Source organism: Eupeodes corollae, chromosome 2, assembly GCF_945859685.1.
Source record: "Eupeodes corollae chromosome 2, idEupCoro1.1, whole genome shotgun sequence".
Taxonomy (NCBI): Eukaryota; Metazoa; Arthropoda; class Insecta; order Diptera; family Syrphidae; genus Eupeodes; species Eupeodes corollae.
In genome coordinates this window covers 12,805,236-12,949,414 of record NC_079148.1, presented here as the reverse complement: position 1 = coordinate 12,949,414, position 144,179 = coordinate 12,805,236, and the positions used below count along the sequence as shown (strand labels likewise).

Here is a 144,179-nt window from a genome sequence, read left to right as displayed (position 1 = left end):
AATGTTTTTTTTAGATTTTTATTTTTTATAAAAAAAACTGTCAATTAGATTTTTCTCAAAATTTTATCAGATATCAAAAACAGTATTATTCGTTGCAAAAAATTGTTTTGGAGATGAAATCATATTTTAGACGTAAAATTTTGGAGGTGACAATTTTTTTTTCAGTTTTATTGATTTATAAAAAAAACCGTTATATTGATTTTTCTCAAAAAATATACTTGTTTGGTATCACGTTACAATATATAATATAAAATTTAATTCAAGTCTCTAGCGTTTTTGGTTCGTAAGATATTAAGGGTTAACCAAAATTTTCACCTTTTTTTCAAACTGCTATGGTAAAAAAACCACCCACGCAATTTTCTTGAGAGCCCTTTCTGCATCTTTCTGCCTTATTATCTGTATAACAAAATTTATTTGAAATCGATATCTCTTCTGGTTCTTGAGCTATGGACGACGAAAAATACGTCGCGAACGTACGGACGTACGGACGTACAGACGTACGGACGTACGGACGTACGGACGTACGGACGTACGGACGTACGAACGTACGTACACACGCACGCACAGATTTCTTTCTAAAAATCTTTTATTTCGATTTTAGGGACCTTGAAACGTCGAGAAATGTCAACATTTTCAATTTGACAAATCGGACCCATTACAATAACTTCCTATGGGAAGTTAAAAACAATGTAAGCTTCAATGGCAATTAAAAGTTATGATAATTACAAAAAGTGAGTTCAAAACGATTACGCAAAAGTCTAACGAGGGATTCTTCCACAAATACTTCAAATAGATCGGGAAACCAAATAATAAGCTAATATGTTTGCTGAACATTTCGCTTAGGTCTTCTACCCATTCTCAGCAAATATTCAGTACAGCAACAGATCCTTTACAATTTGAACAACGAATGTAAAACTCCATGTCTAAACGTAAGTTATCTAATAAAAAATGCTGTAACTGCTCAAATTTTGAATGAAGACGCATTCCTTAAACTTAGATTTGTTTCGCTTCTTTGGTCAACAGTTGCAGAAGTCATTGTCATTCCTAACCAAGGTCTTTCACTAACAAAAGTAATATTCTACAGACCAATATCACTTTTAACAATCATAGTAAGAGATTTTTAAAAACTGCAACTGAAAAAATCTAACAAAATAATGGGGAAAATTAGATTAATTGACCACAAAAATGGTGAAACACGCAAATATTGGGACACCCTTTATAATATGTGGATTGTCAATTATTACAACACTAGCTAATACCCTCCCTCTACCACATAAAACAATGTCCATTTGTAACAGAAGGACTTAAAAGCTTTTGTTCTTAAAACTCCCTTTTCTCAAAGAATTTGGTTTGGTTCCAATAAAATTGCATTACAATGATTTTTAGTAAAAATAAATCCAAATAGCTTCATAAAAATAAAAATTTAAATATTATTATTCAGTAATAAAATAATGTTTATAGAAAAGAAGATAATAAACATTTAATAGTGTAATATACTTAAAGTCAAAACACCAACATCCGCCTCTGTTTTTGTTTTGATATCTTTCTCAAAAATAAATAATGACAACAAACGAACATCAGAATTCAAAATCGTAAAACATTACATTTTGATGAATTTATATGACCAAAAATTGATGATGGATTTGTCCCGTTGTTGTCTGCTGTGTCGTCCCAGTCGTTCGTCAGATAATCATGTTTGAATAGATGTCCAAAAACTGGAGTGCCTGAAGTGAACACTGTATACTCCTTCCCACACCCTCATTTCAAAAGTCTACTCAATGTCAGAGACCATAGGAGATTTATTATGTTTTCTATATATTCTCGTATGTTGTAAACGAGGGATCCTGATGCATGATTCCATCGTCGGCGGCGTCGTCATTGGTCCGACCATTGGAAACCTTAAATAGACAAATTACACCCCAACGTACAATGAAATGGAGCATTGGTTTTGGTGTTTTTGTTTTCTGTTTGGTTTTTATAACTTGTAAACCGTGTAATGGTTCAGAGCGAGGGGTTCTAAGGTTACATGACAGCGCCCGCCGCGCCACTAAGGGATGTGGCTATTTTTGTAAGCATCAACAGCATCAGCATCAGACTTCTCGCACCCGCATCGTATAACAACATCATCATCATCATCACTGTGATGTTTTTGATGCGGCCATGTTGACTATCCTGATGATGTTGATGACGACGACATGATGATGATGATGGAACTGTCAATGACTGGAATTTTTCAATGACAGTAAAACGAGGGTGTCCGGGTTTACATTTGGGGCATTTTTGTTCTTCTTCGGTGCATATATACGACTTGTGGGGGTTTTTAAACAAAGCAAAGAGAGAGAGCTTCATATTCACCATTTAACTTTTGCCATCATCATCCTAGTTTAGATCTATTATGACCATCAACTTCAACTGTCACATTATCCTCTGCACTGCAGTTAACCTGGCAATGATATCCCAGATAGCTTAAATGTCAAAGTAGTTTTTGATGTTGAATTGTTAGCGAAAGGGATTTTCTGACAGTTGTTTTTGTAGAATGTTTTTCACAGGTAATGGTTAATTAAAAAAGTAGTGATATAACATCCACTGCAAATCTTGATGGAGAAGGTATTCTTGTAACATAGATAAATGCTTACTTCTAGTACTTTCTATGATACTCAATGAACACAGCCTTTGCTGTCAGAATGATATTCGTCGTCATCAAAATCAATATCGATGGACTGAGTAGAAAGAGTGAAGTATTTTGAAATGTTGATTACGGTTTAAGTTTCTATTTTCTTTGGGTTAGATTTAAAAATAGTTTTTTTGTGTTTTTAACTGTCGACAATTTTAATAATTGATCAAAGGCAGGTAAAGAAATTTTTTCACACTAAAAAGGCGCAGGCTTAAGATAAATAAACACTTTTGTGAAATTTTGTAGGGAATTTTCACAATTTAATACGTTATTTAAGAGTGTATTAGTCTATTTTCAGTAATTACGTCAAATGCCAAAAGATGATAGCTTTAAAAGTGACACCTAAATATATAGTGGGCTTTTTAAAATGTAACCTTTTTAAATGTTCGAAAACAGGAAAGCTATAAATTAAGTTCATACTTTGGGCCTTAAATTTCATTTAGAAATAGGGGAAACAAGTGTGTTTAAGTTTTTCAAAACTTCCCAGGGGAATTTTATTGACATCCCACGAAAAACTCTCAAGTGTCACAATTAAATTTGATATTATTTAAATTGTTTTTATAGAAAATGAAAATGTTATTCACCTCATCAATGTCATAGGATTGAATCCTCACATTATTAAATCGTTTGTTTAAATCATGAGATGTTGATTTAATCTTTGAGTTTAAGTACTTTTTTCATTTTTCCTATAAACAAAATGTACATGCATTTCAGCAAATTAAACACAAGGGATTAATATAGCAAATCGATTTTCTGTGGATTTTTAAAAACAATCTGTTCGTATCCTTGAAGAAATTTGAAATATGCAAATAAACGAAGAAAATACCTGTACATCATCTTTTATTATATATGATATTGTGGTTTAAAGGATTTTAATTTAAGGGATTAAATTGATTAAAAACAAATATTGATTTTAATTACTCAGACGGAATATAGGTTTTATCATTGGTTTAATTTAATAAATACAAATTAAAGTGACAATACTTTAAATTTTCTATTAAAATGAATTTTAATACAATATAAAACACAAATGTTCTATTTTGAAAGTTTAATGAAAATCGTCAAAAAAGTTTACGAGCATTGAAACATTTCCTCAAGCGGATATGGAAACCCTGAACATGGTCAAAGATGTCATTTTCGTGGTATGAATGTGGTGAAATTTTCGTTCTGTTCTGTTTGATTGATTGTTTTAAAAGAATTAAGCAAAAGAGAGAGGGGGAGAGTTGTTTCCACTAAGGCACCTCTCCTTATCCTGGCGGGAGCGGACGAATTCTCGAGATGGAATCAACGGTGGTGTCTACAGTTCCATATTCGGAGCCCAGGCCTGTAAGGAGCGGTTTATCCTGCTCCCCTTCCTCGGAGTTATACTAAGGATCTGGCCCTCCAGGTTGGGGGTGGTGACTTCCTGGGCCACGTAAAAAATACCTTTAGTTGCGAAGCACCCACAAGCCTCGGATAAGGATGGATTCACTGTTGACAACCCACGCAAACGAAATAAGGACAACGAACTTCGGATATGGACGTGGAATGTTAGGTCCCTTAACAGAACACGTGCAGCCGAACAATTAGCGGAAGCCCTAAACTGCTGCAAGGCAGATATTACAGCCATCCAAGAAGTGCGACGGGATGGACTGGGCAAACGCAAACTAAAAGACTGCGATATCTACTACGGCGACTGCTACCGAGAACAAAGACAGCATCTATTTGGGTGTGGATTTGTTGTTGGAACTAGACTCAGGCAAAAAGTCTTGAGTTTCAACAGTGTGAGCGAGCGCATCACGACAATCCGCATCAAGGCTAAATTCGCCAACATAAGCCTAATATGCGCGCATGCCATAACAGAGGAGAAAGATGAAGACACCAAAGACATACTCTTCGAGCTCTTGGACAAGACATATGAGCAGTGCCCTGGCTATGACATTAAAATTGTCTTAGGAGATTTTAATGCCAAGCTAGGAAGAGAAGACATCTTTGGTGGCATAATCGGGAGATACAGCCTGCACGACACCACCTTCGACAACGGATTCAGACTGGCTAATTTCGCTGACGGGCGAGACGTTCTGGTAGCTAGTACTTAGTTCACGCATCATAACACCCACAAGGGAACATGGAAATCTCCTGATCAATCAACCGTCAACCAGATTGACCACATTGCGATCGACGCACGACACTTCTCCAGTATACAGGATATCCGAACATTTCGAGAGGCCAACATTAACTCGGACCACTACCTCATTGTATAGATGTCCTTTTCCGATAGAGTCTCTAATAACCTCTTAAGGAGTCTTATGCTTCCTGCATTAAGCATTGAAAACCAGTGGCAACATTGCCTTGCAGCCATCAGAGATGCCGCTTCTGAAGTGCTAGGTTTCACACGGCCACCACAGCAAAACCCCTGGTTTGACGACGAATGCCGGCAAGCACACGTAGCGAAACGAGAGGCATACATAACGGTGCTGCACAGGAGGACCAGAGCTGCTCGCGAGCTCTACGAGCAGAAGAGGAGAGAGGAACGCGGTCGAGGAGATAGAGGGATGTCACAACAGGAATGGGGTTCGAAAATTTTATCAAAAGGTTAAAAAACCTTCTAAGGGTACCAGCCACGAACCGAAGCCTGTAAATACGATCAAGGGAACATCGTAGTAGAACCACAGTCGATGCTGAGAATATGGAAAGATCACTTCTCCAAATTAATAACGGCGATGACGAACCGAATTCCGCTGTAAGGGAGATAGAACCACTCAACCTCGGCGACGCAGATCAACAATTCCGCCTACCCGACCTTGACGAAGATAGCTATATCTAAACTTAAGTCAAACAAAACTGCTGGGGCTGACGGAATCGCTGCCGAACTATTCAAAGCAGCAGGCGATGACTTGGTAGGGAGCATGCACCAACTTATCTGCAAAATATGGTCGGAAGAAAGCATGTCCGATGAGTGGAATCTCAGCATAGTGTGCCCGATACATAAGAAAGGAGACCCTCTAAACTGCGCCAACTACACAGGCATCAGTCTCCTTAACATTGCGTATAAGATCCTCTCTGCCGTATTATGTGAACGTCTTAAGCCATTCGTCAACAACCTGATTGGTCCTTATCAGTGTGGCTTCAGACCAGGAAAGTCCACTATCGACCAAATATTCACACTCCGGCAGATCTTGGAAAAAACCCAGGAGCTTCAAATCGATACCCACCATCTCTTTATCGATTTTAAAGCCGCGTATGACAGCATCTATAGGGAAGAGCTCTACAGAGCAATGTCTAGTTTTGGCATACCTGTCAAACTTATCCGTTTGTGCAGAATGACGATGGAGAATACACGCTGCTCTATCAAGGTCGGAAAAGATCTTTACGATGCATTTGATGTCAAAAAAGGTTTTAGACAAGGCAATGCACTGTCATGCGACTTCTTTAACATCGTTCTGGAAAGAATTGTGCGAAACTCAACCTTCAACATTAGAGGCACAATCTTGCAAAGGTCCATCAATTACTCGGATACGCAGATGATATTGACATAATTGGAAGATGAAGGCGTGATGTCAGTGGAGCGTTTTTGAGCATTGCGACGGAAGCGAAGAAGATGGGTTTAGTGGTCAATGAGGGCAAGACCAAGTATATTCTGTCATCAAAAAAGTACACTGAACAGAGACGTTTTGGACAAAACGTTACCATTGACAATAACTTCGAGGTAGTTAAGGACTAAGTTTACCTAAACACCACTATTAACACAGACAAGGAAATCAGCGCTGGAATCAAACGAAGAATAACTCTTGCAAACCGATGCTTCTTTTGACTTCGAAGGCAATTGGGAAGTAAAGTCCTCTCTCGAGGTCCCGTACTCATAGATGGAGAATGGAGGAGAAGATATAACGACGAACTGTATGGGCTGTACAGCGACACTGACCTAGTTAGCAGAATTAAAGTCAAACGACTTAGATGGTTAGGTCATGTAAAGGGGATGGACATCAACGCAACGCTGGATCATACCCCACGGCTTGAAGTATTGTCCAAAGACAATTACGATACATGGTGCCTTCAAGTAGAGGCACTGCTGGTCAAAAATGATGCATGTGATTTCGTTTCTGGCGCAATACTTAAACCTGATGTTAACGATTTCACTCGTGGCTGCGAGCAGAGAAGAAAGCACAAGCTGATTTTATTTTGTCTATTAGTCCGTCCGAGCTTAAGCAAACTGTGAAACTTTTCATGAACTATGGAAAAAGCTAGAATCCATATATGAATGCCTTAGGCAGCTGACTCTACAAAAGACGAACGAAGGTTATGATGTTCGTTAGCATGTGAAGAAGTTTTTTGATCCTGTTTATGAGCTGGAATCAATGGATCTACAAATTCATAACGATTCGTTCAGAATAATGCTTTTGTACACCTTACCAGAATCCTTCCAAAATTTTCGTTGTGCAATTGAAACACAAGATGCTCTACCTGCCGCCGAAAAGCTCAAGGTCAAAATTCTTGAAGAAGCGAAAGCCCGAAATTAAAAATCCAAAGATTGTGAATCAGGGGCTATGTTTACTGTAAAGAATTTTCCTTCTTAACACACAAATTACTTTCCAAAGAAGTCCCCATTCCGATGCAGTACATGCAACAAAGTGGAGCATAAGACTGCTGATTGTCGTACTAAGCGTCCTAATTCACAAAGAGACTGCGTCAAGGATTCATTTTACATAGAATTAGATGTTGAACATGCTTTGATCGCAGAGCCGGTAGATTTTCAACAAAGCTGGTGTCTAGATAGTGTTTGCACATCCCACCTGTGCCGTCAAGAAGAAACATTTTCGAAACACTGCTGCCAACTAATAGTAGTATGCTCAACTTGGCGAGTAATCAATCTACCATTGTGAAGGCTAAAGGAACTGTCAGTCTATAAGCCGCCGATGAACGCGAATCAAGGTCAGTAAATTTTGAAAATACCTTATTAGTTCCTGATCTTCGCACAAACCTTCTTTCAGTTACTAAAATCACTGATAAAGACTGTGAAGTAGTATTCAAACGACACAGCGCAATAGTACGTGACAACAATGGCCAGGTCAAGCTCATAGCTGACCGAGTTGGTGAGATGTGATACCTTCGACAAACTACAGAATCTGCCTGGCTTGTTGATTCAAGAAACAAGACAACAATGTCTGACATACAGGTGAGGCATGAGCGGCTAGACCATCTCAACTCAAGAGATCTTGTTAGTTTGGCGAATAACAGCACTGCTACAGGGATCATTTTGAAGAGTGTTGAACAATTACCTTCATGCACCATATGCTTGAAGGGAAAGCTGTTAGCTAAGCCATTTTCTATCCAAACAAAGAGAAGGGACCAGCCTTTACAGATTGTCCATTCGGATGTCTGTGAACCTATGCGGACATAGTCCCATATTGGTGAAAAACACTTCGTCACCTTTATGGCTAAAACACAAACACGCTTTAGCTTCGGCTTCGTCTGGGTTACGTTAGGCCTGCTTCGAGGTTGCTTTGAATGACATTTCTATTATTTCATCCCACCAAAGAGCAAATATTTTGTTTGTTGACATTTTGTACAGCTGTTGAGCTGTCAGACAAAGCAAAAGATCAGATAATGTCTGAAACACATACACGCTTCAGCTTCGGCTTCGTCTGGGTTACGTTAGGCCTGCTTCGAGGTTGCTTTGAATGACATTTCTATTATTTCATCCCTCCAAAGAGCAAATATTTTGTTTGTTGACATTTTCTTACAGCTGATGAACTATCAGACAAAGCAAATGTTCAGATAATTGAACTATAGCTTCCGTTTGGAGTCACATTACGTTACATTACGTTCTTCTCTTTACGATTGTCAAACAAAACGTGAGGTCGAAGCTCCATTGTGATAGCATGCATTGAATTCCTATGGCTGAACTCGTAAAGGTCAGGTGAAGCTGAAGCGTGTTTGTGAGTCAGCCATTATAGATAATTACTCGCGATGGTGTGAAGTGTACATCATCAAAAACAAAAGTGATGTCTACAAAACCTACAAGACTTTCGTCGAAAAGCAAACTGGATACAAAATCAAAGCACTTCAGACAAATAATGGTACGGAGTATTGTTCAAATACATTCAATGAATACCTCCAGTGCCAAGGAATCAAATGAAGATTCTCCGCACCATTCACGCCTCAGCAAAATGGTGTAAGTGAAAGGAAAAACCGAACCTTGGTCGAGATGGCCAGGTGCATGGTCCTACAGGCTGGACTTTCTCCATCATTTTGGGCAGACGCAATTTGTTCAGCGAGTTATTTGAGAAATCGTTGTCCCGTTGAATTGTGTTTGGGAAAAATCCCGAACTTAAAACATCTTGAAATATTTGGTTGCAGAGCTTTTGTTCTGAATAAAGAACAAAGCAAAGGATAATTTAAAGCTCCGTCAACTTAAGGAATATTCGTTGACTAAGCCAAAGCTTATAGAATTCGGTTCCCATCAGCGAGAAAAATTGTCATCACAAGAGATGTAAAATTTGTCGATGTTCTCGCAAATATACTCGAGGATAGAGATATTATCTCAAGCGATACAAAGACTGGCACAATCAAGTTGCTGGTGGAAGCGAGTGCTGACGATGATGGTAAACCTTCCATTGAACGATGTGTTGCTGATGCTGATGCTGGTAGAGATGATGACCTGAGTGATGATGTTTATGCTGTTGAGAAGCCCGAAACAATACGAATGGCTGAAAAAGAGAACGCGTTTGTTGACGATGTTTTGATGGAGTGAAAAGCTTAATTAAAAATGATACCTGGCAGTTGATTCATGAGCAGGCGATGCGAAACAAGGTCGGTTCCCAGTTTGTATTAACAAACAGGTATAGACTACACAACAAGATTTGCTCCCGTGGCCCGAATAGAATCTATACGTCATATGCTCGCGATAGCTGCGAAATATCAACTGAAGGTGTTATATCAACAAGGTTGAAATAACATTAGCTTATTTAAATGGTTCATTAAATGAAGATATTCATATGAAGCCTCCGCCTTTGCTAGAAGATGTCTTGGAGGGAATAATCAAAAGTGAATAAAAAAATAACATCATTATTTAGAAGGCAAAAGTCATGTTGGAATCATTCCGTGAAGGAAAACAGGTGTGTTTGCTGAAAAAAGTATTAATTGGCTTAAGACAAGCCGGCTTTCAGTGGAACCTTAAATTTGACCAAAAGCTCCAACAATTGATACTTAAAGCGAGAAATTCTGATCCATGCGTTGACGTAGCGTGGAAAAATGGAAACATCCTTATTATTTCCATCTATGTTGATGATGTTCTTCTATGCTCCAAGGATGTGAACTGGATTAACTCAATGAAAAGTAAATTGATGATGGATTTTGAAGTAAAAGACCTTTAAGAGGCTAAATATTGGCTCGGAATCAAAATAAATCAAGACTCAAACTCGATTTCCATAAGTTAAAAGGGATACATTAGCAATTTATTGCACAGATTTACCATGGATCAAGCCAAACCACTTGCCATTCCCAAGCAACCTAACTCAAGACTTGTGAAGGATGAAAGTTCGCCAGGAAAACAAAAAGTCGACCGTATAAAAAGTTAATTGAGGGACTGAACACGGACATTCATTGGTATGCTGCAAAGCGTGTCTTACGCTATTTTCAAGGAACACTTTAGACTGTGATATTCTTCAAATCAAGAAGATGTGTTTTGATTCGTTGATTCTGATTGGGGGAGGTGCGTGATAGATAGAAGGTTATACACTGGATACGCCTTTACATTTTCAAATGCAGTCTTAAGCTGGAAGTCTCAAAAAATAATTACAGTGGCTCTGTCTCCCACCGAGGCTGAATATATGGGTATCTCAGAGGCTATGAAGGAGGCCATTCATCTTAGCACTTTTCTTAAAGAACTTAATCTTCCAAACATGGAAAACATCACTTTATACAACGATAACCATGGTGCCAGACTTCTTGTTCAAAACCATGTTTTTCATCAAAGGACTAAGCATATACACATCCGACACCATTTTATTCGAAATGTCTTATCTCAAGGTAACATAAAGCTCGAATACTTACCAACTGAGAAAATGCCTGCTGATGTTCTTACCAAGGCCCTACCTGGACCAAAACATTACAATTGCCTATCAAGACTTGCAATAATCAAGGTTTGAGCATCTCATTGAGCGGGCGTGTTGGGCATACTTGGCAATTCTCTGCTCAAACATAGCTACCAACCTAACGTAGCAAACTGACTTATTTCTAATCTGTCAATTAAACTTTTGTATTCATTCTTCTGCTTTGATCTTCCGAGGTGTAAAGTTATACAACAATTAAATTTATCTACTGTGCCTTTTTATTAATTAAAGAATCTACCTAATTCCCTTGATTTTCATCAATCTGCTTTACAGACAGCTTTATTGGTAGTTGGTTTAAGAGTGTGTTCACAATTATAACAAATGTCAATTGAAAAAGTTTTCATATAAACAAACATGTGTGTTAATGAAGAGAAAATAAGTTTGTGCCATCAAGTCCATTCCCCAATGGTTACGAATTTGTTTGACTTATTTGAAGTCATACGTTTGTGTGTTGATGTGTCAAAACTTATCAATAATTTATGAAACAACTCAAAAACTTATCATAATACCGCTATCAATAATACCCTTTTTGGGTGGTGTACGAAAACCGATATGAAATCAATTCGCTTCTTTCCCCTTTTAAACAAATTTTCTATATTCTTTCCATAACTTTAACCCCAAAAACCACCAGAAATAGTTTCAATGTGGTGCCTGGATTGGATATGTGAATATTTTTGAAATTATGACATTTCATTTAAGTGTTCCATGCTGAGCTGGATGCAAAGCAAAAAACGAACATATAAATCGATAGAATTTTTTAGTACTTCATCATAATCATCGTCACATTCCCATCATCCCCATGGCACTTTTTATTTTGCTCCCTGATGTGTTTACAAAATGGCACCTTAATTTTTGTTCTGCATATACATACATATTCATCTACAAACCTAAACCCTTAGCAACATAAATTTATGACGAGGTATCGGTATCGATGTCAGCACCCAGAACTTATATGTGGTGACATAATTTGCAGCTGATGTTGATGATGTTCTTCTATGCTCCAAGGATGTGAACTGGATTAACTCAATGAAAAGTAAATTGATGATGGATTTTGAAGTAAAAGACCTTTAAGAGGCTAAATATTGGCTCGGAATCAAAATAAATCAAGACTCAAACTCGATTTCCATAAGTTAAAAGGGATACATTAGCAATTTATTGCACAGATTTACCATGGATCAAGCCAAACCACTTGCCATTCCCAAGCAACCTAACTCAAGACTTGTGAAGGATGAAAGTTCGCCAGGAAAACAAAAAGTCGACCGTATAAAAAGTTAATTGAGGGACTGAACACGGACATTCATTGGTATGCTGCAAAGCGTGTCTTACGCTATTTTCAAGGAACACTTTAGACTGTGATATTCTTCAAATCAAGAAGATGTGTTTTGATTCGTTGATTCTGATTGGGGGAGGTGCGTGATAGATAGAAGGTTATACACTGGATACGCCTTTACATTTTCAAATGCAGTCTTAAGCTGGAAGTCTCAAAAAATAATTACAGTGGCTCTGTCTCCCACCGAGGCTGAATATATGGGTATCTCAGAGGCTATGAAGGAGGCCATTCATCTTAGCACTTTTCTTAAAGAACTTAATCTTCCAAACATGGAAAACATCACTTTATACAACGATAACCATGGTGCCAGACTTCTTGTTCAAAACCATGTTTTTCATCAAAGGACTAAGCATATACACATCCGACACCATTTTATTCGAAATGTCTTATCTCAAGGTAACATAAAGCTCGAATACTTACCAACTGAGAAAATGCCTGCTGATGTTCTTACCAAGGCCCTACCTGGACCAAAACATTACAATTGCCTATCAAGACTTGCAATAATCAAGGTTTGAGCATCTCATTGAGCGGGCGTGTTGGGCATACTTGGCAATTCTCTGCTCAAACATAGCTACCAACCTAACGTAGCAAACTGACTTATTTCTAATCTGTCAATTAAACTTTTGTATTCATTCTTCTGCTTTGATCTTCCGAGGTGTAAAGTTATACAACAATTAAATTTATCTACTGTGCCTTTTTATTAATTAAAGAATCTACCTAATTCCCTTGATTTTCATCAATCTGCTTTACAGACAGCTTTATTGGTAGTTGGTTTAAGAGTGTGTTCACAATTATAACAAATGTCAATTGAAAAAGTTTTCATATAAACAAACATGTGTGTTAATGAAGAGAAAATAAGTTTGTGCCATCAAGTCCATTCCCCAATGGTTACGAATTTGTTTGACTTATTTGAAGTCATACGTTTGTGTGTTGATGTGTCAAAACTTATCAATAATTTATGAAACAACTCAAAAACTTATCATAATACCGCTATCAATAATACCCTTTTTGGGTGGTGTACGAAAACCGATATGAAATCAATTCGCTTCTTTCCCCTTTTAAACAAATTTTCTATATTCTTTCCATAACTTTAACCCCAAAAACCACCAGAAATAGTTTCAATGTGGTGCCTGGATTGGATATGTGAATATTTTTGAAATTATGACATTTCATTTAAGTGTTCCATGCTGAGCTGGATGCAAAGCAAAAAACGAACATATAAATCGATAGAATTTTTTAGTACTTCATCATAATCATCGTCACATTCCCATCATCCCCATGGCACTTTTTATTTTGCTCCCTGATGTGTTTACAAAATGGCACCTTAATTTTTGTTCTGCATATACATACATATTCATCTACAAACCTAAACCCTTAGCAACATAAATTTATGACGAGGTATCGGTATCGATGTCAGCACCCAGAACTTATATGTGGTGACATAATTTGCAGCTGATGTGGTGCTGTTCAATATGTGTTTACCAAAACTCGCTGTCAACTGAAAGTCATTAACCTTCTGCACTGAAAGAAAAAAATGTTTAAAAGTTTTGGAGAGAAAATTGAGTTTATTTAATATAAAATAACAAATTATTTTTGAAAAGAGATCTTAGGATTGAATCAATACGAAAGCGAATGTAATCTTCTGTGAATGAAATCTTTGAATGAATTGATTTTAATCACCATATAAATATTGTTCAGTGCTTGACATTTTAATAGTTAATGACATTTCTTATATTAAGACATTTAAAAGCTATTCAAAATTCTAAATCCTTTGTTTATTTGAAAAATACTGATTGCTTTTAATTAAACAGTGCATCTGAACACGTCTAAACGGTGACACTTCATGGATTAAAAAACCAAAGGAAACAAACCTAAATCTGGAGAACGGGCCTATTTACTTCAAATGTCAGAAATTCAAAAATTCATTTGTTTTTTTTTTCACAAATTATAAATAGTTCCGGTAGCCATTTTGTAATTCTAACTTCAGAGAAATATTAAGAGACATAGTAACTCAAAAATGTTGGTCGAGTATTCTTCCACGACTAAATTTTGACATTTGGTTAAAAGTGGGATAGCCTTTCGATGCGCCCCGAATGGCTCTTCTCAGAACACTTCATTGATAAAAATGTCTCCAAGATTTAAAAAAATCAACGCATCTGAAAATGATTTCAAATGCAATATTATCCAAATCTGGCAAGCGTCAAATTTCAACTATAAGTGTCAATATTAACTTTGCTCCACTGCATTTTATTCACCACGCTAGTGTTAAAAATTCACCCAAACGTCAAATTTGACCAACATTTTAGCAAAACTCGCACACAGCTTTATTTTGAAATCAACATATGGCCAAAATTCTTCACAATATCGTGAGAATAAGTGTCAATGATGTGAGTAAATTTGATTAAAGTGGTGAAAATTACCTTTCACTGATTTTTCTCTGAGTGTTAAAAAACTTCAACAATCCCGGAACTTAATATTAGACTACTAAAAGCCGACTTCCTCGTTTAGCTTCGTCGTCTTCGTCATCGTAACCTGTTTCGTAATAGCTTTCTGAAAGTTTTACCGCACTAACGAAAAGGAGCAAAAAGGTTTACCTTTACCTACGTTACGTACGTGGTAAGATATCTCGTCTATATTTTACATACATTAAGCTATTGATTTGTGACACATAAGATATATGGTTATACTTTATTCCTAATAGGTTATTCTAAAAATGTTGCTTATGATAAGTTTTCTATATGAGCAATGCGTTTTCTTTTCCAAGGAGGGTAGAAAATATGGGGGAGGGGAGGAAAAACAATGCGAGATTTACGATAAAGAGGGTAGAACATATTTCACCTTTTACCTTTTTAAGTTGGTTGCAGATGGTTGGTTTGGGTATACGTGGGATAGAAAATAATGAGAAGGAAAGATTAGGGCTAGATTCTTTTTGTAATTTGAATTTTAGTTTTGCAAATTAAGAGCATCGAGGGTTTAATATTTTGTGCAAACGAAAAAGTCCAAAAATGTTGTCTTAAAAAAATATTTCTATTTGAAAAAAAGATAATCTTATTTTTTATTTTTGCTATGAAAAATGCTTCTACCGAATACTCCTTACGGAAAGTAGCTTCTTAAAAGAACGTAGAAACACAGACATAAATTAGAAACCCGAAAAAACCCTGATCTCTTCGTTAAACACCTCGAAAATGTCCTAATGTCATTACCAACAAAAATATACCAATAAATCATTTAAACTTTCTTGACAACTGCTTAGGTTTTGAATGAAAATTCCTTTAATAGCCTTCAAAAAACTTCAAAAGTCTGAAAAAGCTTAACAGAAGAATGATTCAGTCTGGATTTAGAAATACAAATTTCACCATATATCAATTACATCGAATCTAAGATATTGCTCCAGCCTTTGATAAGGTGTTTCTCTTTTGACTTGACTAAAATAAACTGCCTGGGAACTTTTCCCGGCAGCACTCCGAAATACTTAAATTCTATCTTAAGGACAAACCCCTAAGAGAACGTTACTATCAAAATTATGAAAAACATGAGGAAATTGAAGCTGGTGTACTGCAAGGAAGTGTCCTAGGGCCAATACTATAATGCTCAAAGAATATTTTGGTCAACATCAACGCTTCCATGGCCACAGTTGCTGATGATTGTGCAATATTGCTGATATTGAAATGGTTACTGAAGTGTTTGAAAAACACAATTACCGACTGCAAAGCCTTACAAAATCCGAAATGGAGACATTCTTAAATGAACCATGACAATAGCCTCAAAAGATTATGGTCTTAATGATATGGTAGAGTTTTTATAAAAAGAAATAAATCTCTGTACTTCATAGCAGGATCAAAGTTGCGCTCAAGGCTAAACTGATGGGCATTGCCAGAAGTGCGAGTATTACGGTTAAATTGCCTAAGGAGAGAAATGCAACTGCCTATTTCATAAGAGCATAGTCCCCCAAAAGACCGGTAAAAAAGAGTGCGAAAAGAAAATTTTCTCCGATGTTCCAGTGGCGAAATTGATTGAGTTGATGGAGTTCATGTCACCTATCAATTTTTTTTATTTGAATACTGCCCAAGAGGCTTAAGTTAGTTGCAGGGCCACCAGCTTAGATATGGGAGTTCTATTCAAGTTTTGGACGGATAAAGGTTTTGTAGATTATTGCTAGATCAGACTGAAATAAACATCAGCGAAACAATTAACTAGATTAAAAGTTGTAGACAGATGATCATTTATAAAAATATTGAAAAGGGTGGAAGACAAAACGGTACCCTGGGGGGCAACAGCATTTACATTATTGGGTTTATACTTGAGACCTCCAAAACAACTTGTGTTAAACTGTTTTAAAGAAAATTTCAAATCCAACGAAGAAGGGATTCGTTGATAGCAAAAGCATGCATTTTCACTAAGAAAGCCAGATGCCAGACGTTATCAACTACCTACTTACTTAAGGTGGCACGACAGTCCTGTGTGAATCAGACCCTCACCCAACAAGCTTCTCCATCTAGCTCGGTCCCTAGCTAGATGTCTCCAGTTTCGCGCTTCAAGTTGGGTGAAGTCACTTTCCACTTTGGCGCGCCACTTGATCCGCGGTCTTCCTCTACTGTGCTGTCCTGTGGGTGTGGATTCGAAGACTTTCCGGGCCGGAGCATTGGTTTCTATGCGCTCTATGTGACCCAGCCATCTTAGTCGTTGGACTATTACCCTTCTGGCTAAGTCTACATCGCTGTACAGCCCGTACAGCTCGTCGTTCCATCTTCTCCTCCACTCCGCTTCGATGCATACGGGACCGTAGATCACACGAAGAACTTTTCTCTCGAAGCGACCCAAGGTACTTTCATTAGCTTTTGTCATGCTTCTTCACTGTATAGCAGGACCGGGATGATAAGGGCCTTATATAGCAACACTTTTGTCTCTCGAGAGAGGACTTTACCACTCAATTACTTTCTTAGCCCAAAGAAACAGCGGTTAGCAAGAGTTATTATGCGTTTTGATCTCAGCGCTGTTGTTTTCTGCGTTTACAGCGGAGCCTAGGTACACGAAGTCCCTCACTACCTAAAGTAACGTCTGTCGACGGTGACGTTTTGACCAAGACGTTGGTGTTGTAGGTCCTTTCTTGACGAAAGCATGTACTTTGTTTTGTCCTCATTAACCTTTGCAGCCATTTTTGCCGCCTCTGCCTCAATAATCACAAAAGCCCCATTGACATCATGCTGAGTTCTTCCGATTATGTCAATGTCATTGGCATATGCTAGTAATTGAACAGAATTTTGGAAGATAGTGTCTCTAGTGTTGACGAGTGAGCTCTGCACTATTCTTCCAAGCACGATGTTAAAACAATCACATGAAATCAGCGCATTACCTTGTCTTAAACCTTTTTTGAGATCGAAATGTTCTGTTAAGTTGTTTCCAACCTTTATGGAGCAGCTTGAATTCTCCATGGTCATTCTGCACAAACGGGCGAGTTTTTGGCAGGGATGCCAAAGCTAGACATGGCTCTATACAGCTCGATCCCTCTATATGCTGTCATATGCGGCCTTGAAATCGATGAAAAGATGGTGGGTGTCAATTTGGTGTTCTTGGGTTTTTTTCCAGGATCTGCCCTTTCCTGGTCTGAAACCACACTGATAAGCATCTATCAGATTGTTGACGATGGGCTTTAGACCTTCATATATTACGGCAGAGAAGATTTTATAGGCGATGTTAAGTAGACGACTGATTCCTCTATAGTTGGTGCAGTTTAGAGGGTCTCGTTTTTTTAGGATCGGACAAACAATACTCAGGTTCCAGTCATCGAGCATGCTTTATTCCGATCATATCTTACATATCCATGCTCCTAACCAAATTATCTCCTGCTACTTTGAAGAACTAGGCGTTAAAGCCATCGGTTGTTAGACTTCAGTTAAGATATGGTAATTTTTACCTCGTTTAAGTTGGGAAGACGGGATTGTTGGCCTTCGTCATCTATATCGGATGCCCGACAGAAACATTTCTTTCTTCGTATTTCCTTTTTTTCCCGTATTTTAACGGACTATGCTCTAGTAATAGTTCCCAGATTGAACTGAACGCAATTAAATGGCTGTGTTCAGGAAATAATAAGAATATTTCGAATATTTTTAAGGTTTAAGAAGTCAAATATAATTTTCTTTAGATAAACAGAGTCCAGAGTAAGGATTTTAGAAATCCGTAAGTAGATGTAAACTCTTATAAATTCGAATATATACCGAAAAGCATAATGAAGTTCAATGACATTCTATCATAAGCGCAAAATTTCGACTTGTAGAAACTTGTGTAGTAAAGTGTTGTCAACCCTTACAAACAAATAGACACTTCGTTTTTAAATATGGCGTCAAATGTCATTTTAGAGTAAATAAATTTAATTCAAGGTAAGGAAGAGAAAAACTTCAGAAAATAAATACATTTTAATAAAAAATGACCATTTTTGATATTTCAAAACCAAAGAAGTTCTTAGAACCCCCTTTCCTGAAGACCTATTACCATGAGTCCACATAAAACAAACCTTCTCAATGTTTATTGCATTCAATCCTCTTCTTACGAATAAAGATGCATAAACCCCAAGTTTGAGTTTGCAATATGACGAAAAACCTCAAATTTATGGACTGTTGATTTTCCACCAAATTATAATCAATAGACCGCTAATAACTTCCATTAAGCATAGTTAAGGGAAAAGTTTTTAAGTGCCTTCAAAATTCTTGCGGTATCCTGAATAATTGAAAAAATAAACCCTTCTAAATATAATATTTCGGCTATACCTTAACCTTCCCAACTCCTTTTGATATTATTTTTCAAATTTGTTTCTTAACAAATAATAATAATGCAGGTCTTCCTTTATTTCCGATTACTAAAAATTGAATTTCCTACTTCCCTCCAAAAACTCTTATACTCAAACCATTTAAGACAGACATAGAACTTTGTGCCTTTATTGTGATGTTCATCGATTTCTCGTTCCATTATTTCTTCAAGAAAGAATAAAACAAAATAAGAAAAAGCAACACAAAGCTTATCGTTTATCCGCTTAAAGAGGATATTATACACTCTTAAAGGTTCAATGCTCTTCAAAACTTTCGGTAAAAGAATGAAAATCCTTTAACTTCAAGAAAGTTTCTTAAGCCGTCCAGCCTTAAGAAACAAAAAAAAAAAAAAAAAAAAACAAACAAAAAATAAAAACAACTTAAAACCGTTTTCTTTCCCTCATCTCTTATCGACATCCGGAAAATACAAAAGTTTGAATGTTTGCAGTCCTCTTATTAACGACTCATTTCATGTTTATTGCCAAATCTTAGGATATTGCAATTTCTATTTTTCTTCCAACAACAACAACAAAAATACTTAAAAACAATCAATATTTGGCGGGTTAACCGTTTCTTTCCAGTGTTGGAAGGGAGCAAGGTAGATAAATATAAACGTTTAATATACAAAAAACGGTTTTATTTTCCTCTTAGGCTTTGTTTACATTCACCACGTTTCACGTTCAGGCGTTTGAGCGTTGTTGCATGTTTCTTGTTCATGTTGATTGTTGACGATGATGATGATGATGACGATGACGCTGACGTCAAGTTTTTTAACGTTCTACGATAGCCTAACTTCTCTGATATCTTCTAGCTTCATCCTCATTCGGTATTGTTCATCTTTCATTCTTCTTTTTTCTGTGTCAATTTTTAATCGAAACAGATATGAAGTTGAGAACAATTTGAAGACGTGGATTTAGATGGATGCTCAGGAGTCAGGACAGAATGATTGGAAAAATATACAATGCAAAAGAAATCACATACAAGGCTGCCTGGAAAAGTGCATAGGTTATGGGTTCTATTGTTTATTTTTGTGTTTTGTTCGTTTTGCTTTTTTGTTCTTTAAAAGATCGAAGTTTTAATTGAAAATGGTATTGAAATACAATCTTTGTGCAAAGAACCTTATAGCTCCGTTTTCAAACTAAAAGATGGTCCTTCGAGAAAATTGCTTCATTTTCCATATACATAAATAGAATGGACCTTTTTCTTTTGTGAATAAAGGAGACTAATAGCCCATCAAACTTTGCAATAAAGCAGAGTTTACATTCTCTTGCTTTGAAAAACTTTCAAAAGTGTTTAAGTTTGAATGCATGTGTTGATATTTTTCCATTTACCCATAAACCATTTATGTACTTTTTAATTAAAATAATAAACGTATTAGCGAAAATGTTCATTACTGCTAACTAACGGTTGTTGTCAAAAAGAACAGCTTTTTGAGGTTCTCGAACATAATTAATGGAAAATGGAACAAAGATGTAAAATATACTTATTCCTTAAGTCTTTTGGAAAACGAGGATGTTTTCTTTCAATTCTATGATTTCGTGTGTATTTTTTAGCAACATGATGTTTTTTGACAATAAAAAATGTCAAACTGTCTTGATAAGGTTTAAAAATTAGTCATAAATTCTTTGACCTTAACATAAAACTTCCAGATAATTTCTGGTTAAGTGACTACGTCAATAATCAAAATTGTCGTATGTTGATCGAAGAAAAATTTTGAATCCATCAAAATTGACTATTGGTGCGGTTTATCCGCTGCTGGTGGCGCGTAATCATCGGTGTCATTACGATGAATGATGAGCGCTATTGAGCCATGTTGATTGTATTTTCAAAAACGAAACATCTAAAAATTGATGACATATCGACACTTTGACAACATCAATTTGTTGACAACTTTATTTCCAAAATTTTTCCCGGGTTTCCTTTCTTTGGAGTGACTTAGCGTGTCTCGATTACTTTAAATGGGTTTTTGTTAAGTCATTGGTTTAAGATATCAAACCAGCTACACAGAAAAAAAAGTTGTCATATTAACAATCGTCGATAGTCAACCTGAAATTTGGCCAAATTGTCGTATTGGCTACCAACATAGTCAATATGACACCCTTTTTTTTATTTAAAAAATTGACTACTGGAAAGTCAATAGAACAATTTTCGATTGTCAATTTTGGGTAGTCAATATGACAACACAAGTAGTCAATAGAACAACAATAGGAAATTGTCTATCGAGAATTGTAGTTGTCGTATTGACTGATGCAGTTGTCATATTGACTAACACAGTTGTCGTATTGACTAACACAGTTGTCATATTAACTATCGAGAATTGTCATATTGACTACCGCAGTTGTCATATTGATTACCGCAGTTGTCATATTGACTACCGCAGTTGTCGTATTGACTACCGCAATTGTCATATTGACTACCGCAGTTGTCGTATTGAATACCACATTAGTCAATATGACCACCTTAGCTTCAATTTCTTTCAACCAAAGTTGTCATATTGACTACTGGAGTTGTCGTATTGACTACCGCAGTTGTCGTTTTGACTACCGCAGTTGTCATATTGACTACCGCAGTTGTCATATTGACTGCCGCAGTTGTCATATTGACTACCGCAGTTGTCGTATTGAATACCACATTATTCAATATGACCACCTTAGCTTCAATTTCTTTCAACCAAAGTTGTCATATTGACTACTGGAGTTGTCATAGTGACAACCGCAGTTGTCGTATTGACTACCGCAGTTGTCATATTGACTACCGCAGTTGTCATATTGACTGCCGCAGTTGTCATATTGACTACCGCAGTTGTCGTATTGAATACCACATTATTCAATATGACCACCTTAGCTTCAATTTCCTTCAACCAAAGTTGTCATATTGACTCCTAAAGTTGTCATGTTAACTACCAAATTATAAAAAAAATTCGCGTTTCCAAAATTGACAATCGAAAATTGTTCTATTGACTATCGTGGTTATTGGCTGAAAATTGACTACCAAATAGTCATATTGACTACCAAAATAGTCAATTGGATGACTTTTTTCGTTCTGTGTGCTCTTAAAGCATTAGAAGACAATATTTAAGTAATCATTGACGCCCTACTGGCAGATGAATGATTAAAATTTCAAATAATATTTGTATATAAATAAATTTCATGAAATTAATAAGCAGGTTATATTAATACATAAATATTTTTAACAATGTATTATTATTTAAAGTTCTCAAGATTTAACAAAAACACCTTATACTTAATTCTATTAAGTAAGATTCGATATTTATTTTGTTTATACCCAAGGGTACGCTTTCATGACATCGAATTGACGCTGACTTAAAGCTTAATACAAATTTCACAATCTTGACAGTTCTATAAGTGCTCTGCTGACAATGAGCTGACATTAGCCAAATTGCCAAATATCACTCCAAGGTGTTACCATTTTATAATCAGGTGGTTACCTCATTCAATTTTGAGTTAAAGTAGTAGACTGGATATTTATGACAGTTAAGAAATTGTCAGCAAATGCCTATGCCCAAGGGTACGGCTTCAGCTTAGTACAAATCCTACAATCTTGATCTGTTAGTGCTCTGCTGTCAATTAGCATAGTCAAATATATTTCAAGGACAAATTGTCGATTAACTTCATTGCACATTTTGCCTAGAGCCCTAATTGAAACGAAGATTCATACTAAATTTCAATAAGAAAATTGTCAGAAAAAAAGAAAATCTGACAGTTTAAAATGTCATCCAACATTGGCTAAAAAAACTTTTCTGACAATATTGTCAACGAAAATTTGAAGTTCACTCGATTGAAGACACATATTATATCATTTGCTGATAGATTTGACAGGTTTTAAGATCTTAACTCGCTTATCCAAAGAAATAAAACGTAAAGTTCAATTCTGAAAAAGATACAAAAACATACAAGTTATGGATGCAATTAAAACTTTGATAAGGGAGTGAAAATTGAAAGTCTTGATTTTTTGTTCAGAAACTTACATCGAAAAAAAAAATAAACTGAAGAAAAGTTGAGGTGGGTTATTTTCTAATTGTTGAAGTGTTGTTTGAGATTTTTTAAAGGAAACATCTTTTCTATGGCGACGTTTCCAATAACCTATTTTACAGTTGAAACAGTTTTTGAGTAAGGCAATTCAATGGTTTTCAAAACGTAAGTTAAATTTAATTCCCATTTATTTTTGAGATTCTTGATTCTTATACGTCCCGTTTATTAAATTAACAAACTTCAATGGCTCTAAATCAAAGGTAACCCTTATAAAACTAAATGTCAAAATTGGGGTCATTCTCAATAATTAATTTAAAAAAAAGAGCTTACATTTAACTTGAAATATATGCAAAGTTATTGTGAAGAACTGTTCGATTTAAATATTTTAACTTTCATAATTTTGAAGACTTGGGCAACCCTATATTTTTGTTTCTAAAACAATTTCATCCTTGCATAAAATATGGCTCTTGCTTCTTAAAATGGATTTACACCCCATATAAACTTTTTTATTTCCAACCTCATAAGCTGAGTGACTGCTATTTTAATGTGACAATAACAAATGAACATCATGAGTGTAGTAGTCTCAAAGGTCAATAAAAACCCCACCATGCATACATAACTTCTTTTGGCAAAAAATTCGACCTGTTCCAATTTCAAAATAAATGATTCACTCAACCAGAACGTCCTTATTTTGCTAACAAAACGGCAGATGGTCAACAATTTTTAGCCACCTATCAAGACTTGAAAACCGTCTAAAAACAAAAACACAAACACAAACAAAAACTTTAAATTGGAATCTTATCGAGTCATAAATCAATCAGAAATGTTATGAGCCAATGAACAATGTACACCTGACTTTTAAAAAGACTTTTCACTACGATAAAGAAGTAGAGTTGAAAAATGTTCATCTCTAAAGTTTAAACCCTCCGTTTTTCAAAAATATAGACAAAAAAAGCTTGAGAATTGATCATGTCACTAAAGACAATCCCAAAAATTAATTCAAAATTCAGGATGGTTCCATAATAGAAGCACACTTTTTCACTCATCCCCACTGACGAGCGACGTGTGGATTCTTATATGTAATCCTTTTCCATTCTATCTCACTTACTTACATATATCCTGGATTTTTGAAAATAAAAAAGAGTTTATATTTATATCCTGGGATTTATTGATTGGATTGTCATGATTGAGGTCTATGTGGACGACTTTGGGGAAAAATAACAGAGCATCGAATTTTCTGGTTTTTAATATGTGAATTCAAGTGGATATAAGAGTACCTTCCGTTTCCAAGCCTGACATCATAATTGAATTGTTTATTTTGAAAAGAGGATAAGTCAATTTTGTATACCTATGGGTTAAATTGAGTTTGTGTTTCCAGTGTTTTTACAACTTCATGGTACATAATTTACACACATGTGTCCACAGCTTATTTGATTATAGTTTCTTTTAAAAAAGTAGGCACATTTGAATTAAAATTATCACGATGTTTCAAATTTGTTTTTTCCCTCTTCACAAAATAAATCCTGGTGGGCTTCCAGGTTCTATGTTATCTCCGATACTCTTTCTCATTTTTATTTATGAACCCTTTTCTAAAACTTTCATTCCACTTACCTGTTTTAGTGACAGGAGTACCTTTAGCTTTTTATATTTTTTATAAAGGCTGTTTTTTTTAGATGTATGGTTAAGAAATTAGAAATTACAAAGATTAGGGTTTGCCATTGTGTTTTAAAGATAATTTCATGCAAACGAACGCGGTGGATTGTAATAATTGTGTCCGTATATCAAAACTAACGCTATAAATATTCTTTTCCAAGGCGTCAATCATCTCGGGCTTATCTGCGTAGACAAGTGACTTCACATAACTACAATAAACATGGTCCAGCGGTTTTAAATCGAACGATCTTAGAAGCCACTCCACAGGCTCAGGGCCGGAAATAAAGCGATTATCACAAATGTCTTTTAATTTAGTAGAAACCTGGACCATCAGCCAGTGACATGCTCTTCTAGCATTTTGTAAAAGCAAATTTAACAGGTCTTGCCAAAGTGTGCGAAAGGGTTCTACACCAACGAACTGTGCGACGACGGTTGGTCCACATATTGGCTTAACAATATCGACAAAGGCATGAAGACGATACCCATGCCCAACAATGTGTGTAGGAAAGTCACTCTTTAACTTAGTATGGCCGAGGGCCCAAAATAAAGTATTAACGACAGAAAACCACTCCAAGAATATCTTAATAACTTACTTACTTACTTACTTAAGGTGGCCCTACAGTCCGCGGCGGACCTGGGCCTCAACCAACATGCGTCTCCAGCCAGCTCGGTCCCTAGCTAGCTGTTTCCAGTTTCGCACGCCAAGTTGGTTGAGGTCCTCTCCCACCTGGGTGCGCCACCTGAATCGCGGTCTTCCTCTACTGCGCCGCGCGCCGTCCCTCGGGATTGGATTCAAAGACCTTCCCGGGTGTAGCGTTGATGTCCATTCACTCTACATGACCTAGCCATCTAAGCCGATGGACTTTAATTCTGTTAACTAGGCCAGTGTCGCTGTACAGCCCGTACAGTTCGTCGTTATATTTTCTCCCCCATTCTCCATCTATGCGTACGGTAGCAAAAACCACCCGAAGAATTTTTCTCTCGAAGCATCCTAAGACGCCCTAATCTTTCTTTGACAGGGTCCAGGCCTCAGCGCCATAAATGAGAACCGAGATGATGCGTGCCTTATAGATGGTGATTTTAGATGCTGGAGAAAGGACTTTACTTCTCAATTGCCTTCTAAGTCCAAAGAAGCAGCGATTTGAGCGTTGGTGTCGTTGCCTGTGTTAATAGCGGTGCCTAGGTAGACAAAGTCCTTACCTACCTCAAAGTTATAACTGTCCATGGTGACGTTTTGTCCAACTCGTTGTTGTTCAATGTCCTTTTTTGATGACAGCATATACTTGGTCTTGCCCTCATTGACCACTAAATCCATCTTCTTCGCTTCACTCGCAATGCTCAAAAACGCTCCACTGACATCACGCATTGATATTATGTCAATATCCCCTCCGTATCCGAGTATTTGGATGGCCCTTTGGAAGATTGTGCCTCTAGTGTTGACAGTTGAGTTTTGCACAATTCTTTAAAGAACGATGTGGAAGAAGTCGCATGACAGTGCATCGCCTTGTCTAAAACCTTTTTTGACATCAAATGCATCGGTGAGATCTTTTCCGACCTTTATACAGTAGCGTGCATTCTCCATCGTCATTCTGCACAAACGTTTAAGTTTGACTAGACATTGCTCTATACAGCTCGTCCCTGTATATGCTGTCATACGCGGCCTTAAAATCGATAAAAGATGGTGGGTATCGATTTGAAGCTCCTGGATTTTTTCCAAGATCTGCCGTAGTGTGAATATTTGGTCGATAGTGGACTTTCCTGGTCTGAAGCCACTCTAATAAGGACCAATCAGGTTGTTGACGAATGGCTTCAGACGTTCATATAATACGGCAGAAAGGATCTTATATGCAATTTTGGAGACTGATGCCTCTGTAGTTGGCGCAGTTTAGAGGGTCTCCTTTTTTATGTATCGGGCACACTATGCTGAGATTCCACTCATCGGACATGCTTTCTTCCGACCATATTTTGCAGATGAGTTGGTGCATGCTCCGTACCAAATCATCACCTGCTGCTTTGAATAGTTCGGCAGCGATGCCGTCAGATTTAGCAGCTTTGTTTGACTTAACTTTAGATATAGTTATCTTTACTTCGTCAAGGTCGGGTAGGCGGAATTGTTGATGTGCGTCGCCTACGTTGAGTGGTTCTATCTTCCTTATAGCGGAATTCAGTTCGTCATCGCCGTTATATAATTTGGAGAAGTGATCTTTCCAAATTCTCAGCATCGACTGCTGCTCTACTACGATGTTCCCCTTATCGTCTTCACAGGCTTCGGTTCGTGGCTGGTACCCTTGGGAGGTTTTTTTTACCTTTTGGTAAAATTAACCTTTTGTGACATCCCTCTATCTCCTCGATCGCGCGCTTCTCATGCTCTCTTTTTTTCCATCTAAGAAGCCGGTGTTCCTCTCTCCTCTTCTGCTCGTAGAGCTCGCGAGCAGCTCTAGTCCTTTTGTGCAGCGCCGTTTTGTATGCCTCTCGTTTCGCTGCGTGCGCTTGCCCGCATTCGTCGTCAAACCAGGGGTTTCGCTGTGATGGCCGTGTGAAACCTAGCACTTCAGAGGCGGCATCTCTGAAGGCTGCAAGGCAATGTTGCCACTGGTTTTCAATGATCTCACAGTACTTCCTTGTTTTGGCTTGGATCGGGGCAACCGTAGCCGTACCTTGGCTACAACGAGGTAGTGATCCGAGTCAATGTTGGCCTCTCGAAATGTTCGAATATCCTGTATACTGGAGAAGTGTCTTGCGTCGATCGCAATGTGGTCAATCTGGTTGACAGTTGATTGATCAGGAGATTTCCATGTCCCCTCGTGGATATTGAGATGTGTGAACTGCGTACTAGCTACCAGAACGTCTCGCCCCGCAGCGAAATCGACCAGCCTGAATCCGTTGTAGGAGGTGGTGTCGTGCAGGCTGTAGCTTGGCATTAAAATCTCCTAAGACAATTTTAATGTCATAGCCAGGGCACTGCTCAAATGTCTTGTCCAAGAGCTCGAAGAATATGTCTTTGGTGTCTTTACCTTTCTCCTCTGTTGGGGCATGTGCGCAGATGCTTAGTATTCATCGCAGTCTTTTAGTTTGCGTTTGCTGGTCCATCCCATCGCACTTCTTGGATGGCTGTAATATCTGCCTTGCAGCAGTTTAGGGCTTTCGCTAATTGTTCGGCTGCTCGTGGTCTGTTAAGGGACCTAACATTCCACGTACATATCCGAAGTTCGTTGTCCTTCGTTTGCGTGGGTTGTCAACAGTGAATCCGTCCGTATCCGTATATCTTATTAACTTTCATTTTAATTATAAGCTTGGCTGCCGACTTTCTTCAACACGACATGAAGTAGTTTTTCCTAGATATGTACTAGGTAATGCGAAGAATTCCACACAATTTCCAGAAAGTCTGGGCTGCAATGGGTTCGACGGTGAAGGGCTCAACTCATTCACTGAGCTACTGGGTGAGCGCATCACCTCCTTACAGAGATCGCATGCGATGAAATATACCTGGCAGCTCAGTTGAACCCCATAATCTTATGGATGGAGGAAGTTTGCGGGACCGAGACAGATCGTTCACCACGCATAAGTTCAGAGAATATTGCTTGAGGGCAAGTGGCCGGAAGGGTCAAGCTTGCCATAATGGTGGCACTTTTTGGTTTGCGCCCAAAGCTAAAAGACGATCGAGGAAACTTTTAACAATTGTTTTTATTTTTTTTTAGTTTTATTTATTGAGTTGAAAACTCTGTTGTGCTGTGGAGAAAAATTGCGTTGAGAAAGGACTACTATAGCTGTTGTGGAAGTCGAAAAGCTAAGTATAGTGTTTTCTTTTTTATCTAAGAACATGGCTTAATTTTCGTGTCCTTCCTTTGTCTATAATTCGTCCTCTTGACGTTCACGTCAACAGTCTGTTTCCCAGTACTAGGGGAAGTATTTATCGTTTTGTTTTTTTTTAATGTCGAAAGTTTTTGATTTTTTGTTGTTGTTGGATTTTATCAATTTTGTTAAATAATTAATAATTTTCGTACTTTATTTTTTGTTCATACATTTTTATCGAGATTTGACCTTCTGTCAATCTCAAAATCTTGGATTCGAAATTTTAATATTGTTTAAAGATATTTGTTTTCTGTCGGTCGAGTGGTGGGAAAATGTGTAAAAAACTAACAAAATCGTTTTTCTTCATAAACCAAAAATTTCTTACAAAGTCAAACCAGAAACAATGTTTTGATTCAATCCATTCACTGGGGCGAATACGCAACCTTTTAATTTAATTTTTGTCTTTGGCTTTCACACTAAATTCATTTATAAAAGTGCTAAATAATAATGGTAAATATTTCAAAATTAAAGCCTTCACCTAAATAATTTTCACTTTTTAACGTACATTCGCGTTAAAGTGCAACTTAGTTTAATGAAACGGGAGTCGGGACCAACTCCCATGCAACTTCCCCGAAGGCAATTTAATTTACAAATAGTACTGTAACACTAACAACAAAAGCTGACACCAGAATTACATGATTAAATAGAGTCTCTGTGCCTATATACATTTGTATATCTGATCTACTCATCTGTAGGAAGACCGAAAAGGTCACTATAGCCTATTTGCAAACTAACCAACTTTTATAAACCAAACCATGATGCTGCGGTCTGGTCAGCATTTTTTTGCCCATATTGCGTGTTTTTCCAAATAAATATTTTCTAATAGGTTATATTAATTTTGCACCATTTAAGTACACATTCCTCGAACACAATCATCACTGTACCATGCAAAGTAAATTTCAATGAAAAGTTTTAAAGTTTTCAAATTGACATTACATCTGTTGCGGTATTTGAACAATAATTAAAAACAGCTACAGTACTCTACAGCATCAGCTCTAAACTATATAGGTTATACTTTAGTTTGGGTTAGGTTGAGTCTGGTCTACCGGGAGTATTTTGGCGAATATAATTTGCAGCCGTTAATGGAATTGGTATTTGGTTCGGTTTTGGGTCGGTCCCATTATATTCCCCTGATAACCCTAAAAGTACCATCGACACCAAAATTAAAATGGAATGTCGTCGTATAGAGTTCTCTCGTATATAATTCGGCCTCAGCCAACGTTATAGAGTGGAGCAACACTGCGGCAATGGGCGTTAATGGGCGGCACAAGGCAGTATGACGCGGCTTCTGGAAAATGCTTTTTGTTTGCTTTTATTTACTTTTCGTTTATTTGGGTAAGGTATATGGGTTTTGTGTATCTCTGTAGCCTACACATAGGAAGAAAAACTGCCTCAAGGCTCCATGGGGTTTCCTCTATATTTGCACTTTGAATATTCAAATGATAAACAATTTCCTTAATAAGTTTTATTTTTTTCCTTTCTCCCGTTGTTGTTGCTGGTGCTGATGTTGTTGTTCTTGTCCCCTTCCACAATGCTCATTAAAGTTCTTTTTAGAAAGAGGTTGTGCAGAGCTATGTGGTCCCTAGCAGGAGGTCTTTTGTTGCTTCTTTTTTATTTGTTTGGTTTTCCAACCGAATCATTTTTTTTTTGTTGGATTAATTGGTTAATTATTTTTTCTTTGCATTTATAGGAGAGAAAAACAAAAAGGATATATCCATTGCAATAACAAATAATGGAGAGAAGATAGCTTTGATTCTTTTGGCCTAAATTGGAAACAAAAATTGGAGAATAAATGAATATTAATAGGAGTCATAACCCCTTGAGAGCGTTTTGAATTTACATAAAAAAGAAATCTTCTATTTGCAGCAGAAAAAAGCTGAAATATTTATTTTTAAAGTCAATTTCCGTTAATGTGTGCAAAGTTAATTTATTCTGCCTTTTTCTAAGCCATCATTTGACATTTTGGCAATCTTTTCATTATTTTGAACATTACTGGCAATTGGTATGGAAATAAGATGATAAACTACATTTTGTCACTTTTCATTTCCCTCCTTAAAGAAGTCATCCTTAATACTCGAATTTCCAGAAATACCCATTAATTTACCCTGAAGCTCAATAACGGCTATCACACTATCATTAGGCTGAAACTTTCCGTGAATAAACACATCATTCACTATTGTTTACTTTATCGGACCCCAAACCTGAACAGAGTTTCGACTTCTCATGGATTTAATGCTCTGTCTAACTGTATCCTCACAATCGTTATTACGGGTGATTTCAATGTTTACAATTTTTCGTGGCTTCTCCATTCAGGCCGGACAACATCCCAATTAATGTATGCTAGGATTTTTGTTGAGTTTAACCATCTTATTTGGCTTGTCAATGAGCCTACTCGAATGTCAGACGTTAACGGCCGAGAAAAAAACACACTTGAGTTGTTTCTCACAGTGTATTGACGCCTCTAGGCACAACGGATTTTAGTGAAAATCCACTTAAAGAAAGAACTCCAAAAAGAACCGTTTGGCAGTACGTTAAAGTCAACTGTGATGGTCTCAATAATTTCTTCAGGATCTTCAACTAGTCACTATAGTTCCTCGGTAGTGACGTAGACTCCAGTGCAGGTATGATTACTTAGTATGATTCATTACAGCATTTGTTCAGCCAATCCAACAAGCCTCGGATACGGACGGATGTACTTTTGACAACCTATGCAAACGAATTAAGGACAACGAACTTCCGATGTGCATTGTGGACGTTTAATGTTAAGTCCCTTAACAGACCACGTGGGGAAGAAAGATTAGCGGAGGCCCTAGACTGCTATAGAGCAGACATCACAGCCATCCAGGAAATACGATGGGATAGACCGGGCAAAATGAGGATGAAAAACTGCGAAGGTGGTGACTGCTACCGCGAAAACCAACATCGCTTCTTTGAAAGCGGATTTGTCATTGGACCCAGACCTAGGCAAGAAGTCTTGAGCTATAGGTGCATCAACAAGCGCCTCATGACCATGCGCATCAAAGCTAAATTCAGCAACATTAGCCTGATATGCGCGAACGCCCCCACAGAAGAGAAAGACGACAACACCAAAGATATTTTCTTCGAGCTCTTAGACAAAATATATGAGCAGTGTCCTAGCTACAATATTAAAATAGTCCTGGGCGATTTTAATGCCAAGCTAGGAAGGGAAGACATCTTTGGTAGAATAATCGGGAAGAAGAGCTGCACTACAACACTACCGACAACGGATTCAGGCTCATAGATTTTGCTGCCGGGCAAAAGCCAGCACCCGTTTTAAACACCTCAACATCCACAAAGGAACTTGGATTTCTTCAGATCAATCTACCGTCAACCGATCGACGACGTCGGGCACGCTTCCAGCATCATGGATGTCCGAACTTTCGGATTAGCTAACATCGACTCGGACCACAACCCCGTTGCAGCCAAGGTAGCACTTCGGGTTTCCAGACCAAAGACAAAACAGGGAGGTGCTGGGAGAAGGTACAACGTCGGACGGCTACAATCGCCAGAGATCGCCAAATCCTTTTCCGACCAAGTTACAAGTAACCTCTCTCGAAGTTCTCTGCCGCCAACACAATGTATCGAAAACCAGTTTCAACATTGGCAAGATGCAATCAGAAAAGCCGCCTCTGATGTCTGATGCAGCCCAACAACAGACACCCAAAGCGCCGCTGCATAAAAGGACGAGAGCTGCTCATGAGCTCTAGGAGCAGGAGAGACGAGAGGAACGCCGACTTCTCAGAAGGAAAAAGAGAGGGCATGAGAAGCGTGCGGTCGAAGAACCGAAGGCTGCAAAGACGAAAGTGAGAACATCATAGTGGAACCGCAGTCAATGCTGAGGATATGGAAGCACCATTTCTGTAGACTGTATAACGGTGACGACGACCTGAATTTAGCTGTCAGGCAGGATGATGATCCATTCAACATAGACGACGAAAGCCAACAATCCAGTCCTCCCGACTTAGACGAAGTAAAGATTGACATATCTAAGCTAAAGTCTAATAAAGGCGCCAGAGCGGATGGCTTGAACGCCGAGATCTTTAAAGTTGCTGCAGAAGGAAAGTGCACAGTCGATCAAATATTCACATTACGGCAGATCCTGGAAAAAACCCAAGAACACCAAATCGACACCCACCATCTTTTCATTGATTTCAAGGCCGCATATGACAGCATCTACAGGACGAGCTGTATAGAGCCATGTTTAGTTTTAGCATCCCTACCAAACTCCTCCGTTTATGTAGGATGACCGGAGAATTCAAGCTGCTCCATGAAGGTTGGAAACAACTTAACAGAACCTTTCGATGTCAAAAAAAGGTTTTATACAAGGTGATGGGCTGTCATGCGATTTTCTTAACATCGTAATTAAAAGAATAGTAGAGAGCTCACACGTCAACACTAGATGCACTATCTGTCCAATTACTAGCATATGCTGATGACATTGACATAATCGGAAGAACTCAGCGTCATGGCAATGGGGCTTTTGTGAGTATTGAGGCAGAGGCGGCAAAAATGAGTTTAACGGTTAATGAGGGCAAAACAAAGTACATGCTGTCGTCAAGAAAGGACATACAACACCGACGTCTTGGTCAAAACGTCACCATCGACAGACGTAACTTTGATGTAGTCAAGGACTTCGTCTACCTAGGCTCCGCTGTAAACGCAGAAAACAACACGACAGCAACATAGACTTAGCCAGAAGGGTAAAAGTCCAACGACTTAGATGGCTGGGTCAGTAGAGCGCATGGAAACCAATGCTCCGGCCCGGAAAGTCTTAGAATCCACACCCACAGGACAGCGCAGTAGAGGAAGATCGCAGATCAAGTGGCACGCACAAGTGGAAAGTGACCTCACCCAACTTGGAGCGCGAAACTGGAGACATCTAGCAAAGGACCTAGCTAGATGGAGAAGTTTGTTGGGTGAGGCCCTAGTTCACACAGGACTGTATCGCCAACTTAAGTAAGTAGTAGTTATAATTTAAAAAGTGGACACACACATTAGAAAATCCTCCGAAAATTGCAGGTTGTCTATGGAGACATAGCATGTCAAAAACGCGTGTGTTTGAATGGCCGAAGCTGTTCAAGGAAGGGCTTGAATCGGTGGAAGACGATCCACGTGAAGGAGCTCCAGTCACCTCTCGTATCGTTTGGGCGTGTTGATCACTTCTGATCGTTGCCTAAGCATTCGTGCATTGTCTTACCAGTTTAACATCAACAAAGAAACGGTTCGCAAGATGTTACACGAGAATTTGAATATGCGAAAGATCTGCGCAAAGATGGTGCCTAAAGTTCTAACCCATGAACAAAAACAAATGCGGAAATCGATTTGCGAGAATCTGTTGTCTCGCATTCAAAACGACGGCAAAGACTGGATGAGTCGGGTAGTCACTGGAGACGAGACGTAAACAAGACCCTCGTATATAAGACCCTCGAGAGAAAGGATCTTCGCGTGATCTACGGTCCCGTACGCATAAAAAAAGAGTGGCAGGAAATATAGAACGACAGGGCTTACGGCCTGTTGAGTAACGTAGACTTAGCCAAAAATTAATCTAAAACCGATTTTGGTGCTCAAAATTTCCCCGCTGAAAATAGTAGTTTTTATAATTTTATTTGTATCAACTCAAATACCTTCAGTTTCATATTTTTTAATTTATAAATATTTTGTATACGGTTTTTTTTAAACTGCATAAGAAGTTTTGACAGATGTTGTCTATGGTTTGACATACGAGAATGTGTTGACATTTTTTTCAGTAAGGGTTGACAATTTATCACGAATATCGCTTCGAAGTTGTAAATTTAAGAAAAAAAATGCATCTAGAGTAATTCGTCCATCTAACGATGTTTCGTGTTAAAGGTTATTTCTAGTTAAACGGCTTCGTCAACAAGTAAGATTGGAGTACATGGAGTGAAGACATGCGGGCAGGTTCTTATTGATGATGAAGGAGCTTGTTTGGTACGTAATGCTTAAATTGCTGCTTTTAAGAGCTTGGAAGCTGTCACTATCATCTACATTCCTCTCAGGTAGTTAAGCCATTGTTCAAAAGCTTATATACCTACAAAACACCTCAAAATTTGAACCCCTACTTAATTTTTCGTAAAATATAAGTCTAAAGGTATACAATAAATTAACTCCTACCTTCCACTAATTACAATTTCAGGGTGCGAAAAACAAATAGATTTGCTAAAATTCTAACGAATCCATTTCCTTTATTCAAAACCATAATATACCTTGAACCTAGAACTTATATACCACCCGTACCCACCCATCACCAGGGATTACCATATTGTTTCGACTAAGCTAATTGGAAATTCACTATATCCTGAATACATTTCAAGGTAAAGCAATGTCCTGGTGGCATCAACTTCAGCATCATCATCATCAGATCCCTTCACTACGGTACGGTTCCGCACCGTCCTACGACCCCAAATCGTGTTAGAAAATTGCTTCAATACTAAATTGATTTTCGTGGAACAGGAATAAAATAAGAATAAATCCACCTAGGTATACATTTATTTTGTTAAAAAGACAAACTAATGAACCTACTAACTACTGCTGGCATACTAATTGGCTTGATGCCGGCCGAACGGCTACGGCTACGGCTACGATACGAACACCAATCATCCTGGTTTCGCGCATTCAAGGCTACAAATTGATTGACTTTTGCTGCCAATTTACTACGCTCACTTTCAGTTCCAGCCCAAAAGAGCCCCCCGAAAAAATGTTTGGCAATTGCCAGAAACCGTCTCTATTCCTGTTTAGTACATTAGTTTTCAATTTACAGCAGCACTGGCAGCAGCGGCAGGCGGCAGAAGCGAAAGCGTGAGCGTTTTCATTGCAGCAATTTGTTTGTCATATTCACACCGAAAAAAGCTCGAAGCATATTAATCACAGGAAATTTCTTCAAAACAATGTAAAGCCCAAAGTCCCTTCCAATTCATTCCCAAACCAAGCACATTTTCCACAAAATCGTCCTTTTTGCCGTCCTTTTTGTATGCCAATAGGCTACGTGAAACGTAAACAAAACAATTGTACGTAACGTATACAATATCTTGTTAAGCCTTGGCGGTTGGTGGTGCGGTGGCCTTTTTCCATTAAATTAATGCCACCATAGTTAATGACTGCGGGGTTTTTCAAAATCCCATAGAACGCAAATGGATGGCTTGGCCATGGCCATTTCCCATTCTCTCTCTTTGAATCACACAAATCTCAGTGAATTGTGTTTCATGTTCTGCGATCCGTATGGCCGTAGCAGTCAGTGTCAGTGGCGCTGTTATCGGATGGATATAAAATGTTTCCGACCTAAAGGGCTCTTTTGTTGACGGACATCAATTTTTCAGTATTATACTCTTGTACCTCGTATCTCGTATGTTTCAGATCGATGTAATCAGCAATTAATTAAAATATTCGAGGTGATACGGGTCGATAACGTTACCTTACGACCTACGAGAACAAAAATTGTGGATTGCAATTCTATTGAAATTGATATTTACTGTGAAAATGAATTGTCAAAGTCTGCAAGCGTGGGACTGTTCAAAGATATGAAGGTAATTATTGTAACCTTTTGAAATGTGCGCCAACGTTTAATTTGGATAATAATGTGTGTGATTTGATTTGGATTACGTTTTGATTATCATTACGTAAACAACAGATAATATATTATGGAACTTCAATTTTCCAGTTTGGAATAAGTCTTTTTTCTAAAGGGAGTATTTTAGAACAAGAGATGCCAAACTTGATTGAAATTTCTTCTCAGAATTAGAACATTGAAAAGAAGAAGAAAATTAGCCAGAATTTAATTTCGCAATCAAAAGCAGAAACATTTGACTACTTTTACAAAGAGAAAGTGAATCCATTTTGTTTACATGAGAAATGTCAAAAACAATATGACAGCTGATGTTTTCGGAAAAAAACAGAAGCATTTGGCTACTCTTACACTGAGAAAGTGAATCCATTTTGTTTGCATGAGAAATGTCAAAAACAATATGACAGCTGATGTTTTCGGAAAAAACAGCACAAAAAATCATTTCAAAACGTTTATAACAGACTTGTCAATGATGCTGTTGCCGTGACAGACGCTTTTCTGATATTTGTTTTCAATTAATCGAAAAAGTACTTCTTTCTTCAACTGCAAGATAATAAAAAGTAGTATCTAACACGAATTAACACATTTTGGTGAATACTTTAAAAGTACGTTCAAAATGACAGTTTAAAAATAACAATTCCAGTTCGGAAAAGCGTTTGACGTTGTTAATGTTTAATAAATCTTTTGAGACGACTTAGTGAGATGTCTCATGACTGTAACTTCTAGCTATTTAATACTTTAAAAGTGAGACAGGAATTTTAATACAAAATTTTTCTTTAGTGTGACAACATAAAATCCCTAAATGTCAAAACGAGTCCTGTCAAAAGTTAAAAAGTGTGATATGAACATCATCCTTAATATCTAAATATATTTGTATAGGTCTGCTCGCAACTTTGAACAAGACTGCAATTGCCAACAATTACGTGTTTTTTTTTTTGTTTGCTTAGTTCAGAGCAGAACCTGAACTGTCAAACAAAAAATTGTGTTTCTTTTTTACCTCTGAACGTTCAGAGCTTCAAATTTGTGTTTTTTCTTTTTTGTTCTGATTATGTTCTGAGCTGATTCAGAGCTTGCTCTATGAGCTCCTAATAAAATAACAGCAGACCAAGTTGAATGTTGAACACAAGCATTTGACACATGAAATGGAAGAAAAAAAGTCAAACAATTAAAATGGCGCAAGAAAATAGTCGGCTTAGTGCAGAAGGGAAGTTTATATATGAAATAAAATATGTATATTTTTGGTCTTGATTTTATTGCAGAAGGCTTGAAATGGACGAGAAATGCTTGTTTGATTATAATTAGTTTCTCCATTTTAATTTAAGCTTTTGAATCTACTTTCTTGGTTTTGTAGACAATGACAAATGAATCGAATTGTCAAATAGTGACAGCTTAAGTGTTCAGGTGTGTTTCAAAAATAATTCTGAACGCTTTGTTCAGAGGATGCTCGATATGCTCGGACTCTGTTCAGAGATCTATTCTGAGCTAAAAAAAAATGTATTGCTTCCCGAACGCTGATCCACACTGTACAAACAGAAGAGTGCGACCATAAAAGAGCAAAAGAATGTCCCCTCCTGTCAAATTCAACCCAAGAAAATTCTTTGTTGGTTTGTTAAATGTCACATTGCGATACGTTTAAAATTTGGCAGAACATTTTGCCAAGAAACCGTTTCATACTTTTTTGGCAGTTTTTCTCTTTTGAGAGAAGTTTATCCAATTTCTTCAAAATTTGACAGAACAACAATTTCTACCAAAAAATCTTGGATAGAAAACTAGTCCCATCAGTTTACTCTTGCGTCCAACATCGGCCGTTCTGTGATATTTTATAATAAGCCGTACTACGTGAATGTGAAATGCCTTACCAATTTTTAACTTCCCATAGGAAGTTATTGTAATGGGTCCGATTTGTCAAATTGAAAATTTTGACATTTCTCGACGTTTTAAGGTCCCTAGAGTCGAAATAAAAGATTTTTAGAAAGATGTCTGTGCGTTGCGTACGTGTGTACGTACGTTTGTACGTCCGTACGTCCGTACGTTCGCGACGTTTTTTTCGTCCTCCATAGCTGAAGAACCCGTAGCATGATGGTTAGTGCGTTGGACTGTCATGCAAGGGGTCTTGGGTTCAATCCCTGCCTGTGCCACCTTAATTTAAAAAAAAAAAATAATTTTCGCGGGTACTGCCTCTTGCGAGGAATTGACAAATCCTTCAAGAGTAATTCTTGTCATGAAAAAGTGCTTTCTCAAACTAGCCGTTCGGATTCGGCCTTAAATTGTAGGTCCCTTCCATTCCTGACAACAGTACTCGCACACAGGAATGGTTGAGAGTTGTAAGTCACTAGGCCCTGGTTCACAACGGACTGTTGCGCCACCCCATTTGAAATCGGACCCATTACAATAACTTCCTATGGGAAGTTAAAAATAATGGATATACTTGGCAGGTATATGACATTGAGCTTAAAATCCGTTTCATTGATGCAACACACCCAGGAGCTTGATACGATTCTTTTATTTGAAAGAGTCAACTAAGATCCAAAATGGAAGGTGACTATTTGGAAGATAATGGCAATGTTTGGCTTTTAGGTTATTATTTAAAACTATGAAAACCCTGTAAATAATATTTAAAACTTATTCCTTTAGGGGATGCTGGTTACCCCTTAGAACCTTGGCTCTTGACACCATAGAACACCTGCTATTGGTTCACTTCAAGCATGATTCAACGATATCCATTCACGTTGCCGAAATATCATTTAAGGAACAAATGGCGTCCTTAAAAACAGATCAGACAATAAGTTAATGTTTTCGAACATGGGGAATTTTTTCGTCCGAAACTCAAAATTAGGGAAAAAGGAAATGAGAATTTTTCCATGTGGAATCTTGTTCCCATAAAACTTACATTAGGGCTGATTGTTTCCCAAACGCTGATCCACAACTTACAAAAAAGAGGGGAGCGCTCATAAAAGAGTAAAATAGGTTCCCCTCCTGGAAAATTCTGCCCAAGAAAATTCTTTGTTTGTCTGTCAAATGTAACATTGTGGTACGTTTAAAAAGTTGCAGAACATTTCTGCCAAGAATCCGTTCCAAACTTTTTTGGCACTTTTTCTCTTTTTGAGAGAAATTTATTCAATTTCTTCAAAATTTAATAGAACAACAATTTCTGCCAAAAAAATATTGGGAACAAACCTCAAGCCCATCAGTTTACTCTTGAGTCCAACTTCGACCGTACTGTGATACTTTATCTTAAGCCGTACTACATGAATGTAAAATGCCTTACCAATTTCTGTCTTTAAATTTCATTGGAATTTCCAGAATTAAAGACCAAAGCTCAACGAAATCTCCTTTCTAACCCCACTCTTTTTTCCTAATGCTAACACTGAGTCTATATCAAATTAAAGCGACACAAAAACCCTTCCACCCCTAATTATACTCGTAGAAAAACAACGGCACTCAAATTAATCAAATAGTTGATTAATTTTATTATTTTGTTATATTGTCCCTTCGAGATGTCAATTTTAAATTGAGAGCGTGCTGCACGAAAACAAATTCAAAATAAAAACATTATTTCATATTCCGCAAAAGAACAAACTATATTTTTTAAATTATAAATACATGTCACAGAAAAGTATCCATTTATTTTTGCGACCCAATTGAATTTATTCAAACACCTAAAAATAAACATTACACCCAGAAAAAAATTATTTTGGGAAATTTAATAATATTGAAAAAAAAAATACGATATTAAACACTAATTGTCCAATTTAAGGACAACCGAATACTCAGTTTCGTTAAGTTTTAGTTAACTAAAATGACTATTTGTTGTTTAACTGTTATCTTAAGTTTATTTGAAAAAGGAGAAATGTGGTTACTTTTTATCGGTAACGTATAAAAGTTTGTGTTAAAATATCTGTCAGTGATCTGACATTAGCTGTCAATTAACACTGTCAGGTTACATGGTGACAAATAGTTAGCTGATTTGTTTTATATGTCACAAATGACAAACGAAACAAACAATTACATCTAATAATTTCAAACGTCATTTGACAATAATAATGACATTTCGGTTATATTGACAGTTCAAGAGTTTAAGTTGACACGACTATTAGACCCATGACGTTATGGTTGTGCATATAGGGCTGCCATGCCAAAGGTCTGGGTTCAATCCACTTTTTGTTTTATTCACGAGGAGTGTCTCTTTCGAAAAATTGACAAATCCTACTAAATTAATTCTTGTCACTAGGTCACTTCTTTACCTGACATTACTCACAAACAGGACTGGTTTATTATTGAAATTCACTAGACCCTGTTTTTTCTCTGAGTGTATGTTTTGAATATTCAGTAATATAAATATAGATTGGTACGTGAGAAGATTCACCAAGTAGAAAATATTCTATTGCAACCATCATAGGTAAGTAAGTTGTTCAGTATATGTACATTGAAACGAAATCCCGGTCTTGTCATAATTTCACTTGAAATTTCATCAGGAAAATATTTAAACCCCTTGAACAAGGATACATAACATGGCACTTCTTCTGTATAGGTACCTGTAGCATGTTGCAAGAAGAAAGTTTAGTTTGCTAAGTTGTGTGCTACACGAAACTACCCCATTTATTTAAAATTCAGGAACAGCTTTAAAGAGCGTTATATACGAGTACAGTATTTTCGAAACTTTCAACTTTAACATTACTTTAAAGGACCAGTTGAAAAATATACCACTATACACATGGTGTATTTATTATTTGCTCATGCAGTCTCTACAATACATTTCCTTTGAAAAAGAAAGAAAAGTCTGATATTTGACGTTGCATAAGAAACGTCAAAGGACCAATTTATTTTGATGATAATTAAATTTGCGGGCAAAATACGGCACTAAAGAGTGTGTTTTTTAGCAGCGACAGATGTTCTAATGGTTATTGTTTATGGTTTTACAGTTACGAATGTCAAACTGTGTTGACAGTTGCGAATGTCAAACTCGGTTTACATTTCTGGTCAGTAAGGTTATCATCAACATCGCTTTCAAATCGTGGACATTTACTTTGAAGGATAATAAATATTTTCCTGGAGTTCAAGAGCACTTCTCTTACGGTGTTTCTTCACAAATCTTATTTCTGATTCTGATTAAATAACTGTGTCAAAAAAACAAAATTGCCGTTTATGGAGACAATCCTCCAGCCAGAAAAGAATCACCATAATCACCATATCGCCGGAAATTATAGTTTTAAAATAAAAAAAAAATTCCTGTCTTAAAATTCTCAAGCTCTTAACAAAAATCACCCGCTATAATTTCAGCACAAATAATACAAACATAACTTATCTCAGAATTCCGTGAGTACGCCTTTTTGAAAACGTCCGTTATTCACAGAATCGCATGATTTCTAATTAAAGGCTCGAAACATACTGAAATTGAAAAATAAAAGTTGACCAAGCCAACCGATTGAATGCAACCAAGTTACAGCGAAACATTAACACCGTATACATTGTATATACTCAATGTTTATAATCATTGATGATAGGAATTGACAAATGTTTTAGATACATTGTTGCTGGTACTTTTTATACAACCAATGTCTATACACCTAAAAATGTTGCCAACATTTTTTCTGTTAGTAGCATTTGAATCTATGTTAAGACCAGAACTACGTAGAAATGGATAAAGATTCATGTTGCAAATGTCATTGATAAATGGAATCAAAAGGGGGACGTAATAAACCGATTTCAATATTTATGTTATATTTATATTATTTGGAGAATTGATTATGTGGTAACATAATTAAGCTGAAATTCCTTATAAACAGTAGATGAAATTTCCTTTGATTTTTATGTTATGGCATTTATGCTGCCTGCAGTGATGTTACGTTATTATCTGAACAGCATATAAATTTATGCAATCAACATCGTATCATTAACAGCTCAAGGGATTGGGGAAATCATTGACGAGACACAAGTATTGGGAAATAACTTGGAACTGAGTTAATTAATTTGAAATGGAAAACAAGGAATATTTATAGGTTATGCAGATATTAGGTATTTCATAATTCTATTCTGTAGCTAAATAATTGCAATAGTTGCACTAAGGGGATTTTGTGGGTGACAAATTATTTGTATTGATATTGAGCTATAAATTAAACCACAAAGTTGGATGGTTTGATGCAAATTTTGACATTCACTTGATTAAAATATGGGTAATATTTGATCTAAGTCAATTTTTCCTCTGACATTAATATTTTAGTGGATGATTGACTCTGATCGACTATAAATACTTATTTTGCATTATCTACCCACTATTTTTACAGCTGTCACTTCTGAAACTGTCATTGACTTGTTTCTTACCTCTGACCCTGGTAAGTACACTATTAGTGTTCTATCTCCTCTAGGCACATCTGACCATTATGTCATATCAGCAATTTTCTCATGTAAAAACTCTCCAGTTAAAGAAAGAGCTCCTAAGAGAACCGTTTCGCAATACGAGAAAGCCGACTGGGACGGTCTCAATAATTACTTCAGGATCTTTAACTGGTCACTATGCTTCCTCGATAGTGACGTTGACGCCAGCTCTGATATGATCACAAGTTTAATTCCCCTGGGAATGAGAACTTTTATCCCGAATAGGGTTAAAAGCATCAGACCTATGGAAAACGAATGGTTCGATGCGAGCTGTAAAGAGGCTATTAGGGTGAAGAAGGTAAGTTTCAGTTGTTTTAAAGCCAATCCAACTGAGGAAAACCGGAATAAGTTCAAGCAAGCCAGGGAGGCCTGCAACGCCCATATTCGACGGACCAAATTTATACATGACCAACAATTACGGCAAAAAATACTACAATGTCCCAAAGGCAGTAAAAATTTTTGGTCATTTGTAAACAATATGAGTAATTCTTCCTCTTCCTCGCTTCCTACGCTCGTTGTGAATGACACTCCATTTGTTAGCTCTTTAGAGAAATCAAATCTCTTTGCTAGTCAGTTCGCCGTTCGCCGCCAATTCAACGCTGCCAGTGAGTGTTATGACTCCGCCTGTACTTGATCGAGTTAATGATTCTATGTGGCAAATATTTTTTCGCACTCATACTGTAGCGAGAGTCCTAAAAGATCTTAACATACATAAATCTGCTGGTCCGGATGGTATCCCCGCTATTGTTCTGAAGAGGTGTTCTTCATCGCTGGCAAAACCACTCCGTAAGCTTTTTCATCTGTCCTACTCCTCAGGTCTCGTTCCGAGCGGATGAAAAACCGCATTTGTCCAGCCTATTCCCAAAAAAGGCGAATCTTCCTCACCGTCTAATTATCGACCGACTGCACTTACGTCCCTTCTTCCCAAGGTCATGGAAACGCTGATAAATTATCAGCTCAAGAAATATCTTGAAGAACCGAAGCTTCTTATTGACCGACAGTATGGCTTTCGTTGCAATAGGTTTTAGAGAAAGTAAGATTATTGCACTAGATATTTCAAAAGCATTTGATAGGGTTTGGCATCAGGCTCTCTTAAAGAAAATGCGTGCTTTCGGTTTGCATGAATCCCTCCCACATTGGATTAGTAATTACCTTTCGAATCGTTCAATACAAGTTGTATTGGATGGATTCAAGTCTGAAAACCACAAAATAAATGCTGGTGTGCCCCAGGGCTCTGTTCTATCTCCAACACTCTTTCTTATTTTTATTAATGATCTCCTGTCTGCAACATCTAATCCATTCTTGTTTCGCTGACGATAGTACTCTTAGCTTTTCATATTCGTTTTCAGATTCACACCCCTCTTCTTCGGATGTGGAACTGCAACGACAAAATATAATAAGCTCATTAATTTCTGACCTAAACAGCATTGTACAATGGGGAATAAGAAACCGCGTGGAATTTAATGCTTCGAAAACGCAATGCCGTCTTGTATCGTTAAAGCGAAATATACCCCCCTGCCATTATCCATAAATGGAGGAAACTAAACATCTCGATATTCTTGGTATGTGTATCACCAACCACCTTTTGTTGAACGATCACATACGCGATGTCGCCAAAAATGCCTTAAGATGTTTAGGTTTTCTAAGGTGATGCAAGAAGTTTTTCTCCCCCTCTGATCTGGCTGTTATTTACAAGAATTATATACGTCCAAAGTTTAAGTATAATTCCCATATCTGGGCTGGTGCTCCTGCAACTTACTTAAGCCTCTTGGATAGTATTGAACGTAGAGCATTTAGATTGATTGGTGATATTACCATCATAAGATCATTTAGTCACTTGAACATCATCGAAATGTTTCTTGTCTCACCCTGTTTTACCGTTATTTTAATGGTTTATGCTCTAGAGAAATAGCCAGCTGCATTCCTCCCCTTAAACAGTTCAACCGTAATAATATTCGCGCTTCTAGGAATGCTCATCAATATACCCTCGAGCCCATCTTCGGTCGTACTGTCAAGCACATAGATTCATTCTTTAGCCGTACTATGCGAATGTGGAATGCCTTGCCACACTCTGCAGAATTGCAATATTCAGGAATTCAAAACCAATGTGCACCGACATCTCCTTTCAACCCATCTCTCCCTTTCCTAGTGCTCACACTGTGTCTACATAATAAGGGTCATATATCCCCTTGAGTGTGCGCTTATTATAAAAAAAGGGTCTTATATAGCAACACTTTGGCCCCTCGAGAGAGGACTTACCACTCAATTGCTTTCTTAGTCCAAAGAAACAGCGGTTAGCAAGAAATATTCTGCGTTTGATCTCAGCGCTGGTGTTGTTTTCTGCCATTACAGCCTAGGTAGACGAAGTCCTTGACTACCTCAAAGTTACGTCTTTCGATGGTGACGTTTTGACCAAGACGTTGGTGTTGTATGTCCTTTCTTGACGACAGCTTGTACTTTGTTTTGCCCTCATTAACAGTTAAACCCATTTTTTCCGCCTCTGCCTCGATACTCACAAAAGCCCCATTGACATCACGCTGAGTTCTTCCGATTATGTCAATGTCATCAGCATAATTGGATAGACTTTTGAAAGATAGTGCCTCTAGTGTTGACGTGTTAACTCTGCAATATTCCTTCAAGCACGATGTTAAAAAAATCACATAACAGCGCGTCACCTTGTCTTAAACCTTTTTTGACATCGAAAGGTTCTGTTAAGTTGTTTCCAACCTTCATGGAGCAGCTTGAATTCTAGATGGTCATCCTACACAAACGGACGAGTTTGGCAGGGATGCCAAAACTAGACATGGGTCTATACAGGTCGTCCCTGTAGATGCTGTCATATGCGGCCTTAAAATCGATGAAAAGAGGGTGGTTCTGCCGTAATGTGAATATTTGATCGATTGTGTATACCTTCTCCAGCTACTTTAAAGATCTCGTTATTCCAGCCATCCGCTCTGGCGGTTTTATTAGACTTTAGCTTAGATATGTCAATCTTTACTTCGTCTAAGTCGGGAGGACGGGATTGTTGGCTTTCGTCGTCTATGTTAAATGGATTATCATCCTGCCTGACAGCTAAATTCAGGTCGTCGTCGCCGTTATACAGCATAAATGATGCTTCCATATCCTCAGCATTGACTGCGGTTCCACTACGATGTTCTTACTTTCGTCTTTGCAGGCTTCGGTTCTAGGTTCATGTATCCGTAAATTTCGTTTCACCTGTTCATAAAACTTTCGAACTTCATTCCTGTTTTTAAACCTCTCAACACCTTCGACCGCACGCTTCTCATGATCTCTCTTTTTCCTTCTGAGAAGTCGGCGTTCCTCTCGCCTCTTCTGCTCATAGAGCTCATGAGCAGCTCTCGTCCTTTTATGCAGCGCCGCTTTGCGTGTCTGTTGTTTGGCTGCATTTGCCTGCCGACATTCCTCATCAAACCAGCAGTTCCTTGTTGATGGCTGCTTGAAACCCAGGACATCAGAGGCGGCTTCTCTGATTGCATCTTGCCAATGTTGAAACTGGTTTTCGATACATTGTGTTGGTGGCAGAGAACTTCGAGAGAAGTTACTTGTAACTCGGTCGAAAAAGGATTTGGCGATCCCTTGCGATTGTAGCCGTTTGACGTTGTACCTTCTCCTAGCACCTCCCTGTTTTGCCTTGGGTCTGGAAACCCGAAGTGCTACCTTGGCTACAACGAAGTAGTGGTCTGAGTTGATATCCATGATGCTGGAAGCATGTCTGGCGTCGATCGCAATATGTTCAATCTGGTTGACGGTAGATTGATCTGGAGAAGTCCAAGTACCTTTGGGAATGTTGAGGTGTGGAAAACACGTACTGGCTACCATGACGTTTTGCCCCGTAGCAAAATCTATGAGCCTGAATCCGTTGTCGGAAGTGTTCGCGTGCAGGCTGTTCTTCCCGATTATTTCACCAAATATGTCTTCCCTTCCTAGCTTGGCATAAAAAATCGCCCAGGGCAGTTTTAATATCGTAGCTAGGACACTGCTCATATGTTTTATCTAAAAGCCCGAAGAACATATCCTTTGTGTTGACATCTTTCTCTTCTGTGGGGGCGTGCGCGCATATCAGGCTAATGTTGCCGAATTTCATGAGGCACTCATTGATGCACCTATAGCTCAAGACTTCTTGCCTTAGTCTGGCTCCAATGACAAAGAAGCGAGGTTGGTTTTCGCGGTAGCAGTCACCATAGTAGATATCGCAGTTTTTCATCCTCTTTTTGCCCGGCCCATCCCATCGTATTTCCTGGATTTTGGTGATGTCTTTTCTGTAGCAGCCTAGGACCTCCGCTATTTTGACAGTAGTTCCGTCCGTATCCGAGGCTTGTTGGTGCTTCGTAACTTTTTAACTTGGCCAAGAATTCACCCAAACGGGACAACCCCCAACCTGGAGGGCTTGATCCTAAGTATAACTCCAACGATGGAGAGCGGGATAAAACCACTACTTATATGCCTGGGCCTGTAAATCTTCCTTCGAGGTTTCACCTGTGCTACGTTGTCACATTTGGAGTTCGTACCATCCAAGAATGTTTGTAATAAAACATCCCCTCAACTTGTCATTGTTTGGTGTGGTTTTGTGACCAGTTATAGCCATCAATGATTTTTCTCATTGAAAGGTCGTTTATAGCAAGCATTGTAAATTACTATAATGAAGAAAACTTTTTGTAATTAAAATCCACTGGAAAATTTTCATCTGACAGGCATTTGTCACTAAATTTGTGATAAGTCCATCAACTAAAGCACCTTCATCATTTTCTATTGACTTCCCCATAAATTTCTGTTCTAGCAGACCTTACTCAACTTATCTACAATAACTATTGCGTTTCCGTTTATTACCCTTTGTTATAAGATTGTTTATCTTGTATTCAGTCGATCTATAAATCATCTTGACTAAGTTTGTATCAATTAAATTAATTATTATTTAATTATTTACTTATAAACAAAATTCAAACAGATGCTTATTCAATTTGAATTCCTCAAATATTGACCCACTCATTAGCCAAGTATCTACTCCAAAACAGCTGTTAAAACAATGATTATTTTTTTGACAAGATAGTCATTTCTATCTTGACAGAAAAGAACTATAAAAGGGGCTCGCTTCTATCAATTAAATTATAGTTAAAATTTGTTTTGACATAAATTATAGCAACATGAAGGTTCTCGTACTTGTCACATTATTCGCTGTTGTAGCTATTGCAGCTGCTCAACCTCCTCGTGGTCCACCACCACACCACCACGGAAGACATCCAGGACACGATGAGGGACGTCGTCCACCTCATCATGGACATAAGCCCGGACAAGGACAACAACCTGGACAAGGTCAACAACCCGGACAGGGACAACAACCCGGACAGGGACAACAACCCGGAGAGGGACAACAACCCGGACAGGGACAACAACCAGGACAAGGTCAACAACCCGGACAAGGACAACAATCTGGACAAGGTCAACAACCATCAGGTGATTCCCAACAAGGAGCCCAACAACAGCCAGAAGCACCCAAAGAATAAATTTGATGACAAACTGATCTTTTGAAGTAACAATTTAATTCAATAATAACATGTCGATTTAATAAACTAAACTAATAAATTGAAGCAAAATTTAAACAATCAAATCAATGACGTTTTATTAATTTTTTGACAGCTGAAAAGTATAATCTCTCATTATTGTAGTCAATTATAGGAAATTTTTTGACATCCCGGTTTCAGCGATCATTGAAAATATCAGTCACTGATTCCATTCAAGCATTTAAGGTTGGTGTTGATCATTGAAAGAACACGTCAAAGGTGGGACCACAAAGCAAATTGAATACCTTTGGAAGTTCGTATTGATTGGGGGTTCTTTATTTCCACACAAGACCTGTCACAAAATCACCTGGGAATCTCCTGATGGTCGAACCAAAAATCAAATCGATCACTTCATTATTCAGCAGAAATGGAGGAAGACACTACTGTGCGATGTTTGTAACGAAAGAAAGTCGGATGCAGGTAGTGACCATCACTTGCTACTGAGTTTGCTTCTCTTACAAACAGCTGCTGTACAGCGTCACTCATAGGCTATAGCAAGGAAACCAAGATTCAACACAAGCTCTCTAAATGAACCTAATGGCTTATCGGTAGATACTTTGTGGGGCCAAATTAAGAGCGCTTACATGGAAGCTGGAACTGAAGCTATACCCAGACAGACAAAAGCTAGAGATTCCTGGATATCCCAAGACATCTAGGACAAAATCACATATCGAAGAACACTTAAAATTAGAATCAATTCAGAAAGTGATGTTCAGCGGAAATTGATTCTACGAAACGATTATAGAGCATCTCATAAGACAGTTCACCGGTGTGTGGACAAACTTGCGGAACATGCTGCAGGAAGAGAAGACGCAAGGGAGCTGTATAAAATCACTAAGGACATTGTCGGACAGCATAGTATCACTAACACTAACTATGTCGTGTTAGATTTGAACGGCAATCTTTTAGTGACGATAGAAGATCATCTACAAAGATAGAAGGAGCACTTTTGTGAGCTGTTAAATGATGACCACAATGCAGAATTGAACAACATGCGCAGATCTTCTAGGGGTATTGACACCAGCCCCCCAACAAGTGCAGAGATAAGTAACGCGATACATCTTCTAAGGAAAAACTAAGAAGCTGGACTTGATGGTATTCCCGCAGAACTCCTAAAAGCAGACCCTGAGGCAGCTTCCCGTATTTTGCTCAAACTCGTGCAAGCTGTCTGGGAGACTAAAACTTACCAAAGGGACTGGAAGGATGGAGTTATTGTAAAGTTACCGAAGAAAGGAAACCTCAAAAACTGTAATAAATGGCGCAGTATCACAGTTCTGTCCCTTTTTCCGAAGTTTATGGCAACTATTATTCTCGAAAGGATTAAGTCCAGGATCGAGTCTACCCTCAATAAGCACCTAGCGGGGTTTCGCAGTGGCTGATCGTGCGTCGACCACATCAACACCTTGTGAATCATGCTCGAATAATCATCTGAGTACCAATCACCGATGAACCTAATGTTTGCAGATTTTGAGAAGGCGTTTGATCGGGTCAATCTTGAATGCATCACGCTTATTGCGCGAGCAATCCCTGAGAAAATTGTCGCTGTTTTTAAAGAATCGTACAACAACGCAAGATCTTTTGTGTTGCACAAAGGACAGCTTTTCGACTCCTTCGATGTGCGTCAAGGAGTGAGACAAGGAGATGTCTTGTCACCGATTCTGTTTTTGCTGGCGATTGACGATGTGATGACTGCCACGGTGGGTACAAATGACAAACACGTCACATAGATTATTCTGACGATATAATACAAATGTCTCAAGCCCAACAACACGGCAGGCTTAAATCAGATGTGTCATTCGATGCAATTGAATGGAGAGGTGGCTCGCTTAAGGATTAACACAAATAAGACCAAAGTAAAGACCAAGAACCAAAGCCCACAAGTTATTCTAAGGCAGGGGACTACAGAGAAGGTCGAGCAGTTTAATTATCTGGGAAGTTTTGTAGCTCTCGATGGCGGAACGAACCTCGATGTTAACAGTAGAATAAACAAAGAACGTAGTGCATTTGGAATCCTTTATTCTGTGTGGAACTCTAGCAAAATATCGCAACGCACCAAGTTGAAACTCTTCGAATCCAACGACAAATCAGTGCTCGTATATGCTTCTGAAACATGGAAATACTCTGCCAACATCTCGAGCACACTACAAGCTTTCGTCAACCGTTGTCTGCCTTCTATTTTAAAGATCCGGTGGCCGCAATCCATATCTAACGTTGAGCTGTGGAATATGACCGGACAGAAAAAATTGGACGTAGACATCATGCAACGGAAATGGCGTTGGATAGGCCATACACTAAGGAAACCTGACGACAATATAGCAAAACAATCCGTCCAATAAAATTTTCAGCTTAAAGGTCATCAGTTTTGAAGGAGGCTCGGTCTCAAGGTATTTAATCGTGATAGGTGGAAGGATCTTGTAGCTGCCCTATGCTCCAGGAGGAGTTAAAGCAGACAACGTATATATATTAGTATACTGGGTTAGATCCAATCTTTTTTTAGTTAACATTTCTGCAACATTTTAATCCAAAACAGAACAAATAATGCAACTTTACTAACCCCTTTTAAATCTCAAAACAACTTTTTCCAGTTATGAAAACCAATGATAGCCATAAATGACAAGAACTTTATTTATATTCAAATCTAGTGTCAAAATGTTCATCGTAATTATTAACATCACAAAACAAAAAATAAACAACTTTCATGTGATTCGCTGCGAATCCAGTGTTGTGAATTCCATAACAGTCCCGACTAAACTGTAACCTAGGAAGTAACACAATTTTTTCTAATATTCTTTTTCTTTTTGTAGTCTGTCAAAAGAGGGGTATTGGAATCTTAATTAAATTATATTCTAACTAAAAACTTACTAATTGAATTTCATTGAATTTCAAACTTAAATTAATTTTAAGTTCAAGTTCAAGTTTTATTTTGTAGTAAGATACGAAATGTTGAACTCAGACATTACGAAAACAGGTGGTATGGCAATGCATCAGTCAATGAGCCTTGAATTCTCAATTAGCTTCCATTCAACAAACCGAATTACGACTTACAAATCTTACAATTGTAGCCTTAAGTTCAATTAGGTGAATTCGCACAGTTTTACATAAGCATAAAGAACGCCTCCTGGTGTTGTCTGCATCAACTAATTCGTCAATTACTTGAAATTTCCTTAATTATTTTTATCAATTATAAAAAGAAATTATTTATGAATAATTTAATTTGATGTCTACAAACTTTTTAGCTAAAAGAAATTGAATTTCTAAGAAGATTATTACAAGGAAACATAAGCAAAAACCAAATCCGGAAGAGTTCACAATCAAAATTTGAACAAAAGAGACTTTTCAAAACCTACAAGGATAATCCCTTCTCTCATCCAATCCAATCCGATATTTTATGTAGTTTCTTGTCTGATGAGAGGATTTATTGTGCCATTCCTATTTTATTTCGACATAGATATAAGTTGGTAGCAGACGGATGGAGTTTTATTGTGAAATATTATTTTCAAACCAAAATTGTAATTTTATTCAATTTCATTGAAGCGATTTATAATGTTTTTTTTGTCATTTTAGACAAAAGTCTACATCTATCGATTTTCATAATTTTGTTCTGTTTGTAGAATTATGTCGTTGCACTTTGAGGGTGTTTTCATGCATTTAAGGAAGACCAACTACTATCAGTTGTTGAAACTCGTCATTGTTCTTACTCTATATTATTTCAAACAGGATGTGATATGGCTAACTTCCTCTCCAGACAGTTTTTAAACTTCGCCTCGATATGACAGATGCAAACTTATTTTTGTATAGAGGAATTGCAGTAGTAAAATGTCATTCTCTCTAAAGTTGTCCAGAAAAGGACGAGAAAAATTTTACATCAGTAAGTGAGACAAAGCTGAACGCAACCACAATGCACATATGAAATTTATAACAGCTACATTAATATTGTTTAGTCACGACCGTCCGTCAAAAATATAAACATTGTTTAGCTGTCAGTGTGCAGTCACTGACCACTGAACAGGCACTTACAGTGTTGACAACATCTGTTGTCATATCATTTTAACCACTAAGTGAAGTGACATAAAAAGCGAAACGTCAAAATATGGCATTGTTCCGTTAGATAAAGAATTATTCTTTTCCTGATCGAAAAAAAAACATCAAATGTCTGTCTGCTTTAATTTATTAGTCTAAGATAATTTAAGTGTCATATTATTTTAAAAAAGGTATTTGTCATTAAAATTTATTCTTTGGGAGCTTGTGGCTCCCGTCGCCAGCTGTTTTGCCAGCTGTTTAAAACTAATGAATTTGAACATCCCACATGTTACATATCAGTTGTGCAAACAACTGTCTAAGGAAATAATTAAATAATATTATATTTTATTGACTTTTAATTGTAATACAATTAACAAAGGATTTATAGACTTCCCTTGGAAATAATGTAGATAGTTTGCATATTTCATATTTGACACTTCAGACTTCTCTGCCTCAGATGTCACATCTATCATTTTTGCAGAGTAATAATAGGTCCGTTCGAGTACCCTCCATTACAGTCCCATTTTACGAAAAAATACAAAATATGACCAAATCCTGTCCGAGTTCTCAAAAATTTTGAAGTTTTTCGTAAAAGAGAGCGCTCATGGGAAGAAATTTCTTTGGGCTGATTTGTAAAAAGTGTCAAATTTTATAGAAATTCAAATAAATTGATCGATTGTACCAACAAGATTGCAATTTTTAATTTTCGGTTAAATCAAGTTTTTTCATAAAAAAAAACAATGGGCCAGCATGATGTTGCAGTTGTTGTTTTAATGTATCCATTTATAAAAACAAATAAATTCTAAATACGAAATGAAATGATGATGTTTCAAAATGTATGTATATTTTTTTACAGTAATATTTAGTGAAATATTTGTTGTTTCCCGTTCGTTTACTTTTTTGTATTTTTTTTTTCTTTTTGTGAGAGGTTTCCTTACAAATAAAGAGTTAAAAAAGAATATTCAAGAAATTAAAGGATTTAACGATAGGATAATAGGAATGAAAGTCAAAGTAGAGAATTGTAAGTCCAACTGAGAAAGCAACTGATGGCGAGATGAATCGCTTTTACAAGACACTGGAAATAGCGACAGTACACTTTAAAACAGAGATTTTACTGATAATCGGTGATTTCAATACTAAATTAGGTTTCAGGAAAAATGGCGAAGAAACCATTATGGGAGAATATGGCTACGGTAATCGAAATGAAAGAGGTAGTCGTCTTATCCAATATATTTGGCAACAAAAACTTATAATTGGAAACTCGTTATTTAAAAAGAAACCGCAAAATCAATGGACCTGGAATTCACCAGGCCAAAAGTACAAAAACCAAATAGATTTTGTTCTTTGCAATAAAAGATCAATCCTTAAAGATGTGTCCGTACTTAATAACTTTCAATTCGAATCAGATCATCGGTTAGTACGCACGGAGTTGTTAATCAACCATAAAACTAGACAACTTCATAAAACTACAAGAAAAGTATTAACAAAATCGATAAGTACAGATATCATCAAAAGTTATAATGCTGATCTTCAACAACGATATAACATTATATCAAGAATGAACCTACTCAAATAGCATATAACAAAATGGAAAAAACTATAAAAAAAAATCTGCAGACAGGTATATTCTTACTGCTGTATCTCAAAAACCCCAAAAACTATCGAGTGAAACTTTAAATACGAGTATAATAGCACTTCGTGATAGTATTCGAAAAAAGACCTATCTGAATGCCCAAGAAACAAACAGCATCTGAAAAATATACGGAAGAACATCAAGAAACGTTGTCAAGAAGACATCTAAAAATTCAATGACAACCTCTTAAAGACAGTAATCGAAGAAACGAGATCAATAAAAAAGGCAAATAATGCAATCCAGGATTATAAAGAGTAGATATCAGCAATGGCGGACAATGATAAAAGAATTCACGAAAGGAAGAATATTAACGAAATAGCTACAAACTTCTACATTGATCTATACAAAACACGCATAGTAGACACTGATGATATATTTCTAGAGCGACAAAACCAGGAAGAAGATTTTCTACCATTTCTTAAAAGTGAAATAGAGCGAGCAATAAATAGTTTAAAGAATGAAAAAACCAAAGGAAACGATGGGATATTAGCTGAATAACTAAAGTTCGGCAACTTTTCGCTGGCCAACTGGTTGACTACTATTCTCAATCAGGTTTTGGTCACCGAGGAAGTCCCAGACCAATGGACGAAATCGGGAATAGTTCTCATACATAAAAAAAGGAACAGGGACGATATCAACAATTATCACCCGATAAGCAAAATATCATCGATATACAAGGTTTTTGCGAGTGTTTATTTGAGAGAATGAAAACCACTCTTAATTTAAATCAACCTTTTGAACAAGCCGGTTTTGGATCAGGTTTTTTGACAATAGATCAGCTATAAACCGTTAATCAAACAATAGAAAAATGCAAAGAGTTTAACATCACAATATACTTTGCCTTCATCGATTTTGCAAAAGCGTTTGACACAGTAGAGCAGAGATTTATTTGGAAGGCGCTTCTCAATCAAGGTGTAGACGAAAAAATAGTTCGAATCCTAAAGAAAATGTATGACAGGAGCACAACCCACATAAAAACGGAATGCATCGGACCAGATTTTAAAATATCGCGAGGTGTAAGGCAAGGAGATCCAATTTCACCAGTACTCTTTTCGGCAGCCTTAGAAGGAGTATTTAGAAAACTAGACTGGGAAGACAAAGGATTGAAGATAAATGGCAAATGTCTCTCAAACCTCCGATTTGCCGATGACATTATAATTATCACAAACAGCAGTGAAGAACTTCCAACGATGCTGAACGAACTGTGCTCGGAATGCGGAAATATTGGTTGTCAACAAATCAACAGAAATAATAACATATATTAGAATACGTTGAAGACTACACATACCTTGGTCAGATTATCTCATTCAAAGACAAAGAAAAAAAGGATATAGTGCAGCGAATGACGAACGCTTGGAGGCAGTTCTGGAACGTTAAGCATCTTCTTAAATTGAATATTTCGAATAAAACAAGAAAATATGTGTTTGACTCAACAGTTCTTCCAGTCCTCACCTATGGGTGCCAAACTTGTCAAGTCACTAAAAACACTGAAATGAAACCCCAATCATGTCAGAGAGCAATGGAGAGAGCTATTTTGAACGTTCATATAGCCCAGAAAATTAACCATCAGAATATAAGAAGACAAACTAATTTTGAAGAAGTTAGACACAGGCTTAAGAACTCAAATGGGAATGGGCAGGACATGTAATACGTACACCTGATGATCGATGGACAAAATTAGTAACCAAATGGATACCCTTAGAAAGCAAAAAAAGTGTAGGTGGACAATATAAACGCTGGAAGGATGACATCCGAAAAATGTGCTCACTTTATTGGAGAGAAGCACTAGCTAGAAGAAGATGGAGAAGTCTAGGGGAGGCTTATGCTCAGATAACCTAAAATTATACCTCTCTTTTCAAATAATGTATCAATTTAAATTAGTTTTAAACCTTGATTGAATTATTTGTTTCTTTTAATTTAATTAATTTTACGTACATATACTTGTTTAAATGTAATGTAAATATATTCAATCAAATTTTTGAAGTCTTTCCCTTTCATTCCTGCCAAATTAATCCCAAACATTGGTATATTGCAAAATACCAACTTTTTTTTAATATGGCATTGACATCTTCAAATATTTTTACCTCAGTTTGACTCTGACGTTTTCAAATCAGATCTTCGTTGGTATTAACATCGGTTTTTGACATTTACAAAGGCACAACAAAAAAGTCTTTATTCTTAAAATTTAGTTACAGCTGAAAAAAAATACGTCGTTTTTCCAACCTCTTTTCTTTTACGATTTTACGTAGAAATGTATGGAAATAAAATTTGTCACATATTAGGTCTGTTCCGGAATACAAGTTTAATATTCAAGTAGTTTTGGAATTTGAAGTGTGGTTCAAAGTTTCTTATATATGCTCAATTTGGTATAGGCTTAAAATATAGTTGAACTTCAGTTAACTTAACGAAATTAACGCATCAAAATGAACGAACTAAAACGATCGGTTCAAATAATGTGCACCTGTCTGTCACAAAATTATGAAAATGTAGCAACAAAATATGTAAAATCGATTGATTGTGCCCGATTTTAAAAAATAAAAAGAAATAAACCCACACGAATTATCACAATTTAACTTTAATAGACAGGGATGGATTTACATACTTTATTGAATTAAGGCCTGTTCGATTCATAATTCAGAGTGACAACTTCTACTTCTATTTTTCAAATGCAGAAATAGAATGATACTGCAGCCTTTTTTAGAAGTAGAAAATAGATATAGAAATCAACAATATGGCAGGAATTTGTCCATTGTTTTTCTTCGATTTGATTTTCATTAAAAAAATTAAAATCTTACGAAAATGATTCCAATCTAATGATAAACAATCCGTGCTTTTATTTTCGTTTTTTAATTCATAACTTATTTCTTATTAATAAAATATAATTGCTTTGTAATTAATTGTTAAAAAGTTACGCATAAAATACAATTGCTTAGGTTAATAATCTTTTTGCTTTGAATATGCAAAGGGTTGTCCTGTCAACTTTACGTTAAGCTAGCCACAAACTTATTTAATACTTCCTTTATGCAAATTGACGAGTTGTCAATAAAAAAGAAAAATAAATTGTAACCTTCAGGTGATTTTCAATTAGAATGTTTTGTATTTACATATTTTACTAACTTTACATAAGAACAATGAGTATAGGCTGCAGAGGGTGGCAAATGTTAATTTTGTGTCAAAAAATCACTCCAGATTATTTTATTTGCATGAATATCTTCTAAGTTAAAAGTTGAGACTTAGGGTCAAATCAAAATATTAAGCTTGATGAATACCAAAAGATGTACCTTAAATTTCACTATGTATACACTTTCCATATGCCTTTAATCGATTTTGACAGTTTGAAGGGATTTTTTCGAACGAACTCTTTTCTAAGAAACGTGAATAAGTAAAACCTCAAAGAGTGATAATTGCTTCTTAAAAAAATTGATTGAATATTTCTGAAAGACCAAATAAAAGTGCTAAAATTTAACAACTTATTAATAATACATTTTATTATCAAAACACCTTATGTATAAAAGTAAATCAATCTCACTCTCTTCAAGACGAAAAATTAAAAACAAATAAATTTGAACTCTTATTTATCTTTCCTCAGCTTGTCACTTGACACCTCGATCGCTTGCAGCCATAATTTCAACTCTTCTGGCATTGCTGGTGCAGTCTTGCCCTCTGGGAATTGCTTCATCACATCATTGACACTACAATTTGTAATGCACTGCTTGGATAGTGCCACAGCCCTTACAAAACCATCAGCCACTGTAATAAACTGCTGTTCCAAATAGATAGCCTTATCATCCCACCAAATGAGTTTCGTATCGATTTTATATGGATGGAAGATTGGAATTGTTCGCCTGTAACGAACACTGGACGCACCTTGAACCGCTCCACCACCGAGTTTCTTAACCTCCTCATATAACCCGGTCAAGCCATAATAATGGAATCGGGCGAAATCAAGTTCACGCAGATATCTGGCGTTGTTCATGTGGCGGATAAAGATGTCAACATCTTGAGATGTACAAATGCCTAAATTGGTGTCGAAAAAACAAATCAAAATTCAAAAAATTATAATTATATAATTCGTACTTTGATGGAAATATTTGAATTTTATAATTATACAACTGTATATGATTACCATAAATTGTGGTTTTGTCGGTTATTTTTCGCTTCTTTTGGAATAAACGGCCAGCAACAACAGTGAAGACGACTCTTATGAAATAATTTACATCCCAAATAATGTATAGAACCAATAGGAGCACAAGGAATGACATTTCGATTGATTTCTGTCAGCGAACCTATGAAATTAATAAACAGAAAAATTGATTTTTATTTTGATTGTTTTGCACTTTTCATTGATTAATAAAAATCGAAAGTTGTCAACTGCAAAAAGTTGAAATGACGTTTGTTTTTAACGTTGGACATTTATGTATATATTCACAGAGGTAATGAACTTTGCTTCCATAGACAAACGGGTATTTATATATTCCATCCATTACACGAGCGAAAATAATTTAAATTAAAAATAAATAATTTGCAAATTAAATTGATGTCGGCAAATAATTACGCAAAAGATAGCAAATTAACAACAAAATTCCTTTTAGCACTTTAAACTTTATTATCATTATAATTTTCAAGTCTAGTAATAACCTTAACCATGGTTAACTTACCTTTCTTTAGTCAAGTAGATAAATAACAGTAATTATATTGACAATATGAGGTGGAGGATTGACAGACCACCGAACTTATTTGATTGTAAACTGACACTAATTTAATGACAGCAAAAATATAACTTAACTTCAATTTTCAGTGAAAATCAATGTGGAAGAGCTTTAAACTTTCACTTTCTTAAAGCAACAACAACCAATAAGTGAGTGAGGTGAGGACTGGCAAAAGACAGCAACAGCAAGAAGCATCGAGAAAGAAAAATAAACCTAAAAAAGCTGTTAGAGCTTTGGTAAATTTGTTAACTAAGAGAAGTGCTTTTGGGTTAAGGCATTTATTTGACATTTATGCTTTAGGAAATTGGAATATGGGTTCGTATTTGTATTCGGGGCGGCGGCGTGCTAAAGGCCCAACTATAGTAGGCATAAGCTAGCATAAGCGCGCATAAGTAAACATGCGAATACAAAGAGTCTCCATACAAGTGAACATAATGGAGTCTAGCTCCATTTCGTTCAATTTTTCTCAGTTTCGTTAACTTAAACAAACTTAAGCAAGAGCGATCCCAGTCGCTCGCCGCATAAGTAAAATCTGACATGTAGATACGTGAGCAAAATTGCATTATGGCTATCTGCGTAAGTTCACAAACTTAAGAGAATTTTCGTTGTGTTTTTGACATAAGCTTATGTTTGCTTATGCCTATTATAGTTGGGCCTTAAGACTTTAAATTGAATTCAACCATAGTGCGAATATGAAGGTTATGTGTATCAGCTCCATCAATATTGCAGTTACGAATGTCAAAAAAGTGGCGTATAACGGTGTTATATTTCAATTTATTTTTCATCTGTCTGCTGAAAAGTCACTTTACACTTTTAACTTTGACAACCTGTATTGTTATTTAAGACAACAAAAAATCGAAATTCGCCCTAACTTACTTATCTTCTACAAGTACTAGATCCATAGATCCTTACCTATGTACATATGTATCTTCTTCAAGTATACTAGATCCATAGATAATGATGCATTAAAATATGAAACGTCAAATAGATTCAAGGGTTCAATGTCAAAAAGTTTCGTTAAATAAATTATTTTATTCCTGATCAAAATAAAAGCAAATATTTTGTCTGCTTCATTTTATTAGTCTAAGATAAATCATAGTGTGATATTATTTTAAAAGCGATGTTTGGCATCAACATTTATTCTTTGGGAGCTTCTGGTTGTTGTTGGCTTCCTTGTTGTGAACCTCCTGATGGCTGTTGTCCCTGTTCGGATGGTTGTTGTCCCTGTCCGGGTTGTTGACCTTGTCCAGGTTGTTGACCTTGTCCGGGTTGTTGTCCCTGTCCAGGTTGCTGCCCCTGTCCGGGTTGTTGTCCCTGTCCTGGTTGTTGACCGTGTCCGGGTTGTTGTCCTTGTCCCGGTTGTTGACCTTGTCCGGGCTTATGTCCATGATGTGGTGGACGACGTCCCTCATCGTGTCCTGGATGTCTTCCGTGGTGGTGTGGTGGTGGACCACGTGGAGGTTGAGCAGCTGCAATAGCTACAACAGCGAATAATGCGACAAGTACGAGAACTTTCATGTTGCTATAATTTATGTCAAAACAAATTTTAACTATAATTGAATGGAGTCAAATGAGTTCCTTTTATAGTACGAGTACTATTGGTGATATACAAATGGCCATCTTGACGTTTAAAAAATGTTTCGCCAGCTGTCTTAGACTAATGAGCGGAAACATCCGAGATGTTATCATTTGTGCAAATAACTGTCTATGTAAATAATTAAATAATATTTTATTTTATTGACATTCAATTATTATAAAACTAAAACAAAGGAACACAGACTTTCTGTGGAATTTGTGTGGATAGTTTACATATTTCATATTAGACTAGACTAGAATATTCCACTCTGGATCTGTCACTTTTGTAAGGTTATAACGGATGAAGTGCCAATTGAATGTCAGCAGAATTTAAGTAGTTGATCATAATCAAGGATAACAACAAGCTAATAAGATAAGAAACTATAATTTCTCATCGGTGCTACTTTTTTACTGAAGCATTTTTAATTTTTTGTAAATGAATGGGGGTAAGAGATCAAGCGATGAAATGTCAAAATGAGTGATACAAGACAGTTTAATGTGACACCGTCTAAGAGCTTGGTTTTTAAAAAATTGTATTATTATTTCTATGTAGGTACATACATTTAAGGGCCTTCCACATCACAGCGAACAACGAATGAATGAATGAACGAACAAACGTGATTTTACGCATTTCAAAAAGTCAATTTAAAAAAAAAAAAAAACACATTTAAATTATAAGAAACCAACTTACACTTATTTTGGGATAATAAAATTTGCATTTTGTTCTCTAAAACTAAACAATTTTGTAAAAACAGTTTGGTAGTAACGAATTGGCGTGTGGTTGCTACGACCTGTCAAACTCTATTCGCGTTCCACATACCATCCACACTGCAACGAATAAATTGTTCGCACTCAACTTAACCTTAAAACTATACCACTCTTGTTTTGTTTGTTGGAAAGGGTACTTATAAATTGACAATTCGTCGCTGTCTGCGAATAGAAATAAAGCTCATTTGAAAGAAAAGTCAAAATATGCGAATATCCACAGTTCGCTGTTCATAGCTCATGTGTAAGATGCTTTAAAATGAAAAATTCTTAAATTGCATTGAAGTACACCTAAGATTTGAATAAAATAAAAAGCTTTAAAGTTGTATTTGATTTATTTACTATGGCGGTTTAGAAATTGGCTTTTTTGTAGTGAAATATTTTGACGTTTCATCAATCTTCATTGAGTGTTGAAATTATAAATTGATTTATCTCGAAAAAGCGTCTATTTTGTAATTATTTTGTTCGTAATGACAGCTTCAAAAGTGACAGCTGCTGCTTCTCCTGTCAAAGTTTGTTTTCAACACTATTAAAACAACATTTTACTAGAATAGTTTAACCATCTTCGAATCTGATCAACAGAATCAAAGTTTTCTATTTTATATTTTCTTCATAGGCGTATGTCTTCATTATTTTGACATACATTTTGACATTTTGTTTGCACATAAATATACTGTGGTATAATAATAAAGGTTATAATAGGTATGTATGTATTTTCTGTGTTTAATTTTAATTAAGGCATAATAGACAGTCAAAAAGGTTGTCATAAAGTGGGAACTCTAACTATACCTACATACATGTTTGTATTTGTTATATAAGTTATATCCAAGATTTAAATAATAACTATAACAAAAAATAAATACATTTAAAAAAAAATTAAAGCGTTTCCAACAGCCCAAAACCCAACCCCACTTTAAAACAATCTTGGTCAGCAGCCCCTTCGAAGATTTTTACTCGATATTTCATTGTATTCAATCCATTTTGAAATTTCAATTGGCATTTCTGGCTTTAGTTTGGAATTGATATGACCATTTTCGATGTTTTCCATTGTGGCATTTTGTAAGCTGATAGTCGGACTGACTGTATTACCAGAGGTAGTTGTTAAAAGTTGAGTTGCCTTTGGCGTTAAAAGTGTTCGCATTACATCTTCGGCTGAACAATCGAGTATTCGCTGTCGGCAGATTGCTATCGCATTTATAAAATTATCAGATGGTGTAAGGAACCTATGTTCCATGAACACAGATGTGTCATCCCAGTAGATTATCTTTAATAAAAAAGGAAACACAAATTTTCAACAAATATTTAATACAAGATAATAGCTATTTTTACCCTGGATGTTATTTTAAATCTAGCAAAAGGACGTATAAAACGACGATAGCGGATTGTTGCAGCTCCTTGGACAACTGCTCCTCCTTTTAGAACAATTGTTCGATAAAGTTGTGTCCGCTCGTAAAAATCAACCCGAGCAAAATCCAACTCCCGTAGGTATCTGGCATTATTCATGTGGTAGAGCAAAGTATCAATATCTGTGGTTAAACAAATTCCTAAAAAAGATCGAAATTAAAAGAAAATTATTATTTATCTGGATAAATCCTATCAAAGCTGGTCTTAAATTGACACCATAAATAAAGTGTAACCAAACCCTAACAAAAATAATTTGACAGCTGACGGTTAGTTATAACAATAGGTTTCTTTGGGTGGGTTTACATTGAATCTCTTTTCAGAAGACTCACTTTGACATTTCATAATTGCATCACCTTTCCAATTGAAAGTAAGAAGAAAAAAAGTACGTGATAAAGGCATTTTAAATTCGGTTTTAAGATAAGTGGGGGCAAGATTAAATGAAGAAACGTCAAATAATATTAGTGTGGCAGTCCTACATAAATGTTTGACAGTTCTTCTTCTTCTGATTGTCGGTGTCAGATTGCCCTTATTCCTCGTTCAAGTTATCACCTAAGAGCTTAACCAACAATCTTAACATTCTTGTTGGTTGAATTGAGAGCCATTATATAAACCTTGACACAATATATATTTCACACAAGGACATTACGTACAAATAAGTCAAAGTGATACCCACCCATTTCTTAAATAAATCAAGTTCTCTTCCATCATGAATCGTTTCAACAAAAAAAAAACACAAAGTTCAAGTTTGAGCCCAAGTCCAGGTGTTTTTGACTTGTAATTGCACTGCAGCTTTACCTTCAACCTAGCCAACAAAGTGGGTTCTTGACAAACAGGTAAAACAATTATGCACATTTAAATCACTGGGTCAAGTAGGCAAAAGAACTACAATTTACATTTTTATATATAAATACATTTTATGAAAAGAAGAAAATAAAGTGGCATGACTCTTTTAATGTTTGCACTTTTTTCGTTCATTTTATTTTCTAAAAAGTTAGGTCATGGTTTGGTTTGGCACTTGCTTCGGTCCAAAGTTAAAAAAATCAATTTTTCACTTATTTAAATAAAGAAGAAGCAGAAGGTCAACAGTCATGAGGTTTGTATAAAAGAAGAGTAACCTTCTTCTTGTAAATCTTCATTATATGTTTATTCATTGGCATAACCTTTGCAAACTTACAAACTTCATTATCATATGAATTAAAAGGGTTTCTTCTTTATGGAAAGAGTGCTTGTGTAAATAGGCAACTTGTGTTGAGCACCTTAGCTGTGTAGTATAAGTACTTTACTATGTTCTTTATAATTTGGTGGGGTAGATACAACTTGCTTTTTCTGTCGGCATAAAAACCACAAGATTTGTCATAATGTTACCCATTTTGGTAAAATGTTAAATTTCAAACCTTGACTTTTAGTTGATTTTCCAGAAAATTTAACGTTTCAGAATTAACATATTATCGTATATTTTTAAGAGTCCTTAATCAATAAAATTACATTTATGTCAAAGAAATGTCAAACGTCATTACTTATAGTTACTATTTTGTCATGTCATCATTTAATACCGCTCCGGCCTGATCTTTTAAAGACAAAAGCAAGTGAGGTTGCAAAGACCTGGGTGCAGAAAAATAAAAATACACAAATGCAAAATGCGTCAACTTAAAACAGATAAATGTGAAAACCGTCTTAATTAATGACATTTTTATTTTTCTAACTATCAGGTCAACAAACTTCTTTTCCATCGTAAACTGTATGTACTCAAATTTCAGCTTTTTCTTTCTACCAACAAATAAACACAATTTGAAATCAATTCTCAGATTCCTTCAAATTTCACCAAATGTCAAATCAACTGTTTCTGTCAAGTACCCACATATACCAGAAATTATTGGATACTTTGTGATTTCTTTTCAGATAAGTCAGCTGTTTTGGATTAGCTGTTTTTTACACTTACAAAAAGTTATCCGGGTACCATTTTTATTTGACATTGAACGCAGCCAATTGGAATTCTTTTATCTGGATAATAGTAATAAAATTGGTCAGTTTGTATATCTTAGATTTTTGTCAGTCAGATTGACTGTATACACAAAATTCATTGTCCCTGCTTTAAAGACGACATACTGGATGCACAAATAACAGCGAAAAAAACACCAGGGTTGGATTGCATTCGGGGGAATTCTATAAGTTCGGCTCTGTAGAGCTTATACAAACAGTAACAAACTTAAGCAATGACATCTTTGAGAATGGTAATATGCCTCGAGATTTCAAGAAAGCTTTGATATTCCCAATCTATAAAAAGGGCTCCAAATCCGATCCAAACAACTATAGGGGAATATCCTTTTTAAACGTATCGTACAAAATTTTTACGATTATTTTACAACGGCGCCTTACATCTTGGATCAACCACAACAATATGCTTAAAGAGTACCAAGCGGGATTTAGAGCGGGATACTTAACTGTCGACCACATTTTTGTACCTCGCAATGTAGCTGAATCTTTTGAAATTATACGCGTTCTTTGTGGATTTCAAGGCTGCATTTGACACAGTCGATAGAAGATCGTTGATGTACAAATTGTATTGTAAGGGAATGTCTCACAAAGTTGGAAGAGTCATAGAAAATCTGCTGGAAGATACATAGGCTGCTGTCTGGGATGGTGAAGTACTATCAGAATGGTTTGAAACGAAAATTGGAGTGAGGCAAGGTTGTACTCTAAGCCCTTTGCTGTTTGCGCTATTTATCGGCGATGTTATGGACATCCTGCCTGGTGGAATTGAAGTTAGCAGTACTACCAACAAAGCACTTCTGTTTGCAGATGATATAGTGATTCAAACTCATTCACCGGAAACGCTACAACTGATGATTAACCGATTATGCGAATACTTGGCCAAATGGAACCTAATGGTCAACCAAGAGAAGTCGAAGATCATGATCTTCAATAGACGGTAAGGCAGACTACGAACAAATGAGAAGTGGCACTACAATAACGAAAGACTTGAAGTTGTCAGCGAATGCAAGTACCTTAGAGTGATCGTCACCTGTGATTTAAAAATTGAAAAGCACTTAAAAGATATAAACTTGCAAAGGCAAAAACTGCATTAAACTCAACTTGGAATATGGTTTTCTCCAAAAAATATCTAAACCGTAGCACGAAATTTAAAGTTTTCGAATCTGTTGCAGAATCAATCATGCTTTACGCAGCGTAAGTTTGGGGAGTTCAGCAATATAATAAAGTTGAAAAACTTTTACGCTTTTACTTAAAACGCATGTTCAGACTACCATCAAACACACCAAACTATACCTTGAACCTGGAAACTGGATTATCACCGTTATACATGAATTACATTATAAAGGTCTTAACATAAATGAACGTCGACTCCCGAACAAGATCTTGGTGATAACAGTGAGCAGAAAAGTTGGATGATATGATGAGTGGCTGGATCATGCACGTTTGTGTAATTTCGATCTAAGCCTAGACCAAGAGCCTCCCAATAACTGGAAACAAAGACTCTACGAGATCATTTCCTACTCAGATATAAACTGTAGGAATGAGTATAAAAGTCAAACAAGAGGCTCATTTTACAGGTCGGTGTACAGTACACTCAACTATTACCTTCAACATGCAAACTACTTCAGAGACAAACTAGGCGTAGAATCCATCGTGAATCGTTTGCTGCATTTTGGGGTCTTCTCACATATTCTCGACGACCGACCCTTGGAACCAAAAAGGACGACTATGCTTTCATCGCTCCACAAAACATTGCTCTATTTCTCTTTTGACCATTCTCTATGCACTTTGGCAAACTTCATTCTCTTTGCCACATGAATTTTGGACAAGAATGGTACCTTGCGTGGACTTCGTGCTGGTAACTTCGCTTCAGAAGACGTCTTAGTATTGTGACAACGCTAACAGACAGTTGAAGTCCATTTCTTATTTTCAACGCTAACAGACAGTTGAAGTCCATTTCTTATTTTCCAAGAGCCTATGGTAGGGATCTGTTTTGCTAGCTGAGCAATTTTTTTGTCAGTTCTTTCAGTAGTCATCCTTTTTGGGCCTCGCGTTTTCGGTTTATTTTGAGATTTTAAGGCGTTACTGACCATTTTTGTTAGGTTTTACCCTCCAGACGCAGTTTTCGAATAAGTTTTCGAATTTCTTCGGGGCAATGTCTTGACCGTCCCATTGTTTATTTTTGAGCTAATATTTATTAATTTTGTATATGCTAATATGTTACAAATACTTAAAACTTATAATCTGAGAGTTTTCCTTAGGGAGGGAAACTTGGACATTGGCGTTATCCAAGAACCGTGGATAAACGGCCTCCAAGACAACCAATACGACCTCTTTTATAAAACCGCAGATCAAGACCAAGGTAATCCCAGAACTTGTATTTTAGATAAAAAACATTTAAAATGGCAAGGATCGGCCCTTCATAGCTCACTTGCGGAAATGGTTAACATTCCTCTTGGTGCTATGAAGGGTAAAATCTTTTCTCTCTACCAAACTGAATCAAACCGAAGGTGGAGCAATTTACCCACCTGCAAAACCCGTAAATACGATCTTCTATGCAGGCCAAGGCAAGACATAGCCAGGATTGTTGCGGTTTGTACCGGACATTGGCCTATAGAAGTTCATGCAGAGAAGTTGGGTATCTTTTACAACACCTTTTGCCGTTGCTGTAGTGACCAAAGAGAAAGTGAAACGATAATCCATTTCCTCTGCAAATGTCCTGCTTTGGCAAACACTAGAATGAAATGCTTTGGAAAAGCATTCTTTCAAGAACTCGATGAGCTATGTGAGACAAAGATTAGAGACCTAATCTTTTTTCTCAATGCGACAAAATGTCTCTAATATAATCGCTATGAAGCTTCTCTATAAATCTATCCCCTTCAATCAAAGGTCAAACGAGTTTTTGGTATCAAAACGGCGCACTACAGCGCTAATTGGATATCAGGCTAGGTTGCCTTGAGATGGCCATTTCTACCTACCTACCTAGGAAGTAAAAAGAGTTACCACTAGTGTACTCTCTCAAACTTTTTATGTTTTGAAATATGTTTATGTCTGCCTTCCTCTACTGGTCTGTATTATCATTGAGTATTTATAATATATTTATGATATATTTATAAATACTCAATGGTACTATGCAGATGCAGATACATGAAAATTTGTTCACAGGTCGGTTATAGCGGTCATTGTGTCATTGAACAAATTTTCTTTATTGAAGCAATCATCCTTGGTTAAAGTTGTTCATTGAACTGACATTTTAATTATAAAGGGTGATTTTTTTGAGGTTAGCATTTTCATGCATTAGTATTTGACAGATCACGCGGGATTTTAGACATGGTATCAAAGAGAAAGATGCTCAGTATGCTTTGACATTTCATCATGAATAGACTTACTAACGAGCAACGCTTGCAAATCATTGAATTTTATTACCAAAATCAGTGTTCGGTTCGAAATGTGTTTATCGACAAATTTTGTTCAGCGATGAGGCTCATTTCTGGTTGAATGGCTACGTAAATAAGCAAAATTGCCGCATTTGGAGTGAAGAGCAACCAGAAGCCGTTCAAGAACTGCCCATGCATCCCGAAAAATGCACTGTTTGGTGTGGTTTGTACGCTGGTGGAATCATTGGACCGTATTTTTTCAAAGATGCTGTTGGACGCAACGTTACGGTGAATGGCGATCGCTATCGTTCAATGCTAACAAAATTTGCCAAAAATGGAAGAACTGAACTTGGTTGACATGTGGTTTCAACAAGATGGCGCTACATGCCACACAGCTCGCGATTCTATGGCCATTTTGAGGGAAAACTTCGGAGAACAATTCATCTCAAGGAATGGACCGGTAAGTTGGCCACCAAGATCATGCGATTTGACGCCTTTAGACTATTTTTTGTGGGGCTACTTCAAGTCTAAAGTCTACACAAATAAGCCAACAACGATTCCAGCTTTGAAAGACAACATTTCCGAAGAAATTAGGGCTATTCCGGCCGAAATTCTCGAAAAAGTTACCCAAAATTGGACTTTCCGAATGGACCACCTAAGATGCAGCCGCGGTCAACATTTAAATGAAATTATCTTCAAAAAGTAAATGTCATAGACCAATCTAACGTTTCAAATAAAGAATCGATGAGATTTTGCAAATTTTATGCGTTTTTTTTTTTTTTAAGTTCTCAAGCTCTTAAAAAATCACCGTTTATGATCAAAAGCGAGCTGTTCATTAAAAACGATTTACATTTTCATACCAAACATAACCAATTTAACTTTCTTATTCGCTTTTAATTCCTTAAACAAAATTTTTAATGATAGCTTTGTTCCCTATACCAATGTAGACAAAAGTGGGACGTTTGAACTTTTTTGTTTCTAATTTTCAAAGTTCAATTTTGACAGGCTATTTGACGTACATTGTTAAATTTAAATACAGAAAAAAAAACAAATTCTAAAAGCAAATTCTTGTTATCCCACCTGAAGCTCCAAATAACCTTTTTATGCTAAACATTAATGTTAAAGGACATTACACCCGCACTTTATCGTCCTTAAATGTCATAGTTGATTCAAATTCAAAAGAAATTGTACGTCATTATATTTCCATTCAGTTAGAATATAACATTTCACCCCCATCACATAAGTTATCTTTTCTTATGGAAATTTAAACGACAAAGCGAAAGCCAATTTAAGTCAAATTGATACACAATTCAGGTTAATAATGAATATAATTGATGACCAATAAACTTAGGATAGCCTTCAAAAAAGGAAAATGAAAACATTAAATTATATAATGATTTCATAATTTTCCTTTTATTTCTTATATGTGTTTACAAGTGTATAGAAGCTCATATACCGTCCGAACCTAACCTACCCATAGCCGGATATCCTGCATCTGCGTACATTAAATGGAGTATCATTCCTTGTTTACGGGTATCTTTTCCAGCTTTTTTATGAAAACATTCAACTAGTTGTATAGACATCTCTATATGAAGAAACATACAAAAAAACACCCTCTATACGTTACCCACATAGATAGGTACATAAATATTTTATATTATTTTCTTATGGGAGAAAAATCAATATTTTCTGGGTACATCTACCCCAACAACACGTCCTCCATATAAGCGCAAAAAGTGAACAAACAAAAACATCTACCACTTTTCTGTTTTTTAAATTAATTAAAATTATATCGTCTCGAATTACAACATCCAGATGTGTACATACCCTAAAGGATGGATTTTCCTTGGAAGGAAGGAAACAAAACGACAGAAAAATGCCTTATACTGATTGCAAATTCAATTAGTTTGACTTCACATTTCAAAGCTATAGATTATAGTTTGTTTGTAGGTAATGTAGGGCTTCTCTTGGATATCGTCGACCGTCGTCGTAGTCGATATAATTAATGGAAACTAATTCTCTGATTCACCATCAACGTTAATATCATCGAGACAAGATTCTTATCATAACAAGGAACTAATTAGAAAAACCCATTACATCCGCCGCAAAAGGATTGAAGCTCTATTGAACGTGGACAAGAAAATGTCGCCGATGTAATTATTTCGGTCGTCTTTATATGCAGGGCTAGATTTGACATTGAAAGACGCCCTAGGACAATCGTTAAGAGAATTAAGATTTAAAGGGTCTTGTCTACTTGACAATAGAGCTTCTTCCAATTTGGAAAAATTAGGCTGAGTTCATAAATGTAAACATACTGCAGTTCATAAATGTAACAAGAGGCTGGGATGCGCCCACACTGATAACTTCCCATCCCGTCTTTCGATTTGTTTTGCTTAAAAGTTTGTCTATATGTACTCGTATCAATTTTTATCAAATTTGATTTTATTTTTTATGAAAAAAAGGACTGTTGGATTACTGAATATCGAAAACAAAATTTTCTGTGAAATAAAATAAGTTTGAAGCCAATATTTTAAATTTTTGAAAAGCTATTTAATAAATTTTTACCAAGTTTTAGTATTGTTTTTTTTTTAGAGATTTATTTTTTGTAAAAAAAACTGTCAATTCGATTTTTTTTCTAAATTTTAATGAATGTTGACAACAATATTTTTTGAAAGATTATAGTAAATTAAAGCCAGTCGAAAATCAATTTTTACCAACTTTTCTACATTTTTTTTTAGGTTTTTATTTTTTGTAAAAAAACTGTCAATTCGATTTTTCTCAACATTTTTCAGAGTGTTGAAAACAATATTTCTTATAAGATAAAATAAGTTTGAAGCCTAAATTTCAAGTTTTTGAAAAGATATTTGAATCGATATTAAATTTTTAGCAACTTTGAGTAATGTTTTTTTAGATTTATATTTTTTATAAAAAAACTGTCAATTCGATTTTTCTCAAAATTTAATCAGATTTCAAAAATATTATTCTTCGTTGCTCAAAATTGGTTTGGAGATGAAATCATATTTTAGTCGTAAAGTTTCGGAGGTGAAAATTTGCTTTGTTTTTTTTTTGGTTTATAAAAAAAAAAACGTTAAATGGATTTTTTTTTTCAAAAAATACGATCATCAAGAGACTCTTTGAGCGGCACCTATTGGCTACGGTGAAATAAACTCGTTGAGTGTTTCTTAACCGCCACATTTCAGTTACGGCAAACTAAAGAAAATTTGCTGTATTATAATACTTGACGTTTTATATGCAGGGCTGTCAAAATCCAAGAATAGTTTAGCAATATATAAACATACCTATGTCAGTTAAGTAATAGAATGTTTCATGTATTTTACCTAAAACTAAAAATCTTATATTAAATTTTCATAAGATATTTTTTAAGATAAACAAATTGTGTCACTTAAAGAATAATTTTAATTTCTGTTATTTTTGTTTTCTTTGATTACTGTCAACTTATGTTACTTTAAGGAGCTTTTCTAATCATAAAGCATTCAATAAACATTTTGCGCATGACATGTGCAAAAATGTTAAAAGTGCGAACTAAGCCTTGCTTAGCAAAAACACAAAACAAAATGCAAACGGAACTTCAAAGCCGTCTTATGTGTGAAAATTTAGTACTTTGCTTTGGTGGAAACTTTGTGGCGGAATTAAAACATTTTAATCTCAGGAATTGTAATTACTCAATTTAAAAAACTACAATTTTTGTAATCAAAAATCTTACCGCTTACGTCATTCGGAATTTTGAATATAAAATTAACTGTTGAAATTTTATCCGCTTGCTTCAAATTTACTTTATCAAAAATTGAATTACTACAAACCGTGTGAGCTTCAAAATGGTTTTCTTAAGGAATAAGCTTTTGATTAGCTTTAATTTCTGAGAGTACATTTTTTTTTTAATTCTGCCACAAAGTATCCGCCAAAATAATTGAAGTTTCGAAATTGCAAAGGTAAACAAGGTTATATTTATATCAAACCCGCTTGGAACCCGTTTCAAAACTTAAATAGTAAATTATGAGTGTTTTTAGTGTAAACGACGGAAACACGAATTGCAAAAGGTAAAATTTCAATTTTAGTTCTCAATAAGATGGTTTATAGGATCTGAAGCTTGATTTGACAGCGGGTTGAAAATGGATGTGTTGAACTCAACCACACTAAGCTAACATAATGGACAGTTTATTTCATATTTTATGTTATAATAAGAACTTTATTTCATCATGTTTCATGCTTCAGAATTAAACTAACTAGTTATATTTATAATTAACTTTGAAGTCTTTAAATTCCTCTTCTTTAATTCCACACAATTTTAACTCAACTCCAAATTGAGCACTCAATTAAAGTAATAAAAATCAAAAATCCGGAACCTAATCCAAGACAAACTGTCAAATTCACCCATAAATGAGGATATAAAAGTCCTTATGAGAAAAGGAACGGTGAAAAGGTTCCCCTAGGTTCTTAAACAAAACAATACGACAAGGTTAAAGAACATTAGCCATCAAGAGGAAAAAGGGAGTTAAGCCATCTCAAATATGACAGACCTATACCAACAAAAAACTTATTAAAATATATGTTATGTCAGTTTATATAGGAATTTACAAGGGACAACTGACATCATTTATAATAACAAAATCCGCCGGCAGTGCCATCTGTAAAAAAAAAAACAATTTTGCCAATTTATTGACAATCCCGCACTGCCTTTTTTCATTATACTCGTATGTATATGTATAATATTTTACGAGACCGGAATTAAAAGAGAAATGTACAAAAACAAACACCCATTATAGACACCAGTTACAGAGTAACATATATTAGTTCGTTCATATAACATCATTCGAAAGACCAAGTGAAAGCAATGCCAATATTGACATCATTTGTGTAACACCGTACCCCCGCTCCACCTTCCAATAAGCTTAAAAACAGCCTTGACCTTTTGTATAAAATAAAACTTCCCGCTGAAAATTGCCTATTTGTACACTCCATGTCAATGGATACACGATGGCATTTATTTGTTTTATTAATGAGACTTCTTCATGACATTTAAATTGTTTTCTTATATCTGGAAAATAATTTATTAAGTATGTGTGCTAATGTGATATGTACATGTACTGTCAGAAGATGTCAAAAGCAAATGCCAACAATAGACAGCCATATTGCATTCAAATGAAACAAAATTTTAAATTTCCAACCTTATGTCACTTTTATTTGAAATTTTTGTTCTTTTCAAAAGCAAAAATAATATTTAATTTTCTTTTTTTTTCAAATCCCGCTAAGAATAAAAAGCAAGTTCTTTGATAGGAAAGTGTTTTGATATGTCATCTTTAAAAGTTAGATCTAAAACTTAAGCGAACTGACAGATCAGTCATAAACCGAAATTTCCCCTTAAATTCAATAATACGTGAACATGCGAAAGTCAAATTATGTAATCTTTGCTTTATTCAAATGTCATCCCACTAATTGGTGATGTTTTTTAACAAGAACCCAAAAGTTGTTTTAAAAAAAATTACAATGAGATAAAGTGTACAGTGATTTTGAAAATTTTCTTTCACACAGTTAACACTTTTACCGTTTTCTTTAAGTTTCATCTCTGGGGCAAATACCTTCTAACTGAAGAAAAAGGTCAGAGATTCTGTTCAAATTCCAAGAACTTCAGTCAATTCATTTATTTGACGCAAGAAGACTTCAAACTAAAATTGCTGGAGAATCAATTGCCACTCATCAATAGGATATAAAATGTTTGAATTGCATAATTCTGTCTGACAGACAACGTCATTCAGCTGTTCTGATTGATCATGTTTGTAGTGAAATTTTGTTTCAGTTGGTTAGTTTATATTTCTAAGCAGTTTTCTTTTAAGGCTCCGAGGAGAACACTTATCACGTCGCTTTGAGCAGAATTTGAACAGAGTTCTCCGAATTATGTATGAAACACACGAACTGTTCTGTCAAAAATCTTAGAACAGTTTGTTTTTGCAATCTGTCTCTGTCATGCCACACTAAAAAAAGTGAAAGTGGAAACGGTCAGCTTTTTACGCCATTGTCATTTTATTCAAAACTCATCACGTCTTGGATTAAAAAAAGAAACAATCAAAAATCTCTGAGATCTTTTTTGATAGCTCAGTTCTTTACTCTCTGTCAACATTCTGAGAAAAGACATTTTTGGACTCGAGCTCTCAAAAATTCTCTATCGCACAATTCAAAAAGGAATAAACGAAATATACAAAGCTTTTCTGACTTATGGTGAGAACTATTAGTGAATTTTGACTTAATTATTCTCAAAAATATACATATAAACTGGGCAATTTCAAAAATGACATTTGAATTGTTTGATTTTGAGAATGTTTCTGGCTAATTAAGAATCCGTTTTTTCAGTTTTTTCTAGAGAAAAAAATATCAATCAAAATCTCAAAGATGTCCGAATTTTCAGAAATATAAACAATTAATCTCACACAAATTTCTCACTTTTGCTGTCAAAAATCTAAGAACATTCTCAAAAAATTAGTTCAGCACAATTCAAAAAGGATGAAAATAAATTAAAAGATTAATTTGATTGCTAGGTGACAATGTGACAAGTGAATTGAGTTTATAATTCAATTTTCAGCTCCGTAAATCCGTCTCAGCAAATTCTAAGAAATTTAAAAAAATATAAACTGACCTAATTCCATCAAATTCCCTGTCAATTGATTTGACGTTTACACAACTTTACATATCAACTCAATTGTCACATTAAATAAATAAATTGGGTGGCGCAACAGTCCGTTTGGGAACTAGGGCCTAGTGACTGACAACTCTCAACCATTCCTGTGTGCGAGTACTGTTGTCAGGGATGGCAAATTTGAGAAAGCACTTTTCATGACAAGAATTACTCTTGGAGAATTTGTCAATTCCTCGCAAGAGGCAGTACCCGTGAAAAACTTTAGGTGACATAGGCAGGGATCAAACCCAAGACCTCTCGCATGACAGTCCAATGCACTAACCATCATGCCACGGGTACTAATTGTCACATTGCAAATTATATTATCCAACTACTTTAGGAAAATACATTATTGTAACCAACGCTTTTGTATACGAAAACCGTTGTGGGGCTTTAAAAGTTAAGGTTTAAAAACATCACGCCACTGACTCTTGTCCAAAGTGATATTTTCCAAAGCTTTCAATTATGGATTTTTCTATTATTAAATTCAGATTTCTTTCAAAAATAGACTTATTTTTAAGGAAGACAATTCAAATAGCTTGTTTGTTTGTCATTGCATTAGTGTTTCTCCGTGAACGGTTTAACGAGAGCGCTAGAGCTGTCAAATTTACAGCTACAATTTTCTTTTTATTAAGAAGGGTCAATCTGTCAAAAAATCCAGATTTCCAAATTTTATATTAAATGAAAAATAAATCAATTTATTTTGTCCCATGGAATGCAAACAGAGAGTAGATTTTTGTTTTGACAGATCTAGATCAAAAATAAATTGATTTATTTTACCTATGCAAAACCCTATAAGATTTCCAAGCAAAATGTATTTTATTAGCCTTAGAATCACTGTGCCAACCTTATTTACAACTATACTCCTTTTTAGACCTATCAAATATTTTGACACTTAATGAAGTAAATGTTAAACTTTACAAAAAATGATCATTCTAAAGAAAATTGATGTGACACGGAGTGTAAGAATATAAAGTTGATTTTATAATCCCACAGACCGAGAGCAAAATCAAATAAATAAAAAAGGTTTCCTGTTGAATAAGATAAGGGATGAACTTGAATGGATTTTTAAGAATTGCCTACAATACTATAAGAATAAGGAAGAGTGAAACATTTATTTTTAGGTTATGTTGTCATATGTGTATCTAAGCTAGACTTTTATCCTTTTTGTAAAGGAGATAGGTGTAATGATTGTCTAAAGATTCAAATATTGGATATAAGGAATAAGTTATAGGTACTTACCTGAAACTGTTGTTGTATCCAAAATATGAGTCTTCTTCTTGACGAATCTTGCAAGTACCACACAAAGGCACATACGTAGGAAGTAGTGCAGCTCTAGGAGTGCGTACAATAGTACAACAATTCCCAAGGAACAAGCTATCACAAAACACCATTGACCCATGTTGATTGTTGATGTTGATGGTTGCGATTTTATAATTCTGGGAAGATTTTTCTTTGGAAGGTATACGTCTTGCTTTTATATTTCTATATCGACACTTTTCAGCTTTAGGTAGGTAAGGTACCTTCTATATTATTGGCAATTTTTCCCTTTTTTTTAAGCTACGAAGTGTGACGGTCTTTTTGCGACTTGTTTTTGTTGTTATTGTTGTTGTTTTTATACACATTAATTGATTTTGTATGGAAATAAAAGACACTTTGCAAGAGGAGGGGTAGGTTTTGTGTGTTTCTGTTGAAGAATTATTTTATGTTTCCGTTTCTTTAGTTTTTCGGTCAGAAGCAAAACACAATGAAAAGATACTAGATGGAGGCACTAATGAGAATAACAAAACCATAAAAGAAGATATTTGTAGGGACACGCCTTGGTAGTACTATATTTTGGTTCAGGAGACCCTCTTGGTATTTACTATAACCTCCGTGAGGTGCCATACTCGGAGAAAAGTCTCTCAAAAATCTTCAAATTCTACAATCGTTTCTATTTCTAGGAAGACATTTTGACCACAAAAATTCAACCATCAACCGACCGCACAAGTTATGTCCTAAAATAACAACAACCGACAACACAACTTTCTATCAGGTTTTGATGATGATAATATTTCTCATCCAAAACATCCACTCCACTGTGGGATGGATGCTAAGAAGGATTTATGGAGGAGCTTTTAGAATATGAGATCCTTCTTGGCAGACTTTTCGCTGGTTACTGAATTTTTACTGAAAAAGTTTAAACGGACATTGCCTTGATTTTTGTCGATACCCGAGTTGATTTATATGTACCACCATCCCTATAGAGATACACTATGCGTTGTTTTTGTTTTTGTTTTTTAAGGGGGGTGAATTGCACCCCCTCTGGACGGGGGCATGCGCACAAAGGGGCCTTAGGAATTCGTATGTACGTAAATGAGGAAAACAAAATAAGGGTTTGTTTGTTTATTTACACACAAAGTAACGGTATGTAGGTTCTTATATTGAAGTTGCGATAAAAGGATGATTAAAGCCTTTAAAGAATCCAATGGGATAAAAAGAAGATTCGATTCTGTTGAATAAAAGGATGAGACTTTGCGATTTCTACGAATATATGTACATATATAAATTTTAATATGTAACAGTTAATGACAATTTTCAATTATAAACACGATTGTATCAGCTGTTTTTCAATTAGTGTAATTAGACTTTTCAAAGCTTATAAGCAAAATCAATCATTGATAAAATTAAAATAGTTTTTGTTGAGCAATTTTTTGAATCGAATTAGATAAGAAAATGATAGGTATTTGTTCGTTTCTTGGTTTTAGGGATTTGAATTGAAATATTGAGACTTTTTAACTATACATAAGACAGACAAATATTGGAGAAATTGATCAGGTAAGGATTGTGGCCAAGATACATAAAAGAGACTCGGATGCAATATCTGCCGATATTTTTTAGCTTTAACAAAATATTAATAACAATAATTTGTGTGAGATACAAAATTTGAAATCAATATTTTTTGTGTTCTCATACTTCTTAAGTCGAAAACCATTTCTTATCAACTTTTTTTGTTACTGTAGTTCGTTGTTTGTAAAACTTTAAGTTTGATTTCAAAACCCCGACATTTTCAGTTGAAAACCAGTAAGGTTGAACTACTTAGTGAACACCTAATAGGGCTTCTTCGACATATTCGGAGCCCAGGCCTGTAAGGACTGGTTTATCCGGCTCCCCTTCCTTGGAGTTATACTAAGGATCTGGCCCTCCAAGTTAGGGGTTGTGCCGTCGTGGTGACTTCCTGCCCACGTTAAAAAATACCTTAGTTGCGAAGCACCAACAAGCCTCGGATACGGACGGATTCACTGTTGACAACCCACGCAAACAAAATAAGGACAACGAACTTCGGATATGTACGTGGAATGTGAGGTCCCTTAACAGACCACGTGCAGCTGAACAATTAGCGGAAGCCCTAAACTGCTGCAAGACAGATATTACCGCCATCCAAGAAGTGCGATGGGATGGACCGGGCAAACGCAAACTAAAATACTGCGATATCTACTACGGCGACTGCTACCGAGAACAAAGACAGCGTCTATTTGGGTGTGGATTTGTTGTTCGAACTAGGCTCAGGCAAAAAGTCTTGAGTTTCAACAGTTTGGGCGAGCGCATTACGATAATCCGCCTCAAGGCTAAATTCGCCAACATAAGCATAATATGCGCGCCTGCCCCAACAGAGGAAAAAGATGAAGACACCAAAGACATATTCTTCGAGCTCTTGGACAAGACATATGAACAGTGCCCTGGCTATGACATTAAAATTGTCTTAGTAGATTTTAATGCCAAGCTATTAAGAGAATACATCCTTGGTGGCTTAATCGGGAGATACAGCCTACACGACACCACGTCCGACAACGGATTCAGGCTAGTCAACTTCACAAGGGGACATGGAAATCTCCTGATCAATCAACCGTCAACCAGATTGACCACATTGCGATCGACGCACGACACTTCTCCAGTATCCAGGATATCCGAATATTTCGACAGGCCAACATTGACTCGGACCACTACCTCGTTGTAGCTAAGGTACGGCTACGGATATCCCGATCCAAGCGAAAACAAATAAGTACTGTGAGAAGATTCGACGTTAGACGGCTACAATCGCAAGAGACTGCCATTTCCTTTTCCGATCGAGTCTCTAATAACCTCTTAAGAAGTCCTATTCTGCCTGCATTAAGCATTGAAAAGCAGTGGCAACATTGCCTTGCAGCCATCAGAGATGCCAATACAGCGAAACCTCTGGTTTGACGACGAATGCCGGCAAGCGCACGCAGTGAAACAAGAGGCATACAAAACGGCGCTGCACAAAAGGACTAGAGCTGCAGCTCTACGAGCAGAAGAGGAGAGATGAACACCGGCGGAGGTGTCGTGCACACCGGAAAAAAAGAGAGCATGAGAAGCGAGCGATCGAGGAGATAGAGGGATGTCACAACAGGAATGAGGTTCGCAAATTTTAACAAAAGGTAAAAAAAACCTCCCAAGGGTACCAGCCACGAACCGAAGCCTGTAAAGACGATCAGGGGAACATCTTAGTAGAACCGCAGTCGATGCAGAAAATATGAAAAGATCACTTCTCCAAATTATATAACGGCAATGACTAACCGAATTCCGCTGTAAGGGAGATAGAACTACTCAACCTCGGCGACGCAGATCAACAATTCCGCCTACCCGACCTTGACGAAGTGAAGATAGCTATATCCGAACTTAAGTCAAATAAAGCTGCTGGAGCTGACGGCATCGCTGCCAAACTATTCAAAGTAGCAGGCGATGACTTGGTACGGAGCATGCACCAACTCATCTGCAAAATATGGTCGGAAGAAAGCATGCCCGATGAGTGGAATCTCAGCATAGTGTGCCCGATACATAAGAAAGGAGACCCTCTAAACTGCGCCAACGACAGAGGCATCAGTCTCCTTAACATTGCGTATAAGATCCTCTCTGCCGTATTATTCGAACGTCTGAAGCCATTCGTCAACAACTTGATTGGTCCTAATCACAGGAACGTCAAATCGATACCCACTATCTCTTTATCGATTTTAAACCCGCGTATCACAGCATCTATAGAGAAGAGCTCTACAGAGCAATGTCTAGTTTTGGCATCCCTGTCAAACTTATCCGTTTGTGCAGAATGACGATGGAGAATGCACGCTGCTCTATCAAGGTCGGAAAAGATCTCATCGATGCATTTGATGTCAAAAAAGGTTTTAGACAAGGCGATGCACTGTCATGCGACTTCTTCCACATCGTTCTGGAAAGAATTGTGCAAAACTCAACCGTCAACACTAGAGGCACAATCTTCCAAAAGTCCATCCAATTACTCGGATACGCAGATGATATTGACATAATTAGAAGATCAAAGCGTGATGTTAGTTGATCGTCTTTGAGCATTGCGACGGAAGCGAAGAAGATGGGGTTAGTGGTCAATGAGGGCAAGACCAAGTATATGCTGTCATCAACAAAGGACGCTGAACAACGACAACGTCTTGGTCCAAACGTCACCATGGACAGCTATAACTTTGAGGCAGTTAAGGACTTTGTCTATCTAGACACCGCTATAAACACAAGAAACGACACCAGCGCTGAAATCAAACGAAGAAGAACTTTTGCAAATCGCTGCTTCTTTGGACTTAGAAGGCAATTTAGAAGTAAAGACCTCTCTCGAGCATCTTAAATCACCATCTATAAGACACTCATCATCCCGGTTTTCACAATTTTCTGTGAAATAAAATAAGTTTGAACCCAATATTTTTAATTTTTGAAAAGCTATTTGAGTAGAAAGTAAATTTTTACCAAGTTTTAGTATTGTTTTTTTTTTAGAGTTTTATTTTTTGTAAAAAAACTATCAATTCGATTTTTTTTTAATTTTATAGAATGTTGAAAACAATATTTCTTATTAGATAAAATTAGTCTTAAGCCAATATTTCAATTTTTTGAAAAGATATTTGAGTCGAAAATCAATTTTTACAAACTTTTGTTAAATTTTTTTTAGGTTTTTAATTTTTTGTACAAAACCTTTCAATTTGATTTTATTCGAAATTTAACTGAATATTAACAGCAATATTATTTTAAAGATAAAAGTAGTTTAAAGCAAATCTACAATTTTTGAAAAGATATTTGAGTCGAAAATCAATTTTTACCAACTTTTATTAATTTTTTTTAGGTTTTTATTTTTTGTAAAAAAAACTGTCAATTCGATTTTTCTCAACATTTTCAGAATGTTGAAAACAATATTTCTTATAAGATAAAATAAGTTTGAAGCCCAAATTTCAAGTTTTTGAAAAGATATTTGAATCTATATTCAATTTTTTCCAACTTTGAGTAATGTTTTTTTTTTAGATTTTTATTTTTTATAAAAAAAAGCTGTCAATTCGATTTTTCTAAAAATTTTATCAGATATCAAAAACATTATTCTTCGTTGCACAAAATTATTTTGGAGATAAAATCGTATTTTGCTCGTAAAATTTTGGAGGTGACAAATTTTTGTTTCGGTTTTTTCGATTTATAAAAAAACCGTTAAATGTCTCTAGCGTTTTTAGTTCGTAAGATATTTAGGGTTAACCAAAATTTTCACCTTTTTTTCAAACCCTTTCTGCATCTTTCTGCCTTATTATCTGTAGGTATAACAAAATTTATTTGAAGAAATCTCTTCTGGTTCTTGAGCTATGGAGGACGAAAAAAACGTTGCGAACGTACGGACGTACGAATGTACGTACGTACGCACGCACAGACATCTCTCTAAAAATCTTTTATTTCGACTCTAGGGATCTTGAAACGTCGAGAAATGTCAAAATTTTCAATTTGACAAATCGGACCCATTACAATAACTTCCTTTGGGAAGTTAAAAAAAAGGAACAGGAATCATTCGGATCAATAAGTCAATCTATGTGTTTGTGTTTGTCTTTATTTATTGATATTTATATTTTGTTGGGGTCTAACTCTAAAAAAAATTATTTAACTATGTATTAAAATTTACGTAAAATTTCTAATTATTTTAATTGTCAATATGATTCTGTAAGCAATGTCAATATGATTCTGTAAGCAATGAAAAATTTGGGAAAATCCAAACATGGCCTAAGGATTTTCATGGTTGGGTGCGGGTATAGGCCACACTGCAATAAAACGGGCAGTGCCCTTGAGGTGGCGAACGTCCGTCCACGTCCAATTTTTAGTTAAGTTTTTAGTAAACCGGCCTGATACATGTTTTTGGCAGCTGGTGACGTTTACCTACTTCCGGGAACAAGATCCCCCCACAACCGACGCGGGCTAACGCTGAGCACATCAAGCGTTCTCGTGAGTAGATACTCTGTCCCTTTTTCCTGGTGTTCCACTTTCCTTTTCCAGATGTTCCTGTCCCGGTATTGTAGCTTCTCCGCTTTATCGATTTAGCCTTATCCACGCTCCTCCCCCTCCACTAACCAGCAACACTATCAAACCGATTATAGAATTACTTACCTAACATGAGAAGTTTTACTACCACCAGATCGGTGAATCGAGGCACTCCCCAAGGTGGAGTCCTTTCGCCTCTTTTATGGAACATGGTAGTAAACGACCTACTCACAGCATTAGAAGCAGAGGGTTTTAAGGTGATTGCCTATGCTGACGACGTTGCGATATCCGTATCTGGGAAGCACCCCCAAGTTCTCTCGGAACTCCTACAAAATGCCCTAAACAGGCTAACTAAATGGGCTAAGCAATGTGGATTGGACGTCAACCCACACAAAACAGAATTAATACTCTTTTCGAGAAGATATAAAATTTCTCAGATTAGCCCACCCAAGATTAGAGGAATACCATTAAGCTTTTCCGATCAAGCTAAATATTTAGGCCTCATTTTAGACAAAAAACTAAATTGGAAGGCAAATATTGATGAAAGAGTCAAAAAGGCTACTGTAGCGCTTTTTACTTGTAAAAAGGCCATAGGATCAAAATGGGGCTTCTCCCCAAAAATAACCCACTGGTTATACACTTCGGTAACCAGGCCGATACTCATTTATGGAGCCGTCGTATGGTGCACCGCACTGGACAAGATGGTAAATCTAAATAAACTCATTAAAGTCCAGCGGTCAGCAGGTATGTGCATCACAGGAGCACTTCGCACAGCACCAACCGCAGCACTGGAAGTGCTTTTAAACCTAACACCACTTGACATCTTCTCTAAAAAGGTGGCTGCCAACTCATGTGTAAGGCTTAGAGCCACCTCTCAATGGACCAGTAACAATACTGGACATACTACTATTCTAGACAATTTCAGATCTATATCAGATCGCTTAGACTATACCACCCCAAAAATGGTATTTGGTAAAAGATTCCATGTGTCCATCCCTTCAAGATCCTCCTGGGAAGAAGGAGGACCCCTGGAAGACGATGCGGTACACTTCTATACTTACGGTTCAAAGACCGATCACGGAGTTGGAAGTGGTATCTTTTCAGAACAACTGAATCTCAGTCTATTCTATAGACTTCCCAATCAATGTAGTGTATTCGAGGCAGAAGTAATGGCGATTAAAGAAGCACTATCCTGGCTCAAAGAAAACCCTATATCTTGTAAGAATATACGAATCTTCTCAGACAGCCAAGCCGCTCTTAAATCTCTCGCATCTGTCTCCACAAACTCTCAAACAGTCCACGATTGTCAATCATCTCTGAATGAGATGGCGGAACAGTTTAACATTCACCTCATTTGGGTGCCGGGCCACAGAGACATTCCGGGGAATTGCAAAGCCGATGAGCTCGCCAAAACGGAACACTTCTGCCTAATGTTAGACAAAAACATAACATAATATATAATATCTTCTCAAGCAATATGCTCTAGAAACAACAAATGCTAGATGGTCACAAAGTACCACCTGTCTAGCAACCAAGCAAATATGGCCAAGTATTGACTTAAAACGGTCAAAAAGCTTGATAAAACTGAGCAAACAAAGTATAAGCTCTACAATTGGACTAATAACGGGACACTGCCTCACAGGAAGACATGCTCTGAGGCTAGGGGTCTACACAAATGACTTCTGTAGAAGCTGCATGGACGAGGAGGAAGAGGAAACAGTCCAACACCTTCTATGTACATGTCCAGCACTCTCCATTAGAAGGAATTACTGTCTCGGTAATCCCTTCTTCGATAACACCAGTGAACTGGCAACGATTGACACAAAACGTCTCTCTAACTTTATTAAAAGTACAAAATGGTTTGTTTAAATTCATTACTCTCCCATGAGTAACCTCATTAGTGGTATCACAATGGACCCTTGAGGTCTACGTGTGTCAATGACATCTGGACAGCCACTCCAACCTAACCTGTAGCTTACCTGAGGACTGTTTTAAAGGCAGTAATTTTGTTGGTACTTTTTTTACTATGAACTTAAAGTAGAGGTTTGCGAAATAAAGTTCTGAATTTGAAATTCATGACACTTGATAAATTAACTAGTTGCCTTGGTCAAAATGTACGTTCAAATTTTTTTTTTAAATGAAACTTCTTTTAAGAAAATTCCAAACAACTAATTTTTAAAGCATATACACGTTTTTATAGCGTCTGTCAATTTTAAACATATAGATAAATAAAAGTAAAATCATGTGGAAAGTAACGTTAATATTTTTGAGTTGTGGTAACTAAAATTTTTGTAAATACTTTGGTTTATTGGGACTATCATGTTCAACTTAGTTTTAGACAAAATGTTTCTATGCAAGAATGTAAACCAACTATTCATAAACTAACTCAACTTTGTAGATATAAGAAATAATTAAAAAAAAATGTATTAAAAAAATAGAGAGTTTGCATTGAACAACAAGATTGCCTAAAAAAACAATAATCAATCTTCATAAATTGTATAAACATCTCCTTCCATACAAAAATCCCTTTTTTAAGTCAATTTTGTGAAGTATACCAATATCACTTCTTTTAACGTTTTTAAAGAGTCTACACGGTAACACTGAAACTTGACACTTTGAAAACATTTAACAATGATTTGAATTAATTAACTCTGAAAGACCAAACCAAATAATGACTATTAAATAACAAGAAATGTTTTATATCTATAAACAAATTATGATAAGGAAATCAAAATGAAAGTAATAACAATTAAGTGCCACGAACAATCAGTCTTTAAGTTTAGGTACCGACCTTCTGCTCATGGATTTTATTTAAACAAATTAAATAATTTAAATTATGCAGTATTAGATCCAAGATTTTATGTTTTATCGAAACACGTTTTTAAGACAAGAGATGACTTTGTATCCTATTCGCAATAGGAACTACTTAAGAACTGTTCAATAGTTTAAAACTAAGCTATGCTGCAAAAAGAAACTTTATTACGATAAGATTTGCGTTTTCTTTATGTTTTCAGGGTTACCAAATAAATTATGTAAACATACAAAAATGTAGGTATTTAATATGGATCCTATTAATCTGGAAATATATGATTTTTTATTTGTTTAAATAAAATATAAAGTCCCTTTTATTATGTTGCGGAACTCCAGTACAAACGTTCGATTCTAACTTTTGGCAACAACTATTGTTAACCGGTTGGTGAAAATCAACAAATATCTTTATTTGAAAGTTAATGTTTTGGAATTTTATATTCCACGAGAAAAGTCATTTCTGAAAAAATTCACATCAAGTTGAAGTCGAAGAAGTTGCAACAAAGACACTAAAATGTATAATGATGGAAGGTCTAGAAAAACAGATATCAGTTTTCGAATTCTCGATCAAAAGTCTATATCTGTGCAAAAAACCAAACACTTTAAAGCCTATTTTCAAACCTTTTACAGAAAGTGCGTTTTCAAAAGATTTTATCATAATTAAGAACTAAAAGCTTCCTGTTTTTTAACCCTGCAGTCGTCGCGCGGATTACTATTGTAATCCACTCATACAAAATGGAGTATTCCTAAGAAACTAGTGGTGGGGATTTTTCATCTCATTTAGTATTTACAGTTAAATAGATAGAAAAGTTAGTTAACTTAACTTAATATAACATGTAAGTACATTTTAAAGCCAAAGTAAATTTGAAAAAATTAAAGCATTTTGGTTTATTCTAATTTTAAAATGGATTAAATATGTAATCTACGCGACGACTGGTGTAACATTTTGGTGCGCGACGACTGCAGGGTTAAGAAGTATTCAGATGGGTAAGAAAGAAAGATAGTTTTTAGACATAATATTGTAAGAACTTGTACTTGTACTTACGAAGTATTTAGATAAACAGCTCCTATCGAGACCTAACGATTTTACGATGAATAAAGTAGAGGCTTTTTAAAAGCTATATGTTATATTCCATTCAAAGTTCTCCTTCAAGAAATGGTTTGGATTAAAATAGAAGTGCTGCAATTTTTACTCTTAAAGTCAAATAATTAGCACGACGAATTCTTAACACGAGCGATATTTCACTTATAAAATGTAACACGAGTCAGATGAACAGAACTGGAAAAATAAATAAGAGGTGTGTCAAAATTACCTTTCTAATAAAAAAAATACACTATACTAAAAAATATAGTAAACTCAAATACAAAGAAACTATAATTTTTTGAATTTTGTTTTATTCATGTGCCAAGTGAAGGCTAAATAGATATTTCATGAAACAAAAATTGGGGTTTTGTAATTATATATGTAAAAAGAACTCTGTCCTCAAATGGTGCCAATGGGCTTGAGTGTGGTATTTCTCGAAACGTCCCTTTTCGATGCATTATGTTTCTAAACATCTTTTGCATTGCCACCGTTCTTTCTTGTCAAAAACTATGCATCGAAACTGATTACCCAACTTTTGGGAGAAGGGCCTGTGCATCTTGAACAATTTTTGGCACAACCGAAGAAGGCTTACGGCGTCTTCCTTGGATTTCTGAGAGTAGTTTCCTAAAATATTAACGGGAAATACTGTAAATGTAAACACCAAGCATTAGCTTTTGCCAAATCGAGCATATACTCGTAGGTGAATAAAACCCACCATCACTTTTTAACACGTACAAATCCCAGAGAGCTTTACCTATACGTCCTTAAAACTCTCAAACAAATTATCTTATTTTGGAACATAGCAATAACATTTAGCGGGGGGAATTGGGTATAATTACGAGTTAAATTGTGAAATTGCTAAAAAGTGTACATGATTCAATTTTACCCCCTCTAAAAAAAAATTTTGTCGGTCCAAAAACAGGAGAACTTCTAAGGATACGAAAAATTCGTATCATAATGCGTGAAAATTTAACAAGCTTTTTTGTAAATTAGCTCTTACTTGAGCTGTTAAATAACTTCAAAAATTAAAGAGAATTTAAACTTAAGCGACAAAATGCGAATTAAAGAAAATGCGTGTTGAGTGTGCGGAACTATCGTGTATTCGTGTGGAATGGTTTTATTTCATTTTATTTTATTTTCTTTTCCTTTTTCTTCTTAATTTTAAATTTTAAATAAAATATGGCCGGATGGGCGGGAAGTTTGAAATTTACACCAATACAGTTCACAATTCATACAATTCAGTTCACAATAGTGCAATTTTTTAACTGATTTAAATGTATTTTAATTTAAAGTTATATTCAATATTTAAGATTTTAAATTCATTTTATAAAGTTTCGTATTCACGAAACAAATGGTTTTGAGATTCCTTCGGAATTTATTGCTATCGTGAAAAATGCTCGCATGATAAATATATCATCGTTTCTCTGTAATTTGTCCGCATTTGCATATTTTGATGGAGACACTAAAGCGAGTCGAAGGAACAATTACATTGGTTTGATAAATAAAATAAATTTATTCCGCGGTTTGAATTTTCTGGACAAAGATTTTGCTCGAAAACAAATATGTTGTGTCGTTTGGTTTCTTCCAAGTCTTATTTCTGCTGATCATGAAGTCTGTCAATGGACCTGTAAATTTTCTTACAGGTCCATTCCATTGCTTCCTGGTGATGCTTCATTGCCGAAACGGCATAATAAATCTTATTGCAGAGCTCCTTCTGAATTTCAATTTCTTTTTCCATAGTGGTTTGTGATGTTAGACCTTTCGCCGTTCTTTTGTTGGACGTGGAATTCTCGTCTGCTTTGCAATAATCAAAGTTTGTACCTCTGGTTCTGGTGAACCGATGAGCATATTCAATACATGGTTCTCATCCAACCAATGATTAACTTCAGCTTCAACAGAACGATTTCCTGGTGATAAAGGTAAGCAATTTTCCTTTTCAATGTTTTCGTCCATATTTAATTTGCTTTTCCTGCAACTGTCCTTTCAAAAGTAGAAATATTTGGAAAGCCTTGCACTGATTCGCCCATTGCACAAATCCTAATGATGGTTTCTTCCAATGAGCTGAAGTTGTACTCCTTGCAAGGGCCTTCGACAGTCACCCTTTTGTTTTTTTTTTTTTAATTTTGTCTGCCATTTTTTCCTCACACATTTTTTTTATCAAGCCAAACCTTAAATTATTTTATTTTTAAATAAAAAAACACCATTGAATTAACTAACCGCTTACTTTTTTCAACTCGGCAACTAATTTTACAATGCAGTTGAGATCACTTTCAACATTTTTCCATAATTTTTGGATATCTTTCTTCATTCTATTTGTAGTGAATCCATTGGAGATATCTCGGGTTTCGGAAAAAGTTCATGGGAAACACAATTCCCGATAGCCTCAATTAAAGAAATTCCACAATACTTTCTAAAATAATAACTGGGCAAGCCCAACACCGTTGAAAAAACTTTGTTTGCGAGAATTCTGTTTGAAGGCTCCGAAATTTAACACATCGTTTAAATACAGAAATCTTATGGGCAACATCAAAATAAGCCAACTATTTAGTTTGTTACATCCTAGAAAGGTATCGAAGAGGAAAAATTTAATGCAACTTTATACAATTCAAGTCAAATTAAAGCACCCCGTATTTCTTTCTTCACATTGATGGGAAATTTATTTGGGTTATTCATCCCAATTCTAAATATTCCCCGGGAAAAGTTCTCCCTGGGAGATGTGTTCTCCCGGGAACAGAATTCTCTTTTTCTGAATTTCCCGAGAGATTATTTTTCCCTTCGAAAGCGGGAAAGAAAATTATGAATGTTCGAAACAGCTGTTTTGCAATATTTGACACATAAAACAAATTTTAAAGGAAAACAAAGTTTTATTGAATGTGAACAGTTGTCCTTCAAATTCTTTTATAATTTTATTAACAAATAAAGTAAAACTCAACAATAATGTTCAGCATTGCACGTAGAATTTTACATGAAGAGGTTGAAAAAAGCCGATATCGACAGCCAAGAGCTATCAGAAGATCTTTAAGGGATGCATTCAATCCTTTGGAGTTGCCACAATGGCTGTGTGTACATTTGCTCTTTTTTTGTTTTTGGACGACATGTTAATAAACCTTTTGGTTGTTAGGTTTCAAAAATATTTTAGATTCAACAAAATTGCTTTTAAGTACTTGTTGGATGTCTTCATTAGATACTGTTAACCAGGTAAAAAGTGTTTTTCAGTTCCTCCAATTATAAAATTGAGCGCTTGCTTGCGTTTTTCCGCTGAGGGATCATACCAAACGGGGGTTCTTGAAAAAGATTTTGTATTTCTGTATCGTTGAGCACTCCTTCAAGAAACTCAACTGGTAATGAAATCAAAACTTTTTCGGGTGGCCCTATATTTTCCTTTCCTCTTTGGAACGGCGGCGCCCAAATCAAACGTTGGTGCAGCGACACCTTCCACAGACTCTTTCATGCCAACTAAATCATATATGGCCTGTTTAAAATCAGAAAATTTGTATTCTTTGTTAGGCCCTCCACCAGTGGCATTTTGCGATTTTAAATTTTCAGCCTCCTTTGCTCGGACATATTTTTTTTGATCACACCTTTGATAATAAGGTAATAAACAAATAAGTGTACAAAAATTGTTGTTAATGCTTACTTTTTTCCATTCTGGAATTGTTTTTATCGGAGGCCCACATGAATTTAATTCCCTCTCTGTCTTCTCCCAAAACTGTAACACTTCTTCCTTTGGCCTGCTCTGGAATCCACAGGCGATATCCCGACATTGCTCCATTAAATTCAGCAACATTTACAGCTGCGACTATTATATATATTTTGGACCTATAAAATTATTAAAAGTTTAATTTATTTCCGATGCAATAAACAAAAACTTAAATTTTTTGTTTCTATTTCTCCAACAAAATTTTGGGGAACAATTCGGCTGGAGACGAGTAAAAACTTTCCCTTTTTTTGACATTTAAAATGCCTACTTTTTTCCCCGAGAATTGTTTCCCTTTTTCCAAGATTGTTTGTAATAAGGGATATGGAAAGAGGAACAAAATTCCCGGGAATTTTTTGTTTGTAATAAGAAAATGGGAAAAGGGTAACAAATTCCCGATGAACAGTTATTTCGAATCAGCCTGATTTTGTTTTACTCAGCCCAATTCTTAATATTCCCGGGGAAAACAATTCCAATAAATGCGTATATAATATAAATTAAATTAAAAAATGTTCAGTATTGCAGCAAGAATCTTGTTTGAAGAGGAGTTAGAAGAACATCAAAGCCCAAGGGTTGTTAGAAGATCCTTGAGGGACAGTTCGAACCCTCTGGAGTCGCCTCAATGGTTGTAAGTACTTGTAAAGTCACAAAGATTTATTCTAAATTTGTTTTTCTAGTTTCATTAAACAACTTGATTCTTAGGTTTCAAATGTATTATACAGCCCTATTATGGTTATCAAATATCAACACGATATTTGATAAAAGTTGATAATTATCAACAAAATTAATGAATCGGTATTATAGTGATCAATTATCAATATTTTTGATAAATAGTGAATTAAAAGATCTATTGTGAATAGATTTATTGATAAACTCGGTATTACGGCTATCAAACATATTGATACTCATCAAATATTCTATCAGCTACAAAATCTTCGTTGACAAATGTATCAAATATTCGTAAATGGTAAAGAATTGTAATTTAAATGCGATTTATAAGTTTTTTTTATAGTTTTTATTGAATATACAAATTGAAGAACGAAATGCATTCACCAGAATTGTTGTTTGAAGGCATAAACTGAGGAACGAAGGTTTATCGTGCAAGCTAAAAAAACATTATTACGAGATGCTTCAAACCCACTGGACAAATTATAATTTCATGAATTAAAATAAGAAAATTAAACTTGGTAGGTATTACGGCTGTCAAATCCTCAGGATTTTCCTTCATTACTTCCACAAGCCTTTCTATTTGTTTTCTGTTGCTAACTATTCTACTCCTAAATAAACAAAATATTAAGAAAAAAGAGAAATTTATTTAATGAAAACAACTTACATCATTCCGCCGATATTATTTTTAGACCAAAACACAAGAACTTAACACAAATGACAAACGTAAAACACCAAACAAAACCTATTCGCAATCGTATATTGATTAGTATTCACAATGGATGAAAAATCATCATTTGATACTCATAATACCAAATTATCAATAAATTGATAGAAGTTGTCAGTTATCAAATAATTGATAGTTGATAGCCATAATAGGGCTGATAGAGTTAACAAGGTTGTCTTCAAGTATTTGCTGGATATTCTCTCTAGGTCCTGTGATCCAGCTAAAAAAAGTTTTGCGATTCCACCAATAACAAAATTGAGTGCTTGTTTGCGTTTCTTCGCTGAAGGAGGATTCCAAATGGGGGTGGAAAAAGACTACAATGTTGGACTGGCCCAACCTAGTTTTAGCAAAGTGCTTGCCGAAGTCTTAAACGTTTTGTAGGAGCAACTATGTCTAGAATGGATAAAAGTAAAAAAGCTTCAGAGGCAGTATTTTTGTGGGCACTTGTACTTGCTTGCGGTCGAGAAGATCTTTGTGGAATTGGCGTTGCTTCTGCCTGGACAGGTTTGATTTCCAAAGATAGGAGGCATTCTTCAGAAAACAATTCCGTTGGGGATGGAGAGGAAATGGTCACTTTTTTTGCTGGCTCTAAATTTTTTTTATTGGATTTCCTTTTCCTTGCATCCAGCCCAAACGTTGTTGCAGGAACACCTTCTTCGGACACTTGCATTCCAATCAAAACATAGATGGCCTGTTCGTAGTCCGAAAAAGGTTGCTCCTTATTTGGTCCACCATCAGTCCCATTCCTTGCTTTTAGGTTCGCAGCCGCCTTCGATCGAATATATTTTTTCTGATCAGTCCAAACCTATGATTATATATGTATGTACATGTAAATATATGTTAATAAAAATAAATCTACTGAATTTTTGTTTAAATGTATACTTTTTTTCATTCTGTTTGTGTTTTTCTTGGTGGTCCACACGAATTCAGCTTATTTTCCACCATTTGCCAAAACAATGCCACTTCCTCCTTTGTTTTCTTGTGGAAGCCAAACGCATTATCGCGTTGATCCTCCATCAAATTTAAAAGCATTTCAAGCTGACCCTTGTTTGTTGTTTTTGACCCTAACATATTTGAAATGTTATTTTATTTTGTAACTCTCCACCTCAATTGTCGGGAACAAACTCGCTCCAAATGAATTCGTATTTTCCCTTTTTTCGACATTTAGAATAGCTACTTTTTTTCCCGGAGTATTTTTTCCCATTTTCGAACTTGTTTAGAATAAGGGAAATTGAAAAGGGAACAAAATCCCCAAGATTTTATTTAGAATGAGAGAGCAGGGAAAAGGGAAATATTTCCCCGGGAATTGCCATTTAGAATTGAGCTGACTGTAAAGGGAATTTCGTTGATTCCGAATGAAATTCATCATAACAATAAATATTTCTATGAAATAAAACTTTCCGTGGGAAATAAAAATCCCCTGGAGTTTGCTGATAAGACCTTTTGTGCTTTCCAAAATAGGACTGTCAAAAAATGTCCTTTCCATAAAATAGATAGTTTCTTTCTTTCTAGCTGTTTCATGAAAATAAAAACACACATTTGTTTAACAAATTACACTAGTTACTTTATTTAATAGGATATTTTGTTCTTTCCAATTTTATATTTTGCTATCCCACTTCCAACTATTCTTCCTGCACAATAGGAAGACACTAGTACATGGGAATAACTATTCAAATGGAAAAGAACAATTAGGTAAATATTTTTTCGTTTTGTTTTTGTTTTAATTATATGTATATATAAAAAAAAGAAAGACTGAGGAAACAAAAATAAAAATATTTTGCCATAGAAACGTTATACAATAGAATTATGTTATTATTTTTTGTTTATCATTTCATAATAAGTTTAATAATAATTATAATTAAGATTTTTTTTTGTTTGTTTTATTCAGAATTTTATTCTTATACAATTATCCAAGAATATTTTAATTAATTTATTACTTAAAAATTGTTTTGTTTTTAGTCCGTTTGTTTGTTTGTTTGTGTATAAATTATGGGTTTGTTGTGTAAGTTGTAAGTAGTAGTTATTTATAATGTACTAGAAATAGGGTCAGTGTTTTTGTTTTGTATTTTTTTTTTAAATATTATTTAAATTACATTGAAATTACATAATGTTGTAGAGTGAAGTGGAGTGGAGTCATGCAAAACAGTGTTTCAAATTCATTTGTTTTATTTAATGTGTCAACTGCATTTATTTATTTTGTATTTATTTATATAGTGTTTTGTGTTATTAATAATTAATAATTTATTAATAAATTTTCCCCGGTACGCTGCCATGTTTCATTTTATTCTGTTTTAACTTTTATATCATTATTTATGTTTAATCATTTAAATATGTGACTTATATAAATGTTTCAATAAAAAAATATATATATGTATTTCATATGTATATAATATAATATAATATATATTTATAAATTTATAATTTAATGTATAATGCTTTTTTATTGCCGGCCATCAACATCAAATCGAATCGACGCAAATTGTCATTAATATTTATAATTTATTAATTGTGTTATTTTATAATTTGTTATAACTATCTACATAGAAAATGTACCAATAATTCATTTTCATTAAATTTTTTTGTTTTCTTCTTCTTTATCTTCTTCTTCTGATTTTGTTTTCTTTTGTATATGCGTATATATAATATGTGTATATAAAATAACGAATAATACATTGGATTTTGCCTGAATTATTTGCTGCTGCTGATTTTGCTGTTTGCTTGTTTTTGTTTCTGTTTTATGTTCGTTCTCATATAAATAAAAATAAAATAAAATTAAAAAAATAAACTTAATTTTTATCATCACATTCAAGACACTTTTTACATCAATTGTAAAATACAACAATTATTTTTCTGTAATGAGAGGTACTCTCTCTCTCTTCAAAAATAAAAGAAAAGAGGTTCCATCATTGAAGGCGGCACTTTTACGACGACCTATCAGAACAAAACATACATAAAGAAAATCATTTCTTTTCGGTTTTTCTTTTCAATTTGCTTTTTGTTTCTTTTTTTTGTGTTTCGCTAAAATGTGTTTTTTTTTTATTTTTTTTTGGTTGTAAATTTATATTTTTAGGCAAAGCATAATTTGAAAAATTAAGTATTTCTTTTTTTTGTTTTGTTTGTTTGTTTGGTTTTCTTCATGTTTTGAAGCTTGAAGGCTAAATTTGGCGCTAGACTAAACCTACTTTAATAATGACTGCTTATGAAAGGCTTTTCTTTCGTGTGGATTTTTGTTTTGTGCTCTGTGCATCAGCTTTGTTTTGTTTTGTTTCGTTTATTGAATATCACACATTTCATTGAAATTACAACGTTCAATACTGTTCCTGAATATTTGTTTCATTTCCCTTAGACTGCAAAGGTCTTGATTTTGGGGACAACCAGGAAGCCGAACAACACGCTCCTGGTGCAGAGTCAATACCATTGGCTCATAAGAGCATCTGAAATGAAAAACAGAAAAGTTAATATAAATTATAAAACTTGAAAGTTAGAAGAATTTTATCGAATTTAAAATATAATAAAGCGAATATACGTCCAGGAATCTTATTTATTTTTTAATCAATTTAGATACTAATCTATTTTTGTTTATCAGCGAGTGACCAGTACAAATTTTAACGAGCTTAGCTTCATATATACCCTTATTATGTTTGACGAATCGAACGTTCGAATTGAGATGTTTTCATTAGCGAACTAACACATTCGACAGACCACCCTTGGAGTACTTTACAATTCGAGTTCGAAATTCAGTGCTACCATCCAAAAAAAATAACGTCAACTCATGGAATTTCAAAAAAACTGTTGTGTTCAGTAATTGATAATTTTTATATTTAATAAAAATACAAAATAAACCAAAATGATAAGCAACATAGATTTGTTTATTTGGAGAAAACGCAAATTACAGAAAAAAAAAGTAAGAATGTTTCGACTGCGTAAGAATATTAGAGACAACTCTAATTTCTTGAAACTCCCTAATCATCTGTAAGTAGAACAAATATTTTATACCTGCTGGAAGTTCTTTCAATTCTAATTTATTCCTTAAGTTTCAGATAATATTTTCGACTGAATAAGGAAGCGTTTGTATTCTTATTTAACAAGTTGGAAGGCCAATTTAAATATGCAAGCACCTCGTAGGAAAAGATTTTGACTTTGGCATAACACAACCCTTGTTTTCATTAGTATTAAAAGAAGTTGTGTGTTCTATTGAAGACAAATTCCGTCCAACCTGGATTAGTCTCAACATGTACTTTTTTTAACGGCCAGGTTAACGGGAGTAATAGGATGTGTTGACGGAACCCATATAGGAATCATTGCTCCGATTGAGTTTCGTCATCAATATCTTAACAGAAAACGAAATTACAGTATAAACGCAATTATAGTAAGTTTTTTCCTTTGAGAGTAGCTTTTGGTTTTTAACAATTTATTATCGTTTTCTTAACACAGTAAGATACAATATGTTATAATCTAGTGAAAAGCTATTATTACAAATAAGTATTTTTATAAGTAGTATAAAAGATAATTCAAAGTAGTTACAATTTATTCTATAACAAAGAAAAAAAATAAAAAGAAAACTAATTAAATTAATTCTAATCATAATTAATGCTCAAACATTTAAAGACGATAGATGATTTCTAATTTCTATCCTCATCCTTCGCGGATCTTCAATACTCCTAATATCGCGTTGAGAGGCTTTAAGGGAACGTAAAGCACCATACGTTTTTCCTATGACTGAATTTATATGATTATCCCACGTCAAGCAGCGATTAAAAAGAATACCTAGATTTTTAGCTGTCTCAGAGTATATAATTATAGTATTGTTAAGGAATGACAAGTAGGATAAGTCTAATGGTTTCCGTGAAATAACGAGACAGTTTTATTTCAAAGGGTTTAATAAGAGGCAATGAGATGGAGACCAACGTGAAATGCTCTCCAAATCTTCGTTTATACAAGCTACATGATGTTCAATGAGACCTACTCTGCAACTTAGGTACAACTGCACATCGTGAGCGTACATACAGATTTTACAGTACTTTACAATACTAGGAAGTGCGTTAATGTACAATGAAAACAAGAGTGGACCCAAAATTGACCCTTGCGAAACTCCCCTTGTAGTTAACAAAAACTCAAATAAATTGTTATTTATATCAACTGCTTGTTTTTTTCCACTCAAGTAAGATTTGATTAAATCTACAGCATTGGATGAGAAAACAAACTCATTATGAAGTTTGTTGCACAGAAAAAAGAAGTCTACGGAATCGAATGCCTTGGAAAAGTCTAGTTAAACTAGAAACGAGATTTTGTCTTCATCCATCGATTGTCGCAAATCTTCTGTCACATTTATGAGCGAGGTAATACAGCTATGCCTCTTACGGAAACCAGATTGGTTTGGCGTTAATAGATTCGTACGACTTAAATACGCATTCATTTATCTTTGTCTTTGAAAAACTTTCGAGATGTAAGGCAAAATGGCTATGGGCCTAAAATCATCCATTTTTGAATTTTTTGGGATAGGGATGACTTTTGCAAGTTTCCATTGAGGAGGATATTCACTTGTTGTAAGAATGTAATTAAAAATATGAGTTATGTATGGTAAGAGAATCGGCAAAATAACTTTTAAAAATATGGGATGAATCTCATCAACGCCAGAAGCATTAAATTTTAAAGATAAAAGGCTCTCTACTATATTTGTGTCGTTTATGGTGGTGAAACCAAAACTTAATGTTGAGGTTATGGCCTTCTCGCCCAGTCTTACATCGTTTGAGTTTACAACGTTGATTGAAACGGGTATGGATGGTAACGAAACAAATTTACGATTTAAGACGTTGCCATCGATATTGTCAACCACGTCACCTTTAAGTTTACCAATGCCTATTTCTCTTAAATTCTTCCACAACTGACGCTTGTTCTAAGGTGAACCTAAACGTGTAGAAAAAACGTCAGTTCTTACTGTTTTTAAAGGAACATGAGCATCGTACAAGATTTTAATATTTTCGTTAAGGAATTGTACTTGTTCCGTTGTTGTATGCATATAATACAAAGCTTCAAAATGTACATATATAGCTTGGTGTTCCAATGCATTTAAATTAATATTTAAGTCCCTGTATTGGAATGTTCTTAAATATGAAGAAATATGAAAATCGAATGCAAGAAATATCAGGTCATGTCTTGAAAAACCTAGTGCAGAAAGTTGGTCATAAAGTGCAACTTTTTGAATATCACTTACCCAGCTTCAGGAAGATTAGGATCAACTAAAATATTACTGTTAAAGTCTCCGCACAATATAACATCAGAGCAGGTAAGAGAAACTTCTTTCAAGAGGTTTATTAAAGGCAAAAAGCTAATGCTATTGCTTGGTCTGCATACTAGTCCGACAAGAAGTTTGTTTTCAGAGCCTATCAAGTCTACGAACACATACTCAATTTTACTGTAGGAAGCGGAAACACATTGCAACTTACATTTAATAATGTTCTTTACAAAAATTGCCACCCCTCCACCTCGAAAATTTTATATCCCTTTAGTGAACACATTTGACCATTAACTTTGCACGAGAACCATGTTTCCGAGACACAGATAACTTCCACACCCGAAACTCATCGATCTTGGGCAGTAAACTCTGCGCATTAATGTGGCAAACCCTAAGCCAATTTTTTCGCCCACTCAAAACCCTCACCATCGTCCTCAACTCGCCCATTATTGGGTAAAACTATGATTTCAATTGTTTAATTTAAATATTAATAATTTTCTTCTTATTTTTCTAATTGTTTATTTTTTATTTTTATATTTTTTGTTTTATTTTTTTTTTTGTAAAAATGTTTTGGAATAAATTAATTAATCATAAAGTGTTTGGTCTGGCAATTTCATTCAATGTCTGCAAGCAGTCTATTAGAACAGCTGTGTCGCTGAGATGACGTTTGATATAAACAGATCCTCGCATCATGTATGCAGCGGCCAGTTGTTTACTTTTTTTTAGTGTAAGCGCTTTTTGAAATAAGAATTTGTTGTTTTGCGATAAGCTCTTCAGCATGTAGATTGCAATTTGCTGTTAAGTCCCAAACTCTCCAAGGAAATTTGTTTGTTGTTTTTCTTTTTATAATTTGCAATTGATTTCAGCACATATTGCTGTGTTAACGTTGTTGTTCTTCGGTCGAGGGCGTGTGACACATTAAACTATACATCGGAGTTAAATTTTCATTTGGAAGATGTGGAATACCAAATAAAAATGCATCACATGCGACCATCCGTTTTTCTGATGGTTTAAAAGTACCTTAACATCTCTTAGTTCATTAGTAGTGCGGTCAAGGTTTTCTTGAATAGTGTTTAGTGCAGTTATATTTTCATTGACATCTGATTGAATGTTAAATAGAGAAAATTCAGTTTTAAGAGTTGAAAGCTCGTTTTGTATAGCGATTATGTTCAATGAATTGTTGTCCTGGAATGTCTCCAATTGAGTGACCCGTTTAGTTATGCAACTGACACTTTGCTTAATATCATTTTTATCGAGTTGTATTTGTTTTTTAATACTAAGCTCAGTTTCTGCGATTTTCCCAACCAACATACTAATTATTGACTCACTTTGTCTTTTTAATCGTTCATCTAATTTGACCCACATTGAATTGTTGGCATCGTCCTCCAATAAAAATTTTTGTGCACATTTACGATTTGGAGATCGAGAAGATTCAGCATGAGAGAAGGTGGGAGTCATTTGAGATCCGTTACGTTTAGGAGGGGGAGACATTATTCAACGTTTTTGAGAGAGTACCACGACAACTCGTATGTATATAAAAACAATTTGGGATTGGCACAGTTCGATATTGCACAAAACAATAAATTTATATTGAAAGTTTTTTTTGATTTTTGATCTTTTATGTTCTTGAAAATGTACGTCACTTTGAGTTTATTATGTATGGAATTAATGGTGTTAACTCTCATATATGTATAAACTTGTTTTAGACTTTTTAAGCTTTATATCGATCGATTATTTTTAAAACAATTGCCAGAGAACAAAAAACACGTATACTCTGTTCTATCCATGAATACTTTTTTAGTGCAAGTTTTTAAGGCGTGTGACCATAAAATGTGTATTCGTTATGTTCACTTAAGATATCCTGGATCAACCCTATCCTTTGTATGGAACTCCAGAAATCTTAAGTCAGTTCTTTAAACGTGGCACCAAAGAGGAGAAAATTCAATGTTTATATTTCATATACATATCTATATATTGTAGTGTAGCCACATATGCGCCGCCACTGCCCATTCAATAAATGAGTAACTAAACATGTGAAATGCAAATCGAGTATGTTAGTCATATAATAACATCAACATTTCACTCGATTGCTCTGATTGTCATTCAATAGTAATAAGATCCTTATTTATATAATTTTACCACTAGAAAAATAAAATTATTTTGAATATGAAATTCAACGTATAGAAGTTAGATAGAAAATAAGTATAACAGTTAAGACAATAGTATTTAAGGAATGAATTCAATGAACATAAAACAGAATCAGAAGAGCATTCATATTGATCTTTTACTTTCAACCTGGAGGCGAGAAATCGCTTTTTTCAACTTAGCGTAGTACACTTAAAGTACTGATAGCGTGGTACGCTTAAAATACCTAGGGACCTATACCAACTCTTATACTCTACATGAAGACCCTGCCAGACCCCAAATGTCGCAGCAAGAAATAGACACTATAGTTTCAAAGCGGAAAAAGTACCTAGAGGAATTAAAGAAGAAGAAGATACAAGAATATATTCCCGAAGGGCCTACACCGCCAATGAAGTACATACCGACACCCACGACTGCTGGACCGCTACCAAAGAAGAAAAAAATTTGATAAAGAAAATGAACGACATTTATAGTTTAAATATCTTTAAAAATGGTCTTAACGACAACATTAAACAAACTATTTTTGCATCCCAACCAAATCACTAACAGAAGCATCAAACCTCGCAATAGAATTAGAAAAAAAAAAACAAATACTAACGCATTAATGTACTATAGACAAAACCCACAAAACATTAATCGATAAAACAGACAAAATTTTAATCAAGACAAGTAAACTAGAGAATGAAGAATATGACCCAGAAAAAAAATGCAAACTCACTGCTATAACTAATGAGGAAATAAACTCTTTAGGAACACTCGATCTAAACCTCCAATCATGTGAAACTATCTATCTACAGAAATTCCAACAAGTAGATGAAAAATTCCTATCGAAACAGAACAAAAACGGAAAAATGATTGAGGACATCTATAAAGAAACAACGTATGCAGTATGGGATGGGCAAAACCTATCTGATTGGTTTCTTGCCTTAGTAGGATTGATACAAGGTTGCAATCTCAGCCCTTCAGCTTTCTGCCTTTATATCGAAGATCTAATAAAAGACATGCCGTGTGGCATAACAATTGATGGGTTCCGGATTAAAGTTCTGATGTACGCAGACGATTTTGTCATGTTAGCCGAATCTCCTGAAACTCTTCAGTTAATGATCAACAAATTACGGAATTATTGTTCGAAATGGAATCTAACAGTAAACCTTGACAAATAAAAAAACAATGGTGTTTCGGAGAGGATCAGGGCGATTGGCTGCAAACGAGAAATGGTATTATGGAGCGGACCAAGTTGAAACTGTGAGGGAATACCAATACTTGGGTTACACTGTGACGAGCAACTTAAACCTAGAAAAACACCTAGTAAAAAAACTTTCGTCACCCAAAAATGCGATTGGGACGGTGTGGAAAAATGTGTATGGTAACAAGGACCTAGCGTTTAGTGCAAAATACAAAGTTTTTCTCGCAACGTCCGAATCAATAATGCTGTATGCTGCGGAATCATGGGGCTGGAATCAGTCTGAAACCACTGAAAACTCATGAGGTTCTTTCTAAAGATGCAGATCCGACTACCCGACACAACACCTAACTACATGCTTCTCATTGAAACCGGTCTATCACCTTTAAATCTCTCATCGCTTAAACTGCACTTCAACTACATTACCAAGTTAATGTATAGCCATGTGGATAAAGTTGCAAGAAAGACTCTTGTGAACTCTCTTTCAACCTAACTTTAGATAATTTACAAGAATGAAAGCCATATCTTAACAGTCTACTCGAAAAGCTCCACTCCAAATCTAGAGAGAAAAGTATAGAGGAAGCTACTAGTTCACTACATAGGAAATTCTACCCCCTACTTCCCCACAATTAAGGAGAATCCAATTACTTTAAGGACACCCATAACATTGAAATAATGTCATTGATTTTCAGGGCTAGAGGTGAACTTTTGCCTCACAATTTCATTCCACATCGCAATGACCTATTACTAAGCTGCTCCTTATGCAACACCAACGAAAGAGAAAACGTACTGCATTTCATCGCAAGGTGCCCCATTCTAGTTGAAATTCGGCGACAAATATAGCAGAAAAGTTATATGGAACAAGCGGAACTCATTGAAATTCAAAATGGAACAGATTGGAAAAAACTATCTCAGTATTTAAAAATAGCACTTAACTATAGAAGACAGATAATAAGAGAAGACTTTTAATATAAAATTGTATATAAAGCACCATAAAACAACAAAAATTGGAAATTTTATTAATTAAGGCTACCATCTGGCTGACGGCCCTTCCGGCCATGCTACTAAAGATTTAAACTCAAATTTTTTTGTAAATATTATTATGAATGAATAAATCTTATCTATCTTTCTATCTATCTATCTATCGAAATAGATGGTTTTTTAGGTAGAGATTTTTTCACCAAATTTCTCTGAAAAATAGACTACGAAACATTTACAATATCATTAAGCGCCGACGAAAAAACAATAACTTTGCAATGCAATCAAAACCATTACATGCACTTAGAATCAAAATACCTGGAAAAACTGAAATGATTCACGCACTAAAACTTTATTTAAATCATGATGAAGTTAGGGGATTTAAAGTCCTTTGCAATTATTACAGCAGGTTCATACCAAATTTTGCTGATATTGCAAAAAGCCTTAATGACCTTTTAAAGAAAAACTTGAAATTCAAGTGGGATACAAATTGTCAAACAGCCTTTGACACTTTAAAAAATAAACTCATGAAACCTCCTATACTACAGAATCCAAATTTCGAAAAACAATTTATTCTAACAACAGACGCATCAAATTTTGCACTAGAAGCAATCCTTTCCCAAGGCGAAATTGGTTAATATCTTCCTATATCAAACGCAAGGAATCACTGCAAAAACACGACTCATGACTTATTAAAACAAATGATACCGACAGAAACCGATGAAACCATTAAAAGAACATTAGTCATCACAAGGGGGGTGTCCAATAAAATGAATATGGACAGTAACAAGGAGAAATGCAACTCTCAAGAGAAGCCTGTACACCTTCAAATCTGAGAATGCATATCCATTAATTACGTAAAAAATATAAAGAAATTAAAATTTAATATACACTACCGGTCAAAAGTTTGAGGCCACCTTCAAAGGGTTCCTTTATTTGTACCTGGCGCCTGGGTTTATGTATGAATATATGATGTTTTTGACCTGCATTGATAACTTAGACCATTCATAAAAGGTGCAAGTGAAAAAACCCCAGATATTATGAGGAATTTCGTGAAAAAAGGTAAAAAAAATCTTCTCCAGTAAACAAAGTGCGCATCATGGGAAAAGTTAAGGAATTAACTATTAAAACTCGATCTGCGATATGACCCTTATTGAAAAAGGCTATTCGCAAAGAGAAATCGCCACAAAACTGAAGATATCCAAAGGAACAGTTCACAAGACCATACAGCGTTACTCTAGTACCGGCGGTTTTAAGGATAAACCGAGATCAGGGCAACCTAGAGTGACGAAAACCGAAATCCTGCATATCATCACCATAAGCAAGCGTTCAAGCAAGCAAGGAAGAAAACAGCATCAGATATACGCGCCGATATCAATGAAATCCGCAAATAACCATTATCTGTATCAACGATACAACGAAGGCTAAATCATGCTGGACTTTTTGGGCGCTATGCAGAGCGGAAACCATTTCTACGCCCCAAAACAAGATCAAACGGTCGGAATGGGCCAAAACCCATAAGTATTGGACAGATGAAGACTTCAAAAGAGTCTTATGGAGTGATGAGTCCAAGTTTGAGATATTTGGCTCAAATCGCAGTGTACGTCAGGCGCAGTTCTGAACAGAAGATGCTACCAGACTGTTTGGTCCCAACTGTAAAGCATGGGGGCGGTTCAGTAATGGTGTGGGGATGTTTTTCTTTCAATGTAGTAGGAGATCTAACACGAGTGATCGGAAGATTTGATAAAGTAGTCTATAAAACGATATTGGAAGACCACGTTTTGGTATCTGGACTCCGATTAATGGGTGAAGGTTCTTGTATTCCAGCAAGACAATGACCGAAACACACTTCAAAACTTTGCCGGGGATACCTGAAACAAAGATGAGGAAATTCTGAAAGTAATGGTATGGCCACCGCAGTCTCCAGATATTAACCCCATTGAGCTATTATGGGAATGTGCTCTTTGGGAAACTCTACAAACAGCTGGAATAATATTCCACAAGAAAAAATACAAAACCTTGTAAGAAGATTGCCCAGAATTGTAAAAAAAATGATTGAATTTAAAGGAGGGTTTTTTGATGAAAACTCAATTTAGAGCTTTTATTGTTTTTTTAAATAAATAATTTATGTTTAGTACAAAACTAGTTTATATTTTTCTATCATTTACAACTAGACATGCTCTTCACTTTTTTCCTAAAACTTCAGTTTAGGGGTTAAAACTCGATATTTCTCAAATTTCAGAGGTGGTCTGAACGGTAGTGTAGATAAAAATGCTAGGAATTTAAAAATTTGAAAATTTTGTGCACGTGCGATGTAGCGATAAAGCGGCGAATCCAGATTCGAATCTGATGAAGCTTGCATCAGATATAAATAAAGATAATATGTATACGTATACGGGATCTAACGATAATTCAGCGAACTAGAGTCGACACTGAAGAAATTAGCATCCAGAATGAATAAAGAAAAAAATAAACGAGTAAGCCCTTATCAACAATGATGAAATATTTAAGCATTTTGAAAAAGATAAATTCAAAGAAACATATACAAACATAAAAATAAATGGCCAGAATCCGAAATTCTTGATGATTTAACTAAATACAAACTAATCGACGAATTTCGACGTTCAATAATTTTTCCTTTCCATCGCGAGTAGGTGGTAGGTTTTTTTTGAGAACCAAACTCTCCAACACCTGTCGCTGCATTCGGGTTCGATTCCATCAGTTCGTCTAATTTTTCGAACTGATATTTATTAGTTCCCTTGCAGATGAATAAAAATTCATTGGTCCATATTACTAATATTGTTTTTATTTTCCGACATTACATAACCTTCGACCTTATCTCACACAATATGAATATACAAAGAATTTTGTATTCCTTTCCTACTCTCGGAACCCACGCGAGGTTCACCAGGCGATAATGCATCCTCAAAAAGTTACCGTTTTGTGTAGATTGGTCCGTGTTTTTTGAAAACAACGTTAGTGAGGCGGTCACCGTCAACAGCGAGCGCTACATAACGATGATAACTGATTTTTTATGGCCCAAATTGAACCATATGGACCTAAAGGACATGTGGTTTTAGCAGGAGGACGATACATGCCATACAGCAAACGCCTCTATTGACATTTTGCATGAACGATTTAAGGGTAAGGTTATCTCGCAGAGGTAATGTGAACTTTCCACCAAGGTCATGCGATTTGATCCCGCTAGGCTTTTTAATGTGGGGTTTCTTGAAGTCGCTGGTCTTTGCAAATAAACCACAATCGACCGATGCCCTAAAGGTGAACATAACAGGTCATCGCTTAAGTTCAGTCGGATCTATGCCGAAGAGCCTTTAAAAATTGGACCACCAGGATCCGTGCTACCGTAAGAAGCCGAGGAGGGCATTTGAATGAATTGACAAATCCTCCAAAAATAATTCTTGTCATAAAAAGTGCTTTCTTAAATTGCCCGTTCCGGATTCGGAATACAAACTGTAGGTCCCCTCCTCGTCCCTGACATGGCACTAGTTCTCAACAGAATGTTTATTTTATGGTCAAACAGAACAAAATTAGGACTTGTGAGAAAATAGCAAAAAATTTGTAAAACACGCTTTTTAAACACCAAGTAAAACCGTTCCCGTTGTTAGTCCACATTCGAAGAACAAGGATAAGAATCTAAAGACGAATATGAAAAGCTGAGGGTACTGTTATTAACTAAACAATTTATTGGGTTAGAAGTTTCAAACAAAAGATCATTTATAAAAAGAAGAAAGGAGGAGGAGGATTTGCCAATTTTAGGGACAAGCTGGACAAATGCTGTTTCATATCCATTAGGCAAAAGAGCTGTGGTGTATGAAGTATAAAAACCTTACGCAGTGGTTTTGCCAGCGTTGAACAACACCACTCAAGAACAATATTGGGGATACTTTCCGGGCTTGCAGATTTGTGAATATCATAATCTTTAATTATGCTAGCAACTGCACGAGTGCGAAGATACGTCCTATAAAATTGTTTAAGCTCTCAAGTAGAGGATGTATGGATCTCTTTGGTCAAATTAACAGCAAACTTTGCTCCAAATAAACTGGCTTTAAAGGGAGTATGATTATAAAGGTGCGTTAAAACCGAACATGTCACGCAGTTCCTACTTTTTTTAAATGTCCAGAAACTTTTAATATCTTTAGGGCATAGCATTTTTTGCCGGAATTTCTGATCATGCAAAAATCTGATTCGTGGAATATAAACGTTCTTTCTATCTTGTTTGAACTCTTTCCGGTTTTCCTCAATGGAGTTGGCCTTATAACAACGAAAACTTATATCTGTAATCCTATTAACCTTTTTACAGCGTGAAACAAATCATGCGTTATCTTTGGGTGTGCTAGATTTGTCCTGTACTAAAGTCAAAGTAACTATTAAGGAAGCAAAGCTTTTCCATATTGGCAAACGGTTCTAGTAGTTGTTTGTTTTTTACTTGTTCTTTTTTAAATTTGAAGTTCCTTTTTAAATGAAGCGATAATACACTGTTGGCATATTAATCATAATATCAGAGTTAAGAAACAAGTCTAGAGTTTTGCCAGATTACCCTACAACGTCAGGAATACGAGTTGGCAAGTCATTACTTTAGGAATAGGTTAAGTTCGAAACTCGTTTGCGACTCTAAGGCAATGTCACTGTTTTTTCTTTGAACATTAAAATATCATCATTAAGATATTTTAAATATATAACTGGAAGATATAAACATATATAGAAATAAACTTACTCGTATAAAATAAAAGCCAAATTACTGGCAAACGCATCTATTGCACTTGTCCTCCAATGCCTCACTATCGCTGCATCCTTATGAGTTAAATGTTCTTTATCTTTATACAATCCCAAATGAGCCAAAAGTTTCAGCATTGTACCGGAATGGGTAAAATAAAATGTGGCATTACTGTGCACTGAATGAGGACTAAAAATATATTTAAAAATTATTTTTTAAAAACAACAACAAAAATAGTTAAAACTTACTCAATATGATCAAACATATCAATAATAGCAGGACATGCCTGTCTGTGGGTAATATCAAAGCCATAACCATCAATCCAATAATATTGAAGATCTTCAGCGAATTCCATAAATTGTATTGTTTTCCTATTGAAAACCGAGCACCAGGGTGAAGCTTTCTTGTGTTTATTCCATGCTGTCTCAAAGGCACAAATTGTGTACATTAAATGGGCGTCTTCTTGTGTGATATCATCAAGCTGGGTTCGGTGTTTAATATGACGAACAACATCGCGCATTTCAGGTCCGCTAGCAAATTTTTTAACATAATCCAATGCATCGGGATTTTTGTCGACATCGGACTTCCAGCGTTTGCAAAGTTTATAAAACTAAAAAGATATATAAACAAAACTTATCTGTTAGCTATGGTTCCATTTGTACAGTCGGTAGTCTTAATTCTAATAGTTATTTATAAGCATTTACCTGGAAGAACCGGTGATCCATAAACGGCCACCGTGTTGTCCGTAAATCCAACAGCCAAATTTACTTTATGCGAGTGGAAGGACAAACACGATGGCAGTCCAACTCGCGGTCCCATGAAGCCACTTTCATGGCTTCGCAGCACCGTTTGCGTCCGGCCACACTGCCGGTAGATCGCGATTTTCTGACTACTTCCGCACGCCACCAAATCTACACCGGGATGGATAGCTATGGTTAGAACATCACAGCCAACCTCCCACTGGTGCAGAGTGGTGCGGCCTCGCATGTCGAAAACGTTCACCCGGCCCTGTGAACATCCCGAGATGAGTGTGGTCTGATCGTCCCTCAGATAGGTGGTCAATATGGCACCGGCATGCTCCCGATAGACTCGCACCCTGGCATCGTTGGGCGAACAGCGTCGATCGAAGATCCGCACGCTACCGTCACTGCAGCCAGCCGCCAGCAGGTCCATCCGCGTCGGATCTGGCGGCGCTGCGGAAAGCGCTTTCACTATCGTCTCAGCCCCGACGGGTATATCACAAACTTTAAGCTCCTTTTCGGCGTCCCAAATGCGAAGGTAGCGGGTCGAGCCACCCACCACCAACTGTTGAGTGACTTGCTGCCACGACATCACGATTCCGGTCATTTCCTTCTTCGAGACACGCAGTGGCAAGGCGTCCCAAGCTGTTACCAAGCGACTAGACTCCCTCGATTCTATTGATGGCTCCTGCCACACTCTGACTATGCCGTCGTCGTGGCCGACTAACATCATCGCCACGTCGTGGGCGTTCACGAACTCAATGGCACCCACGCGAGTTGTCGCCGAAGCCCCCACCTGCGCCGCCGATGTGGTTTGAGAGCTGTTCGCACTGGTGGTCTTCTTGCCGCTCTGATTGGGGCTACAGCTCATCGGCGTGTAGGAACAGACGGAGAACCGACTCCAATCGTACACAGAAACCTTCTCCTTGTACGCCACCGCTATCTGCGGTTCATATGGCAAAAGCTTCACGATGGATGGGGTGAACTGCGTCTTTCCCATCCAGTTCTGGATGTCGATTTTGTGGGATACCGCGAATGCTTCCTGGTCGAGGGCCATCTGCCGCACGCTTGAGTTTCTCTTAAACCGCCACTCACGACCTCGGTATTCGGGGGAGTTCTTATCAGCGGGCATTGTAAGTTGTTCTTCACTGACTGGATTCGTGTAGCGGTTCTTTCCGGGACGAGTGAAGTAGCTCACAGCCCATGGCAGGAAGGCTGTGGTGACGATAGGCTTCATGTTTCGTAGTCCTGCAGGCAGATGATTATCCGTGACGGGAGCAGTGGAGGGGCCCGAACCGCTGTCCACCTCGTCATTCATAGAAGTCGTACGGATCTTCCTGTCCAGATAGTCGAGGTCTGGAAACATAGACCCACGGAGCTTTGAAGTCACCCCACTCGCCAGAACACTCAGTTTACTCCCGACCGCACTCGACTTCACCTCGGAGTGATTCAGCCCAACGGGCGGTGATTCTCCCAAGAAATTCGTCCGAGTGTTGGGACTCGGCGGCAGACTTACACTCAAGCTGATGCATTTTTCTGTGGTCGCCTCTTTCGCTGTGATTAGAGACAGGGCCGAGTCCCTCACAGAGTTGATCACCTTTTGGGCAGCCTCCGCGACCTTTGGGAAGGGATCTTGACTAAGATTATGGATGCCTTGCCAGAGCTTGAGGAAGATTGCATGGAAGGGGATACTCGATGGAGCACAGGCCATATTCGAGATACAGCTGGAGCTATAGCCACGTTTCATGTTGATGTTGCGCTCCAAGCTATGCGTGGTGTGATGATGCGGGTGTGCTGTCGGACTGTGAGAAATGATGGCAGGAGCGGCCGAATTAGGAAGGAACTCTTGCAGATAGACCGTGACAAATTGCGACTCGAAAAGGATGACCATCCATTGCAGAGCGGCCACCAGCTCCAAGCGCACCAGAGGTGACATATCGTCTGCCACCTTATCAAGCAGGGTAATCGCTATGATTCTGTCAATGTTGTTGGCGTGCTCTTCCGAACGATCGGTCACTGAACTGATGAACGTGCCAAGGGCAAAGACTGCAGCTGCACGCACTTCCGGCACGGGGTCCTGCAGCAGGTGGTAGAGCTTTTCGTGGGCCAAATCGCGGACACCCGACCATCGCGCTTTGTCGAAGTTCTGCCACAACTGTCCCAAACATATCGCCAGCCATTGGCGGAGCAGCCAATCGTCATCGTTCAGCTGCACCAAGCAGATGGACACAAGTGAGCCTTGCAGCGCGCCCGTTTGGCCCAGCAGGAAGTTCTTCACGATGCTAGAGAGCACGAATGCGGCCAGAGTTCGTATTTCCTTTGTGACAGTGGTGTCCTGCAGAACAGAGAGGAAGTACTTGTGATCCTTAACCAGATCCACTTGACACGAAGAGTCCACGGCTAGAATCTTCGTCCATATGAACACCAATACTGGTCTCAGTTCCTTTGCGGAGCTTTGCAGCAATTTAAGTACGTAAGGGAAAATCCCAACGCCCAGGGCAAGATTTACGGCCCACGGGCCCAGATCCAGGAAGCGAGCCAGCAGATCCAACGCTCGCAAACGATGTACCTGTGAGAGGAGGACTTGCAGCACGATTGGCAATTGCTCGGGCGGCACTCTCGACTCGGATTCGCGGTCTAGCCAGACCTGAAATGCAGTCAGTTGTTCTTCGAAGAATGGGAGTTGCTTGTAGGGAGCACCCTTCTCCAGAATGTCAGGCAGTTGTTGAAGCGCCAGGTCCACAACCAGGTCCCATGCATCCCACATGGGGTGTCGGAAGCACGGTGGCAGCGCAGGGCTAGAAACAGGCGTACAGTCGTGTGATCGGAGGATCCGTTCGGCGAGCAGAAAGTTCCTGAACAAGCTGGCCACCAGCAAATCCTGTCGGAAGAGTTTCTGAAACAGATCTCTGGGCAGCGTGTTCCAGGCAATCGTGTCCGTGATCGCAGTGAAGATCCAATTCAGCTCACCCAGCATGGTCCGGCGGTCGTTCACCTGTCCGGGGATCTTGTCGATCAGATCGCTGTGCATCTTCGGCACCAGATCGAACTTCCCCTGCATTGAGTACCATTTGAGAGCGATTTTGATGGGCGTTGTGAGGCAGGATGTGAACAAGTCGGCCGGTAGCTGGGAGTTCATGGGCAGGATCTGGTTCGCTGAGCACGCTGCCAGATGAATGCACTTCTTGTACGTGACCACTGGCAGTGCACTTGGCCCAATTGTCTGCATCACTTTCTCCATTTCCTTTTCGTGCTGCTCGGCGAACTGATTGAACGAGTTTATGATGATCCCAGCGTTCGAGCAGTCATAGACGTAGATCGAGGGAGCTCCCATCCAAGCCTGCAAATCGAATATCGACAGCGGGATGTATTGGGTGAAGGTCTTGTTGAATACCCAGATCTCTCCGTTGGCCGTCGGCTTCGGGACACCATGACCATTGTAGTGGAAGAGTACGCGCTCTTCTTTGGCGTTGCGACGCAAACTGGTGCAGAGTTTCTTCACATCTTCCACGGTGGGGTCGTGACACTTTTTATAGCGGGCTCGTGGTTGCCAACGTTCGTACTGCTTCTGCAAATTCGATCCAATTAATTCCATTGCCTTGGGAGCCGACACAGAAGACGGATCTATCCAGCATTCGAGGCGTGAGCAGGGTTGAATTTTGACAACATCCGGCGGATCGACTCCGATGTTAAGGCAGAGTACCAGAGCAACACTTGCCGTTTTCATTCGCTCACGGATGCGCCATTGTTGCTTCTCAAACATTATCCCGTCGATGTTCTCCTGATGGCGTTTCGATTGGAAACATATTGGACACTGGTAGTCGGGAACGGTTGTGCCGCAATAGCCATTGGCTAGCGTCAATGATGCATTGAGACTGTCAGACATCGAAGTCTTGCGGCTGCCAACCGAACAGCGACTTTGATCGAGCATTGTTCACTTATTTTGTTTCTTTTGTTTAATGTTGTTGATTTCTTTATGAACACTCAGATTTTGGATACAGTTATTTATGAATGGTGTCCATTATTTATGCACTTGGACATATGTAATGTTTTTTTTGGTATCACTGAAGTTCTTTTTAAACAGTTTCTTTTTAGATAAAAATAAAAATGTAAATTTAATTAATCCAATGACCAAGAAATTGAGTGATTTTACGAAAATGGATTTTGTTTCAAGGAGGAATCCTAGGAACTGCGTGAAGGACGAACTAAAATCCCTCAGAATAAATTTCGTGCTTAGATCCACTTCGATTCAGTACTTTAAATAAGCGACTTAAAAATCTAGTTTACATTTTTCTAGAACTAATTGAGGTTCTAATTCCACAATACTTTAAGAAACTTGAGTACCCAGTTGCCAATATAGACTCAGATAACTGGCTTAATGGTATCGCTTTCCGAGGGTGAATGGTCTTGGGAAGTGGAATTGCATCCGTCGATCATGTTCGATCAACATCACGCGTTAGGACTTGCCTCTAAAGAACCCGATGGAAGGTGACAGTCAGGGGGCTGTATGGTCCTAGAAATGGATGAAAAGTGGACTAATTTTATCTTCAAAGTTGTCGCAACTAGTTTATTGAGGAATGCTGCCATTAAACGTAAAATATTGCATATCGATTAAATCAACGATTAACCAAATCACGGGCAAACGATACAAATATTAAAGCCCCGAAAAATAAAAAGAAAAAATTCCGTTTAAGGAGACGATGAAAAAATGCCTGGAATATGACATTCAATCCTCTCATCCATTTATAAAATTTAAGACCGATTTTTATAATAAAGCAGAATAAGGCTAGCTACAGGCTTACGAAATCGACTGAAAGAACCGAAAAACCGCTTTTCACAATTGTTTGATTCAGATTGAGAAGACGGGACGAGATCTGCAAAACTAACTCCTTGGGTCAAGATAAAGAAAAACGCAGACGTTTCTCAAATGCAATAGACTAAAATAGTTGTGTCAAGTCAAAGCTCTTTAAAGATAGAAACTTCTTTATAACTTAAATTTACTGCGTTTCAAAACGTACCATGGTCCTGCTTAAATGTTGAGTAAATAAATTAAAATAAATTGTTTGGTACAAGAGTCCATTGAGAACTAGGGCCTAGTGACTTACAACTCTCAACCATTCCTGTAAGCGAGTACTATTGTCAGGGATGAAGGGGACCTACGGATTTAAGCCGAATCCGAACGGCTTATTACGGAAAGCACTTTTCATGACAGAATTTATCAATTTCTCGCAAGAGGCAGTACCCTTGAAAAAAAAAAATTTAAATGGCATAGGCAGGGATCCAACCCAAACTGAAAATGGGTATTTTTGAACTTGAGCACCATTTCAAAACATCATTATAAATCAAATGAAGGCTTAACTAATATGAATTTCCGGAACTTAGTGCGTTACGAAAAAATCATAAACTGTGTTTAGAAGATAAGCATTTGTACTTGTATGAGGACCTATAAGGTGCGTTGGAGAGAGGTCTAATGGAGAATTGTTGGGTCAATATATTGTGGAGAAACGCTACTATGATCTGTGTACAATCTTTTTTTAAACCTGATATTTTGCAAAAATTAAGCTTTGGTCACGGAAAAATGTATTTGCCGCATTATATTCTAGGCGACTTAATTTTACTGAATGAAGTGATCCAGAACCCTCGGAGTCTCCAGTTAAGCAACTGCATGACTTCAGGTCGCTATTTGCATGGGTGGAGAGACTTGTTACAGGTGGTTCATGATGATACCATATTATTTTAATAAGTTTTCATAGATTTGTGATTTAAAAATGAAAAGTAGTTTTATCTATGCCAATTTTAGGTGCATGTAATTAAATACAATAAAGAATATATGTTTATCAAAGCTTCCATAAGAAGTCATTTTATTATTTAAATGTGAAAGATTTCTTTTGGACTGCTGTCTGATAGATGAAGACAAATTTTCCAACACAAATTTTTAATACAAAATAAAATATACCATAAAAAATCACTTCATCGATTTTGGATAAAATTTCCGCTAGGGATAGAGGTACATGCTTTTAAAGTTGAAATCATATTGCAAATAGAAAAAACTTCTACTGAAAACAATCACGGTGCTCAAAGTTATAGAGTAAGAGCCCAGGGCCACCAGACGTTACTTATTTTCTGAGTAACAAAATGTATCGTACAGAATAGTGTATACTCTTAAGGTCTACATACCTGCTAACTTGGGCCGGCGGCCAATTTACCTGTACCAGGTACTAAAGGTAAATACAAAACTCTCTTACTTTTCTTAAAGTCTGAGTGATAATTTTTGTAAATATTTTACACAATTTCATTAAAAATATAAAATCGATACTGTCAGACAGTTTTCGTCGGCGGTTATTTCCGCCAGACACTTAAAAGCTTGCGGAAATATGAGGTAAGATTTCTTAGAGTCTGAGTCTTAATTTTTATACATGATATTTTGGAAACTATTGCAACACTATTTGCAAACAGCCAGACAAATTGTAGGAGCCAAATATCCGCCAACAATTCCGCCTACCCGACCTTGACGGAGTGAAGATAGCTATATCTAATCTTAAGTCAAACAAAGCTGCTGGAGCTGACGGAATAACTGCCGAACTATTCAAAGCAGAAGGCGATGACTTGGTAGGGAGCATACACCAACTCATCTGCAAAATATGCTCGGAAGAAAGCATGCCCGATGAGTGGAATCTCAGCATAGTTTCGCCAATACATAAAAAAGGAGACCCTCTCAATTGCGCAAACTACAGGGGCATCAGCCTCCTTAACATTGCGTATAAGATCCTCTCTGCCGTATTATGTGAACGTCTGAAGCCATTCGTCAACAACCTGATTGGTCCTTATCAGTGCGGCTTCAGACCAGGAAAGTCCACTATCGACCAAATATTCACACTACGGCAGATCTTGGAAAAAAACCAGGAGCTTCAAATCGATACCCACCATCTCTTTATCGATTTCAAAGCCGCGTATGACAGCATCTATAGGGAAGAGCTCTACCGAGCAAAGTCTAGTTTTTGCATCCCTGTCAAACTTATCCGTTTGTGCAGAATGACGATGGAGAATGCACGCTGCTCTATCAAGGTCGGAAAAGATCTTACCGATGCATTTGATGTCAAAAAAGGTTTTAGACAAGGCGATGCACTGTCATGCGACTTCTTCAATATCGTTCTGGAAAGAATTGTGCAAAACTCAACCGTCAACACTAGAGGCACAATCTTCCAAAGATCCATCCAATTACTCGGATACGCAGATGATATTGACATAATTAGAAGATCAAAGCGTGATGTCAGTGGAGCGTTTTTGAGCATTGCGCCGGAAGCAAAGAAGATGGGTTAAGTGGTCAATGAGGGCAAGACCAAGTATATGCTGTCATCAAAAAAGGACACTGAACAACGACAACGTCTTGGACAAAACGTCACCATGGACAGCTATAACTTTGAGGTAGTCAAGGACTTTGTCTACCTAGGCACCGCTATAAACACAGAAAACGACACCAGCGCTGAAATCAAGCGAAGAATAACTCTTGCAAATCGCTGCTTCTTTGGACTTAGAAGGCAATTGAGAAGTAAAGTTTTCTCTCGAGCATCTAAAATCACCATCGTCTTATAGATGGTGATTTTAGATCATCCCGGTTCTCATTTATAGCGCTGAGGCCTGGACTCTGTCAAAGAAAGATGAGAGCGTCTTAGGATGCTTCGAGAGAAAAATTCTTGGGGTGATTTTTGGTCCCGTTCGCTTAGATGGAGAATGGAGAAGATATAACGACGAACTGTACAGCGACACTGACCTAGTTAGCAGAATTAAAGTTCAACGGCTCAGATGGCTGGGTCATGTAGAGCGAATGAACATCAACGCTCCAGCCAGGGACGGCGCAGTAGATGAAGCCCGCGACTCAGTTGGCGCACTCAGGTGGGTGAAGACCTCAACCAACTTGGCGTGCGAAACTGGAGACAGCTACCTAGGGACCGAGTTGGCTGGAGACGCATGTTGGTTGAGGCCCAGTTCCGTCCCAGACTACCAGATAGAAAAATAATTTTGAAGTCCAGAATAGCTTTGCATTTAATTTTTTTTTAATCTCTGTATCTATTTTAATGTCCACGAAATTTTTTCCATTTTTTACACTTAAATAAATTGGGTGGCGCAACAGTCCGTTGAGATCTAGGGCTTAATGACTTACAACTCTCAACCATTCGTGTGTGCGAGTAATGGTGTCAGAGATAGAAGGGACCTACAGTTAATATGCCGAATCCGAACGGCTAATTTGAGAAAGCTCTTTTGCATGACAAGAGTTACTCTTGGAGGATTTGCCAATTCCTCTCAAGAGGCAGTTCCCTCGAAAAGACTTTAGATGGCATATGTAGCGATCGAACCCAAGACCTCTGGCATGACAGTCCAACGCACTAACCATAATGCCATGGGAACTACAAAAAGAAGAAAGGATAGTCGGTTTAATATGAAGCACGAAAGAAAGAAGAGTCAAGGAAGAATTTTTGGTGAAGAGCTGGAGTGAGTTCAAACACATTTTTTTTTATTTATACCAAACTATTCAAATCCGTCTCTATCAACTTTTATGTAAACAATCCTCACTTGGACTTAAATAACGATAACAACTCTAGAGTTGATCTACTGGCAAATTGAAAAAGGGTAAAGAAAACTGCTCTTATTTTTTACGATAAGTGATACGGGTGGAAAGTACTAATAACGAAAAAAACTGGGGAATGTCAATAATACAAAAGAACATGACCTGTTTCAATTAAACCTCAAGATCAATGACACGAATATAATTTGTTTTCATGACAAAAAAAAACCAAAACAACCTACAATTTAAACCGAATAAATCACAACAATTCATTCATTTTTGTTACTTCTTTATTCATAATATAATTACAAACAAATAAACCCCCGCCGTCGCGTCGTTGTTGGAATAATTCTCAGAAGAGACAAACAAAAACAACATAAATAACAATAAAGTCTCACGCCTTTTAAACGTGACATTTTTTAACTTTTATTTCTTCTTCTTTTACTTAAATTTTCAATGGTGACTTTTTTTAAAAATTATTATTAAAATCCAAATTCCCAAAATGATACCTTTACCTTAAAAATCTCACAGAAAAAAATATGCAAATACAACAAAATTACACAAAAATAATAAAAATGCATGAATGAATGGGAATGACCTGACGCATTCCATTTCATTATTTTAAAATATATGTAAGTGGAATAAGAAGAAGAATCATCATCATCATCCAAAAGAAAGAATGAACCTACGCCCAACATGTGTTCGATGGTTGATTGCGTATTTATTTACTAAACCAACCTACCTACCTACAGTCTACAACAATATTCAAACAGACAGACGAGACGATTCAGTAGAATCTGAAGCCAGGCCAATGAGTAGGTATAGAGTACAGTTTAAGCAAGCAAAGCCACCTAAAACACCAAACCAAAAGTGCACACAAAACAAATGATGGAGAGCAATTTGATTTGTGTTTTTTTTTGTATTTCTTTCTTGAGACACTCAAGGGTTCATGACATGCGAAATGAAAGAAAGATTAGCGTCTTTTCCAATTGCATAATATACATTTATACATATATACAAATTTATAAAGAAAAATGTATGAAAAATTACGTATTATTATGCATATATTTATTTAATCAAACAAGACAAGAAGAATGCAAAAAAGGTAGGTACAGGGGTGTCTAAAAGAGCTAAAGCTACAGCTCCTACCTACATCTCTATAACCATGGCTAAATCTACAACTAGAGAATACATATTGCGGCGGAATGACGATCGACATTCCATTCTTTCTTCAATCTAGAGCACGGAAAAGACCACAAATCAATGGGAGCATCTGACTCATTGTCGAAGTCGATGTCGCCGTTCGTCGTCGTCGATGTCACTACCGTGGGTATGGGGAGGTAGATAACTAGGTAGGTATACAAACGAAACTAAAAAGAAAAATTGCTTTAGGACTTCGTAAGGCCTGGCATCACATTTCTTTGCACCCACGTTTTTTTTGTCTTCTTTCAACTTGTTAAGAGAAAAATTAGCACACTTTAAATTTTAAAACATCAACAACAGGCTTTTAAATGGAAATTTATAATTCAACATTCCAGCAGCCACCAACACTTCTAGTCCTAGTCCTTGAAACAAATGAAATGGGAATAGGAAGACACAGGTCAGAAACACAGAGGAGGATTAGGGAAAGGTAATCCAACATATTCGACTTTTGAGACTACCTACAGTCTTTTCTTTTTCGTTTAGTCACAAATCCTTTTGGTAGGTTATTTTTCGTCTGCTCTTATTCTTTTTTTCGGGATTATTATAAAGAATTGCGTGTTTGCATCCTCTTAAAATTCTTGGTCGTTGGATTATTTAAATTATTTATGTGTGTTCTTTCTTTAATTAAGTTTTTCTTTACTTATAACTTTTCTTTTTATTTTCACAAACTCAATTGAAAGACGACGAAGTTGAAGATGGTGATGGTGAGGAACAAAAAAAAAGAAAAACTCAGGACTTTTTCCTGCACGCAGTTTTTCTTTCCTGCCATTTTTTCGTTCCACTCTTTTTCTTTTTTTCTTTGCTTTTCAGTCGCAAAAAATTGAAATCGAATTCTTCACTTTTCTTTTTGAGTGAAATTAAAACTTTATAACTTTACACTTAGCGGTTTATGTAATAATTGATGTTTTCATTTGTAGTTTAGTGTTTTGCACTTTTTTAATTGAATTTTAATGAAAATTCTTTACACTTGTGAAATTTTTTCTTTTCGCTTCTTAAAAATTTGGGAATCACGTTTGATGAAAAATACGCAGCATTTTTTTCAACGACTTTTCACTTTTGACACGAGATGTCATGAAAATGGGTTTGTTTGTTTTGTGGTGAGTGTTGGTGATAATGAATGAAAGAGACAGATGGTGTGTTTTTATGTTGACATATTGATTTGTTGGGTTTGTTTGGTTCAAGTTTTGAATGACAATCGGAGAATGGAACAGTTCTGTACTTCTCACAAGTTCTCTGCAATTGCTTTTTAATTCTTAAAATGGCAAACGTGGTTAAATTTATGTTCGATTTTAAGGGCCTTGCACATGAAAGCGAACAACGAATGAACGAATGGACGAACGAACGTGATTTTACACATTTCAAAAAGTCAATTTCAAACAAAAATAAATTTAAATTATAAGAAACCATTGACACTAATGTTTAGGAAATAAAATTTGCATTTTGTTCTCTAAAATAAGAACATTTTGTAGAAACAGTTCGGTAGTAACGAATTGCGGTGTGGTTGCTACCACACATACCATCCACACTGCAACGAAAAAATTGTTCACGCGCAACATAACCTCAAAATTACACCACTCTTCTTTTGTTTTTGTGTGGAAGATCATGGCTGAGGAAAATATGGAGAAGAGGGTTATTCAATTAGTCGCTATCTGCGAATAGAAATAGAAATAAAGCCTATGTGAAAGAAAACTCAAAATATGCGAACATCCAGAGTTCGCAGTTCGTAGCTCATGTGCAAGATGCTTTAGTGATTTAATGTGGATTTACATGTATCTGCATCTACATAATTCAGAAAAGTAGAGAGATGCAGACATATACATATGTCAAAACCCGAAAGCGAGAGGGAATACTTTACTTTACTTCCTATAAAATGCTATAACTTTTTGATAGTACATTGTTGCCGCAAGTAATGAAATAAATCAAAAACTGAAACAAAAATAATCATTGATTAATAGTTTAAAGATTATTTTAATTCTTTAAATAATAAAAATGTATTTAAATTCGGAAAAGTATTTCATTACTGTAAAAAAAAATATTAAAAAGGCAAAAATGTATAGAATGCGACATAGCAACAAAATTTAGAAATAAAGAAAATTGTTCAAACACTGATGCAGACGAAAATGCTATAACAAAGATGAACTTGTTTGTCTTTACTATAATCTTGACTTCTGCTTTACAGGAATTTCCAAAAATGCGAAAATGAATATGATTTGTATGTTTTTCTTTTTTCTCTATCTGACAAACGTAAATATTATATGTACTGTTCCCTTTTTTTCAAAAAATCAAATGCAGAAACATGTAAATCAGCCATCAATCTAAGAATTTTTTTTTGAGTTGAATAGCAAAATTTATTTGCTTGAATTCCTAACTGTTATTTATTTTCCTGAAAAGCTGAAATAATGTGTCAAACAATTATGGCATCGTTAGAACTGATTTGTGTTCCAATCTAATAGAATTTCATTACCAGATTTCTGTAAAAAAAACAACGTCCGGTGCATTTCAATTACAAATATTTGTTTAATGATCGCTATAACCGATTTGTGAAACAGTTTTAAATCATTGATTAAAACCAAATGATAACTATAGCTCACTCTATTACCTGTGGTGTGATGGTTAGGTGATAGTTCTAGCTATCATTGGCTGCGTTCAATCTTAGGCAGATAGGGTATCCGGATACCCTTTTGTTAGTCTGCTATTACACGATGAATCTAGATGCATGCGACACTTCGAACAACATAAGTGCAAAAGAGAAAAAAAAATCGAAAACATGAGACGCAAGAAAATCGACCTGTGTCGCACGGGTAAAATTTTCCTTGCGACAATTTGACGTTTCTCTGTTCCCTTATTCGTATTTTTGCTATTCTCTTTCATTTGGTTTCTTTGTTCGAGAAGCAAACTTCGACGGACAGTTCATTTTGTAGGAATCTATGTCTTTGTTTTTTATTATAAATTATATTTTAATAATAATACTCATAAATTTTACAAAACAAAATGTTTTTTTATTGATTTTAGAGAATAACAAAATTTTCTCGATTAATAAAAGTAAACAGACAAACAAACAAGTCGATGACGAAATAAAAATGAAAGAGAACTGTCAAAATAGATTCATGAATCTAGTTTCAACGTGTAATAGCACTTGAGAAACAGGATAGGATCACAAAGAAGAATTCGAAGATGTCGCATGCATCTAGATTCATCGTGTAATAGCAGACTTAGTGTTTTACGTGTAAAATAACAGCTGATCAAAAACTTAGATGTCAAAACAAAAATAATCAAAAGGTATCCAAGAATTTTTGGGGCATATAGGAATCTGACAGAACAGCTGATTTAACACATGGTTGAATTTCAAGAAACTTTAAAACTGATTTCAGATTTTTGTATTTGTTGGTAAACAAAAAGATACAAAATGTTAGTTGAAGTTGATTTGAGGATGTTCTGTACATAATAGACGATGAAGACGCTATTTGCCTCTCGTTTTGTAGATGACCTAGCAGGTCTTACCTCCAGTCTAGTGTCCAGCATTTTGAAGTTGAAGAACCTCATCCTGTTCGAGAGGTACAACAAAATACAGGCAAATGTATATTTATCTTGTGGCAATGATTAAAAATGAAGGTAAATTATTCTTTCAGATGATTCAAAACCCCAAAAAAAAACCACTGTATTCCCTTTTTTAAGGTTGGAAACATAAATCTATTCTGCTCTTTTTGGAGAAGTGCAGAAAGAGAAAGGACCTGCTTCGAGACCCAAAAACCCGGCGAAGAACAATTGTGCAAGAAATTGCAAAAGCTCTGGAAGAACACGGGTCAATTTGTGATGAGAAGGAATTAGAAATAAAATTAGAAAATATGAAAAAGAGCTACAACATTATCATATACAATAACAAGAAAACGTCGACTGGTTGAGTGAATATGAATCATTCTCTGCTTTTTGTGAACAGCTGAAAGTTGTTTTTATTTTTTGACAGCTATCTCAATACAGCTATCCAACTCGTTCAACAAGGTATCTATAAATCCACCTATCCAAGATACCCTATCAAGCATTTGAGGTTAGGGTTGATCATTTAAAGTAAAACTAACAGGTGAAATTCGAAGAAAATGAAACGCTTTCAGTGGAATGAATATTTTTTGAAATGCGAAATTAACAACGTCAACGTAAATGACAGAATAGACAACAGGGTGACACCACAACATTCAGAAGTTAATTTGGGTGCAAGCACAAGCGTTGTACGTTCACAAGAGGCATGAGATTCACCAGTCTACCAGAATGCCAGTATTTATATTAATAAAATTAGAATTATAAGTTATAATGTATCAGGAGTTAAAAACAAAACTTTATATGTGAATTTTTTTAATTATGTTAAATCTTTTGATACATTTGTTCTTTTTGAAACTCATTTGTTAGAAGGAGAAGAAGATAGATTTAAGAAATTATTTTTTGAGTATGAATTAAGATGGGATAATGCTGTTAAAACATCAATCTTTGGTCGTGGCAGTGGAGGAGAACTTTTCGGTTATCGCAGAAATCTTGTCGGTTTAAACATGAAGTTTGAAAGGGCGAATGAGACATGGGTGTTGGATGCCGAAGCTGGTGGCGAAAAAATGTACTTAGTTCCAGTTTACCTCAATTGTAATCACTGGCAATTAGACTTTGAAAAACTGTGTGACAACTTGCAAGGCATTGATTCGACGAACATAATGCTTATTGGAGATTTCAATGCCAGGATTGGCCAATCACAAAATAACTACATCAGTTCACATTACCCATTTTTTAACCTGAACCGTAATTCGAAAGACGTTTTGTGCGATAGCAAGGGATCGAAAATCTTGGAACTTGCAGATGAATTCAACTGTCATGTTCTATTGGAAGTTGTGAAGGAGACGCTAAAGGGGAGTATACCTTCATTAGAGGAACTAGTTGTTCTGTCATTGACTATTGCTTCATATCTGGAAAATGGAATGATGTCATAAGTAATTTTTAAGTAGGAGTCGAAACGTTTTCAGATCATATGCCGCTTGAAATAGCACTTTCGTGTACAACATCACAATCTCCAGTCAATACAAGACAGCTTAACCTTGTTCCAAAACTGATTTGGAACGATAAGAACCGAAACGTTTACCAAACAAACTTAAACAAAGAACTGGAGACGCTTGGAAATTTGGATATTCGTGATGATATAAACACCCTTCTAGAAATGATTAAGAAAGCAATCCCGAAAAACAATCCGCAAAAAAATAAAGCACTAATTAAACAAAAATGGTTTGATGTTGAATGCATGAAAGCAAGGAAATTGTCGTTTAATTACCTCAATCTTTTAAGAACCCACAACCTACAGATTTTTAGAAAATTATATACGGATGCGAATAGGAACTCTAAACGATTATGTTATGCCAAGAGAGTTTCCTTTGAAAATTTAAATATTGCTGTTATAAATAACACCCGCTCATCTTTAGAGTTTTGGAAAGCTGTTAAGCATCTTAATGGAAAAATAAATACTATAGCTCTGGGTTTGCAGGCATCTGATCTTAGAGACTACTTCATCAGCCTTCTCAATCGCTCAGCAAATGGTCCTTTGGTGCAATATGCAGCTCCCTCGATCCTCGATGAGTACTTAGATGTACCTTTTTCGATCCAAGAAGTGAAAGAAGTTGTTGCAAATGCAAAATCAAACAAAGCCCCAGGGGATGACCGGATCCCCTTTGAATTCTTCAAACACGCCACGGAAAAATTTATCTTTCTTTTAACATCCGAATTCAACCGAATTTTCGAAAGTGCCTCTGTTCCGGAAGTTTTTCATAAGTCAATTATTTTTCCGCTTCACAAAAAAGGTAGCTACGAGGACCCAGCAAACTACAGAGGGATTTCCTTTCTTAACACCTGCGCTAAGCTATTTGCTGGACTTATTCACAACAGACTGTCGAAGTGGGTGGAGGACAAGAACATTCTATCGGAATTCCAGGCTGGTTTCAGGAAAAGTTATTCAACCATAGACCATATTTTCTCACTGCTGAACATTGCTGATCTTTATAAAAGGAAGCAGTGGTGTTAGTGGCAGTGGCATCACTGTCACTCATATCTTCGACTGCCAACTTTCAAGATACAAACATCAATGTCATACAAATACCAAACTTACGATACAAAATCCAAGCCATACCAATAGCAACTGCAAAAAAGAAGAAGAAACGAAAAATTCAAATTCCAGACAAACGTATTTCAGCAGTCATTGAGAGAAGACCAACGAACCACAAGAATTGCGAAGTAATATTAAAAGAAATTTGTAGTTTCTCATAAAAATTTCTACTTTTAATAAAATTAATTCGAAACTGACAAATTTAAATTGATTCTTTGTTTTTCTTTAAATAAGTTGTTCCAATAATAAGGAAGAGCAACAATTCTACAAATTTCTTTTATATTAATAAGTAAAAGATAAAGATAAAGATGTCTGCTGACGAAACTCCATTAATAAGGAGAAGTAAACGACAAGAGGGTCGTAGAATCGCCAAAGCCAATGAAGATGGTAGATGCAAATTATGCGACCTAGACAACACGCAAGAAATGGTTCAGTGCGACGAATGTTTACAATGGTACCATTTCAATTGCGTCACCGTGACTGCGGCCATTGAAGAAGAAGATTGGAGCTGCGCGCAATGTCTAAACCAAAAAAAGGCAGATGCAGAATCCGTTCGTTCCAAGAAGACGTCTTCAACAAATCGCCGGCAAATAGAATTACAGATCCTCGAAGAATCTAGAGAACTAGAGAAGAAGAGAGATGAAGATTATCTAAGAAAGAAATTGGATTTGCTCGTAAATGGAAGTCAAAGAAGTGCGTGCTCCGAATCGTAAAAATCCGAAAGATGTCGAGAATTGGATTCGAAACCAGAACGATGTACAACACCAAGCACTTGCAGTGAATACAAGGAAAAGTGCACAAATAACAACACAAATAAATCAACATCTGGGCATCCATATTCCTGCCGCCACCATGCCACACAACCCTGGCCCATCAACATCACTTCATCATGCAAATCCAAGAAATCTACAGCAAGAGTCTGCACAACCCGATAATGTTCAATTGGCAAACAGACATTCAATGTCAAGGGATTTACCGAATTTCTATGGCAGCCCTGAAGAGTGGCCACTTTTCATCAGTACTTACGATCGAAGTACACGGCTCTGTGGGTTTAGTAATGAAGAAAACCTCTTGAGACTGCAAAAATGTTTAAAAGGACAGGTCCTTGAAACAATGCGCGGCAGATTGATGTTGCCATCTAATGTTCCTAACATCATACAAATGATCAGCTTCATTTTGACACCTAAAATTACCAACATTTTCAATAATGAAGAAGAAACCCAAGCTAAAACTGCCACCTAACCACATAGAACTCACTTAAGTTTTGATAACATTTTGCGAGGCTTTAGATCGCAATATGTTCATTAATTCAAACCATATCGCAAGAATGACATTTTTTCAAAAGCATTTTGAGTTTTCCCTTCCTCTATTTAATAAAATAAAAAGAACAATATGAATTTTCTTTCGGCTTCCATTCTGTCAGAAATTCTACAAGACTGCTGTATATTTTTGTTGCAATAGGTTTCGGGTAAAGATAAAGTGCAACACTGTTTAAAAATTGCAATCCGTATATTTTGTTGTTGTAGCATTGTAAAATTTTACACCTATACATTTTTACAAAGATACTAAACCTGTTGCATCGGATCGGTAATATCTCCAATCTAAAAAACAAAACTATTCAGTTTGCATTGAAAGTAATAGAAGAGGCATTGTACGAGTATACTGCCTTATTTTTAGTTCTTTCGCCCATGTTCCGAATTTCGATCGAAAGCGAATTGAAATCACTTTACAATGTCACGTGAAATGAAATTGCATGTTCTTCAATTCGATAGATTTCGAAAACTTCGAAATTACTTCGAACTGTCAGAGTTGAAGGATTATCCTGTATCCATTTTTATTTTGTTTCTGAAGCACAATTTTTGCTGTTTTGAACATGGATGCAATATTATTGGCATTTTTAAGTGAAAAAAGGAAGCAGAATTTAAGAGAAAAAATAAGAGGACGAACTTCGGGAGACAAAACAAATATATTATTCGATTTACCTGACACAATGTAAGTGTGTGAAAATTATGAAGAATTGTTCTGATGAATAAAGTATATTCTTGATTTCCTCTTTTAAGCGTTCATTGTAATTTAAGAAAACACATTTTTTATATGTTCTAAGGGAAATAGAATCTTTTATAATACCTTCATCGATTTCTTCAATTCAAAAACTTGCTGCAACCCTCCGATTCCTAGCAGAAGAAAGCTACCAAAGATCAAATCACAGAAATAAAAAAAGTGATTTGAATGCGATAAAAAATGGAACAAACCGAAATACAGAACACCTATTTGCATGTTCGATATTTTTTGTAAGCTAAATTGTCTTTAAAGAAACTTCAATCACAGTCGACAGGTTCAGACGACGTAAGGGACTTGAATGTAAGGCAAGTTTCTTGTGTCTATCTGGTTGACCAGCTGCCAAAAAACTGCTTTTGAAATGACAGCTGATCATTCAATTGAAAGCTGCACCCATGTTCTGTAATTTGCGAAGCGATAAAACTTGTCGAGAAACGGTAAGAATTGAAACAAAACTAATTTTATCGCATGATCGGGTTTCTGTAACTTTGACTGGCGATAACTTTATCGACTGGAATAAACGGAATAGAAATACTGGAAAAATGCGATAAAATGGGTTTCTGTATCTCTAAAAGTCGATAACTTTTTCACATTAAACGTCAAAATATATCACTTTATCAAAAGCGGCGAATTATAGAAAACAACATAAAACTTAAAAATGAGCGAAGTCGCAAAGGTAAGTACAAAGTATTAAGGTACGTAAATAAATGTACATAAATTGCTTATTATTGATAGAATAATAATAAATAAATAAATAAACTGTATTTTCAGAGATGTTCCCGGGTTACAAGGGCCCAAAAAGAATGCTTGGTGCAATTAATGGAGGACCACAAAGAGTTTGCCAGGGGGCTATTCAATTGCCCAAACTCCCACCAAAGCTCATTGAATATGTGGGAAATATTGGCGCTCAATTTATCCCGTTGCAAAAAAGTGGATTGCCGAGCAAACGTGGAGGGGGATAGGGATAAAAGTTCTTTTTTGTCCCTGTGGCAAATATGGACGTATTTCCTCCACCAAAATCAGCGCTGCATCACGGCTCACCCGGAATACCTCACGGAAACGTTCCTCGGGCATTTCGAAGGGGTTCGTGCTGTCTCGAAGCATGCGGCGTTCTATACGCATTTTGTTGCGGCATTTGTAAGCTTCTTCAATGAAAATAGCGAAAACTTTCAATAAAAATACACTATTTAAATAATTTAATAAAATCAAGAATAATAAATGCAATTTGAATTTCACTTTCTGTTTTTTTCTTGTTTTAAAATGTCAATTTGACAGTTCTACTTATCGCCTTCCAATGGAATTTCCAGCCCAAACAAATCGAAAATCGAAGTTATCGCATTGAGTTACAGAAACCCAATTTTTTCCAGAGGTGATAAGTGGGGAACGAATCGTTTCATTTTTTAACGATGCGATAACTTATCTCCTGAGTTACAGAACATGGAACCTGGGTTGGAATCGGCTAAGGTGATTGTTGATAAATGACAATCAAAATGATCGAATTTGATCTACATAAGGTGATAGTCAAATTGATACCTAAAAAGCTATCACAAAAAAATGTGATAGTCGTTTTCAAACAAATTTGTTTATTCCGAATAGAGGTACCTACCAGACGCTTACACAAACGATTGGAAAATGTTCTTACTTCACTTTGTTTCTTTTAAAAAACACATTCCTGTGACCGACAAAGCTTACGACATTCGAAAAAGAGCAAGAAAAGTACGAATTTTATTCAAAATCAGCCAATTCGAAACTTTTATTTAGATATTTTATAAGAATCAATTTAAAATTTCACAAAGGCAACAACGAATTTTGACAATTTCAATCAGAAATTGTTCAATCGAATTGAATTGAGTTGAATCGTCTTACACAGACGGAATGAAAATAATAGTCAACAATCACTTTAGCCGATTCCACCCCTGAACTTTATTACTCTGTGATTTACTAATTTTTTGAGAAATTTTATTCAATGCTTTGTGTTAAGCATTATTTGTCAAATTGGAAAAGAAACAAGTAATATTTCTTTACAATATAAAACACAAATCGTGATGGACCTGAAGCTTGCGTGAGAAGATTTTTGTAGACACTAAAGTTTTTGGGTAGTTTTTGCACAATGAACTAAAGTAAAGCTTGGAGTTTGAAATTTATGACACTTGAAAAACTATCTAGTTGCACTGGTCAAAATGTACTTTCAAAAAATGCAGTTCACTGCAAATGAAGTCTTCTCTAAACCTGCGCAATGCAATCAAAAATTGAAGTTTAATCAGTTTTGTGTCGAGAAATTCGAGACGTCAAATTAATCTGGCAGTATTTTTTATAAACTATGTTGTATACAAAAACAAATGTTAAGTGGATTTTATAAGAAATATTGACAACAGTTTGCAGTCAATTTATTTCTTTAATCTTAAGATAATTGAGTAGAAAATAAGTTTTCAGAATTTTTAGTAATTCCTTTTTATTTTTTATGGAAGAAAAATTATATTGTTTAAATTTTAACCACATATATACAAAAGTTAAAAAGTCATTCATCGTAATATGATTTGTTGTTCGTAAAATATCTAAGATAAGCTCGATTTAATTTGGTTTAAAAAAATTTTAATTTTCTTTTTTCTTGTTTATGGACGTCTTAATGTAAAATAGCATACAACTTAATTAATTTGTAGTTTATATCTCTGTTAGATCTTAAGATATGGAAGACAAAAATAGATTTTTAAACGTAGACAGTACTCTAAAGACCTTGAAATTAGATTTTCTATTTGACAAATCGGACCGATAACAATATCTTCCAATAATAAATATAAAAGAAATTGATTTATTTTATCAATGGAAAACCCCGAGCGTATTAGTTAACTTTGATTGAAAAAGATATACAAACTGAGCACCTTGATGAACCTTAAACATAATGCAAATTTCTTCTTAACCACAAAAATCAGTTCTTGCCATAGTTGTCTTTTATGGCGAGGATTAAAAATTTGGCTAAGTGGATTTCAAGGTTTTTGACGGAATTAAATACAGTTTTCCAAAATTATTATACACATATACCTTCAAAATGTTAGTAATTAATTTTTGGTTGAATTCAATGTTTTTTACATGCGAAAAGTTTAAATTAAAACGACAAATTTGTTTGTCATGTCTCCATAGAACAAACACCCAAGGTATTTTTGGCCTGTGGAGTATTGACACAGCCTCAAAAATATATATTTTGACCTCAGATATTATTAAACAAAGACCATGAGACTTCTACAAATTTGAACCTCTGCAGATTTTTCTTATTTTGAGATTTTAAAGAAAGATCATATTTTCTCTCTCACTGACCACTTACTTCAGTGTATTTCAAAACAGACAATTTTCAGAACTTCAAATCAAATAAAAATCAATCCTAAAAATGTACATGTACTTACTCTTAAAACAGGATCTTTATGAAGTGCTTCTGGATATTGTATATGCTTGATTCGATGTCTTCCGAAAAGGCCAGTCGCAAAACTCTCAGCGCTCTTAAGTGTCCGCTGTGTGGCAGTATATTTAAATAAGTACACATCCGGGTCGTAAGTATCTTTTAAAATATGTGGAAAACGTTTTTGCATTCTCTCCGCCAGCTCAATCTGCTCGTCTTCGCCCTCAGCCACCAGAAACTTTTCCTCATCAGCACTGACATTGAAATACCAAAACCTAAACATTGCTATTTCGTGCGGACAAAAGCGAGTCTGAGTATTCTTAAGTATTCTTTCTTTAATGCGCACAAGACGCTCTTTGGCCTTGTCAATGATCATTTTGCTTGGATTACGCGCCCCATGACGAATCACTGACCAAATTCGCGTTGCTTTGCATTCTTCGATGATGAATAAAAAAACCAACAAAAAGAAACATAATGTAAACAATTCTACAAAACAACAAAACAATCATTTTATTTACATACCTGGATATTCAAATTTGCTTTCATCTAGATTGGCTATGACACGGTAGGGAGTCTTCGTTGATAGATGGTGTTCGATTTCATAGCGCTTCAAGTCGGAGCACCTGTACTCGATTTCAGCGAATATTAGAGAAATGTAAAAAGTAGTAAGGAGGATGGATTTTAAAAGCGTCCTCGACATTTTATCCAAAAAGTTAATAAAATACGAGAATTTGTCAAAATTTATAAAATACTAAAATCACAGAAAAATCTCGTTGTCTTTCGACAAGAGCAACAAGATTAGATACAAAAAATAAACAACAAAAAGAACACACGAATGAATTTATGAGATGACTTTTGAGAGCTGTCCAAGTGACAGCTAAAGCAATTTGAACAAAACAAATCAGATGTTTTTATGTCGGTAGGGTAGAGTAGTTCCAATAGTACAGTGTTCTTCAAAGCGTTTTTTCTAAGTGCGATGACGAACGGCGGAAGTGAGTGTTGGTGGTGGTTATTTTTGAAAAATTAATTTAAATGCTTAGAATAGTACAGTAAATTCTTTTTTAAAAAACAATTTCAATACAAAAAAAGAGGCTGGGATGCAACTCAAGCTGATAACATCTCATCCGTGCGCTTCTGTCGATTTTTTTTGAAAATTTAACAAAAATTTGTGTGAGATACAAAATTTGAAGTCAATATATTTATTTGTTTTCGTAATACTTGAGTGGAAAACCATTTTATATTAGTTTTTTGTTGCTTTTGTGTGCTGGAAAAAGTTGTTATTTGAATTTTTTTCAAAAACTTACTAAGAATTAGTTACGATATTTTAGATTTGATAAAATAAGTTTGATTTCAATATCTATTTTTGTTTCCAACATTGGCCAGGTTCAGGCGACATAAGGGACTTTAAAATAAGGCGAGTTGCTATTATCTGGCCAGCTGCCGAAAATCGCCTTCCAATTAAGGCTACTTTATTGGAAAGTTGAATGGAAAGTTAGTCAAGACAGATTTCCCTAACTATGACAGTTGATCATGTTTTCTTCATTTAAATGTAACCAATTTCGCGTAGTTTTGTAGATTCTTACTCTTTATTAAAAAAAAAACTTTCTATTGGTAATTTTTACAAATTTTACCAAATATTATAAACAATATTTTTCTTAAGATAAAATTACTTTGCCAAGATTTTCGAGTCGAAAACAATTTTTACCAACTTTTAATAGTGTGTTTTGCAGGTTTTTATTTTTTTGTAAAATAAACCGATACTTTGATTTTTCTCAAAAATTTACCAGACGTCAAAAACGTTATTCTTCGCATACAATTATTTTTGAGGTAATATAATTTTTTTCTTAAAATTGGAGTCGCTATCGGTATTGGTTCGTCAGATATTTGGGGTCAACCCAAATTTTCATTTTAAATTTGGTTGCGCTATTAAGGTCGTTTTCACATAGTTTATTCTTGACTTTTTAGAAGCTCAACAGCTTTACTCGAAGTTAATAGTAGGTCTTTCACAATAATCATTTTTTATTTCTTTCAGAACGGTTCAGATGGCTAGGACGTGATGTGTGTTTTCTGGTGACCTAAGTTTACACAATGGCAATTCAGACGAAGTAGCTATCCTCTGACTTAAAAGGCAATTTCTACAGCCTTGTGGATTGAATATTGAAACAATCAATAAAACCCAATTTATGCTGCAAGGTTTTGTACATAGTTATGTACTCACTTTGTGTTGTTCAAACTGTTCAAAATATTTGTCTTCAAACTTTGCTAACAGCACCTCAAAGTTTCTACTCCAAATCTATAATCCTCTCTCCACTAGTTCAACGTGATATTGAAGTTCTAGTCGTCACAATTTTTGAAAAAACATAAGTTTATGTTTGATAACCGATGATTTGAAAGCGCAATAGTAATTTTCTAACGTATAGATAAAATGTGATTTGGGTGAGGAAATATTAGTTGGCGATACACTAATTACTTCAGTCAAAGCCGATGACGTACGATCAAAAAAGATCAAACAGATTTGAACTAAGCAAACAGCCTTGTTTACTAACAGTATTGGTAAGGAATCATGCGGTACTTTCAGACCTTCCATCCAATTGCAACTACCATGCCGATGCATTATTTTCATGGACCTTGCATTAACAATTTTGTGGACATACCCAGGCTACTTATTGTAGAATAAAATAAAAGAAGTATTCACGATCCCATGTAATTGGTCTAATATCTTTGAAAAAATGTAAGGATGTTACATTTCATTGCACCACAACAACAAAATATAACTACGGAATAGATATAACTTATTGCAATAGAAAAATAGCATGATGTAAAATTTGCAACTATGTGACAGCTCATCAAATATCATTCAGGATGACAGCTGTAATTCATTTCTGAAAATTGTATAAACAAATAGTTGAAAAATGCAGCATCTGCAACAAAATTCAATAGTATTTTCTTTTACTTGCATCTTTTCATTTACAAAAATTAATAGTTATAAAAAAGCCAAGTCATTTTAAAACAAATGTCAAATATTGACAATGTCTTCAATTAGTGTTGACATAAGTAACAAACATTGCGTTCAGGATCTAATACTCCTAATAAAAGATTTGTTCATTAACGTTAAATTTCTTTATTTTTCCCTTAATATATAAATGTGCGAAAAAAGGTGGAAATTTGATCTAACCAAACAATTTCAGGATATTCTTCCCTAATATCGTAAATGTCAATGTGTCATAATGCATTTTTAATGTTAAAATTTTTAAAAATAAGCTAAATACAAAATTACCTTTAACACTTTACTAAATTGTTTCAAATTTTGAGCCAAAAAGTTCAGATTGGTAAAGACCACAAGTCACAATTTTTGAGTTAAATACATACAATTTGTCTTTTGTATTTGGCACTTCATAGAACATCTATGTAAAACAAAGGAAGTTTCTTTGATGCTTCATCATGCTTTTGTGTTGAAATGTTAAATGCGAAAAACGCTTCAAAAATGAAAATGCGAAAAGTATGATAGTTAGAAAGTTTATGCTTATGACTTATCCAGTGAGTTCAAAATGTGCTTCATTACTGAAGATGGTTTTCTTCGAAAATTGGTCATCTACTGCTGCCATTTCTTTCCACCATCCTGACACTTGATAACGCTTGAAATAGCCAAGAGTTTTCAGTTCGTAATTCAATTGCACCTTGTTTGCATGTAAATGAAAGTTTTTATTCATAATGTTCACCAACGTGAGAGGTGTAGTGTTGGGCACGGCGACGAGTTGAGGTGGACGGCTGTCCAGCCGCACTATCGCAAACAGCGGCAATATTTTCTGCAGTACAAACTGTGCGAGCATGAACTTGCGTTTTTCACATCTTCTACCAGCTAGATTTTTCCACACATTAGTAAGATGAAACTGACCGAAAAATTTTTTTATGCATATTGATTTAAACGCCCAATTTCAAAATAAGCCTGAATAACTTCAACGCATTTCTCGATTGAGTATCTTCCCGTGGTTCAAATTGGCTGCGTTTCAACCTCGTGTTGGATAGGGTATCTTGGATAGGTGGATTTTTTAGATACCTTGTTGAATGAGTTGGTGTATTGAGATCGCTGTCAAAAAATAAAAACAACTTTCAGATGTTCACAAAAAGAAGAGAAACATTTAAGCTTCGAAGTCAAAATTGTTGTAAGATAAAACATTTAATGAAGGATTAAACTGATTCGTCGGACGATGATGAATTGATAGGTGCCTAAAAATTTAATAAATAAGATATAATGTATGTTAAATTTCCTCTTAGATCAATTGGAATTTTATATTGTACAAAGAGGTAAGACCTAGCAAATTGGTCATCTACAAAACGAGAACAAAATAAGTCAATTTTGAAGTTTAAAAAAAATCATAATTACCTTCTGAAATTCGAAGGCAAATAGCTTCTTCATCGTCTATTATATAAATAACATTCTCAAATACAACTTCAACTAACATTTTGTATCTTTTTATTTACCAACAAATACAAAAAGCTGAAATCTATTTTCAAGTTTCTTGAATTTAAACCTTGTGTTGAATCAGCTGTTATTTTACAAGTAAAACACTACCAAAAGGTATTCGGATACCCTATCTGTCTGAGATTGAACGCAGCCATTAAGTTAGTTTGAAATTGAGTTATGTCAAATAAAGTGCAGAAAACAGTTGACGTTTAGGTGGGGTTCACATTTAACATCGTTCCTTTAACCATTTTTGAGATTAAGTTTCTTTTTAGTTCAAACAGATCTCGAATTGTCTAACTAATCCCTTCTTTTTTTAGGCTCAGAACAATGAAGAAAAAAGTATCATAAACGACTTTACCAATAAAGTCTGAATATTTTGTTCACATCAAACACTTTTAACTTAACAAAAAACGCTTTAAAAAGATTCGTTAAACAACAAAATGTAAATAAATTGAAATGTATATTTTTAAATAGTTGTATCGTCCATAAAAATATGATTTAGTCGGCAGTTTAAGCGATTGTATGCATGTACATACATACATATACATTCTATAAAATAAAACGCTTTGGTTTCTACGACATCTCATATAAAATGACCTTGAAAATAAACATTAAATCTTTGTATACGTTCACCATCTTATTGAACGACACAAAAAAAACGATAAAATTTCACGAATCATAGAACTGTCAAAGATTTGTGTTTTTTTATATTGTCGGAGTGTAAATCAATCAAAATAAAATTAGTACAAAGAAAAAGGCAGATAAAACCTATGATATATGATCACTCTCTTAAAATGTTTCTCAAAACAAAAATATTTATTAAATCGTTCAAAAGAATTTAACTGATAAAACAAGCAGATTATAATAATTTGTCTTGTTTTAGATTAAGGGTAATTATAATGGTAAATATTTTGTTTATTGATAAAAGATCAATTTGGAAAATCGCGTACGTAATAGAGCTTTTTTTGGTATAAAAATATACACAAGTTATAAGAGTACTGTTTGTTTTTGCATTGATATACATTTTCTATTACATTTTGGTTGACAGTACAAATATTTAGAAAGTTTTAATTTTGTGGTGTGGAAATTTCAAACATTTAAAACGAAAAACGCTAGGAAAACGAACGCAATTCTGCTGCAGTCATGAATTTTTGTGGATCGAAAATAGTTTTTTAGTAATTTTGATTCAATACAATTTTATTATAGAATGATTTTGAACCAGACTAAAGGCATTTTCATACCAAACTTAAAGCCGAGTTCACACTAATCATTGGACAGGTTGAGGGACTTTATTTGCTGTCAACTGCATTAAATTTTGGACATTGCAACAAGCAAGTGTCATACATTTTAAACTCGAAACTTTACTCCGCAAACTCCTACCTTTAGTTAGTTGTGCCAACAAATTGTTATCTACAAAATACTTCTTAGGCAAGCTATACAACTCCATCACGACTTGTATTTTGTATTGTAAGGAAATATTCCTTATTCCTTTTACAATGTAACAAGGATCCCTTTTACACAAAACATCATGGAATTGTGCAGAAAATACAATTCGCCTTTTATTTGAACCTCTGAACAAAAATTCAGCAAGTTTTGACAGCAGCCATTTGTCAAATGTTTGGTTTACAATTAATTGAGCGCTGAATGTTTGGAAAAGTTTGTTTATTTAGTTTATTATTGAATTGCTGCTAGTTTTTGACAGGTTTTATATAAACGGTGATTTTTTAAGAGCTTGAGAACTTTTAAAAAAAACGCATAAAATTTGCCAAATCTCATCGATTCTTTATTTGAAACGTTAGATTGGTCCATGACATTTACTTTTTGAAGATAATTTCATTTAAATGTTGACCACGGCTGCGTCTTAGGTGGTCCATTCGGAAAGTCCAATTTTGGGTAACTTTTTCGAGCATTTCGGCCGGAATAGCCCGAATTTCTTCGGAAATGTTGTCTTCCAAAGCTGGAATAGTTGCTGGCTTATTTGTGTAGACTTTAGACTTGACGTAGCCCCACAAAAAATAGTCTAAAGGCGTCAAATCGCATGATCTTGGTGGCCAACTTACCGGTCCATTCCTTGAGATGAATTGTTCTCCGAAGTTTTCCCTCAAAATGGCCATAGAATCGCGAGCTGTGTGGCATGTAGCGCCATCTTGTTGAAACCACATTTCAACCAAGTTCAGTTCTTTCAATTTTGGCAACAAAAAGTTTGTTAGCATTGAACGATAGCGATCGCCATTCACCGTAACGTTGCGTAGAACAGCATCTTTGAAAAAATACGGTCCAAAGATTCCACCAGCGTACAAACCACACCAAAACAGTGCATTTTTCGGGATGCATGGGCAGTTCTTGAACGGCTTCTGGTTGCTCTTCACTCCAAATGCGGCAATTTTGCTTATTTACGTAGCCATTCAACCAGAAATGAGCCTCATCGCTGAACAAAATTTGTCGATAAAAAAGCGGATTTTCTGCCAACTTTTCTAGGGCCCATTCACTGAAAATTCGACGTTGTGGCAGATCGTTCGGCTTCAGTTCTTGCACGAGCTGTATTTTATACGGTTTTACACCAAGATCTTTGCGTAAAATCTTCCATGTGGTCGAATAACACAAACCCAATTGCTGCGAACGGCGACGAATCGACATTTCACGGTCTTCAGCAACACTCTCAGAAACAGACGCAATATTCTCTTCTGTACGCACTATACGCATTCGTGTGGTTGGTTTAATGTCCAATAAAGTAAACTGAGTGCGAAACTTGGTCACAATCGCATTAATTGTTTGCTCACTTGGTCGATTATGTAGACCATAAATTGGACGTAAAGCGCGAAACACATTTCGAACCGAACACTGATTTTGGTAATAAAATTCAATGATTTGCAAGCGTTGCTCGTTAGTAAGTATATTCATGATGAAATGTCAAAGCATACTGAGCATCTTTCTTTTTGACACCATGTCTGAAATCCCGCGTGATCTGTCAAATACTAATGCATGAAAATCCTAACCTCAAAAAATCACCCTTCAAAACTTATGGTTTACGAAGACTTGTAGCATACGAATTTTCTATGCAGGCACAATCAGTGTGACCAGAGTTTTTTTTTTTGGAAAATATCTATAAATTATGTAATTCTAAAATCTTTCAAAACAAGATATTGTTCCACAAACTAATTTTGTCTTCCTCTTTCAAAGTAATATTTATGCTAAATATTGTTTATTTTTCAAAAAGGAATTTTACACTTCAAGTTTTATTTAAAAAAAAAATCAAATTCCTCCATTTTTCATTACTTGAAAATTTTAAACACAAGTAACTTTCGACATAAAGTATACAAAGTAATACACTCTGACTTTTACTTTGAAAACTTACCCTCACGAACTTCACATGGATTCCAGTCTCCAGTTAAATTACATAATTACACCAAAAAACTTTCTCTTATTTCTCTCCAAACTTAAATCAAACTTAATTATTGTTTTATTTGTACAAAATTCTCCTGAGTCCTGAATGTTGCCTCAAATGTCCGTTTTCTTTGGTTAACCACAAAATCAGAGTATCAAAATAAACATTGTTTAAGATGAAAAAAGGAAGATATAGGTGAAATGTATCTTCTGATTTCAAAACATACAGAAACAGATACATCCAGATATATAAATATACATATTTCGACAAACTTTTGTTTCTAATGAGTTAAGCTGCTAACGAATTTCACTCAATATACGAGTATACGAATATATTGAGGGTGGAATAGTTTCCAAAGATGGAATTAATTCATGTTATTCTAGGGGCTAAGGTATCACTCATGCGAGAGCTAGATATTGCCTCTTTTTGAATTCAAATGGGAGAAACATTATGGTAGTCTTTATAGGACCAAGAGCTAATTTTAGGAATGAATAAATTATTATAATATAATATACAAATAAAGACGTGGATTCTCGATAACAGATTCAAAAATTTGGTAGCTTTTGATGGTATTATAGGTCATTAAAATAAATATTTTTAATTTTTTTTAATTTACAAATATTAAGCTGATACAAATGCAAACTCACAGAGAACGATTTTTAGGATTAGGAGTTATATTCTTTGACAATCTGATAAATTTTGTTTAATATGTGAGTATAAATAGAAGACGAGAAATTTCAATGGTTTTGCTTATATTTTGACAATTGAGAATGTCAAACTGTACTGACTTGACATGCTGGCGGAATCATCGGTCTTTCTTGAGAACAGCCCTGCTGGTGCGGAAAATGGAGAGTGCTATCGGGACATGCTGATTAAATTTGGTTTCCAAAGTTTAGTCATCTTAACATTAAGTTGGTACCGATGTATTGTTGAAAACCTGTCAAACTCAGATGTCATTTTAGGTGTCAAACATAATACATTATTTTAGTTTAGTTTAATATTTGCCATTTACTATCTTTACTATAACACCGTGATAAAATCATTAATTCTTGTTACAAAAGTTGTGATCTAAATGTATGTATCTCTTTTTGTGTATTACGCCATGAACTTCATCGTTATGATGGTTATAATCGTCAGAAATTTAAAGAGAAGGGTGCATTTTGCTATGCGAAATCGTTAAAAATATTGCTGCCACCAAGAGCATACAACAAGACGCTGCAAGAATTTTAAGGGACACATTTAAATTAAATTTGTAAACGCACCCATTCACTTATCATAGAACTGTCATTGCTAATTTAGGGGCTGGTTATAGCTATGAGTAAAATCCATCAGTAAAATTTGAAATAGGAGGAATCTGAAATGTTTTTCTGATGAGCGTTTATAGCGGTCAGTAAATTTACGTCATTAAATTAAATTTCACTTTGAGGCTTGGCGACTCAGACTCATGTTTTTACTGTTGCTTTCGTCAGTAAAATTTTTAAGGATGTGCTCGAAATAACAAAAATTTCGCTGACACTCAGGTGTCCGATCCGTAACAAACGATCCCGCCGCCACTTACAATGTAGGTTCAATTTTGATCACATGGTTTATCTTAGCAAACAGTGAACAAATCTTAAAATTGTTTTGGAGAAAGTAAGATTACAGCACTCGGTTCTTCAAAGGTATTTGATATAGTATATCAAACTGATAATCGTGCCCCAGGGCTCCGTTCTGTCTTCTCTTCTCTTTTCCTTATTTTAATAAACGATCTTTTGTCTGAAACTTTTTACCCACCAAATTGTTTTGCTGATTACAATACCCTCAGCTTTCCATTTCAAGATTCTAATAATTATCCTTTGGATGTAAAACTTCAACGCCAGTGCATGTTAAGCTCATTCAATTCTGATCTCGACAGCATTTTCAAATGGGGAATTATTAACCGTCAAAAAGTCGTTAAAACGTCACTGGAACACCGCCACAATGTTTCATGCATTTCGTTGTTTTACAGATATTATTACCAGCAGTGTACTTTCGAATTCGCCAATTTGCACTCCCGCTTCAAACAATTCAGCCGTAACACTTGCACTTCTAAGAATGCTCATCAGTTTAACATTGGGCTTAAGTTAGGTTGTACTGTAAAGTACAGAGATTCATTTTGTTACTGCACATCCAGAATGTAGAATGCTTTACTCAAATTAACAACTTTAAGACCAATGCGCACTGATGTCTCTTCTTTTATTCTTCCATCTTTTCCTAAAGCTCGCACTTTAAACATATTAATTGTTTTAATAAAAAAAAAGACTACTAAAGTTGTCACAAACAAATCAAGCAGTTGTAACCCATTTCTTTCTCCTTCCCGATTTTGATTTAAAGCTTGTTAAGTATACACTATTAGAAGATCTTCCAATTTATAGAAGATTTTACAATATTGGCCAAACTGTTAAAAGAGTTTTGATTAAAATACGGTGACAATCGCTAAATGTATCTTCCAATTTTAATTTGTCTGTTTACACTGTTGAAAGACTTAAGAAAACAAAAAAATGATACACATTCAATTTCAGACAGATAGGATATCCGGATACCTTTTTGTTACAGTTTTACTTGTTAAAAAACAGCTGATCAAAAACAGCTGAGATGTTAAAAAAGGAATCCAAAGGTATAAAAGAATTTCTGCTGTATGTACATAGGTATCTGACAGCTGATTCAAAAATAGTTGAATTTCAAGAAACTTGAAAATTGATTTCAGCTTTTGTGAAATTGTTGGTAAACAAAAAGATAGTTGAAGATGTTTTGTACAAAATAGACGATAAAGAAGCTATTTTCCTCGGAATTTTAGAAGATCGTTTAAAACCGGAGATTTACCAAGTAAATTATTAATCGTAAAGAATTCCAATTGAGTTAAGATAAAATTTAACATAGATTACAGATTAAGGTTATCTCATATTTATTACATTTTTACGCACCTATGAATTCATTATCGTCCGACGAATCAGTGAATTATCCATTACAATAATTTTGACTTCGAAATTAAAATTTTTCTCTGCTTTCTGTGAATAGCTGAAAGTTGTTTTTATTTTTTGACAGCGATCTCAATACAGCTATCCAACTTGTTCAACAAGGTATCTAAAAATCCACCTATTCAAAATACCCTATCCAACACAAGATCGAACGCAGAGATTGGAAGACATTTTTTTGACAGATGACAGAAAATATTAAAATTTATTTTAGAAGTGACAGGTCGTGCAAAATCATTTATAAAAAAAGAGGCTGGGATGCGACCCACACTGATAACTTCCCATCCCGTCTGTCGATTTGTCTTGCTACTATTTTTTGTAGATTTTATTTATTATGAAAAAACGGACTGTTGGATTCTTATATAAAAATTACTGAATATTGAAAACAATATTTTCTGTGAAATAAAATAAGTTTGAAGCCAATATTTTTAATTTTTGAAAAGCTATTTGAGTCGAAAGTAAATTTTTACCAAGTTTTAGTATTGTTTTTTTTTTTAGAGTTTTATTTTTTGTAAAAAAACTATAAATTCAATTTTTTTCAAAATTTTACTGAATGTTAACAACAATATTTTTTGAAAGATAAAAGTAAATTAAAGCCAATATCTCAAAGTTTTGAAAAGATATTTGAGTCGAAAATTAATTTTTACCAACTTTTATCAATTTTTTTTAAGGTTTTTATTTTTTGTAAAAAAACTGTCAATTCGGTTTTTCTTAACATTTTTAAAAATGTTGAAAACAATAATTCTTATAAGATAAAATAAGTTTGAAGCCTAAATTTCAAGTTTTGAAAAGATATTAGAATCGATATTCAATTTTTCCCAACTTTGCGTAATGTTTTCTTTAGATTTTTATTTTTTATAAAAAAAAATTGTCAATTCGATTTTTCCTAAAATTTTATCAGATGTCAAAAACATTATTCTTTGTTGCACAAAATTGTTTTGGAGATGAAATCATATTTCCGTCGTAAAATTTTGGAGGTGACAAATTTTTTTTTCAGTTTTTTTTTGATTTATAAAAAAATATACTTCTTTGAAATCACGTTACAATATATTATGTAAAATTTAATTCAAGTATCTAGCGTTTTTGGTTCGTAAAATATTTAGGGTTAACCAATATTTTCAACTTTTTTTCAAACTGCTATGGTAAAAAAACCACCCACGCAATTTTTTTTAGAGCCCTTTTCGCATCTAACTGCTTTATTATCTGTATAAACAAATTTATTTGAAATCGATATATCTTCTGGTTCTCGAGCTATGGAAGACGAAAAAAAAGTCGCGAACGTACGAACGTACGTACACACTCACACACAGACATCTTTCTAAAAATCTTTTATTTCGACTCTAGGGACCTTGAAACGTCGAGAAATGTCAAAATTTTCAATTTGACAAATCGGACCTATTACAATAACTTCGTATGGAAAGTTAAAAGTGTGTTAAAGTTAAAATTGAATGCTATGTGGTGTGGTTTCACCATTTGGCCTTACATTCGCTGACCGCTCTCAATATCGTCGCCAACCGTGTCCTTAGGTAGTTTATACTCCGCACAAACTGCAACAAACGTCATCAGTTCTCGATCATCTAGATAAATAAATAAACTCGTGTATACTAAGCTTAAGAGCAGGGAAATAATTCTTCAACTGTCAACTCAATTTAAAACACAGCCTACCTATAAACGTACACAACATGTGTATTATTCACTTTAATACGTAATCCAAAATTGAAGCTAAAACTGTAAATTCTTAACAAAGGAGAAGATTTCGGTTAACATCACGAAGCTTCAGATGCATTGTTTCACAACAAAACTAGAAATTTACACTAAAGTCAACTGATGTATATTTAAACTGCATTTAAGAAAATTCACTTGAATTTAACTAAGTTTCCATGAAAAACCATACTCAATACAGTATTATGTTAAATTAACAAGAAATTCCTGCAACCCGATCCTTGATTTTATTTTATTTAACACCATTCATAAGAATGTACTGTACTCCAAGGGCGGATCCAGACTTTTCATCAGGGGGGGGGGGGGTGCACACACTTAGATGAATTTTTACTCTCCGCTTAAAACTGTTCCTTAATGTTTTGTAAAGGAGGCTAACAAAATTTAAATAACATAATGTTATAACACACTTTAATTGTCAAAATGATATCTTTAATCATAGGCTTAGGCTCATAAATCTTCCATCTCCATTTAAACACAGAGAGTACATTCAGCTATGCTTTATTATAAAATTAATTAATGGGTCAGTCATATCACCATCAATTTTGGAATAATTAAACTTTATTTATAGCCGTTGAAGTTTTAGAAGACAAGTTCCTTTACGTCCTGCATAAAGCAGATCGAACAATGGTAAAAACAGTCTCCGCAACCAATTGATTTCAGTTTACAACAAGTATTACTTTTTGGTATATTCTGTAAGCGATGATTTTAAAAGTAAAACAAATTTTTTCAACACTTCAGTTTAGCTTCTTTTTTTTTGGAAATTGCTTAAAGCATTGTAAATATTAATCTAAGAAAAAATGTAATAGTAGCTTCAAGTTCTAACGTTAGTTTGTTTAACGAATTCAATAAATTAACTTTAGTTATCAAATTATTACCCGTGTTTTGTTGGAAAATCTATCCATAGTAAAGTAGAATTTTACACGAATAACAAAAACAATATCCATAGTGGGAATAACACCGATAAAAGTTAGAGTAGAATCTCGCTATGAATAGGTTTTTGACATTTATACCATCCTCTAATGGATCTTATGTGATTTCGTTCTCAAATGTTGGTACGATTGATATTGCATTTGTATCTCGATGGCTGTGTTCGTTGAATAGTTCTGCATTTGGAATCATGTGTGTTTCCCATTGCGGAAAAAACGAATTTATTACTGTTGATATTATTTAGTTTTGTTAGTGAAAATGGACTAACTGGGCTTATTTTGCAAGAAAAAACAATAGAAAAGAAATTTATGTTTTGCTATGTTTCCAAAAAAGGTTTATCTCAGTTTAGAATAGATAAATCTCAACTCGATTCAGGTATATAAAGAATTGAGGCGAGCTTTAAGCTCGCTTCAACACCACATGTTAATGTAGTAGTCTACGAACAAACCCCCTTTTTGAAGTTTTTTATTATTATTTTGACAGATCTTCTTTCAGTTGTACCAATTTTTAAATACAAAAATCTGGCCACTGCGGATCGTTTTGTTGGGAATTTCTCACTTTACTATATATGAAATGCGAACAAAACGCACGTATTTTAGAACACTGTTGTTCAGTAAAGTATGGTCTAATTATTTAATTTGGATTACTCCCTACATATGAAAGCATTCCTAGATTCCAAAAGTTTTCTTAATATGCCATATTTAAGAGCTAAGCTTTTTTTCCAAAAATAAAATATACTTTTTTGTATCCATTTCTATCTATGCTAAGAACGCTAAAAAATTCAAAAATTCAGAAAATTTAGGGAGTCTAGTATTGCTATCGCTATCAGTCTGCTTACTCGCATTTTAATCTTAAAGGAGTCAAAAAAACATACAAATTATAGGGAGAAAAATGGTTGGTTCTGGAATTTAAGTAAATAGGTGCTTTTGAGTATCTACATAATTTCTCTAAAAAATAAATTAAAACAAATTAAGGTAAGCAAATAAGTTGGGAAGAAACGTTTGTATGGCACTCACAAATTACACGTTTCAGAATCTCTTTTCACTTCAATTCTCAAGAGATTCAAAGCTTGTATATCAATATATAGCTTGTATATAGCTTAATAGCTTGTATATCAATAGATATGACCCGTTTTTTAATTAGCCATTAGTTTAATAAAAGAGTCACTTTTGCTGTTTTTGGGACATTTATATTGTTGAAATTCGTGTTAAAATATTAGAGCATCCAAAGCAAATTCACTTCAAAAGTAGATTTATTTATTTTTTTTAAAATCTGTTAAGATCTTTTGTATTCAACAGAAACCCAATTGTGCAAAAAATAAAATGCACGACTGGGTCGCTAGAACTTGCTAATTTCTTCCAAAAAGTCTGTTTAAAAATATTTCCTAAATTTTAAGATTTAAAAATGTACCTGCAAAATAAGTTTTTCTCAAAAACTTAAAAATGCCATTTTATTTTAAAAAAAATCTGAATAACTTATTTTTTTTTTCGAAAATCATTTTAAATTTTGTCTTAAAAATAATTTTGAGAAAATTTAAAAACAAAATAAAGGTTTTTGAGGGGTACCATTTTGAAGTAATACCAAAATATGTTTTTCTTGAAAAAGAAGCCAAATTAAGAACACAAAATTTACAGACAGTTTTAGAAAAATCACGTGTTTTAACCAAACAATTTGTATGGGGACTTTCATATTAATAAAATAAAAATCGGCTAAAAACATTAATTTCAATCAACACAATTGTTTGGACTGTAGGAGCCAGGAAAGACAGACAGTCGGACGGAATCGGGGTACCCCATTTTTTCCACTTCTCTACCGTCATAATGTCATATTTGATTAAAAGCTCTAGTTCGAAATTGTTTACTAATGCAAAACATACCATATAGTTCCTATATGTCACAAGTAAAAATCACTTCAACGTTTACTTTTTATGTGTGTCAAAAAAATTTAATAATAAAATTGAAAGCTAGTTTAAGGAATTTAAAGGCAACTTTATATAAAATTGAAGGTTTCTTCTTAAGAACCTGAATATTTTCTTTTTTTGTTTGAAAAAATTTTCATAAAAATGATTTAAAGCTATAATAAAGTTTTTTCAAATTCTAAATTGAGTTAAAACAAAAATTTAAGTTGTTTTTGACTAATAAATCTCTAGATGAAATCTTTACTTATACAACTTAATTGTATAAGCTTTTATACCTCATATGACCCCCCCCTGGATCATCATTTGGTCAAAAGTTGATGAATTTGTGCTGCTGTCTTGGAAAAGGCTGAATTTCCGATTCATATTATGTTCTTGGCCCAGTCCTCAGTTAAAAGTAGTACTCTTAGTAACAAAGTTTAAGGAAGTAAAATATAAATGTTGTTTTGATATACAAAAAATAAATAATTTATAATGTAATGGGGGTCATATCCATTAACGCAATACGATTAGTTTTGAATTGAAGGGAATTCCTACGAAAAAGCAAACTAATTTTTTCCCGGGGGGGTTTCATGACCCCTACGAAACCCCCCTGGATCCGCCATTGGTACTCACATAACGAGCCCTCGCATCATAAAGTAAGTATTATATACATTTCACTGTAATTGTGAAGCCACAACAAAGTCAAAAGTATACTTAACTCAAATAAAAGCGTAAATGGAGCTTGTTAATCCTTCATAATCCTGATGGTCAAATTCAAAATCAACCCTTCTCTGTTTCTTAAATGTTTCCCTTGAAAGTCTTTTAGTAAAAAAAGCCTCAAAAACAACAAAAATATACTTCGAATTCGTACAAGTTAATTTAAAATCGCCTGCTGCTGATGTAAATGATCTAATCACTTCGTATACGACAGTTAGGCACACAAAAACAACAAAATGTCCCCCAAAGGACTCACTTAAAGAAAACAAAACAATTTGCGCCAAAAAATCAAATCAAATATCAAATAAACATAAAAA

At 35.5% G+C, this 144,179-nt stretch overlaps 4 protein-coding genes across 7 annotated transcripts; all 4 read right to left on the bottom strand.

The window, feature by feature from the left end:
- Nucleotides 1-57,065: 57,065 nt before the first annotated feature.
- On the bottom strand, nucleotides 57,066-58,420 carry LOC129945890 (protein THEM6). Its single transcript, XM_056055848.1, has 3 exons — nucleotides 58,263-58,420; nucleotides 57,731-57,890; nucleotides 57,066-57,621 (listed from the first exon to the last, which is right to left on the bottom strand). The coding sequence occupies exons 2-3, from the start codon at nucleotides 57,864-57,866 to the stop codon at nucleotides 57,176-57,178; spliced, it is 582 nt and encodes a 193-aa protein (XP_055911823.1). The 5' UTR covers nucleotides 57,867-57,890; nucleotides 58,263-58,420; the 3' UTR covers nucleotides 57,066-57,175.
- Nucleotides 58,421-59,450: 1,030 nt separating this feature from the next.
- LOC129944155 (uncharacterized) lies at nucleotides 59,451-59,831 on the bottom strand. Its single transcript, XM_056053366.1, has one exon. It carries the CDS (start codon nucleotides 59,829-59,831, stop codon nucleotides 59,451-59,453), a length of 381 nt encoding a protein of 126 aa, XP_055909341.1.
- A 1,542-nt stretch (nucleotides 59,832-61,373) lies between these two features.
- Nucleotides 61,374-76,277, bottom strand: LOC129948036 (protein THEM6). The gene is made up of 3 exons (XM_056058847.1): nucleotides 75,357-76,277; nucleotides 61,983-62,197; nucleotides 61,374-61,917 (listed from the first exon to the last, which is right to left on the bottom strand). Exons 1-3 carry the CDS (start codon nucleotides 75,514-75,516, stop codon nucleotides 61,582-61,584), a joined length of 711 nt encoding a protein of 236 aa, XP_055914822.1. The 5' UTR covers nucleotides 75,517-76,277; the 3' UTR covers nucleotides 61,374-61,581.
- A 16,276-nt stretch (nucleotides 76,278-92,553) lies between these two features.
- Nucleotides 92,554-128,631, bottom strand: LOC129944055 (uncharacterized). Of its 4 annotated transcripts, XM_056053214.1 has the most exons (5): nucleotides 128,279-128,631; nucleotides 127,764-128,191; nucleotides 105,923-106,284; nucleotides 105,675-105,863; nucleotides 92,554-93,832 (listed from the first exon to the last, which is right to left on the bottom strand). In XM_056053214.1, the coding sequence occupies exons 1-5, from the start codon at nucleotides 128,454-128,456 to the stop codon at nucleotides 93,670-93,672; spliced, it is 1,320 nt and encodes a 439-aa protein (XP_055909189.1). In that variant the 5' UTR covers nucleotides 128,457-128,631; the 3' UTR covers nucleotides 92,554-93,669. The 4 variants fall into 4 exon arrangements, with proteins under 4 accessions (XP_055909189.1, XP_055909187.1, XP_055909186.1 ...); XM_056053212.1 differs by lacking the exons at nucleotides 92,554-93,832; nucleotides 105,675-105,863; nucleotides 127,764-128,191; nucleotides 128,279-128,631 and adding exons at nucleotides 106,379-110,501; nucleotides 116,639-117,244 and having other exon boundaries at nucleotides 106,146-106,284; XM_056053211.1 differs by lacking the exons at nucleotides 92,554-93,832; nucleotides 105,675-105,863; nucleotides 127,764-128,191; nucleotides 128,279-128,631 and adding exons at nucleotides 106,379-110,501; nucleotides 116,643-117,244 and having other exon boundaries at nucleotides 106,146-106,284.
- Between the last annotated feature and the right edge of the window lie 15,548 nt (nucleotides 128,632-144,179).

What these genes read in the sequence shown, in the direction of transcription:
- LOC129945890 (XM_056055848.1), bottom strand. Translation starts at nt 57,866, where the DNA reads ATGTCATTCCTTGTGCTCCTATTGGTTCTATACATTATTTGGGATGTA. An exon ending in CGACAAAACCACAATTTATG is followed by an intron (nt 57,622 to 57,730) that starts GTAATCATATAC and finishes ACACCAATTTAG; the next exon opens with GCATTTGTACATCTCAAGAT.
- LOC129948036 (XM_056058847.1), bottom strand. Translation starts at nt 75,516, where the DNA reads ATGGGTCAATGGTGTTTTGTGATAGCTTGTTCCTTGGGAATTGTTGTA. An exon ending in GGATACAACAACAGTTTCAG is followed by an intron (nt 62,198 to 75,356) that starts GTAAGTACCTAT and finishes GATCTTTTTTAG; the next exon opens with GAATTTGTTTAACCACAGAT. An exon ending in GATTTAAAATAACATCCAGG is followed by an intron (nt 61,918 to 61,982) that starts GTAAAAATAGCT and finishes TTTTTATTAAAG; the next exon opens with ATAATCTACTGGGATGACAC.
- LOC129944055 (XM_056053212.1), bottom strand. Translation starts at nt 110,345, where the DNA reads ATGCTCGATCAAAGTCGCTGTTCGGTTGGCAGCCGCAAGACTTCGATG.
- LOC129944155 (XM_056053366.1), bottom strand. Translation starts at nt 59,831, where the DNA reads ATGAAAGTTCTCGTACTTGTCGCATTATTCGCTGTTGTAGCTATTGCA.